This window comes from Bos javanicus, chromosome 3 (genome assembly GCF_032452875.1).
Source record: "Bos javanicus breed banteng chromosome 3, ARS-OSU_banteng_1.0, whole genome shotgun sequence".
Classification (NCBI taxonomy): Eukaryota; Metazoa; Chordata; class Mammalia; order Artiodactyla; family Bovidae; genus Bos; species Bos javanicus.
The window spans coordinates 74,175,176-74,319,354 of record NC_083870.1 but is presented as its reverse complement, the minus strand read 5'-3'; the positions used below and the strand labels follow the sequence as shown (position 1 = coordinate 74,319,354).

The following is a 144,179-nucleotide window of genomic DNA, read 5'->3' as shown; positions in this document are numbered from 1 at the left end:
TGTACATTTATAGAACAATACTAAGCTGTAACTAAAATAAATGACTAAACTATTAATAATTAAAAAATTAACTCTACTGTGCTGAATTACCATTCCGTTCTCCCTTTATAAAATGATATTAGAGATTTATTGTCTCATGAAGAGGCAATCAAAGAGTAGGGAGTCAAAAATGGGCATGAAGAGAAGGATCAGTGAAAGGTGTCTTTGAGATCCAGTTGAATTCACATTTGGTTTATATGACCCAGATGTCAGTTCTGTTCTGGGGAGCTTATAAGGCCTTGGTTTGAATAAGTTAACATTGCTTAACAGTTGAAGAGATTTTGGGAAAGTTACCTTTTCTTTCTTTGAGAAGCAGTTTTTCATCTGATTGAAATGATGATAGTAATTTCCTGCTGAAGAGAATAATTTACTTGTATAAAAGAATGACTTGTGATTGGCTTATTGTAAAAAACCAATTTTTTTTTTTTAAATGTAGTAAACCAAGTTGTTATTTTGAAGGTGGTGAAAACCTGGCATCAGGTGCAGTATCAGCTTCTTTACATACATATATATGTATATATATACATATATATATTTCATTTACCTGGTCTAGAGCTTTTTTTTTTACATTTTATGGATATTAAATAATATTTTAAAGTATTTAATAATTTTCTGATATATACTAGGCAGATAGAGATACATTTTTATTGAGCTTGCCTGTGTCCCAGGTTCTGTTCCAGGAACTGGGGATATAGTGGTGAGTAAGACAAAATTCACAAAATTCCTACCTTTAAGACAGTTCTATCTTAGTGAGATGCTTATTTCTAGTAAGAAACTGACTTACTTCTGAAGAGTGTATATTTTAGAACTCAGCACATTTTAGTTCCCTTTCTTAGCATGAAGACATGAATAAAAATATGAGGAAAAATAGTTGGAGCCACAGTCTATGGAGATTTTGTACATTTCCTACTTAAAAGTGCACTTTAATTGATCAAAAGGAGTTTAAGGAGAGGAGTTTCTGGGAGTTCACATATAATGAACTTGCCCAAACTGTAAATGGAGGCTAAATTATTTAGGATTACTCTAATCCAGTTAGCTGGGCAAATTGGGTCTCTGTCACATTTAAAAGACAGATCTTATCAAAAGCAAGTTGTTCTCTTGTTTCCTTAGTATTCTGGAGAATTAAAAGAAAATCTAATTTAGGAAAGCTTTTCTATCTTAAAAAAAAAAAAACCTCAGTACATTGAAAAGGCAACATTAAAAATGCATTCCCTATCTGAATCACAGTTATGTTGAAAATACCAAATATTGAGCTTGTAAACATTTTCTTTTATCATTACTCATTCTATAGTAGTAACATTGCAATATGCATTAAGCTTATTAATCTATTTTTCTCCTAGAGATGAATAAATTATCCCCATGAAGTTGCCTGGTTGAGGAGGGGGAAACCTCCTCAACCTTAATTTTATATTGAAGTTACAATTTCAATGGAGAGCTCATTTTAAATCTTGTCTATCTTTTAACTTTGAGAATTAGTTTAGTGCTTGTGATTAAATATAGTGCTTCTGAAAACACTAGAAATACTAGGGAAAGAGATCAACCTCTGATTTTGTTTTTAATTTAGCTGTAAAGCCTATCAATCTTCAGAGGTTTTATTTTTATTTTTTTATTTTTTTTTCTTCAGAGGTTTTAAAAATTATATTTTCTTGGATTTTATAACAGGAATTAAAAGTCATGATGGGCCCAGTGACTTTGTCTACACATGTCTTGGAGGACATGGAATGTTAACTTATTGACTGATAAATGTTAAAAATACAATGTATAATTAGAGAAACCCATTAACAAAAGGTGTGTTCTGCAGCTGCATATAAATCAATGAAGTCAGAACACACCCTCTCACCATACACACAAAAAAACTCAAAATGGCTTAAAAACTTAAACACCATAAAACTCCTAGAAGAGATCATAGGAAAAACATTCTCTGACATAAATTGTATCAATGTTTTCTTAGATCAGTCTTCAAGGAAATAGAAATAAAAACAAAAATAAACAAATAGACCTAATCAAATTTACTTTTGCACAGCAAAGGAAACCATAAAGAAAATATATTGAAAAAAAATAAATAAGAAACTTATAGAATGGAAGGAAATATTTGCAAACCAACAAGGACTTAATTTCCAAAATATACATACAGCTGATGTGACTGACTCAACAACAACAACAAAAAATAACCCAGTCAAAAAATAGGCAAAAGAACTAAACTTCATTCTTCAAATGAAAAGATGCTTGACATTGTTAGTTATTAGAGAAATGCAAATCAAAACTACAATGAATTACCACTTCGTAATGATGGTCAGAATGACCATCATTAAAAAGTCTACAAATAACAAATGCTGGAGAGATTGTGGAGCAAAGGGAACTTTCCTAGAGTGTTGGTAAGAATGTATTAATAAATTGGTGCAGCCTCTGTGGAAAACAATATGAAGATTCCTCAGAAAACAAAAAAATAGAATTACCATATGATCCAGAAATCCTACTCCTAGGCATAACTATGACTCAAAAAGATACATACACCCCTGTGTTCATTGCAGCACTATTCACAATAGCCAAGACATGGAAACAACTTAAATATCCATCAACAGATGAATGGATAAATGAGATGTGGTATATATGTACTATGGAATACTACTCAGTTATAAAAAATAATGAAATAATACCATTTGCAGCAACATGGATGCAACTAGAGATCATCATACTAAATGAAGTAACTCAGAAGGAGAAAGACCAAAACCATATGATATCACTTGTCTATGGAATCTAAAATATGACACAAATGAATCTATCTATGAAACAAGTGGAATCACAGACACAGAGAACAGATTGGTGGTTGCCAAGCGGGTAGGAGGTGGTGGGAAGGATGGAATAGGAGGTTGAGGTTAGCAGATATAAGCTTTTATATATAGAATGGATAAACAACAAGGTCCTACTATATTACACAAAGAACTATATTCAATATCCTATGACAAACCATAATGGAGAAAATATATATATAAAAAGAATATGTGTATATGTATAATGGAATCACTTTGCTGTACAGCAGAAATTAACATAACAGCATATCAACTATACTTCAATAAAAATTTGATAAAAAAATAAAAAATAAAATCTCTATGGGGCAGGATTCATATTTGTCTCAAAAAATATGTTCCTCTAATAGTAATTAGTTACTTTTGCTTATTTCACATATAGTCCAATGGAGAAGGCAATGGCACCCCACTCCAGTACTCTTGCCTGGAAACTCCCATGGACAGAGGAGCCTGGTAGGCTGCAGTCCATGGGGTCGCAAAGAGTCAGACACGACTGAGTGACTTCACTTTCACTTTTTCACTTTCCTGCATTGGAGAAGGAAATGGCAACCCACACCAGTGTTCTTGCCTGGAGAAGCCCAGGGACGGGGGAGCCTGGTGGGCTGCCGTCTATGGGGTCACACAGAGTCGGACACGACTGAAGCGACTTAGCACATATAGTCCAAACTAATTATATAATAGAATTAAATATGTGTTTTCATTTTAAAAGCGTGTCTTTTTCTATCTTTCCTATCCAGAATATGGCTTAATGATTCAGCTACACCATTCCCCAGATTCTCTTTTGTATTATATTTCCTACTGTTTTCTTTAAGAAAAAGAGTTTTTCTCCCTTTACTATTCTTAATTCATTAAGAGCTGGTTCTCTCTTTAATTTCACTCTGTTTTGAAGGAGTATTTGAAAAGAGATAACCATATTTGTTTTCATTTCACTTCATTTCTGAGACTAAGCTCTCTTAAAATAGTAACTTCTACTATAAAATTGATCCATTTTTTCCCCTAGTTGCTCAGTTGCCAAGTCGTGTCCAACTCTTTGTGACCCCGTGGATTGCAGCATGCCAGGCTTCCCTGTCCTTCACTATCTCCCAGACTGCTCAGACTCATGTCCATTGAGTCGATGATGCCATCCAAGTATTTCATCCTCTGTTACCCGCTACTGCTCCTGCCCTCAATCTTTCCCAGCCTCAGGGTCTTTTCCAATGAGTCAGCTCTTCACATTAGGTGGCCAAAATATTGGAGTTTCAGCTTCAGTGTCAGTCCTTCCCTTCCAATGAATATTCAGGGTTGATTTCCTTTAGGATTGACTGGTTTGATCTCCTTGCTGTCCAAGGGACTCTCAAGAGTCTTCTCTAGCACCACATTTCGAAAGCACCAATTCTTCAGTGCTCAGGCTTCTTTATAGTCCAACTCTCACATCCATACATAACTAATGGAAAAACCATAATAGCTTTGACTATATAGAGTTTTGTTGCCACAGTGATGTCTCTGCTTTTTTTAATATGCTGTCTAGGTTCATCATGGCTTTTCTTCTGAGGAGCAAGCACTTTTTAAAAATTTATGTATTTTTTAATTGAATGATAATTGCTTTACAGAATTTTGTTGTTTTCTGTCAGACATCAACATGAATCAGCCATAGGTGTATGGATGTAATTTCATGGCTCCAGTCACTGTCTGTAGTGATTTTGAAGCCCAAGAAAATAAAATTTGTCACTGTTTCCACTTTTTCTCCATCTGTTTGCTATGAAGTGATGGGACCAGATGCCATAATCTTTTCCCTGTACCTTAAATCAAATACCTTTTTAGTATTTGATTGTGAGCATTATAATTAACAACCTTATGAGCAGTGTTGTTCAACCTTTTTTGTATTTACACCATTCTTTCTCCAAACTGTCCATTTTGTTCAAGCAAATAGTTTTAATGTTTGGATTTGAATCACCGCAAGTTAGATTGATCAATTCTGTCTCTTTAACCTTTTAGTCATTGTCAGCTCTTTTTAAAAAGACATGTTTTTCTCTATAATGCAAACATTGCCCAAAGAGCACAGACCATTAAAAAATTGATAAATTGAACTTTATAAAAATGAAAACCTTTTGCCCATTGAAAGACATCATTAGGAAGATGAAAACAAGAATGACATGTATCTGACAAAAGACTCATATCCAGAATACATAAAGAGGTGTTACATCTCAATAGGACAAACAATACAATTAAAAATGAGCAAAATATTCAATCAGATACCTTCACTGAAATATATACAAACGGCATCGCTAGTCATAAGGATAATGCAAATTAAAGTCATGATGAGATGCTACCGCATAAAACGACAATAGGCAGTAATACTAAGTGTTAGTGAGGAGGTGGAACAGCTTGAGCTCTCTTATGTTGCTGGTGGACATACAGAGTGGTACAGCTGTTTTGGAAAACAGTTTGGCAATTTCTTATAAAATGAAACATATAAAGCTGAGAAATTCTGTTCCTAGTTAGGTATCCAAGAGAAAGAGAAATATATTCGAATGCTCTTAGTCACTTGATTCCATAATAGCAAAAAAGAAAACAACCCAAGTGTCCTTTAGCTGCTGGATAGATAAATAAATTGTGCTATGTCCATACAATGGAATCCTACTCAGTAGAGAAAGAACTGCTGATATATACAATAACATGGAACCATCTTGAAAATATCACATAAAGTGAAAAAGCCAGACACAAAAAATTTCATACTGTATGATCTCATTTATATGCAATTTTTAGAAAAGGCAAAACAATAGCAATAGAAAGCAGACCAGGCTAGGACGGTAAGGGGATTTATTTCAAAAAGATATTAGAGACCTTTTCAGGAGATGAAGGTGTTCTATATCTTCAGTTTGGTGGTGGTTATATATATTTATACGTTTGCCAAACTTCATTGAACTGTACTAAGTTGATTCTATCCATGTAAGTTATGCTTCAATAAAACTGTTCAGAAAATACTTATCATAAATAATTTGTAAAATACAGAAAGCCATAAAAACACATGAAAAATATATTTCTCATTATGTAATATAGCTGCAATTAATATTTTAGTAAACTTTTACTTGAATAATTGAATATTGCAGAAAATGCAGAATCATGGTTGTACAACTCAGTGAATTTCCACAAAGTGAATATACCCATGTAACTATGACTGAGATAATGAAAGAGAACATTAGTTAGCACTCCAGGAATATGTCTCTTGCTCTCCCCTGAGTAGTAACCCCTCTACTCAGTAACACCACAGCTTAAATTGTCTGTTTTTGAAATTTATGTGTATGGAGTTATTTACATTATATCTAGTTCCTTTAGCTCAAAAATATCTTTGCAAAATTCATCCATGTTTCACATAGCTGTTGTTCACTCATTGCTATTATTTTATAGTTTTAAATTGTACGAAATGCCATAATTTATTTATCCATTATACTGTATATTATTGTTGAATTATTTCCAGAATTGAGTTATTAACGATAAGGTTGCTATTAAAATTCTTATATGTATTATTTGATGAACAGAATGTATATCTGTAGGGTATACACTGAATACCTAAGAATGGGATTGTTGATCTTGAGAAAGAAGAATGGAACTGGAGGAATCAACCTGCCTGACTTCAGGCTCTACTACAAAGCCACAGTCATCAAGACAGTACCGTACTGGCACAAAGACAGAAATATAGATCAATGGAACAAAATAGAAAGCCCAGAGATAAATCCATGCACATATGGACACCTTATCTTTGACAAAGGAGGCAAGAATATACAGTGGAGAAAAGACAATCTCTTTAACAAGTGGTGCTTGGAAAACTGGTCAACCACTTGTAAAAGAATGAAACTAGAACACTTTCTAACACCATACACAAAAATAAACTCAAAATGGATTAAAGATCTCAATGTAAGACCAGAAACTATAAAACTCCTAGAGGAGAACACAGGCAAAACACTCTCTGACATACATCACAGCAGGATCCTCTATGACCCACCTCCCAGAATATTGGAAATAAAAGCAAAAATAAACAAATAGGACCTAATTAAACTTAAAAGCTTCTGCACAACAAAGGAAACTATAAGCAAGGTGAAAAGACAGCCTTCAGAATGGGAGAAAATAATAGCAAATGAAGCAACTGACAAACAACTAATCTCAAAAATATACAAGCAACTCCTGCAGCTCAATTCCAGAAAAATAAATGACCCAATCAAAAAATGGACCAAAGAACTAAATAGACATTTCTCCAAAGAAGACATACAGATGGCTAACAAACACATGAAAAGATGCTCAACATCACTCATTATCAGAGAAATGCAAATCAAAACCACAATGAGGTACCATTTCACGCCAGTCAGAATGGCTGTGAAACAAAAGTCTACAAGCAATAAATGCTGGAGAGGGTGTGGAGAAAAGGGAACCCTCTTACACTGTTGGTGGGAATGCAAACTAGTACAGCCACTATGGAGAACAGTGTGGAGATTCCTTAAAAAACTGGAAATAGAACTGCCTTATGACCCAGCAATCCCACTGCTGGGCATACACACTGAGGAAACCAGAAGGGAAAGAGACACGTGTACCCCAGTGTTCATCACAGCACTGTTTATAATAGCCAGGACATGGAAGCAACCTAGATGTCCATCAGCATATGAATGGATAAGAAAGCTGTGGTACATATACACAATGGAGTATTACTCAGCCATTAAAAAGAATACATTTGCATCAGTTCTAATGAGGTGGATGAAACTGGAACCTATTATACAGAGTGAAGTAAGCCAGAAAGTAAAACACCAATAGAGTATACTAACGCATATATATGGAATTTAGAAAGATGGTAACAATAACCCTGTATACGAGACAGCAGAAGAGACACTGATGTATAGAACAGTCTTTTGGACTCTGTGGGAGAGGGAGAGGGTGGGATGATTTGGGAGAATGGCATTAAAACATGTATAATATCATATATGAAACGAGTCACCAGTCCAGGTTCGATGCACGATACTGGATGCTTGGGGTTGGTGCACTGGGATGACCCAGAGGGATGATACGGGGAGGGAGGAGGAAGGAGGGTTCAGGATGGGGAACACGTGTATACCTGTGGCGGATTCATGTTGATATACGGCAAAACCAATACAATATTGTAAAGTTAAAAAAAAAATAAAATGGGATTGCTGGTGCTTTAGAATATGCATATGGATAAATTTAGTAGATCTTTAAAAATAGTTTACCAAGTGACTAAACTCTCACCAGCAGTGTATGAACATACCAGTTAATCCACATATTGTTTTGATGTATTTTTCACAGTTTTACAGAGCAAAATCTCCTGTTTTTTTTAAGAATTTGTGATTTTAATAAATTCGTCTCATATTATATACAGAGGCTTGAGTACTAATCTTTGAATTTCTTTTTACTTAGCATTATAACATGACTATATCATTAAATATTTTTCAGAAACATGGTTGTTAAAGCTGCATGATGCTTTATCATAAGGTTTTTCCATCCCCTGAAGCTATTCTCTGGGCCTCAGAGAATATTGTTGTTCTATATGACAGTAATTGTCATATCCATGTCATAGGATTTTTATAATTGTGAAAAGTAATAATCTAAAGAGTGCTTTATATATCTGGCGTATAATAGATGTTCAACCTAATAGTTCTTTCCCCCTTCCATTACTGTATTCATCTTTCCTAATGGAGGAGAATAATTCAAATATAATAGGTAGATCTTTAATTTCTTTCATTCTAGTTTTATAGTTGGATTTTTACTTAAGTTTATCATTTTTGGAGGTATTGTAAATGTATTGTGTTTTAATTTCAAATTCCAGTTGTTACTGGTCTGTAGGAGAGCAACTGGTTTTTGTGTATTAAGCTTATATCCTGCAACCTTGCTATGACCACCTTGAATTAGTTCCAGGAGGCTTTTTTTGTTGTTGTTAATCTTTTGTAACTTTTTAAATATAGACAATCATGTCATTTGTGAACAAAGACAATTTTATTTCTTCTTTCCCAGTCTGTACATCTTTTATTCCTTCTTCTCGTCTTACTGTACTGTCTGGGTCTTCAAGAACATTGTTGATATGAATGGTAAGAAGGGGCATACTTGTCTTTGTTCCAGTCTTAGGGAGGGAAACGTCTAGTTTCTCAACATTAAATGCGGTATTAGCTATCACTTTTTTACACGTATTCTTCATCAAGTTCAGGAAATTCTCCCTTATTCCTACTATGCTGAGAATTTTTAAAATAAGTTTGTGTTGTATTATGTCAAATACTTTTTCTGCATTAATTGACATGATCATATTTTTCTTTCTTCTGTAGCTTATTGATGTAATGGGTTACATAAACTGGTTTTCATATGCTGACCCAACTTTTGCATACTTGGAAAAATTTCACTTGATTATGATTTATAATTTTTGAAATTTATTGTTGGATTGGATTTCCTAGTATTTTGTCCAGAATTTTTGCATCTCTGAAAGATACTGATCTATAATTTTCTTCTCTTGTAATGTCCTTATTTGATTTTAGTATTTAGTGGTGGATTTGTAGAAGGAGCTAGAGATATTCCATTTGATTCTGTTTTTTTTGGAAGGGATTGAAAAGAATTGATATTATTTTTTCATTAAATGTTTGGTAGATTCACCAGTGAAACCATCTAGTCCTAGTAATTTCATTTTTGGAAGGATTAATTACTCACTCAGTTTCCTTAAATGGATATAGATCCATCTATTCAGATTATCTAATTCTTCTCATCTGAGTTTTGATAGTTTGTGTCCATCAAGGAATTAGTCCAATTCATCTAAGTTATCATATTTGTGGGCATAGAGTTGTTCATGGTATTCTATTATTATCTTTTTAATCCCACTACATGTCTCATTTCATTTCTGATATTAGTAATTTGTGTTCTAAACAGTGTGGGAAAAAATCCACGAAACTGCGGGTTTTCAACTTCCCTCAGTTTCACAGTGGTGGCTTTCCCTGAGACCTCGGTTCTTTTATAAAACATCCAAGAAAAGTTGTTGATTTTAAATTTGTTCACCTTTTTTTCTTGCATGGATGGGAATGACTTTCAACCTATATTAGTTATAAATAAGTTAAAGCCTGTAACTTATTTTAGTTTCCTTTCAGTTTTAAATGTTTCTTAGTATGGTTGCAAATCATATTGTAATCTATGTTATAACAATCTTGGGAATAATTATATACTTCTTTGACAAAGGCCAGTTGTATTTGGCTCCTGACCCATCCAGGTTTGTTACTGGAAAACAGAGTACTACTTTTCCCTTTCTTTCTTTCCATAGTGTCTCTCCTTTTTCAGCAGTTGTGTTCATTTTTTTTCCCATAGAGACTCCTATTGAGGTAACAGAATATGTTCTACTGTGACAATTAAGATCCTATGTGGCCACATAGCTTAACTGTGTTTCAAGATTTGAGAATGCCCATCTTAACATGATTGTCTTAGTATGTTGGGGCTGCTATAACAGAATCCCATAGTCTGGGTGGTTTGTAAATAACAGAAACTTATTCCTCACATTTCTGTAGGCTGGGAAGTCTATCTAAGATCAAGTTCTGACAGATTCAATGTCTGGTGAGGGCCCACTTTCTAAGTCATAGATGACTATTTCTCACTGTGTTCTCAGTTTGATGGAAGGGCCAAGGGAGCTCTCTGTGGTCTCTTTTATAAGGAGACTAACTCCATTCATAACAGCTCTGCTCTCATGTCCAAATCACTTCCCAAAGCCTCATCTCCAAATACCAAAACTTTGGGGATTAAGGTTCAGCATATTTGGGGGGATACAAACATGCAGTCTGTAGCATTCTGCCCTTGACGTCCCAAAATTCATGTTTTTCTCACATAAAAACTACTAATTATTATATCCCATCTGAGGCTACATTCTGTGTGGTCATAAGAGTTGGACATGATTTAGCAACTAAACCACCAACCATCACCAAAATCTAAAATTCAAAGTTTCTTCTAAATATCATCTAAGATAGATGCAGATGAAACTCAGGGTAGAGCATATTCTGAGCTGTAAACCTGTAACATACTTTCAAAATACAATGATGGAGGCTTTCCTGGTGGCTCGGTGGTAAAAGAATCCTTCTGTCAACAGGGAGACTTGGGTTCAATCCCTGGCCCAGGAATATCCCACATACTGCCAGGCAACTAAGCTAGTGTGCCATAGCTTTTGAGCCTGTGCTCTAGAGCCCAGGAACTGCAACTACTGAGCCCATGTGCTACAACTACTGAAGTCAGTCCATGTGCCTAGAGTCTGTGCTCCACAATAAGAGAAGCCGCTGCAATGAGAAGCCCACACGTTGCAACTAGAGAGTAAGCCCCACTCACCACAACTAGAGAAAAACCTGCGCAGCAACGAGGACCCAGCACAGCCAAAAAGTAAATAATAATTTTAAAAAATACAGTGGTGCGACTTGCATAGAATAGACCTTTTTATTTTAAAAGGAAAGATATAAAAGAAGAAAGGGGTAACTGGCCCCAAATAATCCAGGCTGTAAGACGAACTCCACAAGATCTTAGGGCTTGAGAATAACCCTCTTTGGCTCAGTGCACTGCCCTCCAGGGCTCCATGTCTCATCTCCTAGACCCACTGTGAAGGGAGGGAAGAGAGAGGGTCCTACCCCCACAGCTTTGCCAGGCAGGGTGCTATCCGCCCTGTTAAAAGGAGGGTGATGGTTCTTCCTTTTGGAACCAAGGAGGCAGCCTTGATGATCTCTGAATCACCTTCAGGGTCATTCGTCCCATATCTTTAAGAATAGTTCATGTTCGTAACGGAATAGCTCCATGGTCTTGCCCTACAAAATCTAAGTCCGATGCCCTCCTTTATTCCTTCTTGTCTCATTCTCCTTCAGTTTAAATTGGCGGTTTTCCAACTGGGGTGGCTTATTAAGTTTGTGGTTCACACCAGTACCAATTGCCTTATTAAAATATCTATGGTTACTTGGCCACACACTTAGTATTCTCTTCCCAACATGGTCTCTCATTTTTTGCAATAGAAAAAGGCTGCGAATTTTCCAAATCTTTAATTTCTAGCTCCTTTTTGGTTAATAAGTTCATCTTCAAATCATTTCTCTCTTTTCACATTTTAGTGTAAGCAGTCAGAAGGAACAAAGCCACATCTTCAACACTTTGTTTCGAAATTTTTTCAGTTAAATACCCAATTTTATTGCTCTTAAGTTGTACCTCCCACAAAACCCTAGAACCTGAACACAATTTAGCCAAGTTCTTTTGATACTTTATAACACGGATCACCTTACCTCCATGGTCCAATAACATATGCTTCATTTCTCTCTGACTTCAGAATGGCCTTTACTGTTCACATTTCTATGAACAGTTTGTTCATGGTGACTTAGGAACTCACTAAGACTAAGGCTTTCTCTATAGCTCTCCTCTTTTCTTTCTGAGTTCACACAATAATCACTATTAATGATCCATTCATGTAATGTAGGGTTTTTGTAGTATATACCTCAAAACTCATCCAGGCTCTGCCCTTTATGCAGTTCCAAAGCCACCTCCACATTTTTAGGTATTGGCTACAGTAGAACTCCCACTTTTTAGTGCCAATTTCTGTGGCAATTACTGCCCTTTGTAACCACACAGCTTAACCATCAAGACCAAGACTTGAGAATGCCTGTCTTTACTTATCTATTTGTGCTCAATTCAGTTCAGTCACTCAGTCATGTCTGACTCTTTGCGACATCATGAACTGTAGCACGCCAGGCTTCCCTGTCCATCACCAACTCCCGGAGCTTGCTCAAACTCATGTCCATCGAGTCAGTGATGCCATCCAACCATCTCATACTCTGTTGTCCCCTTCTCCTCCTGCCTTCAATATTTCCCAGCATTAGGGTCTTTTCCAAGGAGCCAGTTCTTTGCATCAGGTGGCCAAAGTTCTTAAATAGGATTATATGGCTCATAAACTAGTAAGTAACTTTTCTGTTTGGTTCAGGAAATTTCTAACTTCATCAGAAAAACTGTTGTCTCACCTGGGCAAAGGGCTTGCTTATGCAAGAGCCTACTTAGGAAGACTTGCTTCAGAACTCTTGTCTTTCTGTGTCTATCAATCATGTATTCTTATTAATTAAGTTGCCCAATCATAATCAGTTTCTCACTTTGAAAGTCTTCTCTGTTAGAACCTAGACCCCCAAATTATGCATCTATATATCTCTTTCTCTATGGTCTCTTCTGACCTTCCCTTCTGAAAGCTATTAAGACTCATAAAGTTATTTTGTCTCTTACAATAGTAGTTTTATTCAACTTAACGTTGCTCAATCTCTAAGTAATTCTAATGGCCTTAGGTTTCTTGTAGTATTAGAGTTTCTATGGCAAATATATTGATTAGATTCCACTGTAATACTTAAAACTGGGTTCTCCTGAAAGATTAAATCAGAAGACAGGCAAACTTTGGGGGCGGTTCATTGTCAGCTTCTTTCTGGCCAATTCCTTATTCTACTATTTCCCATCATAAGAAACCATTAATTCTGACACATTCCTATGATTTGAGAATATCCTTATCTCAGTGCTACAGGTGAGAAACTTGGGACTGAGGCTAACTGACTTGCTCAAGGTCACTATGAACCAATAGCCTGGCTGAGATACAGTGCAAGTCTTGATTCTCAGGCAAGCCCATGCTCTGTGCACGGATATGCTCTGCCATCAATAAGGTACTGACATCATTTCCTTCTTAGTTGGTGGAAGTCTACCCTATGTGCTAATATCATATCTGTAGTTCATACCTGCAGCATTTTCAGAGTATGACAAACACACTGTAAAATAATATGCATATATATATTTAATTTCATAAGATATGGAAGTAGGAGTATTCTTAAAACATACTGAGTTTTACAATGTATAGCTTTGCAGTAATTGAACGAAGTTCACATAGGTTTCAAAACTGCTATGTTCTTATAATTAAAATATACAAAGCTATCCATACACTGAAATCTTCAAAAGGAAAACAGGCAAACTAATGTTGCTTTGTAGCACCTAGATAGCAAATGAATCACAATGCTCATGCTCATGCTTAGTCATGTCCAACTCTTTGTGACCCTATGAACTATAGTCCACCAGGCTCCTCTGTCCATGGGATTCTCCAGGCAAGACTACTGGAGTGGGTTGCCATTTCCTTCTCCAGGGGATCTTCCTGACCCAGGAATCGAACCTGCCTCTCCTGAGTCTCTTACTTTGCAGGCAGATTCTTTACCATTTAGCCACATTGTACTGTAAATACAGTGTTTATTATGTAAACTCCTTTGATATAGGCCAATTATAAGTTTCTGCCATCTCCATCATGGCAGTGTATCTTTAAAAATGTCATGAATTGAAATGGCTTGTCTTTCAATGAATTTCACTTTTTTTTTTTACTTTTTTTATTCAATTTTAATTAAAAAAAATTATACATGTGTTCCCCATCCTGAACCCTCCTCCCTCCTCCCTCCCCATACCATCCCTCTGGGTCGTCCCAGTGCACCAGCCCCAAGCATCCAGCATCGTGCATTGAACCTGGACTGGCATCTCGTTTCATACATGACATTTCACATGTTTCAATGCCATTCTCCCAAATCTTCCCACCCTCTCCCTCTCCCACAGAGTCCATAAGCCTGTTCTATACATCAGTGTCTCTTTTGCTGTCTCGTATACAGGGTTATTGTTACCATCTTTCTAAATTCCATATATATGCGTTAGTATACTGTATTGGTGTTTGTCCTTCTGGCTTACTTCACTCTGTATAATAGGCTCCAGTTTCATCCACCTCATTAGAACTGATTCAAATGTATTCTTTTTAATGGCTGAGTAATACTCCATTGTGTATATGTACCACAGCTTTCTTATCCATTCATATGCTGATGGACATCTAGGTTGCTTCCATGTCCTGGCTATTATAAACAGTGCTGCGATGAACATTGGGGTACACGTGTCTCTTTCCCTTCTGGTTTCCTCAGTGTGTATGCCCAGCAGTGGGATTGCTGGATCATAAGGCAGTTCTATTTCCAGTTTTTTAAGGAATCTCCACACTGTTCTCCATAGTGGCTGTACTAGTTTGCATTCCCACCAACAGTGTAAGAGGGTTCCCTTTTCTCCACACCCTCTCCAGCATTTATTATTTGTAGACTTTTGGATCGCAGCCATTCTGACTGGTGTGAAATGGTACCTCATAGTGGTTTTGATTTGCATTTCTCTGATAATGAGTGATGTTGAGCATCTTTTCATGTGTTTGTTAGCCATCTGTATGTCTTCTTTGGAGAAATGTCTATTTAGATCTTTGGCCCATTTTTTGATTGGGTCATTTATTTTTCTGGAATTGAGCTGTAGGAGTTGCTTGTATATTTTTGAGATTAGTTGTTTGTCGGTTGCTTCATTTGCTATTATTTTCTCAATGATTTCTCAATGATTATAATTTCTCAATTATAATCAATGATTATAGTAAAGTTGCAGGATATAAAATCAACACACAGAAATCCCTTGCATTCCTATACACTCATAATGAGAAAACAGAAAGAGAAATTAAGGAAACAATTCCATTCAGCATTGCAACGAAAAGAATAAAATACTTAGGAATATATCTACCTAAAGAAACTAAAGACCTATATATAGAAAACTACAAAACACTGGTGAAAGAAATCAAAGAGGACACTAATAGATGGAGAAATATACCATGTTCATGGATTGGAAGAATCAATATAGTGAAAATGAGTATACTACCCAAAGCAATTTATAGATTCAATGCAATCCCTATCAAGCTACTAACAGTATTCTTCACAGAGCTAGAACAAATAATTTCACAATTTGTATGGAAATACAAAAAACCTCGAATAGCCAAAGCGATCTTGAGAAAGAAAAATGGAACTGGAGGAATCAACCTACCTGACTTCAGGCTCTACTACAAAGCCACAGTTATCAAGACAGTATGGTACTGGCACAAAGACAGAAATATAGATCAATGGAACAAAATAGAAAGCCCAGAGATAAATCCACGCACATATGGACACCTTATCTTTGACAAAGGAGGCAAGAATATACAATAGATTAAAGACAATCTCTTTAACAAGTGGTGCTGGGAAATCTGGTCAACCACTTGTAAAAGAATGAAACTAGAACACTTTCTAACACCATACACAAAAATAAACTCAAAATGGATTAAAGATCTCAATGTAAGACCAGAAACTATAAAACTCCTAGAGGAGAACATAGGCAAAACACTCTCTGACATACATCACAGCAGGATCCTCTATGACCCACCTCCCAGAATATTGGAAATAAAAGCAAAAATAAACAAATGGGACCTAATTAAACGTAAAAGCTTCTGTACATCAAAGGAAACTATTAGCAAGGTGAAAAGACAGCCTTCAGAATGGGAGAATTTCACTTTTTTTATGCCTCCTTTCTTCATTCATTAGGATCATATTTACTGTGAAGCTGTTTTCATGATGTGTTTCTTTGTAAGCCAAGTCTGATCAAATAGACTATTATTAATTATTAATGAAAATTCCAACAATACTATCATCACATTTAAAAATTATATTTCTTTAGTGTTACTAAATATACAGGTTTCAAATTCTTCTACCTCATTCTTCTCACTTTGAATTATGATTAAAATAGGCCAATAATTCATTGATGTAATTGTTCTACTTTAACCTAAAGGTCCCTTCCTTCTCCTTTAGATTCAATGCAAGATATAGGAAGCTTGGGGCTGGTGCACTGGATGACCCAGAGGGATGGTATGTGGAGGGAGGTGGGAGGGGGGGTTCAGGATGGGGAACACGTGTACACCCATGGCAGATGCATGTTGATGTATGGAAAAACCAATACAATATTGTAAAGTAAAAATCAAGATTTATAAAGTTATTGTAAGGAAAAAATAAAAAGAATAAAACTAGCAAAAAAAAAATTTTACTTTTGCAAAAAAAAAAAAAAAAGATTTACTGAGGCCTTGATCATTCCCACTCACCTCAAAAAGCACGAAGAGGTAATGAATTTAATTTTAAAGAAGTTTCAGAAGCTTTGTGAGGGAGTAGAATGAGCTTTCAGGGAGCCAGAGCTGAGTTTATGTATCTAAACAGAGAAGTTTCTAAGAATCCTGAGTGCTTCCAGCAAAAAACAAGCACATGGTGTCCTCTTTACCTAGAACTTAATTAGGACATGATCCTATAGCTTTTTTGCAGAATTCCTGGAGTCTCAGAAACCTGACCCATGGTATTTTTAAAGTGGAATACTAGGGGACTTCCCTGTTAGTACAACGGATGAGAATCCATGTGCCAATGCAGGGGACATGGGTTCTGTTCCCGCTCCAGGAAGATTCCATATGCTGCAGAGCACCTTAGCCCATGAGCCACAACTACGGAAGCCTGTGTGCCTAGAGCCTGTGCTGTGCAATAGAAGAAGCCGCTGCAATGAGAAGCCCATGCACCCCAGTGAAGAGTAGTCCCTGATCTCTGCAATTATAGAAAATCCATGCTCAGCAATAAAGACCCAGTGCAGCCAAAAATAAAATAGATAAATAAAGTCAAGTAAAATTTTTGAAAAAAGGGGCGGGAACACCAATTTTTTCGTAGTATCTTTGTTTAACATTGTCTGAAAAACTTGTGTTTTGCAAGGTTTTTACCACTTATTTAGGGAAGATAAAATTCTTGGACTGTATATATGTGAGTCAGAGATAATCTCTGGATGAAGGGATTTGGATGGCAGCTGTAGGAATAGAGAACAGGAAAGAATTGGTCTTAAAAATAAATCTACAGGAAGGATAGCAATATTAGACACAAATAAGAAAAAAATAAACAAAGCTAGGCACCTGTGTGCCTTGTAGGGATATAAAGATGATGAATAAAGAGTTCAGGCCTGGATCCAGCTCAGTGGGGAATACATTTTGTAAACAGGACACTATAAAAACAGCTAAGTGTGGAAACAAGATTCAGCTAAGCCAAGGGGAACTTCTTAGAGGAAATAATGTCTGAACGTGTATTTTAATAACACACCTCTGATAACTAAAACGCACCTTAGAATGTGATTTAGTTTGCTAGGGCTGCCATAACAAAATACTGCAGAGTGGGTGGCTTAAATAATGTAAACTAATTTTTGCACAGTTCTGGAGACTAGAGGTCCAAGATCAAGAGCGTCAGTGGGGTTGGTTTTCTTCTGAGGCCTCTTTCCTTGACTTGCAGATGGCTGCCTACCTACTGTATCCTCACATGGTCTTTAGATTTCCTCTTCTTACAAAGATACTACTTAGATTGAATTAGGGTCCACTCATAGGACCTCACGGAGAAGGCAATGCCACCCAGCTCCAGTACTCTTGCCTGGGAAATCCCATTGACAGAGGAGCCTGGTAGGCTGCAGTCCATGGGATCGTGAAGTGTTGGACACGACTGAGCTACTTCATTTTCACTTTTCACTTTCCTGCATTGGAGAAGGAAATGGCAACCCACTCCAGTGTTCTTGCCTGGAGAATCCCAGGGGTGGCAGAGCCTGGTAGGCTGCCATCTATGGGGTCGCACAGAGTCGGACACGACTGAAGTGATTTAGCAGCAACAGCATAGGACCTCATTTAATTTAGTTACCTCTTTGAAGTCCCTATCTCAAAATATAGTCAGATTCTGAGGTACTGGGTTTAAGGTATCAAGATGTAAAAGCTAGATTTAGAAAAGGCAAAGGAACCAGAGATCAAATTGCCGACATCCACTGGATTATAGAAAAAGCAAGAGAATTAACAAACAAACAAACAACTTCTGCTTCATTGACTACGCTAAAGCCTTCGACTGTGTGGATCACAACAAGCTATGGAAAATTCTTAAAGAGATGGGAATACCAGACCACCTTACCTGCCTCTTGAGAAACCTGTATGCAGGACAAGAAGCAACAATTAGAACTAGACATGAAACAATGGACTGTTTCAAAGTTGAGAAAGAAGTACGTTTAGGCTGTGTATTGTCACCCTGCTTATTTAACTTATATACAGTGTGCTGTGCTGTGCTTAGTCGCTCAGTTGTATTCAACTCTTGCAACTCCGTGGAGAGTACATCATGTGAAATGCTGGGCTGGATGAATCACAGGCTGGAATCAAGATTGCCAGGAGAAATATCAACCTCAGATATGCAGATGATACCACTTTAATGGCAGAAAGTCAAGAGGAACTAAAGACCCTTTCATGAAGGTGAAAGAGGAGAGTGAAAAACTGGCTTGAAACTCAACATTCAAAAATCTAAGATCGTAGCATCTGGCCCCATCAGTTCATGGCAAATAGATGGGGAAAAAGTGGAAGCAGTGACATATTTTATTTTATTGGATTCCAAAATCATTGCAGATGATGACTGCAACCATGAAATTAAAAAACACTTGCTCCTTGGAAGAAAAACTGTCACAAACCTAGACAGCGTATTTTTTTAAAAAGCAGAGACATCACTTTGCTGACAAAGGTCCATATAGTAATAACTATGGTTTTTCCAGTAGTCATGCACAGATGTGAGAGAGGGACCAAGGCTGAGCATCTAAGAATTAGGTGCTTTCAAACTGTGGTGCTGGAGAAGACTCTTGAGAGTCCCTTGGACAGCAAGGAGATCAAACCAGGCAATCCCAAAGGAAATCAACCCTGAATATCCATTGGAAGGACTGATGCTGAAGCTGAAACTCCAATACTTTGGCTACCTGATGCAAGGGACTGACTCATTAGAAGAGACCCTGATGCTGGGAAAGACTGAAGGTAAGAGGAGAAGGGGCGACAGAGGATGAGATGTTTAGATAGCATTTCTGACTGAATGGACATGGGTTTGAGCAAACTCAGGGAGGTAGTGAAAGACAGCGAAGCCTAGGGTGCTGCAGTTCATGGAGTCACAAAGGATCGGACACGACTTAGCGACTGAACAACAACATGTGATTGCAGGGAATACAACTCAATCTAGAGTAAAATGTTACAGTTTTCCAAAAGGCAGCATAGGCTTTTCCTTTCCATATTATTTATTTACTTCTTCTTATTTGAGAAGTGATTAAAAGCATGAGCTCTGTAGCCAGCCTGCTTAAGTTCAGTCTTTGCTGTGCCACTTACTGGATGTGTAACTGGAAATAAATTGCTTGATTTCTCTGTATCATGCTCTCTTGCATGTGAAATGGAGGTTTTAATAATAACCTCATTGGATTTCTGTGAAGTTTAAATGGATGAATACATGTATTGTATTTAGTAGTGTCTGGCATGTAATAAACACTCAATAATTATAAAATATTGACCACTGAGCCATCTGCGAAGCCCATATAAAAGACAGCAATAATTCCCAGCAAGGAGAGATAAGAAAGCCTTCCTCAGTGATGAATGCAAAGAAATAGAGGAAAACAATAGAATGGGAAAAACTACAGATCTCTTCAAGAAAATTAGAGATACCAAGGGAGCATTTCATGCAAAGATGGGCACAACAAAGGACAGAAATTGTATGGACCTAACAGAAGCAGAAGATATTAAGAAGAGGTGGCAAGAATACACAGAAAAACTATACAAAAAAGATCTTCATGACCAAGATAATCATGATGGTGTGATCACTGACCTAGAGCCAGACATCCTGGAATGTGAAGTCAAGTGGGCCTTAGAAAGCATCACTATGAACAAAGCTAGTGGAGGTGATGGAATTCCAGTTGAGCTATTTCAAATCCTGAAAGATGATGCTGTTAAAGTGCTGCACTCAATATGCCAGCAAATTTGGAAAACTCAGCAGTGGCCACAGGACTGGAAAAGGTCAGTTTTCATTCCAATCCCAAAGAAAGGCAATGCCAAAGAATGTTCGAACTACCACACAATTGCAGTCATTTCACATGCTAGTAAAGAAATGCTCAAAATTCTCCAAGCAAGGCTTCAGCATTATGTGAACCGTGAACTTCCAGATGTTCAAGCTGGATTTAGAAAAGGCAGAGGAACCAGATATCAAATTGCCAACATCTGTTGGATCATGGAAAAAGCAAGAGAGTTCCAGAAAAATATCTGCTTCTGCTTTATTGACTATGCCAAAGCCTTTGACTGTGTGGATCACAACAAAGAGTGGAAAATTCTTAAAGAGATGGGAATACTGGACCACCTGACCTCCCTCCTGAGAAATCTTCATGCAGGTCAGGAAGCAACGGTAGAACTGGACATGGAACAATAGACTGGTTCCAAATCGGGAAAGGAATAGGTCAAGATTGTATATTGTCACCCTGTTTATTTAACTTAAATGCAGAGTACATTATGAGAAATGCCAGGCTTTATGAAGCACAAACTGGAATCAAGATTGCCAGGAGAAATATCAATAACCTCAGATATGCAGATGACACCACACTTATGGCAGAAAGCGAAACTAAACAGCCTCTTGATGAAAGTGAAAGATGAGAGTGAAAAAATTGGCTTAAAACTCAACATTAAGAAAACTACTATCATGGCATTTGGTCCCATCAGTTCATGGCAAATAGAAGGGGAAGCAATGGAAACAGTGACAGACAATTTTGGGGGGTCCAAAATCACTGCAGATGGTTAACTGAAGCCATGAAATTAAAAGACGCTTTCTCCTTGGAAGAAAATTTATGACCAACCTAGACAGTATATTAAAAAGCAGAGGCATTACTTTGCCTACAAAAATCCATGTAGTCAAAGCTATGGTTTTTCCAATAGTCATGTATGGATGTGAGAGTTGGACTATAAAGAAAGCTGAGTGCCAAAGAATTGATGCTTTTGAACTGTGGTGTTGGAGAAGACTCTCGAGAATCCCTTGGGCTGCAAGGAGATCCAACCAGTCCATCCTAAAGGAAATTAGTCCTGAATATTCATTGGAAGGACTGATGCTTAAGCTGAAACTCCAATAGATTTGCCACTTGATGCCCAAAACTGACTCATTTGAAAAGACCCTGTTGCTGGAAAAGATTGAATGTGGGAGGAGAAGGGGATGACAGCGGATGAAATGGTTGGATGGCATCACTGACTCAATGGACTTGAGTTTGACTAATCTCTGGGATTTGGTGATGGACAGGGAGGCCTGGAGTGCTACAGTCCATGAGGTTACAAAGAGTTGGACACGACTGAGCAACTGAAATGAACAGAATAATTCCTGGCCATAAAATTGTACAATATGATACTTATACATATTAGTGCTCATAAATAAATATTTGTATTCTTTGGAGCTGTATTCTTCATCATGTATAATCAGAAAAATATGTGTAAGTTCAAGATGACTTATCGCCACTTCAATTTCTGTCACTTAGTATTCACACACAGCATAAATTTATCTGATCATCTGAGTTTCTAAAATAACTCCAGTGAGATTTCAGACACCTAATATTGTTAATAATAAAAGCTCCATGTGTCTTTTTCATTTATAAGGGTGTTAATTCCATACTTTAGTTTACTGTGCTAAATTCACCCTTCATCTAGTTTTTGGTATTTTTATTTTTTCTTTATAAAGTCATTACCATCATTTTCTCCTTTGTGTTCACAAACTCTGAGCAAGTAGGAAAATATTGTTAAAATCATGGTCACCACGTACTGTGTTTTCTTAAACAGCACTTTCTACCAATAACTGACTTTCCAATAGTTGAATCCAGTTAACTCTCTTCTGGCATTCATCAACTATCTAAAGTAGTTTCTCTGTAGCACTTTGTTCTTTTTATTAACATTTATATATTTAAAACATTTGTTTTGTCCTTGGCCCTGCTCTGCACTTTTCTTATATTAAATCATTTAGTCCTCCCCTCAGCTTTATAAAGTAGACGCTCTTATCCCCTTGAAGGACGAGGAAACTGAGGTACAAAGAGATTAAATTACTGGCCCATCACATAGTGAGTAAGCAATGGAGCCATCATCAGGCCTAGGTAGTCATGGTTGGATTTTCATTCTGGGCATTCTTTCCTCTTTTGGCTTAAAGCATACTACTCATTTCCTATCTTTCTGGACACTTTTTAATTTCCTTTATTAGATCTTCCTCTTTCATTGGGATGGTACCCTGAAGTTTCCCAGCATTCTATTCTTGTAATGGTGTTATCCCTTGGAACTCTCTTTTACTCATTCCCAGAGCTCATCTATTCAGTTCAGTTCAGTTCAGTCACTCAGTATTGTTCGACTCTTTGTGACACCATGAATCGCAGCACGCCAGGCCTCCCTGTCCATCACCAACTCCCAGAGTTCACTCAGACTCACATCCATCGAGTCGGTGATGCCATCCAGCCATCTCATCCTCTGTCATCTCCTTCTCCTCCTGCCCCCAATCCCTCCCAGCATCAGGGTATTTTCCAATGAGTCAACTCTTCACATGAGGTGGCCAAAGTATTGGAGTTTCAGCTTCAGCATCAGTCCTTCCAATGAACACCCAGGACTGATCTCCTTTAGGATGGACTGGTTGGTCCTCCTTGCAGTCCAAGGGACTCCCAAGAGTCCTCCAACACCACAGTTCAAAAGCATCAATTCTTTGGCACTCAGCTTTCTTCACAGTCCAACTCTCACATCCATACATGACTACTGGAAAAACCATAGCCTTGACTAGACGGACCTTTGCATAAACCTAAAAATGAGGTGGATGTTACATCTGTACCTCCAGAGACACCTTTCCCCCAAGTTGTATGCGTATTTCAACCACCACCAAGTCACCTCCAACTTGGAAGCTGAACTTTGCATTTGAACTTGAACTTTGAACAACCTTGAACTTTGCATTTGCCTCAATTTCCCCAAATTGTTCTTCAGTTCCAATATCTACACCTATTGGTGGACTCTACAGCCTCCCTCATTTCACATGTACAATCTGGCACCAAGTTCTCTTGATTTTAGCCTTACAGAGTGCTCTACTCTTGCCCCAATTTCTAATCTCACTATTATTGCATTAGTTTAGCAACTGTAGGTAGGTGTTAATTTTCTACTCTCTTTAAACTCACTAATAATTTGCAGTTGCTAAAAGTTATTTATTGAATATTGTACAATTAGCTCATGCTAGCATTCTCTGCAGCTTGAGATGTTTTAATTATTTCAGTACTGTTATTCCTCTAATATCCCCAGCCTGAGCCTGTTCTTGAGCTAGATTCCTGCCTTGTATTTGCTAAGAAAGAACCCAGTCCCTAGTTTGTCTTAGTAATGTTCTCCTTCAGGAAAAAGATACTTTTAGGGTCAAGCCTTTTTCAGAGTCTTGAAAAAAAAGATGAGCTTTTCTGCTTTCTCCCTTAGCAGTTACTAATGCACAAATAGAATGCAAAGAGATAAAAATATTTTAAGAAACACCTGGCATGCTTTTATTTGGGCTCTTTCCCTGATTTACAAAATCTCTTTGGGGATGATATTAATTACAAGATATTATCTCTCACCTAGACTTTTGCAACAACTTTCAAATTTGTTTATCTCTGTGTTCACTCTAATTTATTCTCTATATAATTAGTTCAGTTCAGTCACTCAGTCGTGTCCAACTCTTTGTGACCCCATGGACTGCAGCATGTCAGGCTTCCCTCTCTGTCACCAACTCCCGGAGCCTACTCAAACTCATGTCCATCATGTCAGTGATGCCATCTAACCATCTCATCCTATATATAATAATCTTTCTAAAATGAAAAAAAAAATCAATTGGTCCCTGAATAAAGTGAAAATTTTTTCAGAATGGCTTTTGAATCTTTGACAAGTTAGTTGGATATGACATCTCCAGCCTCATCTCTCTTTCCAGCCACGTCCTCTAAATTCAAGTCACAGCAACTTCTGGCCTTTATGACTTTGCACAAGCTTTTCCCCTTTCTCTAATGCCATTTGCTCTTTTCATATCCATCAAGAGCTGACCCTGACATGACCTCCGGATGCTCTTACCAAGCTTCTCTAACCACTTACTCATCATGTTATCCACAACAGCCAGGCTAGGCTAGGACTCTTGTGTCTGATTTTTGTTTGGCTCCTGGCTACCAACACTTCTTATAGTTGTCTTAGATCCACTCTTTTGTTTATAAAATTTCATTTAGATTCTATGACTTGATTCTCATTAATTTTTAGATATGATTTTACTTCTGACTTTTTTTCCCCACCTGAAGCAACTATCCCACAAGATGAAACCTTGACCCTCAGACTCAGTCAGCTTTCAGGAAACTCCTATAAATCCGATGACCTCTCACAGATATCATGCAGTCTGTTAAAAATCTTTCCATTCTTCTCAGACAGAATTAATAACTTGGAACTTCCAGGGTCATCCTCTAATCATACCTCTATTATAATATTTATGTATTGCAGTTATATGTGTATTCATGTAAAGTCACTTCAGTTGTATTCGATTCTTTACAACCCCATGGACTGTAGCCCCAGGCTCCTCTGTCCATGGGATTCTCCAGGCAAGAATATTGGAGTGGGTTGCCATGTCCTCCTCCAGGGGATCTTCCCAACCCAGGGATTGAACCTGAGTCCCTTTTGTCTCCTACATTGGCAGGTGGATTCTTTACCACTAGCACTACTTGGGAAGTCCCTTTGCAGTTACAACTACTGTAATACTTCAGACCATATACTCAGGTGTGAAAAGTAATCCACTTCTGTTGAACCTTCTATTGGACCCTGTCAGTGTTGCTCCCAGAGACCCTCATATCCCTTTATCACTTCTGTTTGGCCTTTCCCACACATCAATGTGCCTTCATTTTCCTCAGCCTGCATCTGTAATTCTGCAGAGGACTACCTTCAGACTGCTTGGACTGCTTCTCCCAGAAAAGCTCAGAGAGCTGGAGGTGCCTAGGAATTACTTCCCTCCAGGGTGACTATTAGCCAGTGATTGGATGGTGAGGGAGTCCCAGTCAAGGGACAAGAGGACTCTCTACCCTGAGGTGTAGGCTGTAGCCCTTTCTGTGGGACTTTGTCTAAACTGTTACTCGACTTCTTTCTCCTCTACACTCTGCTTCCTTTTTTCCCTCATTGGTTTCTTTTCGGAATATTTCCCCAGTAATTCACTCGCACAGGACTCCCTGCCTCACAATTGACTCCTGGGAATCTTGACTTAAGACTCCACTTAATCTCCCTTTTAAATCCATTTTGTTTGATTACAGAAAAAATTATCTAAATGAATTATGAATAAACTTCATCACTTCAGATTTCATCTCAACAAACTCAGAATTTTTATCAGATCTCTTTTCTTCATGAGTTCTGGTTGAGTAGTCATGCTGGTGGTGATTTTTTTTTTTTTAAATAGGATAATAAAGGATGGTGTCCAGCTGGACTCAGTTGTCAGAATCTATCAAAGTGATATATTATCTTGCTACTCCATTATCTGTTTCCATGTTTGCTATGGCTACAGTACAAGCTTTACAGTACTAGGTCCCTGTCTTTTTTTTTTTTTTTTTTAATTCTTATACTTAAAACAGAGACACTAACTGTTGAGTGGAAATAATAACAATATAACACCTTTGTAAACTGGGCATTATCATCCTAGCCTTACCGGTAATGTAAATAAGACTAACAGATATTAAATAATTAAAGCAAATGAAGATAGTTGATTAATAGTAGAACCAGAGTGGGGCTTCCCTTGTAGCTCAGCTGGTAAAGAATCCACCTGCAATGCAGGAGACCCTGGTTCAGTCCCTGGGTTGGGAAGATCCCCTGAAGAAGGGATAGGCTACCCACTCCAGTATTCTTGGGCTTCCCTGGTGGCTCAGTTGGTAAAGAATCTGCCTGCAATATGGGAGAGCTGGGTTCAATCCCTGGGTTGGGAAGATCACCTAGAGGAGGGCATGGTGACCCACTTTAGTATTCTTGCCTGGAGAATCCCTATAGACAGAGGAGCCTGGCAGGCTACAATCTATGAGGTCTCAAAGAGTCAGACATGACTGAGTGACTAAGCACAGCACAGAACCAGAGTATAGGTGTTCTGACTTAATATAAATTCTTCCACATTACCCATGCCTGCCTCCCTCCTCACCAGGTCTCATAGCTGTTTCTCTATGCTTGGGACTCAAGGGAAGGTCATGCTTATGCTGATCTCAGCCACCAGAAAAACGAATCTTCCTGTAGACCTGTTAGAGGGCACTAGAGTCATTCTAAAGGCTTTGTCACTACTGGAAATAAAACCCAGAATGTTCTTTCCTGGGCTTCCTTCTTAAATATGAATATTAATCAACTCCTTTCTTTCCTCCTTAAAGAAACTCTCTGCAGTTTGAAACTTCCATTGGAAACATGCCTGTAATGAGATCAGGCATCAGTTTTGATATCATTTTTACCTACCTTCTATGGGGGGAGGGGAAGAGGTCTTGCCACACTGGAGGGGAAGTAGTGGGTCTTTAGGGAAGGTGTGTGTTTGTAGCTTGAATCAAAAAGAAGACCAAATAGTAAGGGAACTATCCTATGATGACAATGGGAGAAATGTACTCCAGGAGCTTTTGATGTAAGGACAATGCTTTTGAATGATTGACATTAGAGTGAACAAGAAGTCTTAGCACTGTATTCTTTCTTAATCCCATCAATTCTCACTCTCAGGAGTTCAGAGCCTTAGATCAGGTTGTATCTTGTAAGATTTAGAAGGCATCTCTGGTACCTTCAGAGGAGCAGAGATGGCATGACCTCTTGTTATGCATGTGTGCAGGTTTCTGAGCCCTCCTGTTGTAGCATCGTACCTTTGCTGAGTTGTGTGACTACAGAAATGGCGTGGAGCGATGCTGCTCACATATTCTGCCTAGCAGGAGGGAGGAACAGTGCAGTTTGAAAGATGTGATTTAGTTAATATGCTACACTTTGCTCTCAGGCACTTGGGGTCACATCTTTTGTTATTCTGCTTATTTTTCCTGACAAGGGCATGATTTGGCAGTTTGTTAAGGAACAACATTACATTTAGTGGAAGAGCACTTTCCGTTTTAAAACTTTTAACTTGAATTAATGTCATGTAGAGTGTATTTGTTTTAACCTATTGACTCTCAGCACTTACACACCTTAGGAAGATCCATCCATATGTACAGAGCCTGAAATTATTTGTAATTTTGTAATGTGTGTCATTGTAGCATTCTTAAATGCCATTATGAATTAAATACAGTAGTATCATCTTATATTCCATTTTGAGATCTTAAACTTGACATTTGCTTTTTGCAAATAAATTTCATGCAAAAATTGGCATAGTACTCTCTCCAGCTTATACATTTATGGTATTTTCATCTTTTTCACTTAAAACCTTGAATAGTAATTTAGGGGCTTTTTTAATTCCTAGAGGTATATTGGGAATGAAAAGATGTCTATATTAGGAAATATATTAAAAAGCTAAATAATAATTTGTATGTTCAGGACTGCCTTCCAGTAAAATTTTTAAGTTTAATAAAATTTGACCTCAGCTAAAAAACTTCCTAAGTGTATGTCCCCTCCTTCTAGTATCCACTGTCCACAGGATGACCTTTTACCTTCCTTCCTTTACATATACCTCTGTGCCTCCTGGAGTATGGGTCTCTTCTGTATCAAAAGCCATGGTGACTCCTTCTGAAAGAGCTGAGGACTCCTTACCACCAGAGTCTAGGAGGGGCTGATAGCTAGGATATCCTTGCTTCATCCTTAACAATGACAGCTCCTGAATGATCCTCAGCACCATGCTCCAGCTTCAGGACTTCAGTTACCTCTGAGGATGATTTGTTGCCATTCAGTTGCTAAGTAGTACCCCACTCTTTGCGACCCTTTGGATGGCAGTACTCCAGGCTTCCCTGTCCTTCACTATATTCTTGAGTTTGCTCAAACTCATGTCCATTTAGTCAGTGATGCCATATAACCGTCTCATCCTCTGTGGTCCTGTTCTCCTTCTGACCTCAGTCTTTACCAGCGTCAGGGTCTTTTCAAATGAGTTAGCTCTTTGCATCAGGTGGCCAAAGTATTGGAGTTTTCAGCTTCAGCCTCAGTCCTTCCAGTGAATATTCAGGACTGATTTCTTCTAGGATTGACTGATTTGATTTCCTTGCAGTTCAAGGTACTCTCAAGAATCATCTCCTTCACCACAATTAGAAAGCATCAAATTCTTTGGTGCTCAGCCTTCTTTGTGGTCCAACTCTCACATCCATATGTGACTACTGGAAAAACTATACCTTTGGCTAGATGGACCTTTGTCAGCAAAGTGATGTCTCTGCTTTTTAATATGCTGTCTAGGTTTATCATAGCTTTCCTTTCAAGGAGTAAGCATCTTTTCATTTCATGGCTGCAGTCACCATCCATAGTGTTTTTGGAGCCCAAGAAAATAAAATCTGTCACTGCTTCTACTTTTTCCCCATCTATTTGCCATTAAGTGATGGGACTGGAAGCCATGGACTTAGTTTTTTGAATGTTGAGTTTTAAGCCAGCTTTTTCACTCTCTTCTTTCACACTCCTCAAAGGCTCTTTAATTCCTCTTCCCATTCTGCCATTAGAGTGGTATCATCTGCATATCTGAGGTTGTTGATATTTCTCCTGGCAATCTTGATTCCAGTTTATGATTCATCCAGCCTGGCATTTCACATGATATACTTTGTAAATAAGTTAAATAAGTGGGGTGACAATGTACAGCTTTCACGTACCCCTTTCCCAATTTTGAACCAGTCTGTTGTTTCATGTCTGGTTCTAACTGTTGCTTCTTGGCCTGCATACTGTAATGGCTTCCTCCAAATAACCAACTGAACTCTCTCACTTGTCTCAAGTCTGGTTAGATGCCCCATCCTCAGGAAGATCTTCCCTTGTTACCCTATCTAAAATATACCTTTCATGATCTCTTTATACCCTTACTTTATATAGTTTATTTTTTTTCTAACACATTTTACTACTTGACATCATATTAGACATCTTTAAAAAAAAATCTCTCCCTCCTCATAAGGTGTAAACATCATGAGAACTGTTTAAGTTTCTGAGATAGTAAGTGCACAATATTTATTGAATTAATGAATGAATACATGCTGTGGAAATGAGAAATGCAAGATTATAAGGAGAATTGATATATTTGGAAAGAAACCTAAAATTCTTTGTTTCATCATCTTCCATGATGATTAATTTTGTTTAGAACTCTTATACAGACTAAAGGCCTGCTTTTAATTAGAGGTTACACACATATACAGATACACAATCACACAGGTGTTTAGCCTGTGTGACAAGCAAATTAAGATATTAAATATTTACCCAGTTTAGAGGAAAGAATTACATTTCAAAACCTTAGCTTTCTTTTTGAAGTTATTTCTATATGCAAACACTGTATTTATTATCTTTTTGACTTTTTTTTTTAACCACTGAGATGTTCATTTATCTTGAAATTCTCTAAGTGAACTAAGCTATATGCACAAAGTCTTAGTTCTGGTTAAAATATTTGATTATATACACACAGTGTCAATCTGCAGTAAGATTTAGCCAATATTAGCAGGTCAGAGTCTATATTTTTAAAGTATAGCAACAATTTCCCATTGAATAGGAATGTTTACTCTGTAAACTTTCAGAAAAAGCTTGACACTATTTTTGAGGTAGCTTTATGTATAAGACTTCTTGGTGACTCAGATGGTAAAGAATCTACCTGCAATGCGGGAGACCTTGGTTTGATCCCTGGGTCAGAAAGATCCCCTGGAGAAGGAAATATTTTTGCCTGGAGAATTCCATGGACAGAGGAGCCTGGTGGGCTACAGTCCATGGGGTCCGAAAGAGTCAAACACGACTGAGCAACTAATACTTTCACTTTTCACTTTCACTTATGCGTAAGACTATGATGCAAAGACGGTAGAGAAAGCTGTGTTAAAGCAGGATGTGGTGATTGTAGAATGTGGTGCCTTTTTTCTATGCCTGCCTGTCTACCTGTTAGTGGTGAAGCCAGACCTTGCTCCTAGTCTAGGTTAGAATCTGGTTATTCTCTGAATTAACCTTTTATTCCTGCCATTGCCATTAACAGAGAATTCTTTTGGAATTGTAAAGCTTTAAATTTCTTGGGAAAGGAAGACTATGAATTTGGAAATGTGAGCATGGACTTTTCTGGAGCCAGGACACCGCATTAATCAGAAGCACCCTGTACTAGGATCAGAGGCCCAGAAGCCACTGAATGAGGAAAGTAGGAGGGCAGTTTACTAATGAATACTGCTGCCTGTTATTTGGCAAGGACCTCACATAGAAGGAAATGGCAACCCACTCCAGTATTCTTGCCTGGAGAATCCCATGGAGGGAGGAGCCTGGTAGGCTATAGTCCATGGGTTTGCAAAGAGTCAGACACTACTGAGCTACTTCACTTTCACTTTCACATACATTATCCTAGTTAGCCTTCACAATTATCCTACTAGGCAGATGTTATTAACCCTATTTTACAGAAAAGAAAATCTAAAACCCAAGAGATGAAATAACTTACTAATGTTTCCCAGTTAATAAATCATGAAGGCAGGGTTTGAGCCCTGTTCTAAAAGGCTCAAAATTCATGCTTTTTGTGCTGTACCGTATCACTAAAAGTGAAAAAAATGGTGATACAGACAAACTTAGGCACCATTACTCTGTGTTATTAATACTTGCCTAACGCTGTGTACTTTCAGATGGTAAAGAATCTGCCTGCTATTCAGGAGACCCAGGTTTGATCCCTGGGTTGAGGAGATCGTTGGAGAAGGAAATGGTAACCCACTCCAGTATTTTTGTCTGGACAATTCCATGGATAGAGGAGCCTGGCGGGCTACAGCCCATGGGATTGCAAAGAGCTAGACATGACTGAGCAATTAACATACTGCTACTGCTGCTGCTGCTAAGTTGATTCAGTCGTGTCCGACTCTGTGCGACCCCAGAGACGGCAGCCCACCAGGCTCCCCCGTCCCTGGGCTTTTCCAGGCAAGAACACTGGAGTGGGTTGCCATTTCCTTCTCCAATGCATGAAAGTGAAAAGTGAAAGTGAAGTCACTCAGTCGTGTCTTACTCTTAGCAACCCCATGGACTGCAGCCTACCAGGCTCCTCTGTCCATGGAATTTTCCAGGCAAGAGTACTGGAGTGGGGTGCCATTGCCTTCTCCGAATTAACATACACATGTACTTTAATCAAGTTGAGTATATGGAATAATAATGGAATATAATGTAAAATAAGGTGTATTTTTTATTTGATAAGGACAGCCCTACCTTTAGGACTCTGGAGGTCACTGGAGTGGGAGTGTGCAAATTTCATGAGGGCCTAAAGTGTTTTTTAGGAGAAAAAACCTTATAAGTCTCCAAACCAGCTTTCAGCACTCAAGTAGGTATGCCAGTATATTTATTACACAGGTAAAACAAGAGGGACCAAACCTGAAATACATAAGTAAACCCTGGAGGGATAACCCAGGGAGCCTTTTAGGACATCCTTCTGATGGAAAGTTGGGTTCAGAGTCATGTTTATCTGAATATTAAAAGAAACATCGCCTAAAATGCACCTACAAGGTGTTAAGTTAGGACACAGCTACACAAGTGCCATCACCTGGAATGGGCTGTGCAGTTCCTTTCTACTGTGTTATAGTTTTCCTTAAGAATATTATTTCCTCTCTAGTCTATGCTTGAGGGACATGTTAAAATCCTTTATCCCTAAATTCAGTCTGTTATAGCCAGTGCCATCTAAGTCCCTCAGGGATACCCTCCTTCTTTAGGTGTTTCCCTTGAAACATTTAATTTTCTCTCTCACATGGTTGGCGCTGGCCAGGGCTGGCAGTACCACTGGGGTGGCATGGTGAAATGATTATTCCTACTGACTAGCATGGTCCTTCTTTTGCAGGATCATATGCAATTTTGGATGATTCTCACTTACATAGGACATAGGATGAATGCAGGTTTCTGGCTACAGATAACTGAACTCTGACCCTCGACATTGCACTGTGTATATATGCTCATTTACCTGCTCTTGCCTGTTTCTCCACTATAAAGAATCTGAATGTATCTATCATGTTATGAAGCAGGTGCTTTTGGAGAAAATTAATGTGTGTTCTAATTGGCAAGCTGAGGAAGTAGTCTGCAAAAGGGGAAAATTCCAAAACATTAATCAGGGGAAAAATAAATAGACAACTTTTTGTGCCAGTAAGAAAAGTATAGCATCAACATGAGCATTAGACACCTCTGAGTGCTAAGCTTTAATAACAGGGAGGGACACAGTATAATAATAGGCCCAGATCTTGATTACTTTTCCTAATGAGAGTGAAGCACAGCATGGAAAAGTGACAACTTGAGATAATTCAAAATGTCACATTAGCTTTGGGTTTCAATCTCTTCTATAACCAGTCTTCATAAAAACTGCTAATGAGTAGTAAATTAGACTGATTTGAGTTTTACTTCAATTTGCTTCTTGTGCAAATCTTTAAAGAAAGGGTGTAAGGCAGTGGGATGTCGTAGATAGCATATTAGAGCAGAAGTCAAGCAACCTGAGTTAGAGGCTGCACTCTGCAATTAACAATCTGTGAGGCTCTGGGCAAGGCAGGCAAAGAAATTAGCTGTTCATGAACATCTGTCAGGCGCCATGCATTGTGCTAGGTCCAAAGGAGACAGGTAAATAAGGCTGGTGCCGTGTCCTCGAGCTGCTCACAGTCTGGTGGTGGAGACTGACATGTAGAAAGATAATCGGAATATCTTATGACAAGTCTTTCATAGGGTTATGGGCAATGGACTATGGGCATTCAGAATATAGGGCTGTGATTAACAATGAGGAAATCAAGAAGGGTACATGTAAGCAATAATTAAAATAATGCATTTTAGGAAGTATCAATACATTGAAAAGAGTAAAATGAAACAGATATTAACTTTAATCACATATTTTATTTAATCCAAAGTACTATTTCAACATATAGTAGACATAAAGTTGTTAATGAGATAAGTTTACATCATTTTTTTAACTCTTTTTTTTTTTTTTACTAAGTCTTTGAAATTCAATGTGACATACAGTCACACAGCACATTTAAATCTGGACTAGCCACATTTCAAGTGCCTAGTGGCCACATGTGGCTAGTGGTTACCATCTTTAACAATGTAAGATTAGTCTGCATCTATGTCCAAAAAGACTTAAAGCATTTGTGCACCAGTCAATGAGGGATTCCTAGCTTAATATGAGGACAGACAAAAAAAACGTAGGGGCTTTAATTCTCAATAGCAATGGTTCTAATATATGGGTTCATAAACTGATTCTGGACTGAGTTCATAAGAATCTTCTAGGAAGCTTGCAAAAGACAGATTCCTGGATCTTTGAGATTTCAAATCATTGGATTTGGGTAGAGCTTAGAAATATGTATTTTATAAAAGAACTCTGATTATACCTAGGTGTGTGCAAGGCTGGGAACTACTGACAATCCACTGAATAGGAGGCCCCTGTGATGATCATAAAGGTCATTTAATTTTAGGTAGCATCAGCAGAAGAATAGTTCTCTATGTGGATGAGCTGCAAGTTAAGTATTTCTTGAGAAACTGCATCCTTTCTCTTGGACTGGTGTGGTGTCTAGAGTGGTCCTCCCTCCCCGTCAGTTCTGTCTACTTGTTCAGTGGAGAGTTGATGGTGTCTCTACACCAAGCTTCAAGAAAGTGTGCATATTTCGTTTGCCCATTTGATTCACATATTTTTGTCTGATGTCTTTCCAGTGAGTTGTCCCAAACTTGGCTATGAGATCCTTCTTGTTGACACTAAAAAAAAACAAAAAAAAAACTTTCATGAACCCCTCTCCAGGTTTACTACATCAGAAACTTAGGGAGTGGGGCCTCAAATGATTATTTTTACAAACTCCCCAGGGATCACTTGGTGTCAGAAAAGTAGTTGAGTTGTAGTGACCTAGAGAGTCTTTGGGAATGTATAACTAAGATTACTACTCTCTTTGCCAGATTTTAGAGCTGTTTTGCCACCATATAGAATGTGGTATAATGGCCTTAGGCAGTCCTTGTTTGATATTTGGCTCTTTAGCTTACTAACTGTGTGATCTTGTTGAGTTATTTACCATGTTTGACCCTTTGTTTCCTTATGAATAAAATGGGAATAATAATCAATTAATAAGGCTATTGTTAGTGCCTTGGGGCTCATGTCTTTGTTCTCTTTATGTTTGATCATTCTGTGATCTCATAACGAGATTTTAAGCTGATAACTTTCCAACCTAACTTGCCCTCTTTCTTTAACCTGGACCATCTGTGACTAACTGCTTTAAGCATATTTTTACTTGAATATATGATTAACTTCTCAAATATAACATGCCTAAAACATCACTCCCTAATCAGTTTCCAAAATCAGTTTCAACAGTAATCTGACTCATCTTGCTGCTGCTGCTGCTGCTGCTAAGTCGCTTCAGTTGTGTCCGAACGTGTGCAACCCCATAGACGGCAGCCCACCAGGCTCCACCGTCCCTGGGCTTCTCCAGGCAAGAACACTGGAGTGGGTTGCCATTTCCTTCTCCAATGCATGAAAGTGAAAAGTGAAAGTGAAGTCGCTCAGTCGTGTCCAACTCTTCTCGACCCCCTGGACTGCAGCCTACCAGGCTCCTCCATCCATGGGATTTTCCAGGCAAGAGTACTGGAGTGGGGTGCCATTGCCTTCTCCGCTGACTCATCTTAATAAATGGCAATGCCAAACTTCCAGTTGCATAGGTCAAAAACCTTGGACTCATCCTTTATTCTCTTTCACATTTCACTTTAGCAAATCTTGTCATCTCTGCTTTTAAAATTATACAGAATTTGATAACTTCTCATTAAGTCTACCATTACCATTCTGGTGATTTCTTGTCTTGATTATTTCAATAAGATAAACTATTTTCCTTTTTTGTTTCTCCTTTTCCATAGTTTGTTCTCAACAGTCTAGCCAGAGCTACTTACTATTTTTTACCCAAGGATGTCAGAGATTAAAAAAAAAAAAAGTTAGGAACCTGATCAATTTTGTGAGACTTTCATGAGAAACAGGAAACTGGTCCAGCAAATATTTTGAGAGGGGCTCTTTGGCTGAGATATTGGATCCGTATTCCCATAAAACTTTCTAACATAGATTTGTACTTTGATTGTTCTTTCTTCTGGAAAGTGGATATCTATGGAATTTATTACCTGTTTTTCCATCTCTAGGGATTTTCCTAACCACTGTCCACATGACTGTAGCAGGAATTACTATTTTGATTAAGTGTGGCCATATTCCCTTAAAATGTGTTTGACTGAGTGGTAAGCATCTATACCACAATCAGTGAGTTTATTTCAATAGAATTTGGACTTAAGACTGAGACATGAGCCTGTATCTCCATGAGTACATGTACTGGATTGAATTGTGCCTTCCTCAAATATATGTTCAAGTCCTAACCCCTTCCCAATCCCAGATATCCCTGATAACCCTGGGGATGTGACTTTATTTGGAAATAGGGTCTTTGCAGATGTAACCCAAGTTAAAATGGGGTCTGAGGAGCAAAGGCAAGTTTATAAGAAAGAATGATACTGGTATGCTGAGAGAAGCCAGAGAATAAATCCTAATAGCATTTGAATTTTTGATTCCAATTTCCCTTGAGCCCATACTGAGCACCAGCAGTATTTCCAAGCTTATTTACAATAAATTTCCAGATCAGTTTTAGTTAGTTTCTGTTACTTGCAACCACAATAATACTAATCAATTCATTTTTCCACCAGAGGCCCTTCTTTTGTGGATCAGCTTTTCCTTCTGGACTTCATGTATTTAGAAACATAACTCTTCCTTACTCTTTCAATTGTTGTTACTGTTCGGTCACTTAAGTTTCGTCTGACTCTTTGAAGCATGTACTGCAGCAAGCCAGGTTTCCCTGTCCTTCACTATTTACCAGTTTGTTCATGTCCATTGAGTCAGTGATGCTATCTAACAATCTCATCCTCTGCTGCCCCCTTCTCCTTTTGTCTTCCATCTTTCCTAGCATCAGGATCTTTTCTAATGAGTCAGTTCTTCGCATCAGGTGGCCAGAGTATTGAAGCTTCAGCTTTAGCATCAGTCCTTCCAAAGAATATTTGGGGTTGATTTCCTTTAGGATTGACTGGTTTGATCTCCTTGTTTCAACTAGCAATAGTTTGAAGCATCACTTATTTATCTCTTGGGACTCAAGGCAAACAGTTTGTTTTTTACTTGAATGCCTATGGATTTGGAAATGACTCCCACAGAAAGATACACTATAATAATGAAAAAATTTTATCATTAGAGAAATTTACCTTGTTTCATGACTTCTTTAGAGACCATTACACTGGAGGGCTTTCTGAACTTCATTTCTGAAAACCTGCTGAATATAAAGTACTGTTCTAGGTGCTGGAGGAATACAAAGATGAATGACACATTGTTACTTTCCTCAAAGAGTTTAGAGATCAGTAAAGGATGAGACCTGAAAACAATACAGTAAAAGCTAGGATGGGACGAAGCAAGTGCTATGATAGAAGTAGGATCAATAGGTTCAGAAGAGAGTGTGTTTATTTCTAACTGGGTTATCAGTGAAGGCTTGAATGATGCGAAGAATTTTGAAACATGGGGATAGATGATCCCTCACTATTAAAAAAGCTAGGTTAAATGTCCCTGTTAAATACTCACAGCTTCCTGTTCATCTTCCTATTCAGTGTGTATTTTCACCACTGCATTGCAAGTTCTGTAAGAGGAGTGATCACATTTGTCATGGTCAGTATTACATCTTCAGAGCTTACCATTATACTTAGTACTAGCAGTTGTCAAAATATGCTTTTTGCATGAATGAATGAACTAGGAAAGAAATTCATGCCACATACAGAATGGAGCAGGAGGGTGATTCTCTATTTGTGTGGTTTTAAGGACTTCAGTAAGAACAGCTCATGTAGTTTTACTCTAGTATTTTTACGTTAATGTGACTAGTTACACCTCATATGTTTTTTCCTTTCTATTTCAACCAGCAGATTCTATTGGCTCTGTTTAAGTTACTGAAAAAATAATTTGTCTGATTTGTCCATCTTTTCCAGTTGGGCCATAAATGTCAGTGGCCAGTTTTATACTGGCTGTCTTAGGGTCATTTTTTTCTACCAACAGGTCAGTCACCCATAACTGGAAAAAAGTTCTGTAGTTCAAAACATGAATGTCTAAAGAGTATGATCTAGTTGTGGAATAGTTTAACTTAGAAAAAGATTTGGATTTCACAGGCAATGACTGATCTACCTAGAATATTCCTCCCCTGAAATAGCCTAATATGTACCATGAAAAATTGGCTTCCCCACATTTATCACAGACACAAGAGCTTGGTAGAAAATGTTAAGTAAGGTAGGAGATGATCTGGTTAGAATAGATGGAAACACTTATTCAAAGAACAATGTGAGCAACATAGAAATATGGCTTTAGATCCAGGTGTCCCAGTGTTCCTGTGCATGTGTACATGCCCAGTCTATTAAGTCATGTCTGACTCTTTGCAACCCCATGGACTGTAGCCCGCCAGGCTTCTCTGTCCATTTGATTCTTCAGGCAAGAATACTAGAGTAGGTAACCATTCCCTTCTCCAAGGGATCTCCCCCATCAGGGATTGAACCTGCAATTTCCGCAGGCGAATAACAGGTGAATTCTTTACCACTGAGCCACTAGGAAAGTACCCCAGTGTTTCTACATATAAGAGATAGCTTCTTATTTTCCCCATCTTATATTTTCTCTGCCTGCTTCTAACTTTCTCCAGAAAGAGGGAAAGAAATCAACAGAATTTGCCTTTCAGTTCAGTTGCTCAGTAAAGTCTAACTCTGCAACCTTATGGACTGCAGCACACTAGGCTTCCCTGTCCATTACCAACTCCCAGATCTTGCTCAAACTCATGTCCATCAAGTCAGTGATGCTATCCAACCATCTCATCCTCTGTCAGCCTCTTCTCCTCTTGCCTTCAATCTTTCCCAGCATTAGGGTCTTTTTCAAGGAGTCAGTTCTTTGCATTAGGTGGCCAAAGTATTGGAGTTTCAGCTTTAGCATCAGTCCTTCCAATGAATGTTCAGGACTGATTTCCTTTAGGATTAACTGGTTTGATCTCCTTGAAATCCAAGGGACTCTCAGGAGTCTTCAACACCACAGTTCAAAAGCATCCATTCACTAATGGCATTGTCTTGATTTTGAATAAGATTTTCAACTAAGTACAGAATTTATACATTATTATATATTTATTTTTTGTTTCCTAACTGAGTTGTGGCTTCTAACCCATTCTCTTCTCCCTTGGAAGGTGGGCTGGGCAAAAGAAATTTACATCCATATGATTAATGCAGTTGTGGAGGTGAAGAAATCCAGAAATTCAGACCTGGTGATTCCAAATTATTTTTCCTAAGTTTAAGTGAGGGAGTCAGAGAACACAACAAAAAACCACTACTAACAAAAAGGAATCCCTTCGTATTGTGCAGTATGACTGGGTGTATATGCATATGGCTGTTGGAGATATTGTTGGTAGCTAAGATGAGGTGAAGGAGGCAGGAAGTTTGAGTGACTGACTGGCATGAGTATTTGAGATGTACTTGGCATCCATTTAACTATGTTTCTGCCTCCTAGTTCTTAACTTGATTCAGTAATTTTAATAAATCACTTTGTAGGCCTAATGTTAATAAGGAAATCCCATTGCTTAGCTTTGCCTTGAGGCAGCATAGGCATATTTTGTAGTGTTGTATTTGGCTGAAATTTCATCTCTCTGTTTGACTATATTCAAAGATGGTTTCTTGCTATTTATTACTATGTGTATGGACTCAGGTTGTGAGAAGTGACCAACAATCTGAAGCATATCTACCTTCATAGACCAGGGCTATAAAGACAAAACTGACCAGTAAACTTGACTTAGGCTTTCTCTAACCTTTCCTAAGCAACAGGTAGTGATGGCAGTAACAGGCCAGTCTTTTTAATAACGACTTTTTTTCAGGATAAGTTACCCTACAACTAGAAGCACCTCACAAGAACAACATTACTAATTATTCCAATGATTGAAAGGGATAAATTTTAATTGTGACTTTCCTCCTTGCCCTCAGCATTGTAGAACCCTATAGCTAAGATGACTGGTTGCTACCCAATAGTCATATTTCTTTCTTATTCCTTCTTGGAAGATATCTTGGACTTTACCATGCCTAGATGCAATACCTTGAACCATGTCAGCTTTCTTATAGCAATGCAGAGGACTGTCTCAAAAACAAAACAGACACATGGATAATTGTACACTAAAATATAAAAAAGGACTTTGGTGGGTCCCCAAAGAAGTCATTAAGCTGCTGAGTTAACACAGGGATTTATTACATAATTTATTATTATTTTAAGTTGTTTTCATCTATTTGTGATTGAAATCTTCCCAAACAGCACTTTCTTCTTTTATACTACCATGTTTTTCTTGCTCACATGTCACTTTCCCACATAGTAGGTTTAAGCTGATGAGTATGCTGAACGTTTCTTGAAGGTAAGAACTGTATTTTAACCATATCTGGCCATAGCTTTTGGTTTTTACCAGTGCTCACTATACTGAGTGAATGGTTGTCAATTTATTTGGATTAAGATGTTAATTAATGTCCCAGGTTACGATAATAGCTTTAAGAATCACCATTCCTAGAGATATTTATTCTTCAAAATTATAGGGAGGGTTCTATTGTACACTTGCTAGGTATTTGGCAATTTGTATAATTTAATTTCATTTTATCCTCACAAGAAATTTTGAGTGTAGACATTAGTACACCTATTTTTGCATTGAGAAATTTTTCTTAAAAAGAGAATGCAGCTTGCTTAAAGGCACCCTTCTAGGAGTAGAAGAATTATTTTAAACATTTACTGACATACAATATATACATAAAAGTGCATGTATCATTAAGTGCACAGCTCAATGAATTTTCATAAAGTACACCATAATATAATCAGATGTACCTCAACCAAAAAACTTTAAGTATTAGTACCTCAGAAGCCCCCTTGTCTCCTTTCTAGTGGTTATCCCTCTCTCCACCAAGGATAACCACTAACTTATTCTAGTACAAAAGCCTTGCCTGCTCTTTTTCTTTCTCTGTTTAGAGAGATATGCTAAGCTATAGTCTCTTTTGTGTCTAGCTTCTTCAACATTTTGTTTTTGAGGTTCTTCCATATTATTTCATGTGGTTTAAAATTGTTATTGGTATTGTTCTATAGTGTTCCATTGAATAAAGACACATCCTTCTTGTATGCATTCCATCTCATGCTCTTTTTAACAAAATTCTTAAAATTTATATATTAAATTTTAAAAAACTTACATAATTTAATAAAAATATATTTAAAGCATACAATGATATGCATATACATAATAAAATGATGATTACAGTCAAGCTAATTAACTTTTCTTTTGGAGAGCTACCTTTTGTTTTCTTTTTGGTGTGATGTGATAAGTGATTCTGAAAGCTATATATTTTTAGGGTATTTCCAGTGTTATACAGTATTATTAAGTACAGTCACCATGCCTGTTTGTTACTTAGATCTCTAATTGATTCATCCTGTACAACTGCAACTTTGTATCCTTTGAACAACCTCTCCCTATTCCACCATCCTCCCCCGCCACCCCAACCCCAACCTCTCCAGTTCCCGGGAACCTGTTTTACTCTACTTATACGAGTTTGATTTTATTTTAGATTCCACATATAAGTGAGGTCACACAATATTTGTCTCTTTCTGATGCATTTCACTTAGCATAATGTCAAGTTTCATCCATATTGTCACAAATGACAGGATTTCCTTCTGTCTCATGGCTGAATAATATTCCATTGATATATGTATAATTGATTCCCTGACTCAGGAATTGAACTGGGGTCTCAGTCGTGTCCGACCCTTTGCTACCCCATGGACTATAGAGTCCATGGAATTCTCCAGGCCAAAATACTGGAGTGGGTAGCCTTTCCCATCTCCAGGGGATCTTCCCAACCCAATGACTGAGTGACTTTCACACACACACACAACATCTATATATATATGTATATGTATATTCACACACACAGACACACACACACACACACACACACACACACACATATATATATATATATATATATATAAAATTTGTTGTTGTTGTTCAGTTGCTCAGTTGTGTCTGACTTTTTGTGACCCCATAAATTGCAGCATGTCAGGCTTCCCTGTCCTTCACTATCTCCTGGAGCTTGCTCAAACTCATGTCCATTGAGTCAGTGATTCCATCCAACCATCTCATCCTCTGTTAGCCCCTTGTCTTCCTGCCCTCAATCTTTCCCAGCATCTGGGTCTTTTCTAATGAGTTGGCTCTTTGCATCAAGTGGCCAAAGTATTGGAGCTTCAGCTTCAGCATCAGTCCTTCTAATGAATACTCAGAGTTGATTTCCTTTAGAATTGACTGGTTTGATCTCCTTACAGTCCAAGAACTCTCAAGAATCTTCTCTAATACCACAGCTCAAAAGCATCAATTCTTTGGGGCTCAGCTCTCTTTATAGTTGAACTCTCACATCCATACATGACTACTGGAAAAACCATGGCTTTGACTAGACAGACCTTTGTTGGCAAAGTGATAACTCTGCTTTCTAATATGCTGTCTATGTTGGTCATACCTTTTCTTCCAAAGAAAAACTGTCTTTTAATTCTGTGGCTGCAGTCACCATCTGCAGTGATTTTGAAGCCCAAGAAAATAAAGTCTATCATTTTTCCATTGTTTCCCCATCTATTTGCCATGAAGTGATGGGACCAGATGCCATGACCTTAGTTTTTTGAATGTTTAGTTTTAGACTAGCTTTTTCACTCTCCTCTCTTACTTTCATCAAGAGGTTCTCTGTCTCACTCTCTCTCTCTCTGTATATATATATGCCATGACATACACTTACTTTATTCCCATCTTTTGGCTGTGATGAATAATGCTGCAATGAATGTAGAAGTGCTATCTTTTCGAGTCAGTAATTTCATTTCATTTAGATATATATCCAAAAGTAAGAATGTGGGTTATCTCTATTTTTAACTTTTTGAGGAAGCTCCCTATTGTTTTTTATAATGTTATCACCAATTTGCATTTCCATCAATGGTGTACAAGGATTCTCTTTTTTCTACATTCTTGTCAGCACTTCTTACTTCATGTATTTTTAAAAAATTTTAAACAGTTTTAAAGATTGCAATCCATTTACAGTTATTACCAAATATTGATGTTTGCCATGCTGTACAATGCATCCTTATAGTTTGTCTTATACTCAGTAATTTGTACCTCCGCCCTCCCTTATTGTCCTTCCCCTCTCCTCAGATTCTGCTGCTTTTTTGTTATACTTACTAGTTTTTTGTATTTGTTAGATTCCACATATAAGTGATATACAGGATTTGTCTTTCTCTGTCTTACTTATTTCTCTTAGCATAATGTCCTCTAAGTCTATGCATGTTGCTGCAAATGGCAAAATTTTGTCCCTTTTATGACTAGGTAGTATTTCACTGTGTGTGTGTGTGTATGCACTACATCTTCTTTATCCAATCATCTCTTGATGGATGTTTAGGTTACTTCTATATCTTGGCAATTGTAAATAATGCTGCCCTGAACATTGGGATGAATGTATCTTTTTAAATTAGTGTTTTTATTTTTTTAAGTTATATACCGAGAGTGAAACTGTTGGGTCATATCAGATCAGATCAGTCGCTCAGTCGTGTCCGACTCTTTGCGACCTCATGAATTGCAGCACACCAGGCCTCCCTGTCCATCACCAACTCCCAGAGTTCACCCATACTCACGTCCATCGAGTCAGTGATGCCATCCAGCCATCTCATTCTCTGTCGTCCCCTTCTCCTCTTGCCCCCAATCCCTCCCAGCATCAGAGTCTTTTCCAGTGAGTCAACTCTTCGCATGAGGTGGCCAAAGTACTGGAGTTTCAGCTTTAGCATCATTCCTTCCAAAGAAATCCCAGGGCTGATCTCCTTCAGAATGGACTGGTTGGATCTCCTTGCAGTCCAAGGGACTCTCAAGAGTCTTCTCCAACACCACAGTTCAAAAGCATCAATTCTTCAGCGCTCAGCCTTCTTCACAGTCCAACTCTCACATCCATACATGACCACAGGAAAAACCATAGCCTTGACTAGACGAACCTTTGTTGGCAAAGTAATGTCTCTGCTTTTGAACATGCTATCTAGGTTGGTCATAACTTTCCTTCAAAGGAGTAAGCGTCTTTTAATTTCATGGCTGCAGTCACCATCTGTAGTGATTTTGGAGCCCAGAAAAATAAAGTCTGACACTGTTTCCACTGTTTCCCCATCTATTTCCCATGAAGTGGTGGGACTGGATGCCATCATCTTCATTTTCTGAATGTTGAGCTTTAAGCCAACTTTTTCACTCTCTACTTTCACTTTCATCAAGAGGCTTTTTAGTTCCTCTTCACTTTCTGCCATAAGGGTGGTGTCATCTGCATATATGAGGTGATTGATATTTCTCCCGGCAATCTTGATTCCAGCTTGTGTTTCTTCCAGTCCAGCGTTTCTCATGATGTATTCTGCATATAAGTTAAATAAACAGGGTGACAATATACAGCCTTGACGAACTCTTTTTCCTATTTGGAACCAGTCTGTTGTTCCATGTCCAGTTCTAACTGTTGCTTCCTGACCTGCATACAATTTTCTCAAGAGGCAGATCAGGTGGTCTGGTATTCCCATCTCTTTCAGAATTTTCCACAGTTTATTGTGATCCACACAGTCAAAGGCTTTGGCATAGTCAATAAAGCAGAAATATATGCTTTTCTGGAACTCTCTTGCTTTTTCCATGATCCAGCGGACGTTGGCAATTTGATCTCTGGTTCCTCTGCCTTTTCTAAAACCAGCTTGAACATCAGGAAGTTCACGGTTCACATATTGCTGAAGCCTGGCTTGGGGAATTTTGAGCATTACTTTACAGCGTGTGAGATGAGTGCAATTGTGCGGTAGTTTGAACGTTCTTTGGCATTGCCTTTCTTTGGGATTGGAATGAAAACTGACCTTTTCCAGTCCTGTGGCCACTGCTAAATTTTCCAAATTTGCTGGCATATTGAGTGCAGCACTTTTACAGCATCATCTTTCAGGATTTGGAATAGCTCAACTGGAATTCCATCACCTCCACTAGCTTTGTTTGTAGTGATGCTTTCTAAGGCCCACTTGACTTCACATTCCAGGATGTCTGGCTCTAGGTCAGTGATCACACCATCGTGATTATCTGGGTCGTGAAGATCTTTTTTGTACAATTTTCTGTGTATTCTTGCCATCTCTTCTTAATATCTTCTGCTTCTGTTAGGTCCATACCATTTCTGTCCGTTATCGAGCCCATCTTTGCATGACATGTTCCTTTGGTATCTCTGATTTTCTTGAAGAGATCTCTAGTCTTTCCCATTCTGTTGTTTTCCTCTATTTCTTTGCATTGATCGCTGAAGAAGGCTTTCTTATCTCTTCTTGTTATTCTTTGGAACTCTGCATTCAGATGTTTATATCTTTCCTTTTTTCCTTTGCTTTTCGCTTCTCTTCTTTTCACAGCTATTTGTAAGGCCTCCCCAGACAGCCATTTTGCTTTTTTGCATTTCTTTTCCATGGGGATGGGCTTGATCCCTGTCTCCTGTACAGTGTCACGAACCTCATTCCATAGCTCATCAGGCACTCTATCAGATCTAAGCGCAGGCGCCAGGGGCGCGCTAAAGCGCAGGCGGCTGCAACCGGCGCGCTAAAGCGCAGCGTGGCCGAGAGGAGCCATCCCATGTCTGAGGTCAGGGGCAGAAGCCGGGAGGACCCCATGCCCAAAGGGCGGTAGCCAAGAGGAGTTACCTCAAGTCCGAGGTCAGGGGCAGCAGCGGAGAGTACCAGAGTGCGACCGCGCAGGAACGGCGGAGAAGAGTCAGGGCGGGGTGGCCGAGAGGAGATACCCAGTGTCTGAGGTCAGGGGCGGCGAGGAGAGGAGTCACCCCGCGACGAGGTCAGGGGCGGCAGTCGGGAGGAGATACCCCACGCCCCAAGCCCGAGGCCAAGGGCGGCGGCCCGGAGGAGCAGCCCCACGCCTGAGGCCAGGGGAGGTGGCCGGGAGGACCAACCCCACATCCAAGGAGCCCTGGCTGCGCGGGTGCAGAAGGGCCTAGAGGAGCTATCCCACGTTGAAGGTCAGGAAGGGCGGCGGTGAGGAGATACCCCTTGTCCAAGGTAAGGAGCAATGGCTGTGCTTTGCTGAAGCAGCCGTGAAGAGATACCCCACGCCCAAGGTAAGAGAAACCCAAGTAAGACGGTAGGTGTTGCAAGAGGGCATCAGAGGGCAAACACACTGAAACCATACTCACAGAAAACTAGTCAATCTAATCGCACTAAGACCACAGCCTTGTCTAACTTAATGAAACTAAGCCATGCCCGTGGGGCAACCCAAGATGGGCGGGTCATGGTGGAGAGATCTGACAGAATGTGGTCCACTGGAGAAGGGAATGGCAAACCACTTCAGTATTCTTGCCTTGAGAACCCCATGAACAGTATGAAAAGGCAAAATGATAGGATACTGAAAGAGAAACTCCCCAGGTCAGTAGGTGCCCGATATGCTACTGGAGATCAGTGGAGAAATAACTCCAGAAAGAATGAAGGGATGGAGCCAAAGCAAAAAGAATACCTAGCTGTGGATGTGACTGGTGATAGAAGCAAGGTCCGATGCTGTAAAGAGCAATATTGCATAGGAACCTGGAATGTCAGGTCCATGAAGCAAGGCAAATTGGAAGTGGTCAAATAAGAGATGGCAAGAGTGAATGTCGACATTCTAGGAATCAGCAAACTGAAATGGACTGGAATGGGTGAATTTAACTCAGATGACCATTATATCTACTACTGCGGGCAGGAATCCCTCAGAAGAAATGGAGTAGCCATCATGGTCAACAAAAGAGCCCGAAATGCAGTACTTGGATGCAATCTCAAAAACGACAGAATGATCTCTGTTCGTTTCCAAGGCAAACCATTCAATACCACAGTAATCCAAGTCTATGCCCCAACCAGTAACGCTGAAGAAGCTGAAGTTGAACAGTTCTATGAAGACCTACAAGACCTTTTAGAACTAACACCCCAAAAATATGTCCTTTTCATTATAGGGGACTGGAATGCAAAAGTAGGAAGTCAAGAAACACCTGAAGTAACAGGCAAATTTGGCCTTGGAATACGGAATGAAGCAGGGCAAAGACTGATAGAGTTTTGCCAAGAAAATGTACTGGTCATAACAAACACCCTCTTCCAACAACACAAGAGAAGACTCTACACATGGACATCACCAGATGGTCAACACCGAAATCAGATTGATTATATTCTTTGCAGCCAAAGATGGAGAAGCTCTATACAGTCATCAAAAAGAAGACCAGGAGCTGACTGTGGCTCAGACCATGAACTCCTTCTTGCCAAATTCAGACTTAAATTGAAGAAAGTAGGGAAAACCACTAGACCATTTAGGTATGACCTAAATCAAAACCCTTATGATTATACAGTGGAAGTGAGAAGTAGATTTAAGGGCCTAGATCTGATAGATAGAGTGCCTGATGAAATATGGAATGAGGTTCGTTGGGTCATATAGTAGGTCTATTTTTAGTTTTTTGAGAAACCTCCATACTCTTTTCCAGAGTGGCTATACTTTACGTTCCCACCAACAGTGTACAAGGATTCTCTTTTTTCCATATCATCATCAACACTTCTCTGTCTTGTTTTTTTAATAGCCATTCTGTTATCTCATGTGGTTTTAATTTTTCATTTCCCTAATGCTTAATGATGTTGAGTATATTTTTATATATTTGTTGACCATTTGTATGTATTCTTTTGAGAAGTGTCTATTCAAGTCTTTTGCAATTTTTAAATTGGTTTATTTGTTTCTTGCTATTTGTGGCTCAGCTGGTAAAGAATCCACCTGCAATATGGGAGACCTGGGTTTGATCCCTGGGTTGGGAAGATCCCCTGGAAAAGGGAAAGGCTACCCACTGCAGTATTCTGGCCTGGAGAATTCCATGGACTGTATAGTCCATGGGTTCGCAAAGAGTCGGATACGACTAAGCGACTTTCACGTTCAGGTTCATTGATATGTTAGAGTTCCTTATATATTTTGGACATGAACCCCTTATCTGATATATCATTTACAAGTATTTTCTCCTGTTCCATAGGCTGTCTCTTCACTTTGTTGATGCTTTCCTTTGCAGTGTAGAAGCTTTTTAGTTTGATGCCATCCTATTTGTCTGTTTTTTATTTTGTTGCCTATACAATATTCATAAAGATAAGATGTTAATCATTTCTATCTGTGTGCCCTGCCCAGTCCCACCCTGGTCATCCTTGAAAGGTGGGAACAAAATATGTAAATGGAAAATGTACACTTTATGGTGGAAGTTAAAGTAAGAAGAATTTGCGTCCCAATTTTTTTCTTTGGGCTTCTGGGAAGGTATTACGTAATAGAGTCAGCAGCAACACCTTTGTTGTGTGTATCGGTCCTGAGCTGAGGACAGTGATAGTATGGTACATTTATGTTGAGAGAAGTCTTGGTACCAGACATCTCCTTTGGCTCCTTTGTGCTATAGAAAGGATGCAGAATGTCCTTGTATAATTAGAGGAGATGACGCAGAGATAGCTAAGAGTAGAAAGCCAGAAAGCCTGCTTTGGGCAGGGGCCATATGGAGAACGTAGCTAAGATTTTAAATAATTTATGGTATGAATGATGCCAGAATGAGCCAAGTCATCAGAGCGGGCATGGAGATTACCAGTCATGATAAGAAAACAACCAAGTTTTACCAGTCACAAATTTCAATAGCATATACTACAGGGAAGTGAATACTCATAAAGAGCAAGGAATATTTTTAAGGAAGCCAAGAAGTTTCTGGAGGAAAGAACAAAGGACAACTCTTTGATTTAGGAATCTGTCTTCCTTCTGCCATGAGCACACTTAAGATAATATTTATATCCAGGGGCTATGTTGTCTTAGAGAAGGGGATGTGGCATAAACATTGACAGACTCTGCAAGTACCAGAAGATACTGTGTTAATATCACTATAAAGTAAACATGACTGAGTTACTTGACTTGGTAAGCTTAAATTTTCCCACTACTCTATAAAATAGGGGATTTGAGAGTATGATAAGCTCAGAGATAGAAAATAAAGAGCCCATATTTTTCATGCAACTGTGTTTGTAATATGTTAAATTATTCACTCCTACAATGGCAATTAAACAGAGAACATGTAATACATGACATGTAATCAAATGCCTCTTAAAGATCCCCCCTCCATCGAATTCCACAGTGTATCCTTGGGTCTTGATATATAGGTTTCAGTTATGTGATCTGAGGAAATATCCCTGATTATGTGGTTCTCAACTGTATTTGTAAAGCTCAGTTTTACAATTTTTGTCGGTTGTTAAGTTTACCAGCTTGAACATGTATTAGATCTGAAATAAGAGGGAGTCTGTGGTTAGTGGCAGGAACAACCTTGAATAAGAACTGATGGAGGGCAAAGATCATATTAATAGAACTGTAAATGTGCTATGTGAGCTAGGGAGCAGTTCTGTATCTGGGTCAGTTTCTCTGTTCCAGAACCGTAGAATCTTCTTTCCCTGCACCACTTTTCTGCTATGCTATTGCCCAGGGAAATGATACATCAGAATATTATGAGTTCAAGCCCTCCTGAGGTGTAATAAGGAGAGTGTATTTTCACAGTATTAGCTTTGAAAATTGGCAGTAGTAAGCTGGTCATCTTCTTAGCCCTTTTATTACTGTTCTCTGTTTGTGATATTTTTAACCAAGAATATAGTCATATGGTCTGGGCTTCCCAGGTGGCTCAGTGGTAAAGAATCCACCTGCTAATGCAGCAGACACAGGGGACACAGGTTCATCCCTGGGTTAGGAAGATCCCCTGGAGGAGGAAATGACAACTCACTCCAGTATTCTTGCCTGGAAAATTTCATGGACAGATGAGCCTGGTGGGCTGTAGTCCATGGGGTCCCAAAGAGTCGGACACGACTGAGCACGCACCCACATGTAGCCATATGTTTTATCATTGTGTAATCTCTGTAAAATGCCAAGTGAATTCCTGATACTCACTTCAGAAATAAGATTCTATTAATATTTATGGACCACCCATTTGAGTCTGGTAACCACATCAGGCTCTATGATGACAAACACAAATAAGCCATGGCCTCTCTCTTTGAAACCTGGCGTGCTGCAGTCCATGGGGTCACAAAGAGTTGGACAGGACTTAGCAAGTGAATAACAACAACCTGTCTTTGAGGACTTCACCCAGTCGTGGAATCTTGAGTTTTAGGTATTCCATAGGATTAGTTGAAAATAATGATGGTGATTATAATAACAATAACCAGCATTTAGTTAGCACCTACGTTTTAGACATGTTATCTATTTCACATATATTGCCATTAATTTTGATAACAGTGAAGTAAAATGCAGTTTATTTGCATTTTAATTTAAAGAATTCCCTAATTCATTCAGATACGTATATAAGAGACTGAACCAGAAATTGAACCCTTGGCTGGCTGACTTTCCAGTGTAACAACTTTTTTCCTATAAATTGAATATGCCTTGACAAAAGAAAGATATAATTCATAATGGGCTCATAGAAGGCCCCCAAAATCTGCCAAAGAAACCATGTTGGTGTGGAAGAAGAACAGTTAGAGCAGAATTCACATAATTTCCCAAGACACAAAGAGGATCGGGTTGGAGCAACCCTTCTTATTTATAAACATGGAAAGCACCAATTACTAAAGAGTTTGGATTAGTAGTTGAAGGACATTATCAGTGGATGAAATGCATTATTCTTGAGCTCATCCCCATTGAGAACATTGTGATTTCTTCCTGCTGCCTCTTAGGTTTCTGAGTCTTATAGTATCTAACTTCCAAACATTAGGCATTTTGGAATATAATGATATTCTTTGTTTAGGGATGATCATGAATTTATAGAGAACAAGTATATATATTTATTAAGTAAAGCAAGATAAGTTTTATTTAATGTTTCTTATTTATATCTTTATGCTTTTAAGTGGACTATGAGTCTTTTGATAGTCAAATGCATCCATTTGTGTATCCAGTAGATGTCAGCATTGGGCCGTTTCTGACCATTTAGTCCGTCTCCATATTAGTTTGAAAGGACCATAAATATTCAGTATGAAATATACTGAAATGTAAAATAGCAGGTGCAGCATTTCTGTGGTGAGGATACATTTAATGGGTGAGGGATTCAATATTCCATCTACCAAGCAAACACTGTATATAAAACCCCATCTGTAGCTTTTTTATCCATGTCCATTAAAAAAAATCAATTTATTCCAAAATACCAGTATACTATTTTGTAGAAGATAGCTTTATACAATTAAGTGACAAAATGGATTAAAGTCATTGACATAAATGTAAATATTTGAGTAATTTTAGGTTGCATCTGCTTAAAATCAGAGAGGGACACTGAAGGGTTTTATAAAAATCTCATTAGGATATAATTTCAACCATAAAGTTTTGGCAAAGTGGTTTTTGAGTTACTCTCTTTTCTCTTCAATATTAAGATTCCAGCTCTTTTTGGAGCACATTAAAACCACTTCTGGTAATATGCACCCCAAAGAAGTCAAATGGATGGCTGATCAACGTTAAGTGGAAGATAATATGTATAATTCATGTCTCTGCAAGATTCTAAAGTTGACATGAATAGTTTAGATTCTTGCTATAAAGAACACAAGTTTCCTCAGAAATTGCTCAGCTCTGTGGCTGTTAAACAGATCAGGATTTGTTTCAAAGAGAAATTGATTTAGGAAGATTGATTTAAGATTGTTTTCTTAAGAGTGGAGTCTTATTCATCCTGCCTTTGTGAGTTCATGATATGTGAATATAGTAGCTGAGAGATGAAAGCTGGAAAAAGCTAGAGAAATCATTTAGTATAGCACCTTCATGAGGAAATTGAAGACCAAAGAGGTCTTGGTTGAGATGTAAGAGATACTGTGTGAGCCTGAGTCTTCTTTCTATAGTCTAGTTCATTTCAGAACAAAAAAACATATTGAGGATATGTGCAAAATTCTATAGTAGATTCCAAGAGGAATTAAAACTTGTGCTTACTCTCAAGGATTTTGGAAGATAAGATAACTGAAAGATCAGAAACATGAGTAGAACATCAAAATACATTTTAGCAACTTGAATGTCAAATATGCTTTTAAGGTACAGATGAGGTCCACTTTGTTTAGTTAGGGAGGGTCTTCATGATTTCTAGATAATGAGTTACTCTTTGCTTTAAAACTCTTCAAGGATCTGTGTTAGCAAACTAGGAACAGAGCACATCATTAAATGATAGGGTAGTACATGCTGTCTGAAAATGGTTTGACTGACCCTCTACTTTTTGGTGTTTGGGGTTTTTCCCTTCAATTGAGGATCAGCCTAGCCCAATATTTCCCAAGTGCTCATAAATGCCTGCATTAGAATCATCTCAGAGATTAGGATTCAGAAGATTGGTGACTTAAAGATCAGAAAAACAAAAACAAAAATAACAACAATTTTGAGGCACAGCAAAGTGAAGGTACCACTGATCTAGCTTACACTGAGCTACTCACATTCGTTCATTTTCAGACCAGTAGCATGAAATTTACCACTATAAGGAGTATAATTTGTGGTCATATAACAGAACCAAGTTAGATGGCTTATACAGAAATCAAAACCATAACTGAGGCCTCATTTATCCTCTATAGTCACTCAAAAAAAATCTTAGGTTGCTATGTGTGATGACAATATCCAAAGTGAGCATGTAGTTTGAGGCTTTGATAATGTATGTATCTAATCATAGCAATATGTTAAAATGACATTCAAAGTATGATCTACTTCAAAATAATTTCAGTGAGTTTCAATGGTCACACAATGGACTGCTGTCTGGAAATGATGGTTTAGCAAATCTCTTCCTTGCTTTTTTTCTGAATGATGGGAAAGAATACCTCTTTTATGAGCACTATATAATATTTCCAACCATCTTTTTTCCTCTCTTTGGGATACATCAGAGAAATACATTAGGTTATAACTCAGTCCTAGAGGAAAATTCTGATGATGAACCTAGCCTGTTCAAAGCCTCTTTGACATTAATCTGCCATATGCAATTGCTCTGTGTGAGATGGAAGATCATATTTCAGTTCTGTGCACCATAACATAAAAGTCTATCACACACTTAATCCAAATCATTGGGGGTGATAGTCCTCTGCATGTAACAAGTGTAGCTCAAGAAATATGGACAGCTTCCAGGGAATACAGTTACCCAATTTCTCAATTCATAGATTACTTGGTGTCATAATGACAAAAATTATTATGCATTCCCCTGGATTTTTGTGAGCTGGGCTTATTCACACCATTGGGGGGAGAATGTGACTTAATACTCAAGTAGTTTTTCATTTGGATTAAGAAAAAAACATTCCAAATATTACCGTTGGTGTATATTTAATACTCCTCATTTCCATATGCAGAGGAAAAAAGAGAATGGAGAGGTAAGAGATATGGAGATGGCTATGGAGGTGTAGTTCTTCAGAGGTTGGGCATAGTAGTTGTTACTCCTTGTTTGTATAATGGTTTTTAGAGATAAAAATCCAGTTTGCATCTTAAGTAGATTAATTTTTTTCAGACTGAATTCATGGTTTTTAAACATTTAAAGCATGGATTTTCTTTATCAAGACTTTCATTTATCCCTTTCCAAGATGAACTATTTTAGTATGTTCATAAATCTCATTTCATTAGTCTTGATCCTTTAGCTCGTTTAATCAATTAGTTGCCATTTGTCCACACTCCTTTCTGCCATGGAAGTAGGACATTTTCTTTTGGGTTGGAAACCCAAGAAATGTGATGAGATATTGGAGGAATATTTCTTTCCCATGAATATCCTAGAAATCTAATCTTTCTCACTTGAGGCCATATATTTTGGTTTTAGTCACTAGACTTTGATCACTGTACAGAAATGCCATCTCACTGATGGATATTGATTATGAAGTTGATTAAAATGATTATTTCTAATAGACCATAATTCATGAGGTGAATGCAGATTTAAGGTTCAGTTGACAATTTCCCATTCAGAGAAACAAAATCTTGGTGCCCTTCTGCTGTTGTGTAATCTCTAGGGTCAGTCTAATTTTTTCAGTCGCAGAGGATTTTGGTGTACTCTTGCTAATATTAGCTAATAAATGTGTGTGTGTTTTATTTGAATTTTACTCATCATAATCATGAGAGTGATCTGCATACCTTTTAATTCAGGGTTAGCTTTTTTACTTGATTTTCCCGGCAGACTGCATGTCAGTGCTTCAAAAACATCAACAACTGATAGATTTCTATACAGCTGCCTAAGCTGTGGTAATGAAATGTGAATGTGCTTTCATGATATCTGAAACTTCTGCTTGGGATTATAAGCAGGAAGATCAGCATTTTAAGATCTTAGCATATCCTTCAAATGTTGCTATGAAAATGATGAAACTTAAAATAATTTGTCATTCTAGAACTGCTTTAGTTTTATTGGTTCAAACAACAAGATAGCCTCCCATTAAAATCCTTTTGTGTGTGTGTCTCTCTTTCTTTAGGGCTCATTATAACAGAAGTCAGGAGATTTGGCTCTCAAAGACAGCACAGTAATAAGCACCAAAGGGTTGTTCTCAAAGAAATGAGACACAGTCCTGCATGAGTGAAACATTAGAGAAAAGAAAAAGGCTTTTTCAGTGTCTTCTATGCATATATTTTTGTGGTTTACAGTGATTTAGAAATTATTTTCTGTAATTTGAGACAGATTGTCTCCCCTGAGTACGAATATTGCTATTTTTGCATCGTATTAATCGGAACATGAAATAATTATTCCCTAAAAAAAGATTTTAGAGTCTACATAAAATAATGTGATTAGATTCTGTGCTTTTTTAAAATTCTCCTGAAATACACAGATTTTGTTTTATTTTTTAAATAGAAAATTAAAAGTTGTTGGTCATCCAAAGGGAATCAGATCAGTGATAAATAATATCTAGAGGTAGAAACTCAACAGGCCAACTCTGCTTCAAGCCTCAGGCAGTCCTGGGTGTGGATTGCTCTCAGACCCCAGTCAGGGAACAAGCCAGAGGCCCAAATGTCACTGCTGGAAAAATACAATATATTCCAGATCAGTCATTTGGGGTCCTGAGGCTGCCAAGAACGCTCCATGTCAGTTGGCGTACAGAACATTTCAGCACAGAGGAGGGATAAGGAAAGAACACTCATACCCCACTGGGAACAAAAGGAGATGGCTCTTATTAAAATACAATGTACGGATTTTAGAGACTAGAACTGGGGTGTCCAGCTAATAAGATATTTGTTAAGAAGCACAATGAGAGGTAACTAATCCTGCTTCACATCAAATCATTATTATAACCCTTTGAGGTAAAAATCTACACATCCTAAAAATCTTAAACTTCCACAGGAAAATTTGCCTCAAAATATCACTTAAGAAGGAGCATGGCCAAAAGCACTATTGAGAAATACACTTCTGCATCATTTTCCTTTGCAATAAAAATCCACAGTCACTCAGACACATTTAACAACCTTATAGTAGAGTATTATATTTTTGTTTGCCCTAAAAACATAATGTATTTCCTGTGTATTTTTGCTCAACCTTTTAGCCTGAAGCTTTATTCTGGGAAGAAAACTCTGAACATACCTGTCTTTTTGAGAGTGAAGTTTTATGGAATCCTGCATTTCTCAACTTCACTTTCCCTTTTCACTTTCATGCATTGGAGAAGGAAATGGCAACCCACTCAAGTGTTCTTGCCTGAAGAATCCCAGGCACAGCAGAGCCTGGTGGGCTGCCGTCTATGGGGTCGCACAGAGTCGGACATGAGTGAACTGACTTAGCAGCAGCAGCAGCATTTCTCCTAGCTAGGAATAACAGAAAAATTTTCTCATTTAATATGGTTTTACTAATTTATCTATCTTGTTTATGTTGAGTATATGCACCACATTTAAAGGTTCCTAACTCCAAGGAAAGCACTAAGTATAAAATTTAAAAAGAATTTAGTTCACATAAGTGAATTTTATCAGCAGTTACTCAACTCAGTACCCAAGGACCAACCCACTTGAAATGTAAACTCCTATCTGAGGGCATGGGATAGATAGCAACACTCTTGCTTAAAGGTTCAAATATCTCCCTCAGCATAGAAAACATAATCAAATAAGTTCTAGACTTTTTCCTTTTTATGGATAAATGGGATCAGGTATCGAATTAGAATTGGTTTCATTTGCTTCATGTCAAACATTTTACCACTGCCTCGATTAGAATTTTTCTAGGCATAGGGATTGGGAAATGTTGCAAAGATTATATAACATCAGGGGCTTATTCTCAAAGAGTTGATGGTTGAGGATGTTTAGAGATAAGATCCACACCCTGGAAACTTGGAAGTCAACATTCAGTGGAACAAAGCCCAACTCAAGCTGCTTGCATGAGATGGCATGAAGTGTATCTTGAGGGGTTGAACACATCTCTCCCAGTGTTCATTTGGATGACTTTTTAGAGTCTAATGCTGTGGTTAAGAATTCTCAGTGTCATGGTTTGGGTTCTTCTAGAAGTAGACCCTGAGGGAAGGATTCAAGGGCAATTAGTTTCTAAGGAGGGATTCTAGGAAATACTTGTAGGAGAGTAGGAAAGAGGGACAGAGAAGGAAGGAAAAGCCAGGTAAATGGCTCCATTAAGTAAGTTGCCACTCTGATTAAGCTCTGCCTTAATCCAGTTGGGGGTTTTGGGGGGACACTGAAATATGCACTCAGAGTTAGCTCTCCCTTGCCATCTCTTGTTGGTCATTGGTTTTGGACTGCTTTTAGGGTTCATTAACTTCCTTACACTCCTGGCCTGTCCCATGCATATACAGAGCAGGCTTTGGTAGCCAGAGAAAGCCTTCAGGTAGTTGCAGATGCTGGCAGTTGCTGTTTGAAGGGTGTGTGCGGAAATGGCGAATGCAGAGAGCATGTGGGAAGACACTGACAGCATCTGCTATATTAGGTCAGAGATACAAAGTGCAAAGATCTTAGCCCATCGTCACTCTAGAAGTAGAATAAAGTAATATTTTAGGTTGAGGTTAAAACAAATGTTACAAAATGCAAAATTACCTTTGGAAATACATTAGGGTGATGTCATTTGGACATTGGCATACAGTTTCTTAATAGATACAACTTTTAAGTTTATGGTAAGCATTGCAACAGAGCATTGTTTCTGCAGTTGAGTAGATGAGGTGGTTGACTTACATTTGGAGACAATGTTGCACAAAAAATACTATCTTAAATATCAAAATCATATTCATTCTTTGAGAGGCACATGAGACCTGATACTGAGAAAATATAACTCTTGTTCACAATTAATTTACAGCATGTGCTCCTTGAGTGGGATGGTGAGTGGAATTACTTGCACTGTTTAACTTCTCTCTCTCTCTCTCTGGCCTTGGGATTTAAGTTAATTAAGTGCAACTTAAATATGCTTATGATGTGACTTCATTTATATATAAAGACCAGACTTAATGGAATCATAAATGGGTCCACTCTTTGGGTATAATTGGGGAGTGTGGTATGCTTGGGAAATGGAATGGAATACAGCTACCTTTTCTAAAAATCAATTAAAACATTTAAAATGAGTGATATGATAAGTTCAGGAACTAAACAGATATAAAGAATTATCTTCTAAAAGGCAAACTGCAGATTCTCCAAGATAAAACTGTAGGAGAAAACAATGTTGCGTTACAGTGAAATGTGGGAGAAATTGCAGATTTTAATCCAAATCTTGCTTTTTTTTTGAACAGAAATCAGGGAAAAGCAAATCTTGAGTTGAAAGATAGAAACACAAAAAATGAGGAGAGAAAAATGCAAATACACTGATCCACATGATAACACCTCGTTGGCACTATTCTTTAGAAATAAATCCTGCTTCTCCAGGAGGTGGAGTCTTGTCCCCTAACCTCCGAGTAACTCCCACTGTTCCTAACCCTGGGTTTCTATTATACCACTTTTATCTGAGCTCCTAGTTGGATTAAAGAATATGACAGGTACAGAGATATTGGAATGTGTACTGCATAGAGGCTGAGAAGTTGGTTCTGCCTCCTGTTGCGTCTTCAATCCTTAGAACAATGCCTGACACATAGCATGTGATTAATAAATAAAAATTGGAAGAATGAATGGTGGATGTTTTAAGGTGATTTCCTTCCTAGTATCTAGCTAGATCCCCTGAGTTCCAAGTTCTAGGAGACCCATGTGAAAGACTGAAACCCATGCATAGGAAATGGGGTTCAGAGATATTTAAGAGGGTTGGATTCCAGGAAGAGGGAAAGCCTAGTGGAAGCTAGATGCAGGGTGGTGGAGAGAAGAGTCTCCATGACTGAGAAGGAAGGTGGCATGATGGGTCAGATTCAGGCAAGAGTGCTGAGTGAGGAAAAGAGCAGCAGTTATGGGAGAGCATGAGACAATACTCAGAGCCATTCCTCATTCCCCAGTGTACCTCAAGACATCTTTTCTTTATGCGCCCACCTTATGTATATATTTCCATTTTAACATGTATCACATTGTATTGTCATTGTTTTTTGTAGGCTTATGTTTAGGTTTTAAGATAACTGCTCCAGATCCTAGGCTGCAGGGAGAGAGACAACAGGAGCCTTCCATTGCTTTCTAGATTGTATATAAACATCACTCATGAACATGCTATGGCAGTCCTTTCTGCAACAAATTCTGTTTTCTCATGTACTATGCCTTTGTACCTGCTATCTTTACTTGAGATGCTTTAGATCTGTTAGTCTGCTTGGCCAACTTCTACTCACCTTTGAATCTCAGCAGACATGCTGTGTCCTCTCTGAAGACTCTGGTTAGGGGTCTCTTCTTCCTGTGTTCACACTGCCCACCACTTACTATGTTGTGTTGCAACACTGTGTTTGGTGCCTTTTCACCCTCTAGGCTGTTGATGGGAGATTTTCCATCCCTGCCTCAGTGGTCTCCATCATTTCTGCAGATTTTCCTTTGTCTCCAAGGCTTATTTAAACAGAACTACCTAGAAAGTACCTGAACAATCAGTTAGCGGTGTGTTACAATAGTTTGCATGGAGGAGAGCATGCTCCCCAAACCACAGAGCCTTGGTCTTAGGTTTAGTGTGTAGTGTTTATGCAGTCTCAGAAATTGCCCCCTTTCCTTGCTTAGAAACTCCTGTTCCTGCCACCTTCAACCCACCTCATTCTCCCCAGACATGGTTTTCCTAAGTCTCATTTTTATTTTCTTCTCTATTTCTGTCTTATCAGTGGGGCTAGATAGTAGGTAGAAGATGGCACATGGGCACCTAGAATCCAGTGAAGCTATAATCATTAATCTGTGCTCAGAGATACATGTGGCTTTCACAGCCTCTAACTCCATAGCTGTGAGTCCATGAGGACAGTCAGTGGGCATTTCATCTTAGTATTCCTGGTTCCTAGGGGTTTGTTAGCTGAATACATGGATGAGACTAGGTAGTTGCTTGCAGATTTCCTTACTACCCTGAACCTTGGGAATTTGAATGGGAACCACTTCATGCTGAAGACCTCAACCTTAGTGGCAGTTTCTGACTGAGCTGCCATCCAGAAGATAGGAAACATTAATTCCATCCCTTCTCAGCCAACATTTGAATTTATGGCCAGAAAAGAAGTACTTTAGTTCCTTGAAGCATTTACCACATCTATAAAATAAGAACTATTGCTTCCTATCACTTAAAATTGGAGGGATTTACTGACCTTAACTAAATAGTTGTCTAGAATTAGCCATGTACTATGCTTTGCATTCCTAGGATATTTTATTCTTTTTGAAATGCAATCAGCCACCATATGTTATTTGTTCCTTTTAGCAACACAATGAATAAAGTGAGGCAGCTATTATAAACTCAAGTGGTAGATAAAAGCAAAAAAGAAAAAACGGAAAAAAACAGGGAAGCCCTGTGACTTATCATAATCTTATAGCTAGTTATTGACAGAACCACGGCCATTCTATGAGACCACTTCGTTTTTAATATACAAACAGAACATTGAGATCATTTCTTCAGCTCTTAATGTGTGCCAAGCTCTGATCTATGTGTGACACATGTATTGCTATGTTACATCCACACAACAGGCCTCAGAGGTAAGGTGGTAGCTAACTTTGGCCTGATTCTTAACTCCTTCCTGTCTGGTTCTTCACCACATCCTTCCCATAGCCTCACTGTGGGAGGACTTTATTTCTCTACCCTTTGACTTGGTTAGGTGACCTGTTTACATGTGGGCTCACTTATATATGGGCCAGCATGCCAGCCCAAAGCATAGGCCTTAATGGCCTTGTGTACTTTTACTCTTCCTCCTGCACCGTGCTGTTGTCCTAAGTGAAACCAGCCTGGTAAGGAGGAAGGGTGCTCCACACCGAGCTGCCTCAGTTGACCACAGACCTGCAGTAAGAAGTAAAGCTACCCTGGCTGCTGCCACCAGAGGCAGAGAACCACTCCCACCTGAAGCCAAGCCCAGTATAGATCAGCCGGACCCCAGCCTTTTTGCAGATCTACAACAATGATTGTTGGTGATGGACAGGGAAGCCTGGCATGCTGCAGTCCATGGGGTCACAAAGAGTTGGACATGACTGAGCGACTGAACTGAACTGAATGCTGATAAGTTGAAGAGTGGTTTGTTAGACAGCATTATTGTGGCAGTGAGCCACGGGTATGTATAGGTAAGATTGCCTGTTATTTCTATTTTGTGGACGAGGAAATTGAGGCACAGAGAGGCTGGTAATTAGCTTAGAGTTGTTCAGTAAGCAGAGGATTTAGGATTCTAACTCAGGAGGCTGTCTCTACAGCCAAAGTACTTTAATTCCCTATCCTGCCTCTAATAGTCTAATGGAATTAATATTCAAAGTAAATTTAAATTTTCAGGAATTATGTTTTAAAAATGCAAGAAAAATGGCAGGATGGTATAGAAAAATCTTCAAGGATTTTGAAGTCAAATTTTCCTAGGTTCAGTTATTAACTCTGCTTACTAGCTATGTTGGTTTGTGTAAATTATCTGATGACTCTGAATTTTAGTTTCCTTAGAAGAATGGTAATAGTTATTGGCTGTAATACGAATATTCATTACCATTCACTGAGCCCTCTTATGTGCTAGATCCTGTTCTAGGCACTGACAATATTGCAATGAGTAAGGTTCACTCAGACAGCTCAGCTGTAATCTAGAAGCAAAATCAGTGCACAGCAACATAAAGGAGGAATAATTGTGTGGCATAGAGCAGGTGAGGAGCAGAGACAATGGGGTACTAACCCTGCATATTAGTGAGGGTTGTCCAGAGAAACAGAACCAATAGGATATGTATTGTATAATTTATTATAAGATGTACCACATGGGGGCTTCCCAGGGGGCACTAGTGATAAAGAACCTGCCTGCCAATGCTGGAGATGCAGGAGACTCAGGTTTGATCCCTGGGTCAGGAAGATACCCTTCAGGAGGGCATCGCAACCCATTCCAGTATTCTTGCCTGGAGAATTCCATGGAAAGAGGAACCAGGCGGGCTATGGCCCATAGTGTCACAGAGTTGGACACAGCTGAAGTAACTTAGCACGCAGGTACACATGTACTACAAGGAACTGACTCCATGATTATGGAGGCTGACGAGTCCGAGATCTGCAGTTAATAAACTGTGAACACAGGAGAAGTGATAATTTACTTTCAATGTGGAGTCCAAAGGCCTGAGAAGCAGGAGAGCAAATAGTCTAAGTTTCAGTCTGAGTCAGAAGACAGGAGAAAACTGACATTCCAGCTCAAAGATAGGTGGAGTGACTAAATTCTCCCTTATTCAGCCCTTTTGTTCTATCCATGCCTTTAACAGTTCAGATGAGGTCCACCCACACTGGGAGGTGGCAATCTGCCTCAATCAGTCTGATTCAAAATTAATCTCATCTGGAAACACCCTCACAGACACACCTAAAATAATGCTTAACCAAGTACCCATTAGACTAGTCAAATTGACTCACAGAAGTTAACCATCATACCCTGATTTGAGAGGTTGTTAAGAAAAGCTTCCCAAAGGAGGTGGTGCTTATGAACCTTGTGTAAGAGAATATGTATAAAGTATTTGCCTAACATACATTAGATGCTCATTAAATGCTAATTTTCTTTCCATCTTCTTCAAAGATCATAAGAACATTTTTTTTTTTTTGGCCCAGCAAGAACATTTCAAGTCATAAAGCATACGTGAACTTTTTTTTTCTTTTATGTGCTGAACTAAAGAAATGCTGACTCTCTTACTAATGATGAGGGTCACTGGCATGGTTCATTTGTAATTGCACAATATCATTCCACCCCCAAATAGAATGTTTTCTGATGGTGTTTTAAAATCTCCAATTGCTTTTTACTTATGAGGTGAATTTACAGTGAGTTATGTTACAAGGTAATTTAACCTGATGAGACACACCATACTAAACATTCACAGACACAGTTTTGTTTCTCCCTGGAGAAGAAGCTGTTAGAGTAGAGTGGTAATCGCTGTAACATGATCAGCATGGGGGAGATTGATCACACCTAGGAAAGTGACCTCTTGGAGGTTCTTTGCAAAAGGCACACCTTTCCTGTTGATTGATTACACATCAGGGTGACCATCCCTGGGTGGGAAAACCCAGTGTGGTCCTTACCTTCTGCTAGCACACACATTTTCTTTGTTAGGGTTCATGTAAGATTGATGTGCGGCAGCTGTAGTGTGGAATCCCTGATATTTATGCCATGAAAATCTAGCTAGTTTTGAAAAGAGAGAGAGAAAAGGATTTATTATCTATGAATATAGATACAGTAAGTCTAATTCAAAATGGTGATTAAATTTGAATAAACCCACAGAGCAGTCTTCTTCAGAACTGCTGAGAAGGGGATTAAGATATATTCACAGAAGAAAAGACCACTATCCTCTACATCCTGTCCCCAGCATGCCTCCTGAGTTAGTGGTGTATTGGTAGTTTAATGCTGAATATCCTTAGTTTTAATTCCAGATCATTACTCTTTCACATCCATACAAAATCTTGGTTCATTAAGGCTCACTCTATCCTCCACCCCAAATACTTCCCCTCATTCCTTGAAAAATTTGGCCTGGCTTTATAATCGTTTTCTTCACCCTATTTCTCTCCTGAGTAACTTCAGTATTCACAAGGATAGTACACCTTTTCCAGTCTCTCTTTTACCTCCTCAGGTTCAGGGATCTTTACCTTTGTTAACTTACTCCCTAGAACATGTTGTCATCTGACACTGGCTCAATTCTGAAAATATTAATTTAAAACATCCTAATCTTTGACCACATCTTCCTAACTTTTCTTTACTTCTTTTAGCATCTTCCTCTTATAGTTTCACTAGATCTGTCCTTTGAGTGCTTAGGACCTCTAATCCCCTGAACCTTTATTATTCCTCTGTCAGCTCCCTCTCATTGTCACTTCTTTATGCAGCCTAAACACTTGTTTGTCACTTCAAAGAATTTTTGTTTGCTCTTATTTTCAGATCTCTTGTCCTATTTTCTTAAGTCTCACCCACATGGAAAAGCCCCAACTTTAGATCAGTCTATTGTGTTTTTGATTATTCTCTTTATCCAGAATGCTGAACATTACTTAAAAAAAAACAAACACAAAACTTAAAAATTAATGCCATTTGATTATTATTTTTTAAAAAATTTTATTGAGGTATAGTTGGTTACATTGTTGTGTTAGTTTCAGGTGTACAGCGAAGTGAATTGTTATACACATATCCACTCTTTTTTAGATTCTTTTCCCATATAGGCCATTACAGAGTACTGAGTAGAGCTCCCTGTGCTGTGCAGTAGGTCTTTATTAGTTACCTATTCTATATATAGTCCGGAGAAGGCAATGGCACCCCACTCCAGTACTCTTGCCTAGAAAATCCCATGGATGGAGGAGCCTGGTAGGCTACAGTCCATGGGGTTGCAAAGAGTCAGACACAACTGAGTGACTTCACTTTCACTTTTCACTTGCATGCATTGGAGAAGGAAACGGCAACCCACTCCAGTGTTCTTGCCTGGAGGATCCCAGGGACAGGGGAGCCTGGTGGGCTGCCGTCTATGGGGTCGCACAGAGTTGGACACGACTGAAGTGACTTAGCAATAGCAAATATATAGTCACATGTATGTGTTAATCCCAATCTTCCAATTTATGCCTCTCCCCCTTACCACCTGGTAACCATAGTTTATTTTTTACATCTATAACTCTGTTTCTGTTTTGTAGATAAGTTCATTTATAGCCTTTTTTTAAGATTCCACATGTGAGAAATATCATATTGTATTTGTCAATCTCTGACATACTTCACTCAGTACGAGAATCTCTAGGTCCATCCATATTGTTTCAATGCCATTTGATTGGTATTAATGCCAATTAATTTCATGACCTCTAAACCTCAAATGGATCAATCAATCTAAAATTCCTTCTACGGATCCTGCATCACTTTTTATCCACTCCATTCAAACATTCATACTTTCTGTCTCTCTTCCTCTCAGTAGATGACTTTGTTTCTGACTTAATAAAATAACTCTTTATATTAGAACTACTTCAAAGTTCTGCCAACTCACCTACAAACTTATTGCATTAAACCATTTGTTCCTTGTTTTCACATCTCTCAGTGAAATTGGAACTATGAATCTTATTTTAAAGATAGTCCTCCATGATTCCATACCCCTTCTCTTTCATCCTTGTTTGCTTATCCAACATATTCAATTTCTTATGCCAGAGACTTGATTCTACTCTTTGACTCTTCTTTGGTCCTCATTTTTCACATTGGACAATCACTAACACCTGTCAAAATTACTTCCTAAATATTTTTCAAATTCATCTCCTTTTCTTCATTCTATTGCTTCTGAGTTGCTGCAGTAGCCTTTTTATAACCAGCCATTTGGCGTCCCATTGTATCTCAGTCCAATCTGTTCTTCGTATCTCAGCCAGAGTGATTTTCCAAATGCCAACATGATCCTGTGACTTACCAGCTTAAAATCTTTCTGTGCTCCACATGCCTTTAAAATAAAGTTCAAAGTCTGTAAGGCAGTTTGCAAGTCTTCTATTACCTTGTAAATATACATGTCTTGTTTTATTTCTCACTAAGGCCTCCCACCTCATCTTGAAAACTAAACTGTGAATCAGCGGAATTTCTACAAATTTGACACTCTTGGTCTTACCCCATGGGCATTGCCCTTGGGGTAGTTTTGTTTTTCTTTAATACTATTCTTTATCCCACTTGAGGTCTCAATTTAGTATTTCCTTTACAGATTTTTAACTTGACTCATCCTGCAAGACTGAGTTAGGTATCCTTTGTGTGTATATGTGTGTGTGTGTGTGTGAGCTCAGTCATGCCTGACTCTTTGCTACCTCATGGACTGTAGCCCACCAGCCTCCTCTGTCCATGCAATTTTCCAGCCAAAAATACTGGAATGGGTTGCTATTTCCTTCTCTAGGGATGTTGCCAACCCAGGAATCAAACCCATGTCTCTTGTGTCTCCTTCATTGACAGGCAGGTTCTTTACTACTAGCGTCACCTGGGAAGCCCAGATATCTCTCTTCAGTTTTTCCATTGCACATTGTATTTTTACCATTTTTCATCCTTATCACACTATATTGCAATTGTTTCTTTTTCTGTGCTCTTCCATACTAGACAATAAATACCTGAAATACAGGGTTTGTCTTTTTCACTAGGTTAATCCCCCATGGACCTGGCACAAAGTAGAGGCTCTATCAACATTTGCTGACGGAAGGAATTCCAGCATCATAGTGATATGTGCCATTGTATTTCTCTTTACTGGTTGTAGAGTAGCATAGATGATTAGAACCACCAGTAACCAGGTAGCTGACTTGCAGAAAAAAAGAAAGTGTGGGCAGCTCATTCACTGAAGGATGGAAGATATAGTCATGGCAAATTTTAATTGATCTTCATTTAAGTATCATCTTTATTTTGGAGAGTCTTAGTGGCTTCTGGTATTCCATGGCATTCATCTTTATGCATATATCTTTGTTATCAGCAGAGTGATCTTTTACAGGGATTTGGGAGAAGGTTGAAGGATGGGTAGGGGAAAGTAATCTTCACTTTAGGAACCATTTCATGCCAGAAAAATTTCAAACCTCATGCTAAGATATAGAATTTGTTTTTGTGCCACGTGGTTAGGCTTCATTCAATAGTGGCATTTTATCAGAAATGTATTGTCACAGATAATTTCCAGAAGGTCATTTGAAATGGATTATTCTATGGAAAAAGAATTTTTAAAACCCAGCTATGTACTTAAAACTCTTGGATTATAGTAAGAGTGTAGTTGTTCTAATGGAACCACTTAAAATTCTATGTTGCAAATAGTGTTGCAAAAGAGAACCTTTAAGTCTCATAATTCTGGGTTGCACTCCTTACTGTTACTTTGAGTCATGTTTCAGGGAGGGTATTTGACAACTGAGTAGTAATGAGGTTTAGTGTACATTTTATTTAACCTTCCATCAGGTAGCCCAATTAAAATGTTACATCTGAAAAAACACATATTTCGATTTCTGCCCAGGGATGTAATACATTAACTTATGTTTGGACATGCTTTTGCTTCACACCCTTCAATTAATGACATCTCCCAAATTATTCTCTTGGGCTGGTTAGTTCTACTTCTCAAGGCCCAATGATAATAAACCCCAAACTATGAATTTGATCCCATAAAAGATGGTTGGTATTCACTGAACAAAACATGAAAGAGAAGGCTTGCCATTATCCACAATTTGACTAGCCCTTTTTCAATTGTGGTCAAAAAAAGCAAAAATGAGAATGGTTGGATTTTTTTCTCCCCACCAAAGCATATGTTGTTGTTGTTCAGTCACTCAGTCGTGTCTGACTCTTTGCAATCCCATGGACTGTAGTATGCTGGGCTTCCTGTCCTTTACTATCTCCTGGAGTTTGCTCAAACTCATGTCCATTGAGTAGGTGATGCCATCCAACCATCTCATCCTCTTTTGACCCCTTTTCCTCCTGCTTTCAATCTTTCTCAGCATCAGGGTCTTTTCCAATGAGTCAGCTCTTCACATCAGATGGCCAAAATATTGGAGCTTCAGTTTCAACATTAGTCCTTCCAATGGATATTCAGTGTTGATTTCCTTTAGGATTGACTGTTTTGATCTCCTTTCTGTACAAGGGACTCTCAAGAGTCTTCTCCAGCATCATAGTTCAAAGGCATAAATTCTTTGGTGCTCAGCTTTTTTTATTGTCCAGCTCTCAGATTCATACATGACTACTGGAAAAACCATAGCTTTGACTATATGGGCCTTTGTAGGCAAAGTAATGTCTCTGCTTTTTAATATGCTGTCTAGGTTTGTCATTGCTTTTCTTCCAAGGAGAAAGCATCTTTTAAGTTCATGGCTGCAGTCAGTGTCCACAGTGTTTGTTTTTTAATATGAAAATATATGTGTATATGATTTTTATAAAATTTGATCATTATATATGTATGCATATGTACTCATTTTTAATATACAACCATTTGTTTTTATGTTTTTTGACTAAATCATGGTTTTCTTCATGTCAGTATATAAACAGTTTCATAATACATACAGCCTTTATGACCCCCTACTCTTTAATTTGAAAATTTTCAAATTAAAAAATTTCAACCCTTCACAAAAAGTGTGAGAATATACTTTATCTAGATTAATCAATTGTAGTTTGCCATATTTTATCTCCTCTCTTTCATTGTATAAATATATATGATCATATTTATAAAAATATACATTTTTAAAACTCAGTTGTTTGAAATCTGGTTGTAGACCTCAAGATAGTTCTCCCATAAATACTTCAGGATGTAATTTTAAGCACAAGAATTTTCATTTAATAGCAACAAAGCACAATATAATTATCATACTGTAAATATTTAACATTGTTACCGTATTTCAAATATATTATCCATCTTCAGATTTTCCTAGTTGTCTCAAAATGTTCTTTTTTTTGATCCAGGATCCAACCAGAAATTATGCACTGAATTTGGCTGTGTGTCTCTTTTATTTTGTTTTTAAATTATTTCCTCTGCCTTTTTTTTTTTTTTTTGGATAATTTATAGCATTACTATTTTTGAAGAGTTCAGGCCAGTTCTGTAGAGTGACCTTCAATTTGCCTGAATGTTTCTTCATAATTAGTTAATATTACATAGATAGTATGATATAATATCCTTTATCATATATTATTTAGGGAACTATATTATGTTACTTTATCCCATTGATCATGTTAATATCCACCAGATTTCTTCATTGTAAAGGCTTTTACTTAGCTTATACTTTAGCTTATTTCCCTAAACCATATTAACCCACATCCCATGACAAACAATGAGGACATTCAAAAGATCTGAGGAAAGTCAACTTGTGAATTTAACATTCATTCTCATCTCAGAAATTTGTCCTTAGAAGTACCATTCAGTAACCTTGTCTTCATATTGTGGCCTTTTGCCATTTTATGGCATGCAGTGTCTACTCAAAAACACCTGGAAATTTTCCCTCATGGATCTGACCATTCTTAATCTCTGGTCACATAAGATATTGCTTGTATCTGTATGTGTTCTTTTCAATGTTCACTAAAACTAAAGTTGATCACATGAACATTAACATTACATGAATCCTATATATCAAATGGAAGGAGAGTAAAATAAACCTTAAAAGGTGACAAAATGTATTGCAGATTATCCCCAGATCCAAAGTTAGAAAAATAAAGGATATTGGAAATCATATTGATAAAGGAAAAAAAAAATAGAAAAAAAAGAGAACACAGTGCAAGCAATTTGACTACAAATTGTGAATAGTTCATCCGAATTCCAGTGGAATATTTTTCTTTTGACGTTTGAATCAGTCAATTTGGGTTTAAAATTCTGGCTCCTCCCTCTTAATCACTTCTTGATTCTGGACATGTTACTTAATTAAACTTCCTAAACCTCATTTTCTCATCTATTAAATGGAGATAATAATACCCCTGTTGCATAATTTAATGAGTTAGAAACATTGGATGCTCCATTTCTAATTTCCAGTAGATATTAAACAAAAGGTATCTATAATAACTATTACTAATGAATCTTTTTATGGTCCTTTGTAGGGTACAGACAACATTTACATCAGATGTTCTCTTGTTCAATTTTTGGAAGAAAAAAATTAAGATAAGAAGTGGAGGGTCAGCAAGATTAGCAAAATTAGCAACTTGCCAAGTCACATGTTGACAGAACATTAAAGCTGGAATACACACCCACATCTTTCGATATGGGAGTGTATTTCTTTCACTATGTAATAAAATAAGAGGGAAGGAATAGTGCTATCTTCCTGTACAAAGGAAACATTAAAATTTTTTTAAATTTTATATTGGAGAGCATAGTTGATTTACAATGTTGTATTAGTCTCAGGTGTACAGGAAAAATGAACCAGTTATACATATAAATGTATCTATTCTTTTTCATATTCTTTTCCCATTTAGGTTATTACAGAATGAGCAGCATTCCCTGTGCTATACAATATTGGCTATCTGTTGTAAATATAGCCTTTTTTTTTTTTTTTGCCATGCCTCATGGCTTGCGAGATTTAAGTTCCCCCACCAGGGATCGAACCTGGGCCCTGGGAGTGGAGGCACAGAGTCCAAACCACTGGACTGTCAAGGAATTCCTTAGCAGTGTTCTTAAAGTCTCTAAAACAGATGAATAAATAGCAGTTGCATAGTTTATGCAAAGCTAATATTAATGAAAGGAAAAGTGTCAGCTCCAAATCAAAGCAAATAAACCATTAAACAGAATTGCAAGAAATACTCTTTCTTAGAAACAAAACAAGAATCTCAATATTTCCTCATAGAAGATATTTATACATGAATTTGTGTTGAAAATCAAATCATTATTCCTTTGTCTTTTTTAAGAGCTACAAGAAGGGTTTAGGAGCATGATTATTATATGTTCTAGCACTGTTTGGCAGGAATTCATGCTTATTATAGAACAAGTTATTCTTTCTAGTTGGCTTTGTGGACACTTGTTTATATTCAGATAGGTTAATTTACTATGCAGATGATCAAATATAACTATTTTAAAATATAAATATGTGCTGGTCTATGCCTATATAAGATGGCTTATGTCTATATGATCTTTTATCTATTGGAAGACAGGTGAATAAATATATATGTAAATAAATCAAATAAATATTTACTGAGCTCCTTCTATAGGCTCTGTACTGTGCTAGGCCATAGAGATTAACAGCAGCAGGAAGACACAGTGATATTGCACTCAAAGTGGTTTCTGTTTGATAGAGGAAAAAAATGAATAATGAAAATATATCATGTAATGTATAAAAGAGGCTCAACAAAAGCTAGTGTGTATTATAGGTCACAAAAATAACAATCCATTATTTCCAGATTCTAGAGAATGAATTAGGACCCTGCTTGCTTTTTTCCAAAGACTGGGAAAGTCGGTGAGACTTACGCACCTTCAGAACAGGTTTTTTGACTCTCTGGATCACCACTGGGCTGAGCTATGGCCCTTTGGATCTCTCCCTGCCTGTAGTTGTGTCTTGGTGAAGTTGCAGTTGGTGTTTTGTAGAGTCAGCAGAAATGTCTTCAATCCAAGGTCTTTGCCCTTCATCCAGAGACTTGTCCCCTGGTGTGGACACAGTAGAATAGACTAATTGATTGACTGGCACCAAATTTTGGGTCTCCATTGGTTTGCTTTTCTCATAGAATAGAGTAGGGGTAAAGGTACACCTAGAAAGTTAGACTGATAGTCAGAGGCTATCAAGATGTCTTCTGATACCTGGGCAATGATTATCTCATCAGTGTGACTCTTTCTCTGATCATCTGCTTTGTTAAATAGTCAAAATCCTAGGACTCTGTATCACAGCTGTTTATAGTTTATGAAGTGTCTTAATGCATTACTCTTGAGAAATCTGTATGTAGGTCAGGAAGCAACAGTTAGAACTGGACATGGAACAACAGACTGGTTCCAAATAGGAAAAGGAGTATGACAAGCTGCATATTGTCACCATGCTTATTTAACTTATATGCAGAATACATCATGAGAAATGCTGGGTTGGAGGAAGCACAAGCTAGAATCAAGAATGCCAGGAGAAATATCAATCACCTCAGATATTCAGATGACACCACTCTTATGGCAGAAAGTGAAGAAGAACTAAAGAGCCTCTTGATGAAAGTGAAAAAGGAGAGTGAAAAAGTTGGCTTAAAGCTCAACACTCAAAAAACTAAGATTATGGCACCCAGTCCCATCACATCATGGCAAATAGATGGGGAGACAGTGGAAACAGTGGCAGACTATGTTTTGGGGCTCCAAAATCACTGCAGGTTGTGACTGCAGCCATGAAATTAAAAGACACTTGCTCCTTGGAAGAAAAGTTATGACCAACCTGGACAGCATATTAAAAAGCAGAGACATTACTTTGCCAAGAAAGGTCTGTCTAGTCAAGGCTGTGATTTTTCCAGTAGTCATGTATGGATGTGAGAGTTGGACTATAAAGAAAGCTGAGTGCTGAAGAACTGATGCTTTTGAACTGTGGTGTTGGAGAAGACTCTTGAGAGTCCCTTGGACTGCAAAGAGACCAAATCAGTCCATCCTAAAGGAAATCAGTCCTCAGTATTCATTGGAATGACTGATGTTGAAGCTGAAACTCCAATACTTTGGCCACCTGATGTGAAGAGATGACTCCTTTGAAAAGACCCTGATACTGGGAAAGGTTGAAGGTGGGAGGAGAAGGGGATGACCGAGGATGAGATGGTTGGATGGCATCACCGACTCGATGGACATGCGTTTGAGTAAGGTCTGAGAGCTGGTGATGAACAGGTAGGCTTGGTGTGCTGCAGTCCATGGGTTCGCAAAGACTGAGTGACTGAACTGAACTGAACTGAACTGAATGCATTACTCATCATACAACATCCCTGTGATATAAGATGGGTAGATTTTATCCTTCTATGACAGAATGTGAGGCTGAGAGAACAGCAGATTTACTTAGTTTGTCCAACACCACATATAGAATAAACCAAAATGAGAGTAAAACCTAGCTACTCAGGCTCCAAAGTCTTTATTCTTTGCAATCCAATGTATCTGTTTCATGCTGTGGCACCCAAAATATTATCGTGCCCTGTTCTCTGCTTTCCTCTACCTTTTCTACTTCCTTCATCTGTATCCTCTTTTTCCTGCTGCTTCTTTTGTCATTCCAGTCTTTATTTCTCATTGTCTTTCTTTTTTTTCATTCCTCTCCCTCCCACTCCTGCCATCCTTTTTATTCTTAGGCTTGAAATTTATAACTAGACTGACAGTAGCTAGCTGAGGGCAGACTTCTTTCATCAAACTGCCCCACTTTGGTGATTTGAATCAGCAGGGCCGTCGATTCCAAATAAGTATATAGAAAGGATTATCATTATTGTAAAATCATAACCCAGTATATGTAGAATATCTGGGTTGGAATGGAACGTCAGTCATTTCTGACTGTTTCACTGAGCTGCTGTTCTCCTGTAGGTATATTTTTTGCCTTTGAGGGAAAGAGGGTGACAGCTAAGACACCTTCCACAGGAGAAGAGCAAGAAAGAACTCACATGGGTTTTTGTAAACTGACAGTTCTTGCAAAACAGTTCCCAATGTTGTCTTCTGTCTGCTCCTGTCCATTTCTGGGAGAGCCAGGTCAAAACAAGGCTGACTAGGGACATCTGTGTACTAATCATAACCAAACTAATGTCACATATGTGTGACACAGGTGACCAAGAATAACTTTATGGCTTGTGTTCTGTAATCAGTCTTAGAAAGATTTCCTAGGAAATGGGATACTAAACAGAAAAATCATTCCAAGCACAACATTTCCATCCTTCATTTCTAAGCATGAGGTAATGAACTTTCCATTTCCCCTGTATATTTTGTTTCTGTTTCTTTAAAGTACTTGTTGAAATTTTATTTGAAACTATTTTTAGAAATAACTGGAGCATGCAGTCACTTGAGTAACATGCAGAACAGTAAGTCCCCATTTCTCTAGAGCTCCAGATTTGTCCCTTTTGGAGTCTGAAATTCAACCACCCATCTGTGCATTTGGTCCTCAGAGACCAATCAAAGCCAAAAAGGAAAGTCTTTCAGAGTTTTGGGCTTTTGAACATTAGAACCACTGGATCTGGAGTCAGGAAAATTCTGGATTCTGGGTCCAAGATCTGCCTTTGGTACTCTGTTATTTTGGGGAAAAAACACTTGATTTCTCTGTAGTTTCCTTGTCTGCAAAATGAAGAAACTGAATTAGGACAAAATTCTATGATTTTAAGATATTTTAGGAATAGTCTGTGTTTCCAAAGCCCTGAGATGCCCAGGGAAAATCTAGAGGCCACTGGCTAGATGGAAATCACTTTCTGGTTTATCTTTCATTGACTTTTACAATAACATTATAATAGAACAGATGTTTTTGGTGTTTAGTGAATGATTGATATAAATTGCCATAATAACATTGCTGTACTGTTTTCATTCCTGGTTCATTAACTGTTATTAAAGATACCATGTGACATATCTTACATATGCTGTGATGTAATCATCCAGAGGTTGTATTCCTTCCCTCACCAAAGGATCCCCAAGCTGACTATTTGAATCAGTGGAGGTGTAAAATTCATTTCCAGATCATCTCTTTAGGAGATCACAAGGTCATTGGCTCTCATCAAGAACATGGATGAGGAAAACAAGATTTCAGAATAGAGCAAGAAAGAAAGAAGCCAATTCCCACTGCTCCCTGAAGTTTAAATAGTTCCCCTGTGGTTTCAAGTTCAGTTCTGTTCTGCTTTTAATTTAAAACCATTCTCTACCAGGCAACTGATTTTTGCTAGTCTCTTGGGTGATTTTCTAAGACAGATTTCACTGTATTCTACCCCTGTGTGTGCACTTAGCTCCCATTAGCGGTAATGGGTGTTATGCATGTATAGCTCCCATTAACAATAATGGAAATTATGCGTGTGCATCCAGAGGAAAGTATGCTCCCCAATGTTGGAATTTTTTAGTAGCAAAAGTACTCCTTATGCGGCATTTGGCTTTTGTTTTAGGCTCTCTATTGTGGTGACGATTTGTGCTGCCGAGAATGAACACTGCGGGAAAGACTGCCAGCCTCCCCGTGTGCAATCTGTATAGTATTTTTAAAACTCTTGGGTTATCATTTTCTGCGTGACTAAAACAACAGCCAGGCAAAACTTGTTAAAGAAGTAAAACAGATCCAGGTCATTTAATAAAGGATCAAGGAAGGGACTAAGTCCCTTAAAGCCAGGAATTCTGGTAAGGTAATGTTAACCTGTTTCAGGATAACAAATATAGAGTAGATTTGAACAGATGGAGAAAATAATTCTTAAAAAATAACTGAATGCTATTTTTGCAGACCATAATAACATTCCTCCAGATGAACATGCTTTAACTCAGAGACAGTTTTTATCATAATACAGTGATGATAAATGGTAGGCCAAAGGTGATATTACAAGGGGTTGTGAATCATCAGCATATTATTAATAATTTTAGAAAAAATCATGCAAAAAAGGATACTTACTTTTAATATGAAGTCAAGAATATGATTCATCTTCATTTTATGATTGGCAAAATGCACTTAACACTTAAAAATGTTTTTGGATTGTCAGAGTGATGGCGTATGTATCTCTTCTGAAAGTGCCCTTTGTTGAATTCCAATGTTATTGTTAATTTGTAACAGACACGGATATGTGTCTAGCTTTAGAGATCTCCTGGGCACTGCTTGGAGATGTATAATGTCAGATCTTGTGTAAGGCTTGGGGTGTGGTGTGAATGAAAGTCACTCAGTGTTGTCTGACTCTTGTGACCCCATGGACTGTCTGTGGAATTCTCCAGGCTGAAATACTGGAGTGGGTAACTGTTCCCTTCTCCAGGGGATCTTCCCAACCCAGGGATCGAACCCAGGTCTCCCACATTGCAGGCAGATTCTTTACCAGATGAGCCAACAGGGAAGCCTGGGCTATGGTAGTGAGTTACATAAAATACATTAGAGTGTTTAAGAGCACAAACCTTGGGGAAAGATATACCAAAGCCCAAACGATGACTCTGTCACCTGGGCATTTATTTTACTTCTCTGAGCCCAAGTTTCCTCATTTGTAAAATGAGGATCACATTTCTCATCTTGTTGTGAGGATTAAATAATATCTAAAATTACATTAGCTGAGCTATTATCAACCTATTTAGGGAGAGAAAACTTGACAATACTAGAAATCAGCACATTTCTCTAGTCAGATCATCTTGACTAGATTTTAGTTATCTCTAACCTATTTTGTATTCTACATACTAACTTTATTTTTTCACCATTTAACCAAAAATATATCTATCTTAACCTAGCTTCTAATTTAAAAGTGAAAGTGAAGTTGCTCCATCGTGTCCGAGTCTTTGCGACTCCATGGACTGTAGCCCACCAGGCTTCTCCATCCATGGGGTTTTCCAGGCAAGAATACTGGAGTGGGTTGCCATTTCCTTCTCCAAGGGAATCTTCCCCACCCAGGGTTTGAACCCAGGTCTCCCACATTGCAGGCAGATGCTTTACTCTCTGAGCCACCAGGGAAGCCCACTTCTAATTTAAGGGGAAGGATAAATCTAACAACACTGTCAGGAAAAGAATCCCAAATACACAAACTGCTATTTCCTTTAGAATTCATGTTAATGAAAGTTAAAAATATAAACTCTAAGCTTTTAAAGAATATACATCTGCTCAGGAACCTACATTTATTTGCTGAGAACGGTAAGGACTCATATTTTCTTTCCCTTGTTGACATGTCACTGTGATTTTGAATGTGTGAGGAATCTGTAAACGATGAAATTCTTAGTAATGCTTATACATACATTCTGTTACTATATTAAATATATTGAAATATTACAAAAAATGTAGATCTTACCCATTTATTTAGTAGATTAACTAGATGATCATTTAGCATGTTACATTGGAAAGAGAAAAAGACTATACATGTGACCACATACATGATACCTAATCTCCATAAAAATCAATTTCTCCATCTGCAAAATGAAAATGGCATGTATACTCTGTCAGGTTGTTTTGAGGAGCAAATAACATGCAATGTGTATAAAGCACCTACTGTGGTGGTTAATAATTGTATTTTTCTCTCAGCAATGTCTTGAGGATGGAGCGATTAGCCTTAAAATGATTGCAGGTGGTAGATATCAATACCAAACAATGTACTTTGGCTCCTAAGGAAATATTGGTATAGGAACAATAAGTACTCATATGAATAAGGACAGCTCTAGATGGTAAAGGATATCTATTTTATTGATTATTCAGGTTTGCCTGGGGCCTGCATTGCCAGCTGCAATAAGAGCAATTGTTGTTCAGTCACTCAGTAGCATCTGACTCTTTGTGACCCTATGCACTGCAGCACACCAGGCCTCCCTGTCCTTCACTGTCTCCTGGAGTTTGCTCAAACTCATGTCCATTGAGTCAGTGATGCCATTCAACCATCTTATGCTCTGTTGTCCCCTTCTCCTCCTGCCCTCAGTCTTTCCCAACATCAGGGTTTTTTACAATGAGTTGGCTCTTCTCATCAGGTGGCCAGAGTATTGGAGTTTCAGCTTTAGCATCAGTTCTTCTAATGAATATTCAGGGTTTATTTCCTTTAGGATTGACTGATTTGATCTCCTTTCTGTCCAAGGAACTCTGAAGAGTCTTCTCCAACACCACAGTTCGAAAGCATCAATTCTTTGGCACTCAGCCTTCTTTATGGCCCAACTCTCACATCCATACATGACTCCTGGAAAAACCATGGCTTTGACTAGATGGACCTTTGTTGGCAAAGTGATATCTCTGCTTTTTAATACTATCTAGGTTTGTCATAGCTTTTATTCCAAGGAGCAAGTGTCTTTTAATTTTATGGCTGCAGTCACTGCCCACAGTGATTTCGGAGCCCAAGAAATTAAAGTCTGTCACTGTTTCCATTTTTTTCCCCATCTATTTGCCATGAAATGATGCCAAATGCCATGATCTTAGCTTTGGAATGTTGAATTTTAAGCTAGTTTTTTTTAAACCATTCTCCTCTTTCACCTTCATCAAGAGTCTCTGGTTTCTCTTCACTTTCTGCCATTAGGGTGGTGTCATCTGCATATCTGAGGTTATTGATATTTCTTGAAAGAGCATACCTAGGTTCTTTTCAGAGTAGTCTGCCTGACTGTGAAAGGGTAGAGTTATCAGCAAGAGATACCAGGGCAGGAATTCTTTCTATTTTGATCTAGGACAGTTGGTGAATTACAACCTTATTGTAGGCAAGGACTACTTCGTAGAATCCCTAATTTTTGGAATGATTCTATGCAAATTGCATTTATTAAATAATGACTGTGGTTCCATTTTTTATGACATGGATATCTGTTACTCAGGAATTTTTATGAAGTCTAGATAGTCTGTGCTTTTGCAAAGTTGACAGAATCTATCTTAAAAGTTAAAAGTAACTTCTAGAGTTTTCTCTTAAAATATATTCAACTTATGCTATCACTGTTTGTTTGTCCATTTATTTATCTATTGGAAACACTGACTGTAGTTTGTGGATCCCTAAAGATTAATGCCAGATTCAGATTTAAATTGAAGAAAGTGGGGAAAACCACTAGACCATTCAGGTATGACCTAAATCAAATCCCTTATGACTATACAGTGGAGGTGAGAAATAGATTTAATGGACTAAATCTGATAGAGTGCCTGATGAACTATGGACGGAGGTTCGTGACACTGTACAGGAAACAGGGAGCAAGACCATCCCCAAGAAAAAGAAATGCAAAACAGCAAAATGGCTGTCTGAGGAAGCCTTACAAATAGCTGTGAAAGGAAGACAAGCAAAAAGCAAAGGAGAAAAGGAAAGATACACCCATTTGAATGCAGAGTTACAAAGAATAACAAGGAGAGATAAGAAAGCCTTCCTCAGTGATCAATGCAAAGAAATAGAGGAAAACAATAGAATGGGAAAGATGAGATCTCTTCAAGAAATTTAGAGATACCAAGGGAACATTTCATGCAAAGATGGGCACAATAAAGGACAGAAATGGTATGGACCTAAAAGAAGCAGAAGATATTAAGAAGAAGTGGCAAGAATACACAGAAGAACTATACAAAAAAGATCTTCATGACCCAGATAATCATGAAGGTGTGATCACTCCCACTCACCTAGAGTCGGACATCCTGGAATGTGAAGTCATGTGGGCCTTAGGAAGCATCACTACGAACAAAGCTAGTGGAGGTGATGGAATTCCAGTTGAGCTATTTCAAATTGTAAAAGATGATGCTGTGTAAGTGTTGCACTCAATAAGTCAGCAAATTTAGAAAACTCAGCAGTGGCCACATGACTGGAAAAGGTCAGTTTTCATCTAATCCCAAAGAAATGTAATGCCAAAGAATGCTCAAACTACACACAATTGCACTTATCTCACATGCTAGAAAAGTAATGCTCAAAATTCTCCAAGCCAGGTTTTAGCAATATGTGAACCGTGAACTTCCAGATGTTCAAACTGGCTTTAGAAAAGGCAGAGGAACCAGAGATCAAATTGCCAACATCTGCTGGATCATTGAAAAAGCAAGAGAGTTACAGAAGAACTATTTCTGCTTTATTGACTATGCCAAAGCCTTTGAGTGTGTGGATCACAATAAACTGGAAAATTCTGAAAGAGATGGGAATACCAGACCACCTGACCTGCCTCTTGAGAAATTTGTATGCAGGTCAGGAAGCAACAGTTAGAACTGGACATGGAGCAACAGACTGGTTCCAAATAGGAAAAGGAGTATGTCAAGGCTATATATTGTCACCCTGCTTATTTAACTTATATGCAGAGTATCTCATGAGAAACGCTGGGCTGGAGGAAGCACAAGCTGGAATCAAGATTGTGGGAGAAATATCAATACCTTAGATACGCAGATGACACCACCCTTATGGCAGAAAGTGAAGAGGAACTAAAGAGCCTCTTGATGAAAGTGAAAGAGGAGATTGAAAAAGTTGGCTTAAAGCTCAACATTCAGAAAACTAAGATCATCCATCTGATCCCATCACTTCATGACAAATAGATGGGGAAACAGTAGAAACAGTGGCAGACTTTATTTTTTTGGGCTCCAAAATCACTGCAGATGGTGATTGCAGCCATGAAATTAAAAGATGCTTGCTCCTTGGAAGGAAAGTTATGACCAACCTAGATAGCATGTTCAAAAGCAGAGACATTACTTTTTCAACAAAGTTCCATCTAGTCAAGGCTATAGTTTTTCCAGTGGTCATGTATGGATATGAGAGTTGGACTATAAAGAAAGCTGAGCGCCAAAGAATTGATGCTTTTGAACTGTGGTGTTGGAAAAGACTCTTGAGAGTCCCTTGGACTGCAAGGAGATCCAACCAGTCCGTCCTAAAGGAGATCAGTCCTGGGTGTTCATTGGAGGGACTGATGTTGAAGCTGAAACTCCAATACTTTGGCCACCCGATGCAAAGAGCTGACTCATTTGAAAAGACCCTGATGCTGCAAAAGATTGAGGACAGGAGAAGAAGGGGATGACAGAGGATGAGATGGTTGGATGGCATCACTGACACAATGGACATGGGTTTGGGTGGACTCCGGGAGTTGGTGATGGACAGGGAGGCCTGATGTGCTGTGATTCATGGGGTTGCAAAGAGTCAGACATGATTGAGCAACTGAACTGAATTGAAAGATCAGTGAACTTGAGTTTGTTACTTTTGTTTACAGTCATTGTATATAAGATCTATGCATGCTGATTTGCTCAGGTTGAGACAGAGCCCTTGTGAGTAGGAATTGCTATTCCCAACACTCTTTAAACTCTTGTTGCTGTTGTTCATCATGCAGTCCTGTCCAGCTCTTTGTGACTCTAGGGACTACAACACGCCAGGCTTCCCTGTCCCTCACCATCTCTATAATCTGAGCTAACTATATTTGTTGTTGTTCAGTCACTAAGTTGTGTCCAACTCTTCGTGACCCCATGGACTGCAGCACTTAAAGCTCCTCTGTCCTTCACTGTCTACTGGAGTTTACTCAGATTCGTGTCCATTGAGTCAGTGATGCTGTCTAACCATCTCTCGCACTCATTTCTGCTTGTACTTAAATATGTTATATTTTTGTTTATTGTCTGTCTCCATGAGACCAGTGACTGCATCTATGGTTCTTACTGCTCTATCACCATGACCTAGATAATTTTCTGGTATGCAGTAGGTGCTCATACCAGAGCACCACTTCCTGAATGAAGTGGTTGATGAACAGCTGCCTCCTTTTAATAGCTACAGTCACCTGTATAGGTACACTGGGGAAGTGGAGCAGTTTCTATTGAGTTCTGTCTGCAAGACACTGGGAAAACATGGTACTGCGAACTGACTCAGAATGTTGGGCTGAAGAGGCACGTGTGAGCCCTACCTTTTCCATGAGCTGTTTGACATGTCAATTGATTTTTCTGAGCCTTGGGTTTTGGATCTGTGTGAAGGGGACGATAATAAACCTCACAAAGTTGCAGTAAAAATCAACTATAATAATACATGCCCTATTGTTATGGACTGCAAATGTTTGTTACTAGCATGGCATCATTAGAAAAAGCAAGACATTTAGCCAAATAGTTGTGCTCTGCCTATAAAAGTGATATGGATTTGGGTCAAATCTTTTTCCTTTTCTAGGTTTCAATTTCTTCCACTGGCAAAAGAGCTGTTATTAATGATCCTGAACATCCATCCCATCCAGCATGAAGTCCATGTCACTAAGGACTATATTTTTCTTTTCATGTTCCTTCCTAAGGTTAGGGATTATGTAGGTGTTTCTTCAATTTCTAGGAAAATATCATAAAAGAGATTTACTGTCAGGTGTTTGCATCATTTTCTTTACCACATTAGGCATTATCCTACTTAGAGTGACAAGTTCATCATGTAACAGTGCTCGCATTTTCAGTATTTTTCACTACGACAGCCTGCAGTGGCTACAAGGAGCACCTTTTCCCACATAGTTACTACTGTTGACGTGAGACTCAGCACATTTGACAGAGGTGGCTTGCTATGATGGCAGAAAGGGTGCTGAGTTATACAGGAGTCCAGCTTTCACACTCACATTATTCTGTCTTTGGAAAACGTGCCTTCCACTCCCCACCAAATGTGAGAAAGAAAACTGCTTTGCTGTGTAGAACATTCTATTTTCAGAGACTCTGAGGAGATCATGACAGGCGTGGGCTGGATTTATGGGTGAGCTGTGCTTACCAGGTGGCATCTTAGGCTGATGAATCCCATGTTTCGTGTTAACACGTCTGGACTCTCTGCACAGTGATACCCATGCTTTCCTCCAGGAGGCAGGCACTGAGGGCCAGGGAAGCTGCTGCAATGCACTGAGAGGCTTGATACCATGCAGAGGATGCTGGTATTAGGAAGGGAAACCTTCCTTGGGCATCAACTTCTTATTCCACATAAGGGATATGGTACGACCTCTAAACCTGTTTCAAATCCTAGTTGGAGTTTTGTTTTGTTTTTTTGGCTGCACTACTTCTTTCTGGTGGGGCATATGGGCTTTCTCTAGTTGCCATGAGTGTGGGCTTCTCTCCAGTGGTGCCTGGACTTATCACTGTGATGGCTTCTCTTACAGAGCGTGGGTTTTAGGGCACATGGGCTTCAGTAGTTGTGGTGCATGGCATGTGGGATCCTAGTTTCTGGACAAGGGATCAAATCATATTCCCTGCAGTGGCAGCATATCCCCTGCATTGGCAACCTTCTTAACCACTGGACCACCAGGGAAGTCCCCTAGTTGAAGTTACTGAACAGCAATTGGACATGAGGCTATTGAATTAGCAATGAATATAGATGGAAGCTACTCAGTTGGTGTCTGGATGTTACTCACTTAGATTTCAGTGAGATGGATGGAGTGATGAAGAAACTGCAAAGACCAATTAGAATTCAGGTACTTCATATTTTAATTAATTAAGGCTTGCCATAATCTCATTCCAATTTATAGGTCTAACTCTTTCTCATTTCTCCCCAGAACCTGTTCTTAGTTCCAACCAGTCAAACCTTATAGCCTTTAATAAGGCACATTGAATTTCTTCTGTGTTGCTTTGCTCATGTAATTCCTTTGGTCTATAGCAGTCTCTCTCTTTTGCCCTCATTTATCTAATTCCTGTACTTCTCTTAAGGCACAGATCCAATGCTGCCTGCCTCATTTGACCTCATATAAATTTCCTTTTTCTGAACTGTTACTGTATTTTAACTTCACTTGTTAGATTTAAATCCTTCATAGATTATATGACCCTCTGATATCAGAACATACTTTTGAAAAAACTTGTCACGACTTCTAATGAAACGTTAGAAATATAGTAAGTTCAAACAAATTTTCTTATTTATTGCTTGCCAAGGTCTAAATGATTTTTAACAATTGTTTTTTTTTTTTAATCTTTAATTCAAATGAAAGCATCTTTGATCTCCCAAAGCTGTGTCTTTCATTGATTTTGAACTCTCTCTGTTGAAAATCTGTGAAGATCCATGTAAAGAGCCTAGTACAGACCCTGGCATATGTTTAGCTTTATCATAGTCATCTTCACAGGCTTTGTTTCCAATGGCTCAGTTTATGTCAACATAGAATGTGTTTCCTGCTTCAGTTCAGTTCAGTTCAGTTCAGTTGCTCAGACGTGTCTGACTCTTTGCGACCCCATGAATCACAGCACTCCAGGCCTCCCTGTCCATCACCAACTCCCGGAGTTCACTCAGACTCACGTCCATTGAGTCAGGCCCCTCTAAACATACACACAGGCCCACACATCCTTCTCCAAGGTCTCAAGGAGAAAGGGTGGCCCTGCTTCAATATCTTCAGGGTTACTATCTCCCCCTCCCACTCCCCAGTGTAATACTTCTTTTTGATAGTCAGTATTATTTTTAGCATTTTCTAAATATATTTTTCCCTTTAATCAATACACTAACCTCTCTCTCCATAAATATTCCACAATTAATGGGTTGTTTACACTTAATAGTATTACAAATTTATTAAAAACCCTATTATCTGATCTGATCTGATGATTAATAATAAGCAATTTTAATGTATTTCTTTTTGAAATAATGGCAAGATCTTTCAATGGTTCTGTTTCATGTACTTTATAGAGTGCATTCAAAATAATTTGGTTAGGTATTTTTTCCTGTATGCTTCCTAATCATTCTTAATTAATTTTAGATGTAAACAGTGAGGAATCTTTTCTGTTTAAAGAAATGTTATTTACCACAAAAGTAGTGCATGCAACAGCTGGTTGAAAAGAACCCAAAAGGAAGAATTATGACATTATAAACAGAAAGATTAAATTTTTTTTTCATTAACTTGTTTTGGTTCTTGAAACTAGTTTGCATTTTCTCTTGCAGTTAATTGGAGGGTGGGAGGTAGAAGGACTAAGCTCTGTTAAGGGTGTCTGAATACTGGAGTCAGATCCATTTGGAATTTTGGCTCTGTGTGCATGCTAAGTTGCTTCAGTCGTGTCCAACTCTTTGCGACCCCATGGACTGTAGCCCACCAGGCTCTTCTGTCCATGGGATTCTCCAGGCAAGAATACTGGCGTGGGTTGCCATGCCCTCCTCTGGGAGATATTTCTGACCAAGGGATCAAACTCACATCTCTTATGTCTCCTGCATTGGCAGAAGGGTTTTTTTTGGTTTTTTTTTTTTTTTTTAACCACTAGTGCCACCTGGGAAGCCCACCCATTCCCTAACTAGGTGATCTTAAACAATTTAACTTCCCTGGGCCTCAGTTTTCTCATATATAGAATGGGTATAACATGAGTGCAACCTACCTTGTAAGGTTTTTATGTTTTTTTAAATCAAATAATGTTTGCAAAAGATAGCGCAATGCCCTGGAATATAGTAAGCACTTACTGCAACCTTGGAGTGATTGCATCAGCTAGAAGAAAACTGCTTATTTCTTAGTTCATCAATAATTTCCTAGGCAATTGTTTTGCCTTGCCATTCTCTGTAGCTTTGAATTCATTGGAGCCACATTAGCTATAGTTCTTTGGAAGTTACAGGGTTGGGACTTCAACTGTTGTCCCAACACCTGGAGTTGGGGTTCCCTATGAAAACTGGGCAGAAATGTGTGCAGGTTTAGCCATAAATAAGATTATGCAAGAGACAATTCATGCTGTGTAGTGTCTTCTCGTTTACTTGTTCTGTGTTCATGGTTGAAAATGTCCATGTGCCTGGGTGCAGGTACAGTTAATTCTAAATTTTCATTCATTCAGTTCATAGACACAGCTTTAAGCAGAAGCTGGTAACTGTAAGTTATACAGATAAATGACAGGGGCAGTTCAGTCAAAGAATCAGGAGGTCTAGCATGGAGTAATCTTTTATTCATGTATTTATTTATTCATCCAATAATTACTGAGGAACTTCTGGGCACTGGTCTAAGTCCTTGGAATATGCATGCACGCATGCTCAGTCACATCAGTCATGTCCAACTCTTTATGACTTCATGAACTATAGCCCACCAGGCTCCTCTGTCTGTGTAATTCTCCAGAAAAAATACTGCAGTGGATTGCCATGCCTTCCTCCAGGGGATCTTCCCTACTCAGGGATCAAACCTAAGTCAAACCCGAGTCTCCTGCAACTCCTGTATTGCAGGTGGATTTTTGTTTTTTACCACTTGAGCCACCAGGAAGGCCCTTGGGATATATAAGTCAACAAAATGAAGATAGAACATCTTGCTTAAGGTCTGGGAGAATGGGGACACAGTGAAATCCTAAGCAAAGTATAAGAAGATAGATGAGTATTCAGAGGGATCTGCCTTAGTCTGGGGGTCATGCAGGTGCCCTTAAAGGGAATATTAGTTAAGCTGAATAGGCAATAGCATGAGGCAACGAAGTTTGTTTTGGGGAGAGAAAATAGGCATGAAAAAGCACAGGGGGCTTGCAAGAGTATGCTGAGAATCAGGGCCTGTTAGGCAGGCTAGCATTTTGTCACCCCTTAAAATGGATATTTAAAAACTATTCACTCAATATTTATTTCTTGGGGCCAGGGAGAAATTGATTTTTCTATTACAAAAAATTATATGCAAAACACATTCACTTAGTAATTCACTTCAGCAGGGTCAAAGCAGAGTCGATATTGTGGAATTATTCAGTGAAATGTTCCCCATTTTCATCTCTCTCTTCAGTTTGTGTGTGTTTTGAATCACAGAGCTTCTTGGGAGGTGTGTTAAAAATGCAAAATTTAGATAATAAAATAAGCTACTCATCCCAGATAAACAGCATTATGCCACATATTATTTGGTTTTGGAAATTCAACTTACCGCCGACTTCTAGTTATTTTGCAGAAATATGTTTTGCAGAAATACTTATTAACTTAGTGTATCTGGGGAACAAGGAGAATATTTTTATTTACATTTGTGGGAGCTCACTCTTTATAGGAGCAACACCAACATAAACAAAGAGTTAAAGACCCAAGTTAGCAAACCAGTATTTCCTGGTACTCCAGTGAGGTGAGTACCCCAGTAGGTCCAGCCTCAACTTAAACTCTTGGTGGCTCAGATTGTAAAGAATCTGTGTGCAATGCAGGAGACCTGGGTTTGAGCCCTGGGTCAGGAAGATCCTCTGGAAGTGGAAATGGCAATCCACTCCAGTATTCTTGTCTGGAGAATTCCATGGACAGAGGAGTCTGGCAGGCTACAGTCCATGGGGTTGCAAAGAGTCAAACACGACTGAGCAACAAACACTACTTAAATTCTTAAATAAGTTAAGGATGACTGAAACACGAGTGTAAAGGAGAGTGTGAGACAAGACTGAAAAGGTAAGTGGGGTCCTGTTATAAAGAGCCCCGTATGTCATGTGAGGAGTTTGCATTTTGTATATAAGAAATGTGAAACCATTGAAGCAGGTTGACACAGCAAAATTTTTGGTTTAGAGATTTTTGTGTCAGTGTGAGTCAAAGCATTGGAGGGAAGTAAGACTTGATAAAGGAAGATGCGTCAGTAGACAGTTTGGATAACTGAGGCGAAAAACGATATTACATTGAACTGAACGTCTTCACTTTCACTTTTCACTTTCACACATTGGAGAAGTAAATGGCAACCCACTCCAGTGTTCTTGCCTGGAGAATCCCAGGGACGGGGAGCCTGGTGGGCTGCCGTCTATGGGGTCGGACATGACTGAAGCGACTTAGCAGCAGCAGCAGGAGGTGTTAGTAGAGTGTAGGGAGTGTCTCAAAACATGAAGCATAGTTACATGAAGTCTTAGAAGAGGCATTATCAGCTGAACTCTTGGCAAATAACAAAGCATCATGTCCTAGACTAGAGTTCAGGGGCAGGACTCCAGTCCATGGTCATAGGGCACCAGTGGTAAAAGTGAGACGAGGCTTAATTGGCAAGGGTTTGTGGACCTCCCTGATTAAGACAGGGGTCCTGGCAATGGACCTGTTATGCCAAGAAGAGACATTATTTTTATTTTTTTTTCTAATTTTATTTTATTTTTAAACTTTACATAATTGTATTAGTTTTGCCAAATATCAAAATGAATCCACCACAGGTATACATGTGTTCCCCATCCTGAACCCTCCTCCCTTCTCCCTCCCCATACCATCCCTCTGGGTCGTCCCAGTGCACTAGCCCCAAGCATCCAGTATCGTGCATCGAACCTGGACTGGCAACTCGTTTCTTACATGATATTTTACATGTTTCAATGCCATTCTACCAAATCTTCCCACCCTCTCCCTCTCCCACAGAGTCCATAAGACTGTTCTATACATCAGTGTCTCTTTTGCTGTCTCGTACACCGGGTTATTGTTACCATCTTTCTAAATTCCATATATATGCGTTAGTATACTGTATTTATGTTTTTCCAGACATTATTATAAGAAAAGGGATGTGAGAAAAAGAAGGGAGATATACATAGAGAGGAGCAGTTCAGTGAGGATATGGAATTGTGAGGACTCTCAGTCTGAGGGCCTTAATTGTCATACTTGTGTATCAACAGCTACTTAGAAAGAATTTGAGAGACTAGGATGCTAATAGCTGATAATGGCATAATGTTTTACATATTCAGTCTTTGCCTCTCTCCAATTCATTTTCTGCACAGCAGCTGGAATTCTTAAACAGAAACCTGATCATTCATTGCTCTACTTAAAACACACTTCAGTGCCTTTTTGGATAAACACCAAGGTCTTTCTTATGGTTTACACAGCCCTGACTTCTCAGTTCAGTTCAGTTCAGTCGCTCAGTTGTGTCTGACTCTTGACTACTCCTAGCCCTTGTTCAACTTCTGGTCTCAATTTGAGGCATGCTCTCTCACCCTTAGGATTCAACTACTAGAGGTTTTTATTTTTTAAAATTCTAAATGACATTCTATTTATTTCAAGCCTCCAGACTTGCTGTGTGCAATGCTTTAAAACCCTCCTCTTCTCATTTACTTTTTAAGTTCTGGTCTAAAAGCTGCTTCATCAGAGAGTCCCTATTACAAAAGCCCCCTATTGTACAGTCTCACAGCTTTCTCCATTTTCCTTTCATACCCCTTATGATTGTAATCACATAATTATTTTAGAAATGTTTTACCATGTCTTTCTTCATGAGTAGACTGTAGACTCTGTGCAAAGGGAACCGTGCTTGCTTATTTATTGTAGTATATCTTGTGCCAGCAGAGTGTCTGACATATATAAATCATCAGTAAATATTCGTTGAATGAATAGTTGAATCCTTGGGTTATTTTTAAGTACCCTGGTGTAGCTGTTGTTTAGTCATTAAGTTGTGTCCACTCTTTTGCAATCTCATGGACTGTAGCCCACCAGGCTCTTCTGTCTGTGGGATTTCCCAGACAAGAATACTGGAGTGGGTTGCCATCTCCTCCTCCAGGGGATCTTCCTGGCCCAGTGATAGAACCCACATCTCTCATGTATCCTGCATTGGCAGGTGGATTCTTCATCACTGAGGCACCAGGAAAGCCTCAAGTACCCCGTAGCTATGCCTTAATTCAAAGCATTTTTTAAAATTTATTATTTTTTAATTTAAGGATAATTCCTTTTTCGAAAATTTTGAGAAAATTGAGAATTTTGTTGTTTCTCTGTCAAACATCAACAAGAATCAGCCATAGGTGTACATATGCATCCTCCCTCTTGAACCTCCCTCCCCATCCCACTCCTCTAGGTTTATACAGAGCCCCTGTTTGAGTTAACTGAGACATTGTGATAGTGCTGAAGTCATCAGGAACAGAAACAAGTATCATTGAGTAGGGATATACCTTCCTCCCATCCCTTACATTATACTGTTTAGGCATTTTCCTACTTTATAGCAGAATGTTTCTTTAATTGGGCAAAGAATAAGATAGAAAGGACAGAAACGTACCTCAGCTGGTGTTTTGAGGGAGAAGGGTGGAGCGTAGAAAAGCTAGGTCACCTCTGTTAAAACCTCTCTGAAATCCCTAAATATAGACATTCCTAAGCAGAAGGATGGAGAAGGCGATGGCACCCCACTCCAGTACTCTTGCCTGGAAAATCCCATGGACAGAGGAGCCTGGTAGGCTGCAGTCCAGGGGGTCGCTAAGAGTCGGACATGACTGAGCAACTTCCCTTTCACTTTTCACTTTCATGCATTGGAGAAGGAAATAGCAACCCACTCCAGTGTTCCTGCCTGGAGAATCCCAGGGACGGGGGAGCCTGATGGGCTGCCATCTATGGGGTCGCACAGAGTCGGACACGACTGAAGTGACTTAGCAGCAAGCAGAAGGAAGATGTTTGGTAGATATTTTGCTAACATGGATTCTTTTTTTTTTTTTTTTTTTGAGTTATTAATTGAAAGTTGAGGTGTTCATTTTTTTCTCCTTGAAATTTTGTCTTTTCTGTCCTCCATTCAAGCAGACAACACATTTCATGCATCCTTGCCACATGAAAAGTCTTTGGCAGGGTTTCCTGGCTTCTGTTTGCCCACTGAGGATAATAAAACTTGAAGAGAGAGGAAATTGGTATCTCTATGTGAAACCAAGAGAGACAGAAGGTTTGCCAAAGGGAAAAGAGCTTTCTCCAGGTCTCAGGGATGAAACAAGTCTGCTGATTCTTGAACAGAGGGGATGCTTAGGTCCACCCTGGAAGTACCCAAGGCTGTAGCAGGGCTTCAGGGGAAATCTCCAGGCAATAAATCAGGTGGGTTAGATGCCAAGCTTAGGGTCCTAGCTTTGTTAAAGAGCCCCTGCTCTACACGTGGCATGGAAATGACACACTGGTGGACTTGATGGGATCGTGTGGCTGCAGCAGAATGTAGCTGTTAACAAATGTGAACAGATACCTTATGATCAGTGTTCTAAAGCCCAGACCTGGAGTAAGACATTAGAACCTCAATACAAACCTGGGGGTGGGAGAAAGTCTGGAATTACCTGAAGTTGAATTTCTCACAAACTCAGTGTGACTTGGTTCTCAGAATAGAAATTAGATGATTTACAAACAATAATGGAATGTGGTTTTACTAATTTATCTGATTAAGATTCATACTTGCTGCATGAAGCAAATGAACACCAATAACAACAACAAAAGCTACATTAGTCTTTTCTTCCTATTGTGAGGGGATGGTTCATATTTATTTAAAAATTTTAAAAGTTCTGAGTGAAATGTACAAGGTATTTTAAAGAACTCAGCATTAACTATCTACTGAACTAACTGATCTCATCAGCAGCAGACAGCTCTTAACGGTACCCTGACAATTAAGACTAAGAAATAAAACCCAAATCTCACCTATTCTGATAGTCACATTGTGCTGCACTTGTCTGTGGGGGCATCCCTCTTTATCTGGAAGGAAAAAAGTAACACTGAGCACCAAACAACAGAGTTGATCTATTTTCAGCAAAGAGTGATTATCTCAGTGAAGCACGTATTACCTTAAATAGAGTAAGGCAGGTACAGTATGTGATTCCCATTTTAGGAAGAAAATGCAAAGGCAATAGGTCTACTGTAAGAGGATCTTGATTTTGGGCTGGCAATACCAGCTTGGGTGGAGAACTGATGGCAAACAAAGTGAAATTTGGAAATCAGAATGTTGGCTACTTATTTTGTGCTTTGGTATTGAGACAAGATTCCTCTATGTAATCATTTTTGTTTGTGAATTATCATTCATTCCACTTTTTCAATATTTATTGAAGGTTTCACTGTGGGCTAGGCTTTGGAGACACATAAATTAACTTCAGAAAGTGATAGTACATGTGCAAGAATGATTGTGACACAAGGCAAGTAATGTTTGAAAAAGACAGGGGACAACAATACTTCCTTTCCTCTGTTCTCCTCTTTTTCCTTCTCTTCCCATTACTTTCATTTTCTTTTTAAAAATCAATACTTGCATATATAATGTGTAAAAGTTTTATAAACAAGTAGGAAATACCAGGTTGACAATTTCAGCCTCTGCTGCCAACACTGGGTGTGGACACTGAGGAAAAAATTTAGGGCAAAGAAAGTGGGATCTGTGAATTTATGGGGAGTAGTGTTTCCCATAAATTTGAGCAAACTCCAGGAGATGGTAAAGGACAGGGAAGTCTGAGATGCTGCAGTCCATGGTGTAACACAGAGTCAGACATAACTTAGCAACTAAACAATAGCAATATTCTCCAAGACAGCCAGATGTAACTTTTTTTGCATGTAAAAAGCCACTGAAAAAGGCTGAGATAAGGAAAATTAAAGAAAGCAGTGCCAGTGGTGTGTTGGTGATTCTTCACATTTATGAAATACACTTATCAGTTACTTAGGAATTTTGTGAGACAGTTGTTAAACTGTTGGTAGCTTGAAATCAGCCATGATGGAAGTATTTACATCATCAGTTCAGTTCAATCGCTCAATCATGTCCTACTCTTTGTGACCCCATGAACTGCAGCATGCCAGGCCTCCCTGTCCATCACGAACTCCCAGAGTCCACCCAAACCCATGTCCATCGAGTCGGTGATGACATCCAACCATCTCATACTCTGTCATCCCCTTCTTTTCCTGCCCTCAATCTTTCCAAGCATCAGGGTCTTTTCCAATGAGTCAACTCTTCTCATGAGGTGGCCAAAGTACTGGAATTTCAGCTTTAGCATCAATCCTTCCAATGAACACCCAGGACTGATCTCCTTTAGGATGGACTGGTTGGATCTCCTTGCAGTCCAAGGGACTCTCAAGAGTCTTCTCAACACCACAGTTCAAAAGCATCAATTCTTTGGTGCTCAGCTTTCTTTATAGTCCAACTCTCACATCCATATATGACTACTTGACAAAGTAATGTCTCTGCTTTTTAATATAATGTCTAGGTTGGTCATAATTTTCCTTCCAAAGAGTAAGCGTCTTTTCATGGCTGCCATCACCATCTGCAGTAATTTTGGAGCCCACAAAAAATAAAGTCTGCCACTGTTTCCACTGTTTCCCCATCTATTTCCCATGAAGTGATGGGACTGGATGCCATGATCTTCATTTTCTGAATGTTGAGCTTTAAGCCAACTTTTTCACTCTCCTCTTTCACTTTCATCAAGAGGCTCTTTAGTTCTTCTTCACTTTCTGCCATAAGAGTGGTGTCATCTGCATATCTGAGGTTATTGATATTTACATCATAGCAAGAAGCAAATGCTACAAATCACAACTTAAACAAAAAACAGTGAATTGCTCTACCAGCCTACCAACTGACAACTGGTCAGTTGTCAACTGAAATGACAACTCCAAGATTCTTTCACTTTCCTAGTGGGCAAAATTATGAGTATTCTGTATGTGAATGTTTAAACGAGGCAATATGATAGTTGAGGATATACCAGAAACTGCAGAACTATCCATGGGTACCAGAGTAGCAGGAAACTTATGGACCTGAAAAGAATAGAGAAGGAGGGCATACTGATGAAGCCCATGTAGCCCACCCACCATTTTTTTTGATCATCAGGAAGAAGCCAAAGACCATTAGATGAGTGGATAATAGTCATTTGGGGAAGGAGAAATTTTCAATCCATATTTAGCCATTGATAACATTTTCCATGGTGTTTTCTGTTAAATAAATTTCATACTGCCATTCTGTGAGAAGGCATGGTATATAAAGATAGCAGTGTTTTCACCATATTATTTTATAACGTGGACTTGACTTATATAATAGTATCTACAATTAGCTCAGACAGTAAAGAATCTGCCTGCAATGCAGGATACCTGGCTTTGATTCCTGGTCAGGAGATACCCTGGAGAAGGGAATGTCTATCTACTCCAGTATTCTTACCTGGAAAATCCCATGGACAGAGGAGCCTGGCAGGCTACAGTCCATGGGGTCACAAACAGTCAGACACAACTGAGCAATTAACACTTTCTTTCACTATGTTTTATTTACTTATTTATATCTGTACACTTGCACGGTATGCAGGCACAGTAATAATCATGTAAATGGTACAGGAAGGCACAAAAACAAAAATAAAAGTCCTTATTTTCTAATTTCAGTGGGATGTTTCAGTCTCATCCTGAGACTATTGACTCTATCACCATATCTACTTTTAATGTGCCACACTCTCCACAAGACTTTAGTTGTTTTTGTTCAGAAATAACAATAAAGATCAAATCAGGGGCTCAACATAGAAATTTTAGTATTTTGTATAAGAGTTGGGGATACAGCATGTCAATGAAGCCACCTGAGGTACAGAGCAGAAAATATATATATTTTTTCTTTTTAAAGATAAGATAATTTTATGATTTTTTTAAACAAAGTTTCTATATAAGCCCTAATATGAGATTTTAAAAATATAATTTCTTCTTTTTCTAGCAGTTTTAATTAGCATATTGTCACACCAAGCAACATTTTGTCTTATTTTTATAAATCCTTTCTTATCCTATTTTTATTCCCTTCCTCAAGTACCTTAGAATGTATTACCCTAAACCATTCCCCTCGTTAGCATTTTAGAGGACGGACTCTATGAGAAGTAAAAAATATTCTACCTTTTTTCCTGAGAAATTATAAAGAAGGTTCAGTTCAGTTCAGTCGCTCAGTCGTGTCAGATTCTTTGTGACCCCATGAATCGCAGTACGCCAGGCCTCCCTGTCCATCACCAACTCCCGGAGTTCACTCAGACTCACGTCCATCAAGTCAGTGATGCCATTCAGCCATCTCATCCTCTGTCATCCCCTTCTCCTCCTGTCCCCAATCCCTCCAGCATCAGAGTCTCTTCCAATGAGTCAACTCTTCGCATCAGGTGGCCAAAGTACTGGACTTTCAGCTTTAGCATCATTCCTTCCAAAGAAATCCCAGGGCTGATCTCCTTTAGGATGGACTGGTTGGATCTCCTTGCAGTCCAAGGGACTCTCAAGAGTCTTCTCCAACACCACAGTTCAGAGGCATCAGTTCTTTGGTGCTCAGCTTTCTTCATAGTTCAACTCTCACATCCATACACGACTACTGGAAAAACCATAGCCTTGACTAGATGGACCTTTGTTGGCAAAGTAATATCTCTGCTTTTGAACATGCTATCTAGGTTGGTCATAACTTTTCTTCCGAAGAGTAAGCGTCTTTTAATTTCATGGCTGCAGTCACCATCTGTAGTGATTTTGGAGCCCAGAAAAATGAAGTCTGACACTGTTTCCACTGTTTCCCCATCTATTTCCCATGAAGTGATGGGACCGGATGCCATGATCTTCGTTTCCTGAATGTTGAGCTTTAAGCCAACTTTTTCATTTTCCTCTTTCACCTTCATCAAGAGGCTTTTTAGTCCCTCTTCACTTTCTGCCATAAGGGTGGTGTCATCTGCATACCTGAGGTTATTGGTATTTCTCCTGGCAATCTTGATTCCAGCTTATGCTTCTTCCAGCCCAGCGTTTCTCATGATGTAAAGAAGATATAGGCAGATCCTAATGCTGGGAAAGATTGAAGGTAAAAGGATAAGGAGGCGGCAGAGGATGAGAGGGTTAGATAGCATCACTGACTCAATGGACATGAATTTGAGCAAACTCCAGGCAACAGTGGAGGACAGAAGAGCCTGGTGTGCTACAGTCCATGGGGTCACAAAGTCAGACACAACTGAGCAACTGAACAACAACAAAGGCAGATGACATCTAATTTAAGTGGAATTGTAAACAGAAGACACCCGCGATAAAGGATGTCTTTGAGATTTTGCCTAAAAGTAACTTTTAACTTTTTATTTCTATGGAAACTTCAGTCAGTACACATCTTTTGTGTCAGATAGTTTTGCTTTTGAGTTACAAATGATATATACAAATAATTATTAGCTCAATGTTATTGTATCAGTCTAAGATTTCAGTTAGAGAATGTCAGATAGTACATCTCAGTAAATGCCAAGAATCATCAGAATGTTTTCAAACCCGAGAGTTTCAAGTGGAACAATTTATGCAAGCAACACTCCCTAGTTCCACAAGACTCAACTGAAATAGACAAGAGCACATTGCATTACAACATATTTAATATTATGTTTAAAATTTTGTTTAAATATTCTGTAATTCCTTTACTAATAATTGCAGAAATGTTTGGCCCATTTCTAATAGTTTTCATCTTCACATAAGATTAAAACAGAGAGGTCATCATTTTTTAGCAACAGGAAATTTCAATTCAAATATCTGTTCTTTTATATACAGAATATGAATATATGAAAGGAATATATTATTTGTGTGTATTTATGTATATATCATATATCAATGCATAGTATGCCTATACTCCCAAATTGTTAATTTGTATTAATTGAATGATTCTCCCAATATAAAGCTTCAATTAGCTTATTCTTGTGACTTAGTAAATTTAGCTCAAAAAGATACACAAATGTAGAATATAGTTTTGCCAAAATCTTGATGAGGTTGACCAGGCATTGAGCTTTCTGTTTTTGGCCACGATCAGAAATTTGTTCTTAAGATTTTGTGGTTTATTTTATTTTTTAACTTTACAATATTGTATTGGTTTTGCCGTATATCAACATGAATCCGCCACAGGTATACACGTGTTTCCCATCCTGAACCCTCCTCCTTCCACCCTCCCCGTACCATCCCTTGTGGTTTATTTTAAATGCTTCAGCACCAAAGAGATTCCCAAGAAATTAAATGCTTTCAGGTTGACCTTGTAAAATTATAATCTCTTGTTTTGCATGTCCAATTAGCATCAGAACTTGTTTAGGAGAGATGCTGCCATTTCAGGGCCTTGTGAGGTCCTGCATGGATATGTCCAGGTTCATTCATATTTCACGTCCACGAAAGACTGCTGGCCTTATTTTCAGTCTTCTGGGGCAACTTGCTATGTTCTTTTGTACCAGTTTTCAGCATATAACTGTTCCCCCTACTCCTTCCTTTTCTATATTCCTGATGCTAGAATTCCTGATGTTTTATTAACTATAATTCATTTTAACTGCCTTGTGTAATATGTTTTATCTCTGCTAACTATTATCCATTTGATAACCCCTCCTATTCAGTCTAAATAGAAAAATGTTTAGATAGATATGTCTGAGAAATTGACATCTGTAAGTTCATTTCCAGGATGATACATGTCTCCGAAGAGTACTGAATTGTAATGTTGTCAAAATAATTCATCTAAAGAGGATAAGCAATTTATTCTCGTGGGCATAATTTTATTTAGAAGAGATGATTCTCTTGGACAGGCCCAAGTGAGATAAGGAGGGTACTGACAATGTACTTGTTTTCTCTAAGTCTACAAATCTTGGGCAATAATTTTCCTGTATCTTTTCATACATGTTCTTAATAGGTGATTTAGAGTCTCAGTGTGAGATTGCCACTTCTTAATGAAAATGGGTGGATGTTTATCCCTACAATAGAAAGTGAAATGATGTTTTAAAACAGGGGTTGGCAAATTGCAGACCGTAGGCCAAATTTTGCCTGCAGGCTGCTTTTGTATGGCCTGTGAGTTAAGCATGGTTTTTACATATTTAGACTTGTAAATACACGCATACACACACACACAATACTATGCAACAAGGATCATATTTGGCCTACAAAACCTAAAATATTTACTCTCTGGCCTTTTATAGAAAAATCTATAAGCCTTCAAGTAGCTGTAATAAAATGATTTTTTTAATCATAAATCACATAGATAATGTTTTCTATGTGACAGGTACAGGAAATTTTGTGTGTATTAACTCATTGCAATCTCAGATAAAGCTTAAATGTATTGAGAGTTAAAGTATCATCCTCATTTTGAAGAAAACTAAAGGCAGTTATGGACTAGAGACTATACTTATAACCGCTATACTATATGGCCTGAGAATCTGATCTGTCTCATGTGGTTGTTTTGGGGGGTGGTATGCATGTGTATGTGTGTGTGAATCCTTCTCTTGACACCAGTCTGCAATTAGTCAAAATAGGATGGTTATGTGATTGGCAGAACACTGTTTAAACATAGGACAGACTATACAAGTTTCCTTAAGCATGTAAAGGGCAAAGCTACTGCTCACAAATTGGCTGTACACAGCAGCACTTCAGCTGGATGAGTAAGACCCTCTCACTCTCAAATGCCCATGAAATTGGCTGCCTACTAATACTACTACTTAGTCTGGGTGATGACTCTTCAGGACACTCGTCTTGACAACCTTATACTTGTTTTATATATAGTTGGTCCCTTATGACTGCTTTCTCTAGAGATTTGTGCTATGTGCCTCTCTGCCCAGCATTTGAAAATACTGTAATTGTTAGCACTCCCAAAGCATCCCTCAGTGCTATTGTAGGAATGGAGAGATTAAAGGTAAATTCTAGGCTTGCCACCCCCATTGGCAGGTTTTAGGCTTCAGGCCTGCCTGAAGCATATTCCTGCAATAGCCACTTTGCTATTCTTTCTGGTAGCTTTTCTTCTCTTACTCTTGGTTTCTCTACCTATAAATTCAGGAAGAGCTTTTGATTTGTTATGAAAAGAGTTTCTATCTCTATTCCAATTTTCTCCTATGCATAATCTAAGTTCTGGCCTCCTCAATTATTATTTCTTTGTTGATTTAGTTTTAATGCCTTTGGTTTTTCAGGTATCTGTTAAAATCTTTACCTGTCATTATACATTCAGTGCCTTTATAAATTTATTCCATTTATAGATTTATAGCGTTATTTCAAGAGGACTTTGGGGAGGAGAGGAGAAGTAAACATATGTATAGGCTCCATCATTTTGAACTAGAACCTTTCAAAATTTATGTGGCAAGAAAATGCATTGGGGGATATACTGATAGGTTTCCTTGCACTTCATGTTTTATTACAGTTCTCCTCCTATATTTTGGGAGACTTCCCATCAGTCTTGGAATAATGAAAATAAGACTCCAAGAAGCAATTCTTCATTTTAAGTTCAAAAATCCATAGTGGAAAACAAAAAACATTTGGGCAAATATATTATTCTCTTGTCCGTAAATTGGGTAGGACTCCATGCAATGGGAAAGAGAAGATTAGAGGAGCTATGTGGACTGGCATGATGTTAGCCTCAAGAGATCACCAAGCTCTGTCCATGCCAGACATCTCTGTGACTATTTCTTGGGAGATGCCCAGACTTGTGTTACTTCTGTACATCATCTAGTCTCCATTCCAATGAGTGGCATGCGTTGCTTAGACTGAACAGCTATTAGGATTTCCTTTTGTCCCCATTGATGAGGATCACCCATTGACAGCTGTCATCAGGGTGCTTGCTTGTCTTCCAGCAAGGCTGAATCCTTGATCTTTTTTAGACTTTAAATGACGTAGACAATGTGAATGGCCTCACTTTCATGGCCTACCATATTTTTTACTCAAAAAGTGGTGTTGTTCTATACACCTGGTGAGGAAATGATTGAGATGTGTCTATCAGTCAGGAACCTGGCAGGAAATAGTTGAGACACTTAATTAGATATTTTAAGAAGAGTTTAATTATAAAGGTTTGGACAGATTTAGGAGCACCAACAAACATAGTACTAAACCCTATGGCTAGTTACAGTAGGGCTTTATCTTTGTAGGGGCTGATGGGTCAAGGAGACAGAGTGGCTCCCAAAACCTAGAAAGGAGGGATAATTAAAAAAAAAGAAATCCAGTCTTTTTCAAGCTTATTTGACTAATCTTTTTTCTCATGTAACATCTGTTATCATTTTGTGGAACTTTGGAAAATACTGGTATAGATGTATTCCTGCCTAATAAGGTAAACTAAATGACTTTTCCTGACAATATTCCTAATTTTTGGTTCTACGAAATTTTCAGAATTGAACCTGTCATCCAATAAGTTCAATTAAAAAACAGCCTTTGCTAAACTTTAATTTTCGGAGTTGTTATTCTGTGCTTTGTAGCTGCTCTTTATTGGAAAGTAAGGAACTGTGGCACAGAATTAGTCTTAATGAAGCAATTTTCTAATTTCATGTTATCTTCTGCTTTTCATATTTACCTATGGTTTGCTAGAAACATGGCTTAGAGGAAAATTTAGAACATATTACTAAACACTTGGCTGTTGCAGTGCTTCATATATATCAAGTTCTGAAAATATATAACAATTTCATAAATATCTTTGAACAACAGTACTGTGTAGTATTAATAGAGAAGAATAATTCATTTTGATTTCACAGGGCATATGTCAGCACATGACTTTATGCAAAATAAATTGTTAAGTTCAAGTGGGAATTGAGGATAAAGATTTTGGCTCTTCTGACTTTTGTGACTAGATTTGAAATAAGGTGGGTAATCAATGGAGGTGTGTGTTAGGGGATCAGAGGCTCTTTGGGCAAAAATTCCGCCAGTGACTTCTTCCTTAATATATGAATTTTCTGCACACAGAGAGTTGATTTAAGATCTTTCAGTATGTTTCTTTTACTGTCTGTCGTCTAAACAAGAAGTTTTATATTTTGTATTTTTCATTTCATTTTCTAGATATTAAATTACTCCTTTGCTCAGAAAGGTCATTTAAGAGGGACAGCAATATATCACTTCACTGATACTTGTCATGTAAGTAATACATTTACTGTCATGGGCATCTGTCAGTTTGAGGAGAATGGATTTTGTTCTTTTCTATTACTATAGAAAGTAGAACATTTATTTACCTACCCTAGTCCACAGTATGTGAAATATCTAAGATTCTGTTAACTCTTTAGACCACAGGGGTGCCAGATTACATGGTAGTTTAGTTCAGTTCAGTTGCTCAGTCGTGTCCAACTCTTTGCCACCTCATGAATTGTAGCATGCCAGGCCTCCCTGTCCATCACCAACTCCCGCAGTTCACTCAAACTCACGTCCATCAAGTCGGTGATGCCATCCAGCCATCTCATCCTCTGTCGTCCCCTTCTCCTCCTGCCCCCAATCCCTCCCAGCATCAGAGTCTTTTCCAATGAGTCAACTCTTCTCATGAGGTGGCCAAAGTATTGGAGTTTCAGCTTCAGCATCAGTCCTTCCAATGAACACCCAGGACTGATCTTCTTTAGGATGGACTGGTTGGATCTCCTTGCAGTTCAAGGGACTCTCAAGAGTGTTCTCCAGCACCACAGTTCAAAAGCATCAATTCTTTGGTGCTCAGCTTTCTTCACAGTCCAACTCTCACATCCAGACATGACCACTGGAAAAACCATAGCCTTGACTAGATGGACCTTTGTTGGCAAAGTAATATCTCTGCTTTTGAACATGCTATCTAGGTTGGTCATAACTTTTCTTCCAAGGAGTAAGTGTCTTTTAATTTCATGGCTGCAGTCACCACCTGCAGTGATTTTGGAGCCCCCAAAAATAAAGTTTGACACTGTTTCCACTGTTTCCCCATCTATTTCCCATGAAGTGATGGGACCAGATGCCATGATCTTCATTTTCTGAATGTTGAGCTTTAAGCCAATTTTTTCACTCTCCTCTTTCACTTTCATCAAGAGGCTCTTTAGTTCCTCTTCACTTTCTGCCATAAGGGTGGTGTCATCTGCATATCTGAGGTTATTGATATTTCTCCCGGCAATCTTGATTCCAGCTTGTGCTTCTTTAAGCCCAGCATTTCTCATGATGTACTCTGCATATCAGTTAAATAAGCAAGGTGACAATATACAGCCTTGACGGACTCCTTTTCCTATTTGGAACCAGTCTGTTGTTCCATGTCCAGTTCTAATTGTTGCTTCCTGACCTGCATATAGGTTTCTCAAGAGGCAGGTCAGGTAGCCTGGTATTCCCATCTCTTTCAGAATTTTCCACAGTTTTTTGTGATCCACACAGTCAAAGGCTTTGGCATAGTCAATAAAGCAGAAATAGATGTTTTTCTGGAACTCTCCTACATGGCAGTGATAAGATCAATTCTCTGATACATTTGGTTGTAGTGAAGCATTTTCATAGAGAGAAATAATCACTCTTCAAGGGTTGGATAGTGTAATCATTGAGAGAAATAGTGTAATGATAAATATTTAATAATCACCTCTGGTAGGGAAGCGGAGTACTGCTAATTCCTATGATGTAAATAATGCCATCCTGGCTCCTTTCAAGTTATAAACTTGAAATCATTGAACTTGAATTGGGAACAGATGTGCAGTAGCCCACCATTTTATAGGGTGTTCTATCTTAAAGATATTAAAAAAAAAACATAAATTCAGGAACAGCAATAGTAGTGTAGTTAATTAGTGAGGAAGCGATGTATTTTTGGCTACTTATTACCTTTGTAATTAATTAGCTTGTATAATTTTGCTGCGCCCAGCGCAGCTTGTAGGGATCGAAAATGGTCGACGCACAGTTTGGAAGAAGGAAACTAGAGACAGAATTAAAGTTTTCAAGATGGGATTGGGGGACTTAAGACCTCTAGGGTCAAGAGCCCCGCTGACACATCACTTTTATTGAGCTCTTGGTATGCAGAAAGTATCTGGTTTTTAGATAACATAAGGTTCCCATGCCCCAGTCACATCCCAGAATTAATGTTCTTTGTACTTTTATGTTATCTCCTAGTACCAAGGGTATTACACAGCCAGGGGCAGCAGTCCTCACATGACCATCGAAAGAACAATCAGAGCATGCTCAAGCGGCATTCTGAATTTGCACGACCTGGTGTTCCACGGTCCATGCTATGTTCCTCCTGAGCTCAGCAAGGCATGACAATCCCAACTAATCAGCCTGATGTACTTTTTGTTTAGATTATACTTAGTTGCTGTATTTCACTTTTATTCTTTTCCCATGGTGTTCTTCTCATGGCTTAGCCAGAGTGACAGGCAGCTATTAACCCCTGCGTAATTTGATTTTCACTAATGGTTTTGTTTAACAACCAACTCAAAAAAGTTTGAATATTTAACAATTGACTTCCTAAGCTAGTACAAGGTGTCTCCCATACAACACAGATAAGAGCGTGAAGTTTATCATTACATAGTTCTGAATTTCATTCCTTGCTCTGTCATTTAAAAACTGGCCATGTGAAGTTTATATTTCTTTTTAAAGTTTTAGTTTTCAAGGTGTAGGAAAGAGCAAATTAGCCAGGATGGCAGTGATCAGGCTCTTGCCCCACGGCCTCTCATTCTCGCCCCACGTTTTGTAAATACATGGTTATGTGACAGCTGAGATTACTTATAGCACTGCACATGTGGTCACAATGTACCTGATTGGCCACAGGGCCCTTTTGTCCTATAAACATATGTAAGCTCCACGTGAAAAACCTTTGAGGCTGCGTTATGGCTGCCTTATGGCTGTGTCTGCTGGGTCAGCCACGAGAGGAGAGACTACAGCGTGTCTGCTGCTATGGCTGCTGTGCCAGTCAGGAGAGTATAAATGTGTCTGCAGTTCCTGCCACTCCTTGGAGTTTTCTTCCAGCTTTCCTGCTCACGCCTTGCCTACCATGGGTTTAACAAACAGTGTGAACAGTAAGATACAGTGAGACAAAAGGTAAGGGTAAAAGTTATATCTACTTTGATTAGCTGTGTATGTGTGTTAGTCACTCAATAGTGTCCAACTCTTTGTGACCCATCGACTGTAGCCCTCCAGGCTCCTCACTCCATGCAATTCTCCAGGCAAGAATACTGGAATAGGTAGCTATTCCCTTCTCCAGGGGGTTTTTCCAACCCAGGGATAGAAGCTCGATCTCCTACATCGCAGGCAGATTCTTTACCATCTGAGCTACCAGGGAAGCACTCAATTAGCTATTGTCAGGATTAAATAAAATGGGACTTCCCCTCCTCTGGAGAGTAAGAGACCTATAGCTAAAGATTCGGAGAAGGCAATGGCACTCCATTCCAGTACTCTTGCCTGGAAAATCCCATGGATGGAGGAGCCTGGTAGGGTGCAGTCCATGTGGTCGCTAAGAGTCAGACATGACTGAGCGATTTCCCTTTCACTTTTCACTTTCATGCATTGGAGAAGGAAATGGCAACCCACTCCAGTGTTCTTGCCTGGAGACTCCCAGGGACAGAGGAGCCTGGTAGGAGGGCGTCTATGGGGTCGCACAGAGTTGGACACAACTGAAGTGACTTAGCAGCAGCAGCAGCAGCTAAAGATTTCATAAGGTCCTTATTAGAACTGTGATCACAAAGGTTTTTTTTTTTTTCCTGAACTAAAAGAGAAAGCCATTAAGAGGAATGTGCTCGACTCTACATAATGATGCAATTTGCATAATTCAAGGGAAGATAGGCAGGCTTCTTTAAGAATTCAGACTGTAATGTCATCACGAATGAATATTTTTCCTTGGATTGGATTGTGAGTAGTTTGGTTACAAAAGTCATTCCTTCTGCCTTTAGTAGTAAGATTGCAAATAAAATTGTATTTCTTGGAGAGTTGGCCCATGCCCTGTAGTGTTTTGTGAGTTGTGTAGGCCAAAGCTTCCTTCTTGGTTCCTCCTCTATAGATTCTGTGGGAAAATGGTGATACTTTTTCCCATTTGGTGGGATACTTACACAATACTTACACAGTCTGGGGGGATACTTACACAGGTTACCTTAGAAAGGAAGTGGGTGATTTAGGAGACAGGCGTAAATCTGAGGATAGGGAACAAGACTGAGAACTGAGTTTTAGGAACACAAAGGTCAGGAACAGCTTTATATACTGATGAAGTCACTGCGTTCAGTAATTATTATGATCCTTAAACATTGTAATCTTCTTTATTAAGAAATAATTCCACTCAACATTGTTTAATAAAAAAGATTATTTGCTTAAAATTAATAACTTCACAGAGAAGTAAATAGAACATAAAATCATAAAAAAAAAACTCAAGGAGATATTATGAAAAGTAAATGATTAAACTACTGTAGATCCTGGCTTGTCTATAGCAAGACTAAAAGCTTATGTCTCTTGTTTAAGCTGTTTTTAACAAGATAGTCATTACTTACAACAGATGAGTTTCCAGACCATATGTATATAATGAGAACCCTTGAAAGTCATGAAGACTCCACAGAGCACAGGAAATCTATATTTACTTGGATTACCAAAAATTAAATCAATTACAAATGCCACTACACTAATGTCTTGAATAAAAGATAAGAAAGAACATTCAGTATTATTTTGAAGAGCTTAACAAAATTAATTAGGATTATTAAATTTTTAAGTGAAGGACATTTGCCCTTCAGCTTTCACAATAAAGACTGTCTTTCTCTAAATTGTTAAACTTGACCATTTTTACATAAGTAGTTGGGAAATGTCAAAATGAAAAAAGTAAATGTGACATATCTGAAACAGTTTAAGGAGAATTAACTTTAATAATGGGAAAATGTGTACAAAATGAGAAGATAAACAATATTAAGGGGAAAAGACACCAAATATTCTTTTTAAATATTCTAAACTGAATATGAAACATTGATTAGTAATTAACAACAACAAAGACCCAATTAATAGTTTTTAATATTTTTTTGTCCATTGGAAGCCATCTTGATGTTTGACTTTGAATTTTAAAAAATGAAACAAGTTCTGGAATGCGAAAACCAGCTGCTGAAAAATATTAGCAATACATTTTCTGACTAGGCAGCTGTTATGAAAGGTGAGGACAAAGGGCTGCAAACACTCTTTAAAAACTTTAATAAGTAAGCAGAATATGTGCCATGCCAGCTCATTTCCTTAGTCTTGTCAGAGAAAAAGCTACTGTGACATTAAATGAAATTTTTTGACTACTTTACTATTTTTCAACAGCTATGTTTTCTTTCCAGATTCACCTCATAAGAGTATTTTAAACACATGCAACTTGTATTTTTTTTCCAAGAGTTATAATATGCAAAATGTTTATTGAAATAATTGAAGCTTGAGTGTGCCATTAATTGTCTTCTGAAAACATTTGGAATGTTTCACTAAAACAAGTGGGAAATTGCAGCCTTTCTATTTGGAAGAATATAAAAACCATATTTTATCATCTTTTTACTGAAGAATAATTGCTTTACAGTATTGTGTTGGTATTTTCTTTATGAATTGGGAGAAAATTCAAATAAAAGTTAATAGAATCTGATTTGAAAATGACAGAGTTTAGTGATGTTAGTAAAAATTTATTCTGATGGTGAGAAGCAAATAACAGCAGAAGTTTTTCAGGAGATACAAAAATTCATTAAGAGAAAGAGATAAAGTTCAAGTAAAAGTACTGAATAGGTTCTTTGATTGGTGAAGGAAATGGCAACCCACTCCAGTATTCTTGCCTGGAAAATCCCATAGACAGAGGAGCCTGGTAGGCTACAGTCCATGGGGTCACAAAGAGTCAAACACGACTGAGCGACTTCACTTCACTCATTTCACTCCATACTTTATCACTGGAGAAGGAAATGGCAACCTACTCCAGTATTCTTGCCTGGAGAATCCCATGGACAGAGGAGCCTGGTGGGCCATGGTCCATGGGGTCACAGAGAGTTGGACACGACTGACGTGACTGAGCATGCACACAGGTTCTTTTTATAATCTACTTAATGAAGAAGTGAACTCTGGGAACATAATGTGAACGATGTTTAAGAATAAATATTTGCTTACATGAAGATAACACAGCAATCACAATTCTTTATATGGATAGCAAACTGGGAAATAATACTGTTGATTCAAGGAAAAGTGGAAATGCTTTGAAATCTACAGCCCACATAGAAAAGAAACTGAATAGAATATATCCATATTTTACAGTAATCCTAGAAACGTATATAACATGAATGATTTTATTGATAATCTAGAAAAGTCTTTAATATGTAAAACTGAAATAATTTTTTCCAACACTAAAACAATGCAATCAGTCATTCTAAGCCAAATTGTTGTTGTTCAGTTGCTAATTGTTTGACTCTTTGTGACTCCATGGACTATAGCACACCAGGCTTCCCTGTCCTTCACTATCTCCCAGAGTTTGCTCAGACTCATGTCCATTGTGTTGATGATGCCATCCAACCGTCTCATCCTCTGTTGACCCCTTTTCTTCCTGCCCTCAATCTTTCTCAGCATCAGGGTCTTTTCCAATGAGTTGGCTCTTTGCATTAGGTGGCCAAAGTATTGGGAGATTCATTATCAGTCCTTCCAATGAATATTCAGGGTTGATTTCCTTTAGAATCCATATTGTTTAAGCCATTCTCTCTAAAGTATGATATTATAGCAGCTTGAACTTAGGCCATTTTTGTAGCCAGGGTCTATATTAAGCTTTTTATAGCTCTTTTGCTTGGAGAGGAGAGCAGCCTCTGTCAAGAAATGACCTGTATTTAAGACAATTCCACCAAAAAAAAAAAAAAACCCACAATAAAAATGACAACCAATATGATTGAGACATAATCATGTGCCAGTTCCAAGGTTAACTGTTTTAGATGTGTCATGTCAACCCACACATACTATGTCTTCCTTGAGGTGGCCTTCTCTGTCATGGAGGAGGAAACTTGATTTTGATGCCTTCCTGAATTGATCATTTTGGAATTGTTCTCCCCAGCAGTGTGTGTTCCTCTCAAAACTTCCACTTCTGCCAGCACCATTTTTGAACACTTATTATATGCTGGGTGGTGTTCTAGGTGTTCAAAGCATATTAACAAATGAAACAGAACATTGAAAATGGAATTTTGACTGGGGTTCATTTGGTAGTTGCTTTCTAAGGTTTTTTTTTTTTTTTTGTAGATTTGTCAATTTTAAATCTTTGCCAAATTTGTAATTTTCCACATTCACATTCTTACTACCTTCATATTAAACCATACATTCATGATAATTCTTATACTGCCTTCTAAACAAAACATTTCTAATCTGAATGTATGATCTACATTTAATGTAGTCATAGTCATCACTAATTTTTCTGTATAAGAGATTAGCTTTTAGGCATGGATATACTTTAAATTTTTAGATTTCATAATCACGTTACACAGATATGTCATTCTCCAGAACCACTGGAGATTTGTTCTACTTAATGATCAATTAATGCTACTTGAAAGCATTCAATGATTCTGGATATTTTATTTTATCTCATTCCCTGCTCCATATCAGTGGCCATCACTTTTAGGTTAGTGGATTCTCAGCCTTCAGGCAAAACTTAAAAAACAAACAAAAACAACCCTGTTGGTTTGTACATTGCTCCAGGCTGATACCAGAAATGTCTGGAAAATAGCAATTTTCTTAATTGGGTTGAAAATATATATATAAGCAGGCATAACATGGTTATGGTTAATTGTAAATTCATATTACTGTTAAAAGTTTTATTCTGATTTTGAGAAACCAGAACATATATCTAAAAGGAAGGAAAAAATTGGGGGCTACAGTGAAATTAATAAGATGGGCATAATTTTGTAGTTAAGATAATCTTGCTAAATTCCTTGTATTGCAGCTGTCAGTTCAGTTCAGTCGCTCAGTTGTGTCTGACTCTTGGTGACCCCATGAATCGCAGCACTCCAGGCCTCCCTGTCCACCACCAACTCCCGGAGTTCACTGAGACTCATGTCCATTGAGTCAGTGATGCCATCCAGCCATCTCATCTTCTGTCGTCCCCTTCTCCTCCTGCCCCCAATCCCTCCCAGCATCAGGATCTTTTCCAATGAGTCAACTCTTCGCATCAGGTGGCCAAAGTACTGGAGTTTCAGCTTTAGCATCATTCCTTCCAAAGAAATCCCAGGGCTGATCTCCTTCAGAATGGACTGGTTGGATCTCCTTGCAGTCCAAGGGACTCTCAAGAGTCTTCTCCAACACCACAGTTCAAAAGCATCAATTCTTGGGCTCTCAGCCTTCTTCACAGTTCAACTCTCACGTCCATACATGACCACAGGAAAAAGCATAGCCTTGACTAGACCGACCTTTGTTGGCAAAGTAATGTCTCTGCTTTTGAATATGCTATCTATGTTGGTCATAACTTTCCTTCCAAGGAGTAAGCGTCTTTTAATTTCATGGCTGCAGTCATCATCTGCAGTGATTTTGGAGCCCAGAAAAATAAAGTTTGACACTGTTTCCACTGTTTCCCCATCTATTTCCCATAGGTATAAAAAGTAATTAGAATTTCATATGAGAGGACTTCTGCAGACTCTTAGAATCCACATGGGAGACTGGCTGCAGAGCTATTGATCAGGAGAAATATGTACATATATCTTGTCTTAAATTCAGCAAAAGTTTGATAAAGTTTTGATATTATTTTCACTAAGCTGGAAAAGTGTGAGTGGAATGAGGTATAGTTGAGTGAATCTGCCCAATTGTACTGAGGTAGTTTATTTGACTTATAGATGTTCAGTGATGGTTGTGGAGCTAAATTGAAGTGAACCGATCTGTGTTCATCTATACAGAGTGCCAAAGTAGTGTACCTTGTGTCATTCTAAACCTTGTCCTGTTCAGTATGCTGATCAAAGATGTGTGAAGATTTCCAAGCCCAATTTGTTGACCCCTGTGCTGCTTCATAGTTAAACCTCACAAGTCTTTTTCAGCCTTCTTGTATCTGCTGCCTCACTGGCATGTGGCACTGACTTCTGTTTTTAGAAAATGTATCTTCAACTTCTAAGGTATCATTTTTCTAGTTTCCTACTCAACTCTTGAGTTTTCTGAGTTTTCCTCTTTCTTCTCTGAGTTCATGCCTGTTCATCCCCTTAAATACTCATTCTAGTTCTTCACAACTTTACCACTCTCTGGATGTTTTCATTCATGTTCTTGGCTACATACTATTTATAATATGATGACTCTCAAATCTGTATCTTCAGTCTAGACCACTTTCCTGGGCATCCTAACAGTATGTTACATCCCACTCTTGGTGTATTGCCTCTTCTCACTTTAATTAGTATCTTGAAAGTATTTGGCATGAAATATCTTAACCTCCCTTCTCCCCTCAGTCTTAAAGTTTCTGATAATTGAAAAAAGCACTGGCACTGGACACACAGCTGTGCTTGATTTTTTTTTTTTTAAACATTCATCACCTACTAGTTATACAAATTAGGGCAAATTTTTTTATCCTATCTGTATTAGTTTTCTATTGTTTCATAACAAATTACCACAAACTCAGTGGCTTCAAACAACTTATATAATATCACTTAACTTTTGTGGGCTTCCCTGGTGGCTCAGACAGTAAAGAATGTGCCTGTAATGCAGGAGTCCTGGTTTCAGTTCCTGGGTCGGGAAGTTCCTCTGGAGAAGCAAATGGCAACCCACTCCAGTGTTCTCGCCGGGGAATTTCATGGACAGAGGAGTCTGGTAAACTACAGTCCATGGGGTTGCAAAGGGTCGGACACGACTGAGTGACTAACACTTTTGTGGGTCAGGCATCAGGGCATACCATAGTTGGATACTCTGGTTAGGGTGTCTCTTAAGGCTGTAATCAAGGTTTCAACAAGGGCTAAATTCTTATCAGATGCTCAACTGAAGTATCTCTTTCCAAGCTCCCATAAAACTGTATACAACTTACTTGTATTTACATGTAAAATGGGATTAGGTATAAAACTCGGATGATTATAAGGGTTAGTAGCTCTTGTGTGTCTGACTCTTTGCAATTCCATGGACTATAACCCTCCAGGCTCCTCTGTCCATGGAATTTTCCAGGCAAGAATACTGGAATGGGTTGTCATTCCCTTCTCCAGGGTATCTTCTTGACCTAGGGCTCAAACCTGGATCTCCTACATTGCAGGCAGATTTTTACCATCAGAGCCATCAGGGAAGCACAAGTGCTGTACCTGCAAGAACAATGCTATGTTATGTAAAATATTCCTATGCATTTTTGGCCTTCACATATTAAATATCATTGGTGTCTCCTATTCCTTGTTATTACCAGAAACACCTTCATAATTTTTAAAACACCTTTTATGGGTGATATTGCCCTATTGCAAGTCACTAGATGAGGGACTTAAAATATCATTCCTAATTCCTAACAAATGTAAGTTTTGTGGCAGAAAGTCATCAAAACACTGTACTAGTCATCCTCATACTCACTCAACAAATTCTTACTGAGCACCTACCTGTGGAAAGTGTTTAGGTGCTATCTTGCGATGCAGTGAAAAAGACAATATCTCACCTTCTCTCAGGGAATTAATATAAACAACAGAAGGGATATTAAGAATGGATATTGACCATTTCATACTCTTCCTTTCTTTGTACCAAGACAAGTCTTTTAAGTACGTAGAACTTATCAGTTACCTGAATCCTCTATTCTTTAACTCCTTGTCTGAAGTGCATTTGAAGTTTATTAGGGAATGTTCTATGGAGAACAGACCTGTCTACTATATAATTTTTTTCAAAATATAGCTACAAACTTCCTTTTCAAGATTTTCTCCTGTTTCTTGACACATGCATTTTCTTTTCAGATTAAATTGAACCATTGACTCTTTGGTGAATAGGTCTTAAATTCTTTTACTTCTGTGCCTCCCTTTACACTGTCATTGTCTAGAATGCTCCCCACTGTCCTCACAGTTTCATGTGTCAAAATTGTCTTCCTCAGACTTCCCTGGTGGTCCAGGGGTTAAGTCTCCATGCATTAACTATAGGGGATACAGATTTGATCCCTGGCCAGGGAAGTTCCACCTGGCAGTTGGTGCAGCTTCCCCCCAAAATTGTCTTCCTCTTTCAAGGTCTTTCAAGGTCCTTCCATGAAGCCTTTTATAAAAACGACTTATCTATATTTATTTATTTATGGCTGCACTGAGTCTTCATTGCTCCATACGAGCCTTCTCCAGTTGCAGAGAGTGGGGGTTGCTTTCTAGTTGCGGGGTGTGGCCTTCAACTGCAGTTATGTTAATACTGTTGACAATATTCTCTTCTCTTGGTTTTGAGCTTGACATAGAGACAGATATCAGGAGTCCAAAAAATATTTGCTAAAAATAAGAAACAAAAATCTGCCTTGTACTATGGTTATTTGTACATTTGATTAACCTGTAATCCCTACTTTATCCACATTTTAAGCACTTTAACAGTTGGGTCTCTATTTTACTCATTTATCAGTTTGCTTCAGAGTCAGGTACAATGTCGTATACTTATTGTTCTATTTATTTTTCAGGAAATAATTGTTAAATGTCTACCACCTGCTAGAAACTATAGGTGCTGAGGTAAAGCACCTTAGTTCTGGAATTAGAGAACCTGAATTCAAATGCTATCCCTTCTACTCACTGGCTGTGACATTGGGCAAGTTTCTCAGAATTTAAAGACCTTGAGTTCCTTATCTGTAAAATAATGGTGACAATATGATTATTGGGGGGGTTGGGGATGATGATGGCTAATGTTCTGTGTACTGGGCCGGAATCAGGATTAAGAACTAATGTCTTTGACATCAAACTTCAACTATAAATTGATTAAATGGAGATAAATGTGCTGGTGTTTTCTATTGCTCATAGAATGAAATTCAGTTTACCTACAATGGCCTAAAGCCAAGACCTACAAGATCTGACTCCTCCCTACCCATCCATAACATTCTGACCACTCAGTTGCTTGCTTTGAGGGGACTATTTTCTGTCTTTCAAGCAAGATGAGTAACTTTCCATATTAGTCTTTCACACTGTCACATGATAGTCTCATTTCCTTGTTGACCTCAACAACACTTTCTCTCAGAAGACTATGAACCACTTTATCTAAAGTAGCCCTCTGCTTACCATCTCCCTCATCATCCAGTTATTCTCTCTGACCTCATTTACCTTAATAGATATTCTTTGCCAATATCTTTTTCACTTTTTTTGGGGTCTGATTGTTTCTTATTGATCGCCTATTTCCCCTACCAGAAGGTAAGCGTCATCAAGTTTGAGCCTGCTTGTGTGCTATTTGCTAATCTAGTTACAAAGTCCGGCACAGTACTCAACCCAGTCAGGTACTCCCAAAATAGAACCGTATGCATAAGTGAAAGAATAAATACTCTACAGGTTGTTAAGAATGTTAAATGTACAGTGTCTGGCAAAAAGTAGGTGATAAATTAATGTTAGCTATTATTATCATTCCTAGTGATACCAAGAAAGTCTCTCCAATTTTGTACAGTTCAGTCTAGAGAGGAAGATATAGGTGTGTAACAAGCCAATTATAGTAATAGCGCTGCATGAATTGGGCTTTTGTGATCTGGGAAAATGTAGATATGCTTATGAAATATTTGCTGAATTGTTGGTTGTCATTTGAATGGTCTTTAAAAATGGCCTAAGAATGAGCACAGGATGAGAATGGAGGCTGGAGCCCATGCCAATCCTTGTAAATGATTGAACATTTTGTTACCTTCAGTAGTAATAATATACTTTCCAAGACAGGGTATTCCAGTGTAGGGAAGGGCTGTGTTATGTTTAGTAACTTTATGATCTGCTCTGTCATAATACATATCTTGGTGCAGATCATATTTATGCTTTCATGACCTTTTTCTCTCCTCCCTAGTACATAAATCAAAGAGGTATTTGTAAGGTGCAGCCCTTCCCAAGGTCTCTTTGACCCCAAATTAAATCTATTCTAAATGAAGGAGCATCCTTGTAGCTTCAGAACCAGACCTCTACCCTCCCTCTTCTAACCTGTTTGTTGCTCCTCATTCTCTCATGTAAACATTTTGAGGCTGCCACTTCCGTCTTTATTACTTCCTCTGCCTATGCCCTGTAATCACTCTCCCCAATTTAAAGTTTATACTTGCATCTTCACAAAATGTTCTGTATCTGCATCTCCTCTCCTCTTACCAACTTTTGGTAATTAGATTTACTCTTACGAAATACATCTCCTTCTATTAGAAAATCTTGAGAGCACAGTTGTGGAGATAAGACTGACCTCTCAAATTTTATGACTAGAACCATAATGTTTCCATGTTGATAAATTATAGATACAGCAAGACAGTTTCTTTTCCCACCAGGATTTCTGTTTGGGCATGTTAAAACTGCCAAACAGTAAGAGAGAGATAAGATCATTTTTTCTCGTTGGTTGATTTCCCACATCAGGGATATGCATTAACAGGGGTTTCAATAAGAACATTAATTTTATTTTAAAACAAGGAAATACACAAACAAGGTCTTCGTGTTATGTAGAAAATGTATTACTGTTAGGAATGGATCTGGTGAGTCATCGCTAAGTACTTTCAGTTTGTTGATTCTGTAGACGCACAAGTTCAAAGATCAAGTAATGCCCATCAAGTTTGAGACACTAATGACAGTTGCCCTTCTGGTGATACTATCACTGAACTTGCTAAAAGTAGCAGAGAGTCTGCCATGAGTCTTTCTGAGGGCATAACAGGACTCTGATAGGAAAACAGGGAAGGGAGGCACTGGGCCTGGGTGAATGGATAATGATTGCAATGGACTCACTTTTAGAAGGAACAAGATCAACAACAACACTTTACCTCTTCAGATTATCAGGCAATAGATTGCTGGTGAGTAACTTGTTCAGGGAATCTCTGCCCTAGGACTTTAAAAAGAAGATTGAAATAAAATCCCAGAAAAATTAATGCATGCTGCTAGAAGAAGAGATTTCAGGTGATAGTGATCATTTAAATAAACAATAAGAATAATAACAATTAGAACAATACATGGGAGAGACAGTACACACATAATAGCAATATAAAAACAGACAACTCCAGAGAAAAGGTAGAGCTAATGATGGTAGCCAAGTATGTGCTTATGCTTATATTTTATTCACATGACAGATTAAAAAGATAATATACGAGTAGCAAAGTTAAAGTTTGAAGCAAAAGCAGTCTGACTCTAGGGCTCATGCTTTTAACTCCTATATTATATATTACTACACTATACTATACTGTAAATATAGTATTTTTAGTATTTCTTTTGCATATTGTATTATAGCTTTCTGTGAACCTGTACTTCTGTGTGTTTATCCTTTACCAGTTTGCAAGTTCCACAAGAGAAGGGCCTGGGTCTGCCTAGTTTACTACTAAGTTCCCAGAAGCCCAGTGCTAGTCACATTGGTGTCTAAAAGACATTTATTGATTGATCAGTTTCAACAAGCAAAACTGAAACAAAACACATCTTTCCTTTGAGAACCTAAAATCTCCTTCATTGTCCACTGCTGCTAAGTCGCTTCAGTCGTGTCCGACTCTGTTCGACCCCATGGACGGCAGCTCATCAGGCTCCCTCGTCCTTGGGATTCTCCAGGCAAGAACACTGGAGTGGATTGCCATTTCCTTCTCCAATGCGTGAAAGTGAAAAGTGAAAGTGAAGTCACTCAGTCGTGTCCGACTCTTTGCGACCCCATGGACTACAGCCCACCAGGCTCCTCCATCCATGGGATTTTCCAGGCAAGAGTACTGGAGTGGGGTGCCATTGCCTTCTCCATCATTGTCTACTATTGTGTGCCAAAATGCAAGAAAGCAAGATCAACAAGGACATTTCCAAGCAAGCAGAAGGTGGTAGACTGAGATGAGAAAAAAGAGAGAAAAATTTTCTCAAAATCTTACTATAATACCCATCAAGTTTCTTAAAAGGCTTGGGATAGAACTACGCATGGCAGAAGTTAAATTTGAGAAAACACTCCCTGAATCTTAAAAAAGTCTCCATCTTAATTAGAATGTTAATCATAAAAGTATGATCAAGTAGAATAAGATATGAAGTATATGAAATTCTTTTGACTCTTAGATCCCCACACTCTTCTCTGAAAGAGAAAGTAGAACAATGCAGGTTGATTTTTGTGTCTAAGACAGTACTGTGGGAGGTCCAGAAGACACATATTATCCCCCAAACATTCCAAAATCTCACTAATCTTTGGGTATGAATGCAGTCAATTTAGCAGTACCCAAGATTTTCACCCTGTATATTGTCATCCTGCTTATTTAACTTTTATATGCAGAGTACATCATGAGAAATGCTGGGCTTGAAGAAGCACAAGCTGGAATCAAGATTGCTGGGAGAAATATCAATAACCTCAAATATGCAGATGACACCACCCTTATGGCAGAAAGTGAAGAACAACTCAAGAGCCTCTTGATGAAAGTGAAAGAGGAGAGTGAAAAAGTTGGCTTAAAGCTCAACATTCAGAAAACTAAGATCATGGCATCTGGTCCCATCACTTCATGGCAAATAGATGGGGAAACAATGGCAATAGTGACAGACTTTACTTTGGGGGGCTCCAAAATCACAGCAGATGGTGACTGCAGCCGTAAGATTAAAAGATGCTTACTCCTTGGAAGAAAAGTTATGACAACCTAGAGAGCATATTAAAAAACAGAGACATTACTTTGCCAACAAAGGTCCATATAATCAAAGCTATGGTTTTTCCTGTAGTCATGTATGGATGTGAGAGTTGGACTATAAAGAAAGCTGAGCACTGAAGAACTGATGCTTTTGAACTGTGGTGTTGGAGAAGACTTGAGAGTTCCTTGGACTGCAAGGAGATCCAACTAGTCAATCCTCAAGGAAATCAGTCCTGAATATTCATTGGAAGGACTGATGCTGAAGCTGAAACTCCAATACTTTGGCCACCTGATGAGAAGGAACTTACTGATTTGAAAAGACCCTGATGATGGGAAGGATTGAAGGTAGGAGGAGAAGGGGATGACAGAGGATGAGATAGTTGGATGGCATCACCAACTCTATGGATATGAGTTTGAGTAAGGTCCAGGGGTTTGGTGATGGACAGGAAAGCCTGGCATGCTTTAGTCCATGGGGTCACAAGGAGTTGGGCACGACTGAGTGACTGAACTGAAGATTTTCACTTCTAAATCTCATTCAAGAGTTCCAATACTTTCACCGTCCCACCATTCTGAAACTACCTTTGGAAATCCAGAAGAGTTTCTTACATAAGTTCATGAATTAATACAAGCTTCTATCATGTCATTTCATTTGTACTTCTGCATTCACTCAGGCCCCTGCTGATTCACCTCAGTTCTGATGCTTTTAATCTTCATGGTGCTGTAAAATTTGGCAGTCTCCTGTGAGAGCAACGGAGAAGGTGATGGCACCCCACTCCAGTACTCTTGCCTGGAAAATCCCATGGATGGAGGAGCCTGGGAGGCTGCAGTCCATGGGGTCGCGAAGAGTCAGACACGACTGACTGACTTCTCTTTCACTTTTCACTTTCACGAATTGGAAAAGGAAATGGCAACCCACTCCAGTGTTCCTGCCTGGAGAATCCCAGGGATGGGGGAGCCTGATGGGCTGCCGTCCATGGGGTCGAACAGAGTCGGACACGACTGAAGCGACTTAGCAGCAGCAGCAGCAGTGTGAGAGCAAAAAAACACATATAGCATACTCAGTTGAAGCTCCCCAGGTAGCTCAGTGGTAAAGCATCCTTCTACTAATGGAGGAGACACAGGCTCAGTCCCTGGGTTGGGAAGATCCCCTGGAGGGAGGAATGACAACCCACTCTAGTATTCTGTTGGAATACTAGAAATTGCTGGAAATCCCATGGACAGAGGAGCCTGGCTGGCTACTGTCCAGGAGGTTGTAAAGGTTTGGACATGACTGAGTGGCTGAGCATACCTAATGCTCAGTTGGGTAGTTTGTGGGTGGTTTGAATCCTGAAATGTTAAGCTACTTAGGGAGAGATTCACTTTCTATTCTCAAACTCATGATCCTGATCCTTTGTCTGTGTGGAGTGTATATTGACAAAAAAGTAGCCAGATTGGGATGAGATTTCTTTATCAGCTGCCTCACTATATCTTTGCTGTCATCTGATCCTCAAACCCTGTTGTGAAATTGCCATTCCAAATTCCTTCTTCTCTTGGTATGAATTCTTTCTCAAGATCTTTGCCAGCTTTCTGTGCCATCTGGCAATCTTACTTTCTCCCTTTCCAATCTAGTTCAGAAAAACTGTCTATGTCTGTAAATCTGAATTCCTCTCATCATGTTGTGAATCAACCCCCATGTAAATCAGTGAAACAAATAATGTGTAGGATGTCATCTAACTCCATATGACAGACGTGTATGACTCTAAGCCCTGGCCTGGCTGTGGCTTCATCATGTAAAATACTGTAATAGGTTTTGTTTCTAGGTCCCACGATATGTCTGTCCATAGCCAGGCTTTCCTTGGAGGTTATACTCACTTATTCATTGGAATTACTGTTTTGTTTAGAGTGAAGAGAAGTGCTGAAACTGTATTAGGGTTTTCCAGAGAAACAAAATCAATAGGGAATATATATGTGTGTGTGTGTGTGTATATATATATATATATATTCCAAATATATGCATTTATTATAAGGAATTGAATCTTGCAATATGGAGCCTGAGAACTCCCAAGATCTGAAGTTAGTAAGCTGGGGACCCAGGGGAACCAATGGTATAGTTCCAGACCCAATGTCAGCAACCTCAGGACACAGGAAAAGCAAATGTTTCAGTTTGAATTTAGGAAGAAACTGATGTCCCACCTTGAAAGCAGTCAGTTAGGAAGAGTTCCTTCCCATTCAAAGGAGAGTCAGTCTTTTCATTTTAGTCAGGCCTTCAACTTATTGGATGAAGCCCACCCACATTAGGGAGGGAAATCTACTTAACCCAGTCTACAAATGTTTATACCACTCAGAAGTGCCCTCTCAGACATACCCAAATCTGGGCACCCCCAGGTGGTCCAGTTACACTGATACCTAAAGTGAACCATCCAAGAGGTCACATGCCCTGATTCCCATTCTCAAAAATTGTGTTTCCCTACTACATACCTCTGCTGCTAAGTCACTTCAGTTGTGTCCGACTCTGTGCCACCGCATAGATGGCAGCCCACCAGGCTCCCCTGTCTCTGGGAGTCTCCAGGCAATAACACTGGAGTGGGTTGCCATTTCCTTCTCCAATGCGTGAAAGTGAAAAGTAAAAGTGAAGTCATTCGCTCGTGTCTGACCCTCAGTGACCCCATAGATGGCAGCACACCAGACTCCCCTGTCCCTGGGATTCTCCAGGCAATAACACTGGAGTGGGTTGCCATTTCCTTCTCCAATGTGTGAAAGTGAAGTCGCTCAGTCGTGTCTGACCCTCAGTGACCCCATGGACTGCAGCCCACCAGGCTCCTCTGTCCATGGGATTTTCCAGGCAAGAGTCCTAGAGTGGGCTGCCATTGCATACCTCTAGGCCTAGATAAAAGGTAAGCAAGTTCCCCAAAAGCTACAAAAATGGAACCTTGGGCTTTGGGGAGATGTAGAATTGAGCTATATCACAGGATCTCTAATATTACAAACCAAAAATAGAAAGGGAAAAAGAAAAACATGAACAAAAACTCAACCAAAAATTCTAGTCATTAACTACCATGAAGAAAAAATGGAAATAGTACAGTTATAGACATTTCAGAAAGGCAGCAGCCATGGAAATGAAGATTTCCATAGAATCCAGAAGATTCTAGAGTGGAGCAGTCCTGTCTTTAGTACTGAGAATACATTTGAGAATGTTAACAAAGTCCTGAGAATTCCCGTTAATTCTTTCTTTCACATCTTGAGAAAGTAAAACTTAGTAGCATATTCTTATGTCTTCCTTTCTCAAACTGGTTGATTCACTATATGAAACCATGGAAATGAACAAGTGTTGATTTCTTTTTTTCCCCCCCTGAAAGAAGTTGTATTGTTAAGGTCAAAGGATGTAAATGACAGAAAATGTGAACTAATAGCTATTTCAGGTGTTTTTGTATTACTTTCACACTTAAATATTGCAGTAGGTAGCCCTGGTTATGCCATTGTGTATGGGTGAACTGAGGCTTCTTTCCTCTTGATGCACCACTGTTTGCTGGCTTGACTTCTTAGAAGATGACATTCTCATTCTAAGCAGTGGGATGGAGGAAAGAACAAGCTGTCTCTGAAGGAAGGTTCTTGAAAGCTTTCATATACTTTCCTTGCATCCCATCAGCCAGAGATTAGTAACTACACTCAACAGCAAGACAGGTACAGAAATGTAATTTTTCTTCTGATCAGCAAGAGCACACCTTAATATCAGGAGTTTTATTACTATGAAAAGAGAATGGATATTGGATAAAAGCAATTCTAATACTGATTTTAAAGATGAACAGGAAGTCTGAGACTATTCTCTAGGGGAATGGCAAGTTTTCTACAATTAGAGTAATTTAGCTTCAGTACAGTACACTTAACAAATTCTGGAAGAGGAGAAGTGAGGGATTACAGAAGAGACTGCAGCTTAGTTCATGCCAACTTTGATCTTTTCACCTCATCCGTACTATCGTGTCCTTAGGTAATAGAAAATGCACATGGAACATAAAACCGTAACACTTCAAACTATAGGTAGTTTAGAAGAGACAAACTGATTTCTGATATTAAAAGAAGCAATCAAAAATTCACTTAGTATAGAAGAGAAAAGATAAATTAGAGAATTGGAATAAAACCACTGAAGATGAACAGATGAAAGAAGTGGCTTGGCACTGCTATCTAAGCAACTTAAAAAAACCTTTTTTTTAAAAAATGTACAATGCATAAGACAAAACAAAACTTAGATGAAACAAAAACTCAAGGAAAAAATGAGATTCTCTACAAGAGATTCATGCTATGAGGCAATTTATGTAATATTATTAAAATGAGAAATCAGAGAAGATGACAGAAGAGAGAATGAAAGTAGAAGGGGCAGGTTGCATGCTAAAGAGAACAAAGTATGGGTCAACATATATTATTTGATACTGTCAAAGATGCTGGACTAAAACTTAGAAAATATCAGTTACTAATGATTTATTTTATCATGATAAATGAATACACATAATTGAGGGTTAGAATTCTATTTCCATTTCAAATATGACAAAACTATTTTGCGGCTTATGCATCATATATATTATTGAGGATAGTATTGAGGATATTATTGAGAATTGAGGATATTTTCATAGTTATCCAAACAAAAACATTTGTTTTTTTTCCTGTAGATTAAATTTCTTTTTCTTAAACAAAAAATATTCCAGTCTGAAGAGACAAATATGGAGTGAGAAAATAGCATGCAGCATTTGACATTTTGAAATTTGTTTTCTACCAATTCCATGCAAAGAATAGCCTGCTGCAATGCTGGTCTGAGATTTGGACCACAAGAGCTCAGCATGGTGAAGTTAATGCCCTGTACAGACTAGACCGTTGGCCATTTGCTTAGTCTTCCTGGTAGAATTTGTTCCACCTTTAGCTTTCCTGTTGGTTTCCTAGTGGTTGTTACAGAAGTCAGGAAAGACACATATGTATAGCTTTGGTAAATGGGTAGTTTAAAATTTTCTCCTTGCATAAACTGTATTTATTTAAACTAAAACTTGGTTTGAAAAGGTATTTGTATTATGGCTACGTCTGTTTGTCTCTATTGCTTTAATTTATGCAGCATATGTTAATTACTTTTTTCATGTGAAAATATTTTGACACTGCTTCTTCTTTCTTTGACTTCTTGAATAATTTTATCATGTGACTGTCTCTGAATCACATCTGCTCTCAGCATATAAATCTTTCAGTATTGATGTTCATGTCTCTTATTCCTGGACTCTTAAAACATTTTAAGTAAACTTTAGTCAATATTACTATTATCTTTATAATTTCTTTTTTTTTCTTTTGACCAAACCATGGGGCATGTGGAACTTCTCGGACCAGGGATCAAATCTGCGCCCCCTGCAGTGGAAGTGCAGAGTCTTAACCTCTGGACTACCGGGGAAGTCCTAATCAATATTATTTTTGATGCTTAATTCTAGATAACACCCTATCCAGACATTTAAAATATAAAGATACACATTTAAACTAATCAAATTTAGATTTATTCCTGTTCCAAGAACAAAATAAGACACTGAGGTTTGAGCTGAGGCAGGTCATTCAACAAAGTTGAATTTACCTGACCCTCTCATGTGCTGTACAATGTGTTTTATCTATTGCCAAAGCTGAGGTATTTTTTTATATGAAAGGAAGCATCATGTGAATTCAGAGATAACACTTTTAACCTGCTTATAAATCTTAAAATACTTAAGAAATGTACATGAGGAGGAAGATATGTATTTCTGAACTCAGGAAACAGATTTGGGAAGGTTTCATCTCTTCAATCAAATACATTTGCAAGCTTTCTAAAATCAAATGCCATCGTATAGATAGTGCCCGCCCCTGGGGATGAGTCTCTTTCCTGTCATTGCCCAGTATACTCATCACATTCGTTATTACCCTTCTTTTCTAACAAAGCATCACTCTGATGGGCTGTTTAAATGATTGAAGAGAAGATGAACATGTAGTTCAGAAAGACTCTTGTTGACTAATCACTTTTCTACACAGTTGTTAAATCTTTATGGTTTCTTGAGTGGATGTTCCTGAAACATCATATTAATAGTTGCTATTAGGAAATGTTCACATATACAATGGAAATATTATGCTTCTTCTTGTTACTGGTTTGATATCTGGCCTATACAAAATTTAGGGGAAAAAAGTAGAACTGCTGTGCAGATATTTTCTCAGGGCATATCGAAGCACCCTTTGCTGTAGCTGTGAGATTTTTAAAAAGTATTTTCCAAGACATCTATCTCGCACAGACAAGGCCATTTTAAATTGGACTCATTAAATCATTTGTTGTCACAGCCAACAGTTGTGTGGAGGCTAGTTAACACATGAAAAATGAGCCTTTCTAACTTGTTTACTTTATATGGATGCTTCTTTTATTTCAGTTTTTTTTTTTTTTTTTTTCCCTTCAGGTAACACATTGACTTAGGGGATCTTGTTACAGTATTGCCTGACAAAAATTAAAAATGTGAAGGCTGAAAATACTATAGACATAGCGTCCAAGTTCATATTAAAATACCGGTGAAGAAGTTCCCAGTGATAGTGATACCTGAGCCTATCTTCTAGTTCAAGGAAAGGAACCAATTAAAACCTCATTTACTTTGTTGAAAAGGTAACACAGAATCACTTGAGAAACATAAAATTCTTGGCAGAGGAAGAAAAAAGTAATGATTCTAAATTCATCTCTTTTTCCTTCTAGCCCTTATTCTGCCACTTCAAGATATTTTCAACAATACAGGCTAAAGTATCTTTGTTCATTCATTTATCCAATCACTCATTCATTCATCAATCTGCTTCTAAATGTCACAGTAAAGGGAAGCTACTTTTTACAAGTTTGTTGGCAGGTAGTGTTTTTCTTTGCTCTCTGGTATAAATTAATCTGATATTAATTTTAGTTTATCAATATTTCCTTCTTGTTGTAGGTCAATATTTTTTGATTTTTTCATACTATTGCTTTCTTAGCTGCTGCTGCTAAGTCACTTCAGTCATGTCTGACTCTGTGCGACCCCGTAGACGGCAGACCATCAGGCTCCCCCGTCCCTGGGGGATTCTCCAGGCAAGAACACTTGAGTGGGTTGCCATTGCCTTCTCCAATGCATGACAGTACAAGTGAAAGTGAAGCCTCTCAGTCGTGTCCGACTCTTAGCGACCCCATGGACTGTAGCCTACCAGGCTCCTCCATCCACAGGATTTTCCAGGCAAGAGTATTGGAGTGGGGTGCCACTGCCTTCTCCAGCTTTCTTAGCTGTGACCTAGAAAAAATGTTCACTTATTTTTGTTTGTTTTATTTTTCATTCAGAAATCCTTTTTAAAGTTCTCTTATTTACTACTGAATGTGTCCCCGTCTTAAGTGAATTGAAATGGTATTTTCTGATTATCCCTGTACAATGCTGTATATGCTAGAGCTTGCAATAGGAAAATGTTAATGATGAAAAAGAACTTTGGGAATAAGTTGATGAAGAGTTGAATCTCAGTTCCACCAGTTTTCTTATATGTGAAATGGAGATGAACCTTTGAGGAGTTAGACTTAAAATAAACATACATATAGTTCCTTACTTCCCTGGTGGCTCAGAGGTTAAAGCCTCTCTCTGCAATGCAGGAGACCTGAGTTCAATCCCTGGGTTGGGAAGATCCCCTGGAGAAGGAAATGGCAACCCACTCCAGTATTCTTGCCTGGAGAATCCCATGGACAGAGGAGCCTGGTGGGCTACAGTCCATGGGGTCGCAAAGAGTCGGACACGACTGAGCGACTTCACTTTCACTTTCATAGTTCCTTACATATAGTAGACACTCAATAAATGTCTCATGTATTCAGAAAATTTAAATATATATATATTCTTTTGGATTATCAAATGGTATCTAATTTTATGCCCAGTATCTACCACTGGTTCTTTTAACTCCTTAGCTTTCTCCTGCTTGATGAGTGATTTGATTCAGGTGAATTCTATGCTAATATTTATATTTTAAAAAGAATTCAAATCAGTTCTCAAGTTTTAGTCAACTTAGGTTTTTGATGTAATTGCTGTTACCTGCTAATTGGATCCTTACTGATATTTAAGGCAAAACTCAATTTAGCATTATCTACAGTTCCCCTGAGCCTTTCAGGGTAAAGAATTTGCCTGCAATGCAGGAGATAGAGGTTCGATCCCTGGATCAGGAAGATCCCTTGAAGAAGGACATGGCAACCCATTCCAATATTCTTGCCTGGGAAATCCCATGGACAGAGGAGCCTGGCAGGCTGTAGTCCATGGGATCTCAGAGTTGGACATGACTTAGCAACTGGGCATGCGTGCACAATTCCTTAATGTGATACATATTTTCTTTTCCAACTGATAATAGTGTTAAATAAGAATCTCACAACGTCACTAGTTAGAACATTCCTACAGTCTAATTTATTCCTATTCATTGTTACTTTACTCTGTGGTCTAGTGGTCAGTTTGCTTTGAAGAATGATATTGCAGGAAACATATTTAACTAATCCCTCAAGTTATTGTACTTTCTTCAAATTTCCCCTCTAACTCATATATTCTATATTCTATTCAGTTAGTAGTTTCATTTATCCAAAACTTTATCTTCCCTAACTTTCTAACCTATTTCCTGAATTTTCAAGTTTGAGCTCAGTCTCATTTGTAATCTTGTATTCATTCAGTAAATGTATACCGAATGCTACCTTGAGTCAGGCATTCTTGGCACTGACTAAAAGCAAAGAGGAAAGTTATATCCTGTGGAGGGCAGAGAAAGGCCAATAATCATTGTGTAAGGAATTAAATGAATCTGATTTGACATAATGATGAGCACTGTGGGGAAAATAAAATGTGGCAATGGTGTAGGAAGTTGGTGGAGTGGTGGTACAGGGGCAGTTACTTCAGCTAAGATGGTCAGGAAAGACTTGTCAGAGGAGGTGAGACCAAATTAATGATAAAAGAAGAATAGTACAGGCAGAAAAGCAAGTTAAAAGACCCTGAGATGAGAATGGTTTGGGTGCTTCTGAGGTATAAAGTGAAAGTGTGGCTGGATGAGGTGGACAGGGAGAACAAGGTAGGAACTGATGTTGAAAAGGTAGGTAAGGGTCAGGTCATGCAAGGCCTGGTTGGGAGTGGAAAGGTATTTAGATTTTTTTTCCTCTATAGGCAGTGAAAAGACATTCAAGTGTTTTAAACAGCAGAGTGTATGACCTGATTTATGCTTGTGTAAAGATCATTTATGGATGTTAGAGTTGGACTGTGAAGAAGGTTGAGCACCAAAGAATTGATGCTTTTGAACTGTGGTGTTAGAGAAGACTCTTGAGAGTCCCTTGGACTGCAAGGAGATCCAACCAGTCCATTCTGAAGGAGATCAGCCCTGGGATTTCTTTGGAAGGAGTGACGCTAAAGCTGAAACTCCAGTACTTTGGCCACCTGATGCGAAGAGTTGACTCATTGGAAAAGACTCTGATGCTGGGAGGGATTGGGGGCAGGAGGAGAAGGGGACAACAGAGGATGAGATGGCTGGATGGCATCACTGACTTGATGGACCTGAGTCTGAGTGAACTCCGGGGGTTGGTGATGGACAGGGAGGCCTGGCGTGCTGCAATTGATGGGGTCGCAAAGAGTCGGACATGACTGAGCGACTGATCTGATCTCTGAAAGATCATTTGAGCTATTGTATGGAGAATAGCCTGGGAATTGTGAGGTTACAAGAGTTGAGACAAGGAGACTAGTTAGGACATTGTTGCAGTAGTGAAGTGAAGTGAAGTGAAAGCTCCTCAGTTTGTGTCTGACTCTTTGTGACCCCATGGACTATACATGGAATTCTCCAGGCCAGAATACTCGAGTGGGTAGTCTTTCCCTTCTCCAGGGGATCTTCCCAACCCAGGGATTGAGCAGTAGTAGAGGTAAGAAATAATGATGACTTCGATTAGGGTTTTCAAGATGGTGCTAGGAGAAATGGTCCAATCTGGGAAAGATTTGGAGGGCTATACTGAAAGGACTTGCTGATAGGTTGGATGTGAGAAGTGATGAAAAGAGTAGCACCTTATTAGATGTAGCACTTGAGAGATTTAAACCTACATAGCAGTTGTCACACAGTATTTAGTCATCCCTTTATATCACTTTATGCTCTCTTAAAGAGCCTAGAAAAGCTCCTTGAAAATAGCAACCCTTCTCGTTTAACTTTGGATCACCAATACCATTACATTTATATTGTTCAGTAAGTAGTTGTGGAATGAATGGAAGTCATGGAGGTACATCTAACATTATTCGATTTGACAGAATAATAGCTGCTGTGTTAAAAACCTTTTATAGGTCCATTTTATGGCATAAGAACAAAGGATACAGCATTTTGGCAACACACTTTATAGAATGATATGATTTACCAGATTCACACAAGCAAGTGCACAGTCTAGAAATGAACTGGCATGTTTACAGGTGAAAAACAAGTATAAAAACACTTATGAATAGATCATAAATATCTTCCTATCTGAATGCTTAAAAGTTCACACATAGATAAGACGCAGGTCCTCTTTAATTGCTTAAGAGAAAATATAACTACCTTAATTCTTAAACTTTTGTTTGTGATATTAAAGATACATTTCTATCAATTAGAACACTTTTGGATAAGTTGACCTAAGCCCAAATCCAAATGGTTTTGAAGCTTGAAATGGCTTAAACAGGATTTAAAGGATGTTACCAGGGTTCCTTTCCCTTATTTGATAGCTATACTCTTTACTGTAGCTTTAGCTTTATTCTCTTATGGTTAAAAGATGGCAGCATTAACTCAAGACCTCACATACTCTGATTTTAACAGGGAGAGAGAGCTACCAGTGGAACAAATGTCTTAAGCCTGGCTCTCACTGGTTTAAATCTGGATCATGTGCCCAGCTCTGAACCAAGCTATGTGGCATAAGAGAAGTTGTTCTTCAAGGGAATTTGGAATACTATTGGGAAGAAAGAAGAGAAAATGGCAGGCTAAAATATAACAAATGTCTAGCACATAGAGGAATGTTTTCTGTCAAATTTTAAGCATGTGTATGGATTCAATACATTCTTTAAAAATAGATTATATTTTGAGGTATATTAGACTTTCAGCTTTATAAATACAAGGACCATCTGTTGTTTTTGTGTCCTTGTGGCTTAACAGTGTGCCTTATATAAAGTAGATATTCAATAATACTTTTTGAATGAGTGAGTAAACATGAGCCATCCCTTAACCTTATAGAAATCATTGCAGGACTTCTCTATTGACTTGTGTGATAGAGCAAAATAAGAATTTCTATACATATGTATAAAATAGTTTGGAAAAAAGTATTCATTTGCTACCAAATTAAAGAAGAATTTGTTACATTCAATTACAATATCATGAAAAGATCTTTACAAGTTGAGATTTTGGCCTCTATTTTAAAATTTGGATTCTTTTTGATCTCTTTCACCTTTTGGGTATAAAATAAACACCATATTTCCTTCGGCATTTCGGAGAACTGAACTTGATAATTCTGGCAGTGCTATTTTGCTCTTTCAAGACATTCAACAGCAAGCACATATGTGTCTGACTAAATGTCACTATGCTTAAGGTTTCTATAATTTGGATTTGAAGGTTGGCAGAGAGAGAAGGCAGGCAGAACTTTTTAGTTTCTTATTACCCTATCCCATGATGTTTCTTTGTTCATTTGATTCTAATGATTCCAACAGGAGTGGAAACCAAAGCTGGAGGATTGGCCTACCACGGGTTAATTAATTAGTGGAAGGGCTATTTCTTGAGTCTGATGGTGGGGAATGGGTCAGAAAAGACTAATTAGACAAGCTTCAAGTTCTAGGGAACTGCCTGTGGAACAGGTGAAAATAAACTGGTGATAATTGAGGGGCTAATTATCCTCTACCTAGCAATTGGCCACCAGGTGTTCTGCAGCACATAAAAGAAGAGACTGGCAGAGCAACAGAGGCTGTTTTGTTCAGAGAAATGGGGATGAGGGTGGGGGGATGGGGGGTAGGGAACAGAACACACACAAAAAAACCCAGAGGACTTTTAAATCTTTAAAATGATGTCTATTTTTTTTTTTTTTTTTGCATAATCTTTCTTGTTTTATTGGGTAGAAAACTGGACCAAGGATATGTGCTGGTGTTTTGTTTTATTTGTTTTGAAAGAACTAGTGTCCCTTCTAATCTGTGCACTCATGAAGAATTTCAGTGCTGGGTGTACACATACATTTATCCTTGTAATTGAGTTTATGGTAACAATCTACATGGAGCATTTATTAGATAGAAAGTTTATTGGCATTTAGAAAGTCAAGGATTAATAATAGAATGGAAACCAACCAGTCTGAATTGTTATGAGCAACTGTTTGTTTCACAACAACCAAACCTTCTCTTATTTATGCTATATTGGAATAATGAGGTCTCAGAATATCTCTAGTGGTGTGAAAGGTATTACGAAGGTATCCCTTAACAGATTTTTCAGCTCTCTTTTACTGTCCTAACATGTCATTTTGTGAAAAATCAGCACTTAGAAGCCAATAACTAAACAGGACTGTCTCTGATGTAATGTTTTATAGGCAGTATAAAGAGTGAATACAAGGGGTTAATTATTACCATTAAGATAATATAATGTCCCTTTCATAAATATGTCTGTAAGTCTGAGACAGCATGACAAAAGATAGGAACTATTTTTAAATGGCAAAGGTAAAAATTAGGTTGTCAGGAGAGTTAAGCTTAGACATACATCTTGTCTAATAGCAGCTCTGATCTGCTGTCTTCGCAGGTGTCCAAGGCTGGAGAAGGCATTGCTTCTTTGGAGCAGGGCACTTTGCTCTGAAGCAAGGACACGTCTCCCCTCAGGCTCTCAGCACTCAGTGTGGGTGGAGCTCCCTGTAATGCACTGTTCTGGCCTGGGACAACTATGCTGCAGTTATATGGCTGTTTTTAGGCCTGGTTTTTTTATTTGTTTGTTTTGCTTTTTTTCCCCTCTGCTGTTGACATTTCCCTCTGTAGGAAGAGCAACTTAAGGGTAAGTTCAGAACTGGATTGGAATCATGGCTAGAACATGTACCAGTGTTGTGACTTTGAGTAAAGACCTTAAATTCATAGACTTTTGCTTTTTCTCATCTGTAAAATGGAAGTAATGATTACTACCTTCCAGGGAACTTGTAAGGACTAAATAGAATGTAAAATGTCTTTGGTTTCATTAAATTCTGACTGGAAAAATGAACCTATCATCTAGTGTATAAACACCACAAATGTATTATATAGTGAACTGAAATACAGAGAATGTGATACAAATGTTATGGAATAGCTGAAAAGCCAAACAAGGAGTGGTTAGGCAACTTGGTGATTAGTATTAATAGCATCAGGAAGCAAATTCCACTCCTCTACTGAGGGCATAGGGAGAGGGGACAGCATTACTACAACTCAAGGACCATGTTGGTCTTGGCAAGCCAGAACTGAACTGTAGCCAGTACATCTTCATGGGGACACACTAACACTGATGCTCTGAAACAGAAGAGAAACGTTCTACTTCTCCCAAGTCCCACCCTCAGTCCCCACCCTTTTTCTCCCATCAGTTGAACTAAGCCAGAAGCCACTAGACATGGAAGCCAGCCTAAGAAATCCATTAGCCTGTTGGACACAACTTCCCTAAGATCCAGAGAGACTAGAAAAAGGTCAAAGAATGGCTCAGACAGTAATAGTCCTAGGACTGGTACCCATGGCATGATACATTGGTACTTAATTGAGATGTCAGTAGATCCGTGTCTTTTTCCCCTGGGGTCCAGGAGTCTTTCAGTTCTCTTTCTCCTCCCTCATTTCCCTACTCTGACCTTTTAAAGGTCCCCTGAAACCTGGTAGAGATCAGAAAAGAGACTTCAGCCTCAGCACAGGGCCTTCATTCTCTCTAATGCTTCTTCCTTCCTATGCTATGGACTTCTTGGAATCCATCTCTTTTCTGCCCATTTTTTTTTTCCCCTGAGAGAAAATAATTTATCCTTTAGATGAATGCAGAGAATTTTCTTAATTTCTCTCACTTCATTCTCTTCAGGGGAACCTTCCAGCTTTCCAATTTGTCATCCTAAATCCAGGGGACCTGATTTACTTTAAAAGCATACATCCAAACATCATATTAGGTGCTAGAAAACCCTACCATAACATTGATGAATGTAACTCTTCCCAACAATGCCTATGACTGGACAAAAGACTAATTCTTAAATAGTTGCTGAAAAATCAAGAAATGTTATTCTTGACCCCTGGCTATATTTATTGGGCTTCTCAAGGGGCAGAGTAGTAAAAAATCTACTTGCCAATGCAGGAGACACAAGAGACACGGGTTCAATCCCAGGTTGGAAGACCCTCTGGAGTACGAAATGGCAACCCACTCCAGAACTTGCCTGGAAAATTCCATGGTCAGAGGAGCCTGGTGGGCCACAATCCATAGGATTGCAAAGATTCAGACATGACTAAGTGTGCGCAGGTGCCCCTCCCCCCCAACATTTATTATAGAATTCTTAATGGGCTTGTATATCTAATTTCCATACCCTCAGCAAGTCATCAAAACTGGGAGCATTGTAGATTGTAGGGGGATGAGGAAAATGGGAACAAGACAAAAATACACATATCCTTACAGGCAAGCCTGGATTGAGTGAAGAAACATTAAACATCATTTTGAAGTGCCAAAATGAACCAAACTGTATTCCCCAATGGTCTGGATGTTGTGAATGTTTATCTTGAATGAAGGAATATTAAATAGTTTCTGGCACCTTCTGGTTAAGGTGAGCATATAACTCCTTTAAGATTTTGAACCCAAAAAATGGTTAATGATTTGACTTATTAAGAAGTAAGTCTCAGCTGTGTGACTAATTATGTACATTAGGCTAATCTGGCCTTCTTTTATGCCATTCAGATGAGGTTTACTGCATAGCAAAGCCTGCTTTTTTTTCTTTTCTTTTTTAAAAATAAGTTGCCCCACGTAGACTCATCAAAGGTTTATCACTTTTTAAAAGCTGAATGGAGGACCAGATAACATTTGTATTATAAAACAGATTACCTTTTCCTTTTTTCTGTGTGTAATATGTATGTAAAAATTAGACATTGAAGATCATAGAAAGACTACAATCATCTTTTTATTTTATTGTGGAAGTCTCCATTTAAGAAGTCCCTAGACTTAGAACTAGACATTAGGAGAGGCGTCTGAGGAGTAAGGAGTCATGGGGATGAAAGGTTAAAGATAAGAGAACTCTGTATGGGATTTTAATCCACTGGGGAAGCTGTCACAGCATAATTAGAAGAATAAGCTGCGTAGGGACCATGCAGAATGCAGCTGCTCAACCACAGCCTATGACAATTTAGAAAATTCATCTTTTTTAGCCTCAAAATAAAAGCTTTTCCCACATCAGGACTGTCGGGAGAATATGTCTTCTGTAAACTCTGCATGAAGACTGATTTAAGATTCCTGAAAGAATACAGCATATTTCATTGGGGATATATTTCTAAATTAGAATAGCTTTTCTTTTATAGTGTTTCATCTTTTTAACTCTTCAGTGGTTTAAGTTCTTGATTTTGTATGGCTCATGTATTTCTATTTTTTGAAATGGTGCTTAGCCAAAGTCTAAACTATTTGGGAAGAAGAGTCAGCAGTAGTTTGATTTAGTCAGGTCCAATAGCCAAAAGGGAAAAATAGGTGAATAAATTAGCTGAGTACTATACTAAAACATCTAGACAGGCCAAACGATCTATCACCCGGAAAACCAGCCCCTGTCAGAGTAGAGGGAATGGCGAGAGAGAGGGGACTGTGGATTCTAAGCCCAAGTAGTAAACTGTATAAACAGTGTAAACTTTCAGAAGACTGCCTCACGTGTCCACTAGGTAAGTGTTACTATTGTTGTTTGAAAGAAAAAAAAATTATGCTAGTGAGGCAAAATAATTGAGATATTAATTTTTGGTTCTCTCAATTATTTTCTTCATTTCAAATAGATAGCCAGGCCTTTTAAAAATGCAGTTCTTGGGACTTCCCTGGTGGTTCACAGAAGAATTAATAATCTGCTTTGCAATGCAGGGAACTAAGGTTAAGTATCAGCTTTGCAATGCGAGGAATTAAGATCCCATATGCTGCAGAGCAACTAAACCTGTATGCCACAACTAAGACCCAATATAGCAAAATAAATAAATATTTAAAATGCAGTTCTTTTCCCTTCTCTTTCATTTATTCTAGTTTTATTGAGGCATAATTGAAATACATCATTGTATAACATGTACAATGTAAAGGTTTGACTTACATATGTGTGGAATGATTACCACAGTAAGTTTAGTTAACACCCATCATCTCATATAGATATAATAGAAAGAAATGGAAGAAAAAGTTTTTCTCCTTGTAATGAGACTTATTGGAGCTTCCCTGTGGCTCAGTGGTAAAGAATTCACCTGCCAGTGCAGGGGATGTAGATTCGATCCCTGAGTCAAGAAGATCCCCTGGAGAAGGTAATGGCAACCCACCCCAGTATTCTTGCCTGGGAAGTCCCATGGACAGAGGAGCCTAGTGTGCTGCAGTCCCTGTGGTCACAAAGAGACATGACTTAGTGACTAACAGCAACAAATGAGAACTCTTAGGATTAACTCTCTTAATTAACAATTTTCATATATATCATTCATCTGTGTTAACTAAAATCATCATGTTATACATTACATTTATAGTACTTATTTATCTTATAACTGGAAGTTTGTACCTTTTGACCATTTTCCTTCAATTTCTTCTCCCCTCACCTCCACCCCAACCTTTGGGAGCTACAAATCTGCTCTGTTTTTCACTGAATTTTTTTCCCCATATATAAGTGAGGTCATATATACAGTATTTGTCTGTCTGACTCATTTCACTTAGCATAATGCCCTCAAGCTCCATTTATTTTGTCATAATGGCAGAATTTCCTTTTTTTTTTTTTTTTAATGGTTGAATAGTACTCTTGGGATTTCTCTGGTGGTCCAGTGGCTAAAACTTCCAAGTTCCCAATTCAGGAAACTCAAGTTTGATTTCTGTCTGGGAAATTAGATCCCATATGCTGCAATGAAGACCCAACCTAGGCAAAAAAAAAGGGGGGGGGGATAATATTCCTTTGAATGTTTTATCCATTCATCCATCAATGGACACTTAGGTTGTTTCTATGTCTTGCCTTTTGTAAGTATTGCTGGATAGCCAGACTCTATATTTCATATCTTCATGATTATTTACAGAACCTGAATTAGAAGCTACTTGAAGGCAACTTCTCTGTCTTTTGTGAAAGCCTAAACTCTTGTGGCTAATCTGGTAAAGAATCTGCCTGCAATACAGGAGACATGGGTTTGATCCCTGGGTTGGGAAGATCCCCTGGAGAAGGGAAAGGCTACCCACTCCAGTATTCTGGCCTAGAGAATTCCATGGACTATATAGTACATGGGGTTGCAAAGAATCAGACAAGACTGAACTACTTTCACTTACTTACTTACTATCAGACTTCTCTCTTCTATTTGGGCTTCCCTGGTGGCTCAGAGGTTAAAGCGTCTGCCTGGAATGCAGAAGACCTGGGTTCTATCCCTGGGTTGGGAAGATCCCCTGGAGAAAGAAATGGCAAGAGCCTGGTAGGCTACAGTCCATGGGGTCCCAAAGAGTGGGACATGACTGAGTGACTTCACTTTCACTTTAAACTCTTTAAAGGGATTATGTAAGGGAGGAAAGAGAAGTGCATGTCTTTAAGAGAACTTAGGAGGGGCAAGTTGAGAGCAATAGCGAGAGCTTTTTTGGTAGTATCAACTTGTTCAGTGCTCATAGTGACATCAAAAGGGGTAAAACCTCAAAGGGGATGTAATTGTGGTCACCTCTGGAGCACAGGATCCTCCTGTTTCACTGAAGTTTCACACACACTGAGCTCAGCTCAGCCTTCAAATCCCAGGAGACCCTGAGGACTGAGATAGTGTGTGTCTCAGCAGTGACCCCTGCTGCCAAATAACCACTTATTAAAGGACCTTCCTGAGCCATTGATGTGAGGTTGCCTAAAACCCTAGAACTTTACAGAATACTTTGAGTGGATGTGAGAGTGGGAGCAATAACAAGTGAAATAAAATCCCATCCAATGTGGTAGGATAAGGGCTGGGAGATGGATTTAAGTGAACTTAGAGAAATGAATAAATATTGGGCTTCCCTGATGGCTCAGCAGGAATCCACCTGCAATGCAGAAGACATGGGAGGCATGGGTTCAATCCCTGGGTTGGGAAGATCCCTTGGAGGAGGAAATGACAACCCACTCTCACATTCTTGCCTGGAAAACCCCATGGACAGAGCAACTATAGTCCATGGGGTCGCAAAGAGTGAGACACGACTGAGCAACCTAAGCAAAAGAACAGAGAAATAAATAAGACTTGTTATTTATCATAGTTTACCAATTAAAATTCAGACCCACCTTATTTGGGTCTGAAAAATTTATCATAAGGATAAAGTGATATTGTAGCCTTACTTCTATCTGCAAACCCACCTCATTCTACCACCCCCCTTCCTTACTGCACTCTAGCCATGCTGATTAGTTTCCAATCTGCTCTGCTTCTTTGTTATCTGGGGATCTTTGCCATTCAGCTTCCTTTTGCCTAAAAAAATGCTCCTCTAAATATTTGCATGATTGGCTTTTCCTCACCTTTTAGGTCTTACCTTAAGTGCCATTTCCCAAGAGAAGTTATCCCTTAGAACCAAATGAAAAGAACCTTTTCTTAGATCTATGACAAAACAGTTACTCTCAATTCAGTTCAGTCAGTTCAGTGGCTCAGTCGTGTCTTTGCAACTTGAATTACAGCACACCAGGCCTCCCTGTGCATCACCAACTCCCAGAGTTCACTCAAACTCATGTCCATTGAGTCGGTGATGCCATCCAACCATCTCATCCTCTGTCTTCCCCTTTTCCTCCTGCCCCCAATCCCTCCCAGCATCAGAGTCTTTTCCAATGAGTCAACTCTTTGCATGAGGTGGCCAAAGTACTGGAGTTTCAGCTTTAGCATCATTCTTTCCAAAGAACACCTGGGGCTGATCTCCTTTAGAATGGACTGGTTGGATCTCCTTGCAGTCCAAGGGACTCTCAAGAGTCTTCTCCAACACCACAGTTCAAAAGCATCAATTCTTTGGCACTCAGCCTTCTTCACAGTCCAACTCTCACATCTATACATGACCACTGGAAAACCATAGCCTTGACTGCTGCTGCTAAGTCGCTTCAGTTGTGTCTGACTCTGTGCGACCCCATAGACGGCAGCCCACCACGCTCCCCCATCCCTGGGATTCTCCAGGCAAGAACAGTGGAGTGGGTTGCCATTTCCTTCTCCAGTGCATAAAAGTGAAAAGTGAAAGTGAAGTCACTGAGTCGTGTCTGATTCCTAGCGACCCCATGGACTGCACCCTACCAGACTCCTCCGTCCATGGGATTTTCCAAGCAAGAGTACTAGAGTGGGTTGCCATTGCCTTCTCTGAGTCTTGATTAGATGGACTTTTGTTGGCAAAGTAATGTCTCTGCTTTTCAATATGCTATCTAATTTGGTCATAACTTTCCTTCCAAGGAGTAAGCGTCTTTTAATTTCATGGCTGCAATCACCATCTGCAGTGATTTTGGAGCCCCCCAAAATAAAGTCTGACACTGTTTCCACTGTTTCCCCGTCTATTTCCCATGAAGTGATGGGACCAGATGCCATGATCTTCGTTTTCTGAATGTTGAGCTTTAAGCCAACTTTTTCACTCTCCTCTTTCACTTTCATCAAGAGGCTTTTGAGTTCCTCTTCACTTTCTGCCATAAGGGTGGTGTCATCTGCATATCTGAGGTTATTGATATTTCTCCCGGCAATCTTGATTCCAGCTTGTGCTTCTTCCAGCCCAGAGTTTCTCATGATGTATTCTGCATAGAAGTTAAATAAGCAGGGTGACAATATACTCTCAATTACCTTCCTTTATATTCCTTCTTAGCAGTCATCATAAAGCAGATAAATAGAGGGATGGGCAGATAGACAGACAAGGTATTAGTAATCTAGAGCTGCCATACCACAGACTGAATGGCTTAACAGACATTTATTCTCTCATAGCTTTGGAGGCTAGAAATCCAACATCAAGGTGTTGCCAGGTTTAATTTCTTCTGAGGCTTCTCTTCTTGGCTTGCAGATGGCTACCTTCTTGCTATGTCCCAACCTAGTTTTTTTGTTTCTTTTGTTTTTTCTGTATGTCTTTGTCCTAATTTTTGTTCTTATAAGGATACTAGTCGTATTGGAGGAGAAGGCAATGGCACCCCACTCCAGTACTCTTGCCTGGAAAATCCCATGGATGGAGGAGCCTGGTAGGCTGCAGTCCATGGGGTCATGAAGAGTTGGACACGACTGAGTGACTTCACCTTGACTTTTCACTTTTATGCTCTGGAGAAGGAAATGGCAACCCACTCCAGTGTTCTTGCCTGGAGAATCCCAGGGACGGGGGAGCCTGGTGGATTGCCGTCTATGGGGTCGCACAGAGTCAGACACGACTGAAGCAACTTAGCAGCAGCAGCAGTCATATTGGATTAGTCAGATTGATCCAACTATATAGCCTCATTTTGTCTTAACTGCCTTTTTAAAGGCCTCCAAATACAGTCACCTTCTAGGGTACCAAGGGTTAGAACTTCAACATGTGAATTTTTAGGGGATACAATTCAGTTCGTAAGAGATAGATAGATAGACTATCACTAGTTTTTTCTTCTGGGGAGAGACACTGGCTTGGCTGTGGGCCTAAAGGAGAGGTTTGGGGTCCTCCTACTTACCCTAATCATTACTCTTCCACCTTAAGAGGTACCTAGAATCTCTTACTCCTAACCCTTATGGTGCTAATGGCATGAATCAACTTTCTTCTTTGAATTTTTCTGTACCTCACTTTTACCAAATCCTATTCAGTTACTTGGAGGAGGAAATGGCAGCCCACTCTTGTGTTGTTGCCTGCAGAATCCCCATGGGCAGAGGAGTCTGGCGGGCTACAGTCCATGGGGTTGCAAAGAGTCGGACATGACTGAGTGACTAAGCATGTTCAGTTACTAGTCATCTACCTGCTTCTTATCTTCTAAAATATTGTTGACATGTCTTACTTTATCATTTTGATTTTTTTTTTACAGTTTTTCCTTCCTTCACCATAATTTTTGTAGCATTTCATGATTGTTTGGAGATAAGTCTACATATTCAGTGCTTCATGTTTAAAGTTTGTTATGTTGTTTAGCTTTGTTTAATGTAACTTTAAGGCTCTTAACTCTGGTTCCTGAATCTTGGAGAATTCCTTATTATTACTTGTGTAAAAGTTCTATTATTAATTATCAATCCATTTGTTTTTATAAAATTAATTACATAAGAAATTATGGATTTAATTTATTAAAATTTCATGGGTATTATCCAGAAAATTATAAATATTGTATCTAACATTGGCTTTAGGTACTGTGGATCTGGTGAAATTTTTATGTATAAACCTGGGTCTATATATAACAAAATAGTATCGCATCACATAATAACATTTAGATTCATTAAAATGATATTTGGCTCAAAGTAGATTGCAGTTTCGGTCCCCATTATGTGCATAGACAAAGCCTGTATGAAGTCTAACCAAATTATCAGTTTTTGTTCTCCAAACATGCCTGCACATTTCAGCCTCTGTGCTTTTGTTTAATATACTTCCTCCTCTTAGAATGATTCATCCTTATTTGTTAAAGTCCTTTCCTTTTCAAAGCCCGCCTCAAAATCCATCATCCCTGAGGCTTTTATCTAGATGTTCTGTCTCTCCTTTTATACTTCTCTTTTGGTCCGTAGTGTGGAAACTTGATTTATCTTTCTTGTTAGCCTATAAGCATCTAGGATACGGAAAAGTGACAATGAAAGTCACTCAGTTGTGTTTGACTCTTCGTGACTCCATGGACTATACAGTCCATGGAATTCTCCAGGCCAGAATACTGGAAGTTCCCTTCTTCAGGGGAACTTCCCAACTCAGGGATCGAGCCCAAGTCTCCCGCACTGTAGGCAGATTCTTTACCAGCTGAGCCACAAGGGAAGCCCAAGAATACTGGAGTGGGTAGCCTATCCCTTCCAGCAGATCTTCTCGATCCAGGAATTGAACTGGGGTCTCCTACATTGCAGGTGGATTCTTTACCAACTGAGCTACCAGGGAAGCCCTTGGATACAGAAAAAGTTCTCATCAATTCTTCATGAGTGCCTAATAGCACCACTTTACATTTAGTAAGAGCTCAATAAAATCTGTTGATGTAAATTGAACTCCTAAGTCACAGGAACTTTTAGTTGATAAGTATTGGGAAATATAAACTTATTTACAGCCTTCCTTGGTGATAGCACAGATTCAGTTCTGGACCACCTCAGTAAAATGAATATTACAATAAAACAAGTCACACAAATGTTTTGGTTTCCCATTACATTTAAAAGTTCTGTTTGTACTATACTGTAGTCTGTGCAATAGTATTATGCCTAAAAAACAATGCACATATCTTAATTTTAAAATACTTTGTTAAAAAAATGCTAACCATCATCTGACAATGCAGCCCTGCCACAAGTCTTAAATTTGTAAAAAATGCAAATATTTGTAAGTTACACTAAAGCAAAGCACAATAAAATGAGATATGCCTGTGAATACTTATCTCTATGAAATAATTAGAAAACTAAATCTGTTGATAATACTATTATGCACCCCCTTGCCAAATTAAAACCCAAACCAAAACATTTTAAATGCAAAATCACACTTCATTTTCATATTACATGGATAATTTGGTGATTTTTTAAATTTTATTTTATTTTTATTTTTTTTTAATTTTATTTTATTTTTAAACTTTACGTAATTGTATTAGTTTTATTTTTAAACTTTACATAATTGTATTGGTTTGCCAAATATCAAAATGAATCCACCACAGGTATACATGTGTTCCTTTTTACATTTCTTTAAATAAGGAAAGTGTCTTGAAAACTGGTTACATAGATTCATAAGCAAAGGTTTTAGAACAAATTGAATAGAGAATTAAAGACTTGTAAGTCTGTTAAGTTCAAAAGACCTAAGGAGTGTCTACAGAAAATGGAGAAGACATCTGTTTAAGAGATATTCCTGCTGAAGCAGAATTAGGAGCAGAGATCAATGGTTTAAGAAGGGAATAGAGCAGAACTAGGCAGATGATACATCTAGCAGTTTTCCCCCAAGAGGTTTTGAGTATAAAGAAGTGGCACTACCAATGTCCTAACAGCCCTTCAGGGAATCATGAAGCTTCAGTGTATTGATCTGTGCCACAAAATAGGATATTCAGAGGAGTGGAGATGGGACAGTCTCAATAATTTCAGAAGAGTTTGGCTTCCTTAAAAACAGCACACACTTCAGTGTAACAAATGGTATAATTTTTCAACATTGCACAGCATTATCAAGTGATAACCAATGATTTCTTCATTTTGTTTATTCCATGGCTATGTCATCTGGTACAAAACAAGGCAAATTTCATTTTGTGCACACTATACACCTGACCAAGTAGTGATATTACATGAGCAAAATGAGAATATAGGAAGATACAGGAATAGGCATTGATACAAATTAAGCACAAGGAGTAACAGGCCAGTACTTTGTCACATTACGTTGTTCAGTCACTAAGTTGTGTCGAACTCTTTGCAACCTCATGGACTATAGCATGCCAGGCTTTCCTATCCTTCATTATTTCCCAGAGTTTGCTCAGATTCATGTCATTGAGTTGATGATATTTTGTCACATTATAGGCTGTAATATCTGCTCAATAAATGAGTAGTAGGTTAATGCCTCAAATCTGATCAATGATGATAGTATTAATTTATAGTTATTATTGATAGTTATAAGGTAATATGAAAGAAATAACACAAACCAGAATATTTTTTTTTCTCTATCTTGCTGCTGCTAAGTCACTTCAGTCGTGTCCGACTCTGTGCGACCCCATAGATGGCAGCCCACCAGGCTCCGCCGTCCCTGGGATTCTCCAGGCAAGGACACTGGAGTGGGCTGCCACTTCCTTTTCCAATGCATGAAAGTGAAAAGTGAAAGAGAAGTCACTCAGTCATGTCTGACTCTTCGCGACCCCATGGACTGCAGCCTCCCAGGCTCCTCCATCCATGGGATTTTCCAGGCGAGTACTGGAGTGGGGTGCCATTGCCTTCTCCAGCTTGGAAGTTAGCAAATCACACTCCCTCCATAGATAGCCTGTTAGAACAGGTTGTAACATCAAATAAGTCATAATTCCTCATTATGCATAAGGGAGCCTAGTACCTGGGTTGTTGTAATCTTTTGTCCAGTGCCCAAAGCTAATTAGCCTAAAGCTAAAAGTCAGGACTAGAATTCCAGTCTCCTCCTTTTTTTGGTTCACTTTTCATGCTTTTTCTACCCACTCTACTACCAAAAACAAGCCAGGGTTATTGAGCAATAGATGTAGCAACTATTTTGATAATTTACCCCAAAATCACTTTGATCCATTAATTTATCAGGACAATTTATATAATTCTTCAATTATCTGTATGTGTTGTGTTATGTATTTATCTCCAGCTAGAGTGAGTCATAACCATATGCCTTCATTCAGTCACTTAACCAACATTTATTGCTTCATTCCTAACATATGTTAGTTTTAGCAAAAATCTATTTTAAGTTTGCACTGATGATATCCTTAATAATAAGTATTTGATACAAGCAAATGCATTCATATAGTCCAGGAAAACAAATAGGTTTTTATAAAGAGCTTGGCCCTGTTTTGCTTAAGATCTTTTTCATTTGGCACACAATCTATTTTCTTCTGTATGGCTATAAAAAATTCCTTTACATTAGTCAGTCATTTGTAAACTAATGCTCTTCTAGAACTATTGAGAGTATGGATTAATCATTGCTCATCCATTCGGTCTCTTACATGATAAATATGGTAGCAGAGTCATATTATTACACACAGGGTTAAAGGGAAATCTTGCCTTGTTTAATTGCTAAGTTGTTTCCAACTCTTGCAACCCCATGGACAGTAGCCCACTATTCTCTGTCCATGGGATTTTCCAAGCAAGAATACGAGAGTGGGTTGCCATTTCCTTATCCAGGTAATCTTTCCAACTCAGGGATTGAACCCATGTCTTCTGCATTGGCAGGTGGATCCTTTACCACTGAGCCACCAGGGAAGCCCTGCACAGGATTGATCTATTATTATAGATGAGACCCTTTGGTTTTTTAAGAAAAATTGTACTAAACATATGTTATATAAAAGTGAAGTAACCTTAATAGCTTTTTAACTTCCCTTGTGGGAACTTGGTCGTTGGGCGGTAGTATAGAGCTTTTCAAGGGCATCTGTGGTGGATTTCTTTTCATAGCTTTCATGATTATTAGGCAAAAGCATGTCAGGAGAATAGTAAAGCCATGCCTTTTGCTTTCTGAGTGGGTCTCTGTAAGCAATTTAATGTGGTTCACTGAGAGAGGGTATGGTAGCTAGTCCATGTTAAGCCTAAACAAACCGCAGTAGAAATTGAAATGGTTGTTCCTGGCTCAATTCATGCCCCTGGATTAAACTGAAATATTACCCATGTCATGTAGGGATATTGAAGAGAGTTGTAATTCTGTTGGTTTCAACTAGGTACTGCCAGCAGTAACTGCCATATGAAAAACAGTGAAAATACATCTCCTGAAGAATTATTGGTAAAAGGTGAAACTCCAACGAGTGCAATTCAAAATAGCAATAAAATAAAGAATAAGGAAAATTATTTGCTATCTAAAAGTAAAATTATGGAAAGCTGTCATCAGTGAAATTACCCTCCTCATAGAATTACAGAATTGCTTAGATTTCTTTTACTGTGTCTGTCTATTGAGTAGGCTGAGTTTGCATTGTTTCCAGAGATACACACATTATATTATTTATTTCCCAAACTGGTAAAATTCCAGCACCATTAATAACTTTTCCCACAGACTGTCTGGTTTTATTTAGTGTGTACATATTAACGCCTTAAATTACATTTCTATAGCGTATTCAATGGGCATAATAATAAAATCACAGTTGCTCCAATGACCTTGAGACTGAACTTCATTTCTTTGCCTGCAGAATTTTAAAAATATAGACAATGAGGAGGCACAGGGAAGATGCATAAGTAATTGTGGATTCAAAGCATATGTTTATCTCTGGGAGTATTTGCTTCTCAAGTGTTGTTAATATTTAAATATACATTTTCTGAAAGCAGCTATTCTCTGATAATGAGAACTAACCTAAAATTTTTCAACCAACCTAAAATTTTTCTGGCTGCCAATCTTCCAGGTAGACTCCTTTACTATATCAGCCTCTATAATAACAATGATCAATTTTACAATCCCTTTAATCACCATAGAACTTTGCAAATATTAACCAGGAAATCTCATATGACTCCTCTGAGAAGGGACAACTGACTTTTCCTATAACTGCAAAAAAGGACTGAGATAGAAGTTCTAGGACCAGAAATTACTGAAATCAACATTCTAGTATTAGCAAAGCCAGTTTTGGATTTTGGTTTCCTAATGAGGAGTGGAGTATAGAGACATGAAGATATTAAAGACTGTTTAGTTAAGTATTTTCATACTTTGCCTCTGCCATGTATGTTTGTATTTTTCTAATTCATAAAGAATGAGATTATAATAAAGGTAATGTTACCAACAAAAACTCTTTATAAGCTTTTTTTTTTTTCATCATTACAACCTAGAGTGAACCCAAAGCTCACTACTGCTCATCCCATCAGAAAGTACTTGAAAAGCATCTCTTTTATTGAGGACATTCCAAGAAGTAGCAATATAGAATTTATGACTATCAAGTAAACTAAGTATTATCCCTATTATCCCTCATCTTTTTTTAGCTCTAACATTATCATAGTATTTTTAAAATGAGCGGATAAAAATACTTTTTGGATGGTTGGTTTTGTGCCATCTGCTGTTTTAAGAAAAAAATTAAATGAGGAAAGTATATTTTTTAAATTATTTACATTCTACAGAACATATTTACATTGCACATTAAATATTTTATTAAAAATTAAGTCAATATATTTTTATTATGAATGAAGTATATACTTATGAAACACTTAAAACTATCAATGAACACTATAAAAACCTAAAAATTAAGGTTTGGTTACAATTTACTTAGAGTAGAAGATAGAAATATTAAAAAAAAAAAAACCAGAAAACTATCAGGATAAGAATGGAGGAAGAAGACTGAAGAAAAGAGAAAGACATGACTAACATTCCGGGCAGCTATTAGTGTGCTCTCCTTCCTAGAAAATTCTAAACCATAAGCTCACTGAATATTTTAGACCTGGAAGAAATGTGAGGGAGATTATCTTCTAATATGATGTTGTCATTTAATACTGCATTTCCTGAATTCTGAGACCCATGTTTCCCCCTAGTGCCAAAGAATTGATGCTTTTGAACTGTGGTGTTGGAGAAGACTCTTGAGAGTCCCTTGGACTGCAAGGAGATCCAACCAGTCCATTCTAAAGGAGATTAGCCCTGGGTGTTCTTTGGAAGGAATGATGCTAAAGCTGAAACTCCAGTACTTTGGCCACCTCATGCCAAGAGTTGACTCATTGGAAAAGACTCTGATGCTGGGAGGGATTGGGGGCAGGAGGAGAAGGGGACGACAGAGGATGAGATGGCTGGATGGCATCACTGACTCGATGGACATAAGTTTGGGTAAACTCTGGGAGTTGGTGATGGACAGGGAGGCCTGGCGTGCTGTGATTCATGGGGTTGCAAAGAGTCAGACACGCCTGAGCAACTGAACTGAACTGGCAGTCGAAAGCATTTTATTTTTGCTTTTGGCCAGTGTTTTCAAATTTCCAGTTGATACTTATCTTTGGGATTCATAAATGAAAAATCAGAATTTGGGGAATTTTCAAATTCCCTTGCCTTTTCTATAACACACTATTTGTATGTTTTAAATAATAATTAGTGACCATAATAATAAACAGTGAATCATTTTTTTGTATGATAGGATTGTACTGGGATTTTCTTATTTCAAAACAGGAAAATGCATGGTTTATTGGCACTATCAATTAAAATGTAATAATCCATAAATATCTACTTGATATAGACATTTCATAATAGGTCACATTTAGAACGTGAAGTAAAAATTGTTTACAATATAAAAATTATACTAAATATATAATATTTAAAAGTTATTATTCTTAAAGTGAAATTTTAAAACACAAAGCATTTCTTGCCCACTAGGTAATCCTGATTTTTGTTTTGTGATAAATATTCTAGACGTAAAAATATATTTCCATTTTGCATTGATCTGATTGTATTAAGAGTATGTCCAAAGTAACCTAGATTTTGTCAAGTTTCTTGTTAAGGCATAAGCTGCTTCATATAAAGGGCTTCCCAGGTGGCACAGTGTAAAGAATCCACCTGCCAATGCAGAAGACTCATGAGAAGCAGATTCGATCCCTGGGTCAGGAAGATTCCCTGGAGTAGGAAATGGAAACCTATTCCAGTATTCTTGCCTGGAAAATTGCATGGACAGAGGATCCTGGTGGTCCATGAGGTCACAATGGACACGACTGAATGGCTGAGCATCCACATTTCATATAAACAATTTTTTTTAAAAAAGTGAAGATGTATTTTCAGCTTGTCTTGATTCTGATGTTGAAATCAATATTGCCATTGCTATTTCATATTTTAAATCAGTTTCTAATTTCAGGTTGTAATGTTCTACAAGAATATTTGCAATTGTTTCCTCTTTTTTGCTAAGGTAGTTACAAATAAGTGTACCTGTAGCAAATATCCAAGCAGTACAAAATGCCAGTGAATATTATGGGGTAGTATTAGAATAGCGTAACATTTGGATCTCCTAGCAAGGTCAACCGAAGGCAATGGCACCCCACTCCAGTACTCTTGCTTGGAAAATCCCATGGATGGAGGAGCCTGGTAGGCTGCAGTCCAGGGGGTCGCTAAGAGTCGGACACGACTGAGCGACTTCTTTCACTTTTAACTTTCATGCATTGGAGAAGGAAATGGCAACCCACTCCAGTGTTCTTGCCTGGAGAATCCCAGGGACGGGGGAGCCTGGTGGGCTGCTGTCTATGGGGTCGCACAGAGTCGGACACGACTGAAGCAACTTAGCAGCAGCAAGGTCAACCTTGCTGTACAGATTCACATGGTGAAATTGCTGATTTAAGGATTAGAAATTTGTTTTTTCTTCAAAACCACTCATAAAATCCATATGAATATACTCTGCTTATAAACTTTTTAATAATTATTTAAAAAAAGGCTCATTATAGAAAGTTAACTGCAGAAAAGACCACAGACTCACATATAATATGGCAACAACTGCAAGCAAGATGGTTGCATAGTAATGTCTCTCTATTGATTATTAAGCTTTAATAGAATTATAATACTTTTCTTGTTTTCTCTATTAATTTTCCACAAGATTTCAGATTCAGAGACATATGTTAAGTTTCTTAAGGAACTTCCACGTGGAAATGCTACTCTCAGCCAGACAGCAGTGATCACATGGTGGTTGCCTGTGCATTTGTGAACCTCAAAAGAACCAAAGCATCAAAATTTACAAAATGAGTGTCAGCAGCTTAGAAGAAAATTCCAGAAATAATTGTAGAGCACTCTTTTAATTCTTACTGTAAATGGTTGTGAGGTAAAGTAGACAAGGGGATACATCAGAATTGTTTAATAACATTTCTGAACTGAGTTTCAAAAGTAAGATAGTTCAGTTCAGTTCAGTCTCTCAGTCATGTCCGACTCTTTGCGACCCCATGAATTGCAGCACGCCAGGCCTCCCTGTCCATCACCAACTCCCGGAGTTCACTCAGACTCAGGTCATCGAGTCAGTGATGCCATCCAGCCATCTCATCCTCTGTCTTCCCCTTCTCCTGCCCCTAATCCCTCCCAGCATTAGAGTCTTTTACAGTGAGTCAACTCTTCACATGAAGTGGCCAAAGTACTAGAGTTTCAGCTTTAGCATCATTCCTTCCAAAGAAAGCCCAGGGTTGATCTCCTTCAAAATGGACTGGTTGGATCTCCTTGCAGTCCAAGGGACTCTCAAGAGTCTTCTCCAACACCACAGTTCAAAAGCATCAATTCTTCGGCGCTCAGCCTTTTTCACAGTCCAACTCTCACATCCATACATGAGCACTGGAAAAACCATAGCCTTGACTAGATGGACCTTTGTTGGCAAAGTAATGTCTCTGCTTTTCAATATGCTATCTAGGTTGGTCATAACTTTCCTTCCAAGGAGTAAGCGTCTTTTAATTTCATGGCTGCAGTCACCATCTGCAGTGATTTTGGAGCCCAGAAAAATAAAGTCTGACACTGTTTCCACTGTTTCCCCATCTATTTCCCATGAAGTGATGGGACCAGATGCCATGATCTTCATTTTCTGAATGTTGAGCTTTAAGCCAACTTTTTCACTCTCCTCTTTCACTT

General features: G+C 38.5%; 1 pseudogene; it reads left to right on the top strand.

Annotated features, from left to right (window-relative positions):
- Window positions 1-45,481: 45,481 nt before the first annotated feature.
- On the top strand, window positions 45,482-100,428 carry LOC133245205 (craniofacial development protein 2-like; annotated as a pseudogene).
- The last annotated feature ends 43,751 nt before the right edge of the window (window positions 100,429-144,179 follow it).